Raw genomic sequence first — 144,179 nt, forward strand, 5'->3', positions numbered from 1 at the left:
TAAGTGATGATGAATAGACCCCTATGGGGGAGATTTATCAAAGCTTGGAGAGAGATAAAGGCCGGGTACACACTACAACGAGGGGCAATCAGGACGATGGTCGGCAGAGCCGTAGCTAGACTTTTTGGTGCCCTGTGCCAGAAAGAGCATTGGCACCCCCCTCATTTTTCAAAGGAACATAATGCAGCCAAAAAAGGGGAATGGCCTCATGGGGAAGGGCCAGGGAAGAGATAGGGGAGATGAAGCTACAAGTGAGAATGATAATAAACAGACATTTAACAAGCCCAAACAGCGCCCCCTGACCTACCCTAGCTACGGCCCTGATGGTCGGGATGAATTCCCTTAGTATGGGACCATCCATGATTGCCCGTACACTTGGTGCAGTTTAATGAAGGACGGAACGATATATCATTCCGTCGTACATTAAATTACACAACCTCGTACACAATATCTTCTGATAAGTCATTCCAATTTGCTTGTAAATTACAAGTCATGTAAAAAGAAGAAAAGGTGGTCCCAGCACTAGATTTACTAATTGATAACAGTCGGGTTTGTAACCCCAATAAACAGAATAGTGTAGATTGTACACAAAACAAAAAGGTGCTCCCAGAAGCAAAATGTTATTAGAAAGAGAGGACACAAGAAAGTACTTCTATATGGGCACACTTTGGCCAAAACCTCCAAATACAAAGGGGCAATTATCAACCTTTATAGTTGGACTCACTTATACAATACTTACACAAAAAAGACATGTAACACGTATTAGGATGGAGTAATTACAAATCATGCAGATATCATTGTAGCGTGTACCCGGCCACAGTGGAGAGAAATATAGTACTAACGAATCAGGTCCTTAGTGCCATTTTTCAAACAAAGGGCCTCAGTTATTAACAAGTTTTATCACCAAAACGAGTGATAAATTTCACAGTGTATGATAAATGGTGCTCCAGCCAATCAGCTCCCAACTGTCAACTGTTAGAAAAATGACAGTTGAGAGCTGATTGGCTGGAGCACAATTTATCACTCGTTTTGGTGACAAAACTCGTTCATAAATTGGGGCAACGGTCTGTAAAAATTACAGTTATACCGCGTATCACTAGACCAGTGGTTCTCAAACTCTGGGGGCGATTCAGACCTGGAAGCTAAGCTGCGCTCTCTCGTAGTCAAAAGGGGCCGGGTATGCAAATTCCACGATCGCACTGGTGTAAGGACGCCCTCTATGTCTTACAGAGCGATGGCAGAGCGAACGCACGCAGGTCTAAAGACATCCACTTTTCTTTCTTAACGCACGTCATCTCCTGGAAGTGTATGATTAATCAGAACCATTGAGAGTCATCGGAGCTGCACGCAGCGCTTGAGGTAGACCCTACCCTGCCGCAAGCACTGCGATCAGTGCAGGCTGAAATACAACCAAGTGACGTGTACAATGACTCTTCCATGCTAATTATGCACACCCATAAAATGCCGTTTTGACGCCCAGACACACCTGCACCACTCCCCCGTTCACAAGCACCTTCCCCTGTTACCACCCACAAATGGCACTGCCTGTCACTCAAAGTAGCGTCCAGTCTGTGTACTACAAGCGCACAATTCCCGAGCGCAGTGAGTGACTTGGGCATGCGCATATTGATGCATACGCATGCACAGAGGGGTGACTATCGGCCATAGCGTGTGTCCACGCCTTAGCGTCCGGGTCTGAATCAGGTCCTCTGTCCTCAGGACCCCCACACCGTTCCCGTTTTCCAGGTCATCCAGCAGGTGCATTCCTTACTCACTGATACATTTTGAAAGATCCACAGGTGGAGAGAATTATTTCACTTGTGATTCTGTGAGGAGACCTGGAAAACATGCACTGTTTGGGGTCCTGAGGACACAGTTTGAGAACCTGTGTACTAGACGATATAATGAACGATAATGATATTGTTCAATTGTTCATTAAATCGTCCAATGGATATGCCGTCAATGACCAGTGATGCGTGCTCCTGCTGGTCGTTGACGTCGCTCATCGCCTGAACTTGCTGTCCTACCTGACGATATGTTCAGGTTGTGCAGGTTCGGGGATGAGGGAGGGTGCTGGCACTGAACGATATAGTTAATATCGTTAAGGACATTGAGCACACTACTGCCAGGGGACACACTAAACGATATCGCTCATGGAGTGAATCGTTTAGTGGTTAGCGTGATTAGAAGTTCATTGGTTGTTACTTTATTTCTCTCCAAGCTTTGATAAATCTCTCCCTATAAGAGCGATAATGCTTGTATAATAGTCCTGTACTGTACTGCTTTTTCAGTATAAACCAAAACAAATTAAAGACATTGGGCCTGATTCAGACCCACTCGCGAGCGGCTGTCCGCTCGCAAGTGGGTCGATGTTATGCACTGAGCATGCGCACGACGGAGGGAGCTCCGTCGTGCGCATGCGCCAGACGCGACGAGCGAAGGAAAGTCCTTCGCTCGTTGTGTCCGATCAAAGGGGGCGTGCTGTCAATGTTGATTGACAGCACGCCACCTTTGGTGGGCGTGCCGGGGGCGTGCCTCCCTGACGGGGGCGTTCCCACGGGAACGCCTCCCGTCAGAAGCCGGCCCACTGACATCACTAGTGATGTCAGTGGGAGTGATTTTGGCTCTGATAGAGCCAAAATCACTCCGGAGCTTGCGGTTGAAAACCTCAACCGCAGGCTCCGGCTCGCAATTTCGATGGTCGCGATGGTCTCGACCATCGCGGCCATCAAAAAGCACGCTCGTATAGCCTGTGGGTGGTGACCCACAGCTATACGAGCGTCCAGGAGAACGCTCCATGAAAATGGAGCCCGGCCCTCATTCAGAGCGTGCGCTCTGCTCAGAGCGTACAGCTCTGAATGAGGGCCATTATCTTTTGCAATAACCAACATGACACTCACCCAGATTGTGTCAAGTCTTTATTCTTTGGTGTAAAATGTGTAATATGTTAATATAAATCAATGCATCTTTAATATACATTTATGTACATTACACAGATATATACAGCAAATGTTCCGACTCATTTGCTATCAGAGGGGTCCATGTGTTGCTCCCTCAGACAGTAAAGAAGTGAAAGTGTAAAGGGATCATCTTTATGTTAGCGGCACAATACTGTACAAAATAATTCCTGATTTGTCAACACTGTTAGAAAACTGCAAAATATTCTGGAACATATTTAGGTCACAACAGCAACATGGCACAGACAACATTGGGGCTTCAGTGGTGCATAAACTACTTTTTCCTTTTAAAAATACATTAATTATAAAATTGTCTGCTGACTTAAAGTGCAATTACTGTTGTGCAGTTACTTAAGGCTGGGTCAAGCTTGCTGAAGTTCAGAGATCAAGCTTCACATGGTTGTTGACTTAAATGAAGATGCGGAATAGAGAACAGATGAAGAGAAATGATAATTAGGGCAGAAGTTTTCAGGCATCCAAGTGCGTCAAGTAAACAGATAAAATTTCTTCAAAGAAACAATAGGTCCTTGGTCCCATGCTACCAAAATACAAAGACTATTTCCTGTCTTAGTTCAGCTGCTCCAAATGTAATGTAGTATAAATAAACATAAGTATGGCATGGGGAAACAGATGAACGTGGATGCTGCACGTAGAGGTGTTCCGGATCCGGCTTTCTGACCACCTTCAATTGTCCTCTCCAGTCTTAAGGATGAGGAGGCACATTTAACAAGCATCACTTGGTAGGATGTTGCTCTTTTTTCAGGTCTATCTGGGCTGGATCCATCGCTTGGTCTTTGGCCGTTATAAAGCAAGTACCTTCCTTGTGAATCTTGCTCCATCCTAAAAAGCTCATACTCTGTGTGGGGAAGTCTTATTCCTAAAGCCACACAGCCGTTGGTGTGAGTTACATCTTGCTCCACACCGACCTTCCACGATCCCTCTGCTCCACACTCATTTCCATTGAAAATGTTTAGAAGGGAAGCTGTAGCATAGTCCATGGGAGTCACCTTCATGTGATTTACTGTAACAAAATTTCATAAATCAGTTACACTACAATTCCTTTATTTCATACTAGTTAAGGTGACCGAGCATTTAATAGATCACCTCAATCTGCCCGGTCCCACTCCCTGCTCTGTCCCGCCCCCTCTGTCCGCTGCTACGCTTCATCCCGACCCCTCTACTTGCTGACTTACTAGGCCGCCACTCTGTGGCACGCACTAGAGCAGTGGCATACTGAAGGTTTGGAAGAGTTTCAAGCTACAACCAATATGTAAGTTCCAGACTTAAATTGTATAATTAAAAGGTGCAATTTGTTGCTTTATTTAGTTACAGCTTTACCTAAGCTCAGTTGCTCTTGCCAACCCTTGGTCTATAGCATCAGGAACTCTTTCATTTAAGATATGTCCTTATTAACAAGCTCTACTCACCTTTGAATACAAATTCTGTCCCTCCCATGACCTTAGTTGAATGCACTCCTCTGCTATAGCGCCCCTTGGCATAGATGGTGAATGTAGGATGCTTGCAGATTGGATCAGAGTAGTGATAGTAATACCCCTCCCAGGTGTGGTTTTTGTCATGGAAGATAAAGTGTCTGGTAAGGAAGAGAACTTCTGGTCGCACCTCACACCGCTGGCTCACCCATTCTCCATTTAACCCAATAGTTAGATCTGCTTTGGGAGGCAATATTGGAGGGTGATGTTCGTCTGACCTGAAGATTATCCTGCAGGCGATGCACGACTGCTCGTGGTTCTGAAACATAAGAATGAAGAAATGAGCTGTGTGATGGCACAATGAAGCCTCACAATATCTAATTATATTATAGCATCACAGTAGTAGTGTGAAATTCCCAGGCAGCACAAACAGTGTCTTAAACTAGAACTGACTAGCCAAGCTGGTAAATCTGTACAATGTTTAACAATGGCTTATATGGGATCACTATGAGGACTGCAATTTAAGGGGCATAGGGTTGGCATTGGACAGTGTACATTTAGTCTGTTGCGTGCAGTATTTGCTTTTCCAAACTCATTAAGTATTTAGTATCCTTTTTATCATAGTGTACAAATGTTCACTCTAGGACATAATTACTTCTTTTTTTTTAATTTTTTTTAGCATACCACATTTTATATTCCTTTCCCCACCCATACCCATTATGAAGTAATGGCTATTTTGCTATTGTTGATCTCCAATTTAGACCGATTAGATAAACCATTCCATTTTATGAGTAGAGGTGTGTATACACAGTACGATATCTATGAAAGATATGAACAATAACGATATTGTTCAACGATATATCGTTAATTTTTATGCAGTGAACGACCAACGATGCGCGTTCCCGCATCAACGATAACGATATCTATGATAGTCAGTACATGCAGGCCAACCTGCACGATATTGTCAACTGCCTGTGCAGAGATGTGGCAGGATGACTTCACTGAAAGATCTCTTTCAAGTCGTTGGTGGTACAGATCGTACCGTGTGTATGCAGCTTAGAGATTCTCTAGTAATGTAACCAATGTCTCTACCAATAACTCTAAAGCTCGGTACACACGTCGTTTAGTGTGCACCCAGCTTTAGTCACCGATGGCCCGTCATATCGGGTGGTCTGTACACACTAGGAGACTTTTTCTGAGACTTTATATTTAAGAAGAGTGGCTATTTGTTACGAGGGTACCATAGCTATCGGAGATATCTGCTGCAGTCCTCATAGCTGTTTATGGGCACTGCAATATGGCCAATTTACCAACATCCGAAAAGCTTAGATTAGGCCCCAGTTGCTAAAATCATATTTAGATATTGTTAGAGCACTGTAACAATTATTTTCCCGTTAGCCCTTACTTGCAAATGTGTGGTCCGATAACATAAGCTATAATACTTTTTACTCTTCTTCAAGTTGCGCTTTTATAAAAGCCTGTGTCCCGGCAAGACATTTCATAAATTCTATACTAAAATAATTCCTTATTGTCATGATATGTGGTGATAAGAAATTAAGGTGTAGATGTATGAAGCAGTGAAAAGAGTGGAGAAGTGTGTCAGTGGAGACATTACCCATGGCAACCAATCAGCTTCTACCTATCATTTTATAGAATGTATTTGATAAATGCAGCCTCAAAGCTGATTGGTTGCCATGGGCAACTTCTCCACTGGCACACTTCTCCACTGCTTCATATACATCTACCCTTATGGGGGAGATGTATCAAACCTTGGAGAGAGATAAATTACCAACCAATCAGCCCCTGTCATTTTTCAAACACAGCCTGTAAAATGACAGTTACAAGATTATTGGCTGGTACCTTCTATCTCTCCAAGGTTTGATACATCTCCCACTATATTTAACAGGGGGAATTTCACAACACTGGTAAATCGGCCTATAAATGCACTCCTGCCCTTTAGTGAGTAAGGCGGTGATTTTCAACTCGAGCCACACTACACAAGATCTTAAAATTGCTAAGGCACACTATCCGGCGATGCGGCATGCGTGACCAATGAAAAAACATACACATTGGCTCCCACATGAAAAAATACACATACATTGGCCTCCACAGGAATAAAACGCACTACATTGGCCTCCACAGGAATAAAAAACACGTTACAGTAAAAGTGCGCTGGGTTGACTGTCGCGCCACACTTGACAACTGCTCATGGCACACTAGTGTGTCGTGGCACCGTAGTTGAAAAAACGCTGGAGTAAGGGGTCTACAGGGTGTACTAAGAGAGAGAGATCATGGAGATAGAGTACAAACCAACCAGTTCATAACAGACATTTTTTAAGCACAGTCTGTAAAGTGACAGTTAGGAGCTGATTGGTTGGTACTTTATCTCTCTCCGCAAGGCTTAGTACATAGATCCCTTAAAGTTATTATCATGCATTATTGCACCAACAACTGTTTTTCATCATATGTTTGTAGCACAATTCCCATGTGACTAAGGGGCCTATTTATTAACATTATTTTTACTAAAATAAAGTGAAAAAGGGTGTTTTCACACCGTTTTTTATTTTTTAAATGGAGTATATTTTATTGGAAATTGCAAGATACCAAAAATACAAACATTAACAATAATAATAGTATATTACAATACAAAACATATATAAGTCGTCGTGACAAATATGGGGAAAGTTACAAAATAATATGGTACAGATTTATCATTGCTTAGATATCTGTAAACTATCCTAAAATTATAAGTGTCATCCCGACTATATAAAAATATTGCAAATATTACAAACAAATCTTTGTGGTACAGTTCAGTCCTAAACACAGATTTTCTAGTGATCTACCCCCATTAGGAGATCTATTCCACCATATTAAACACATCCTATAATAAACAAACTCTTTTTTTTACTATTGGATACATTATATATATTTATCCAATAATAAAAAGAAAAATGAAAGATTGAATAAAAAAAAAATTCAAAAGGTGAAATAAGATAAATGAGAGTAGAGGAGCTTCTCCCATGCCTGCACTTATATCATACAATCAAGTAAACAGCAGTTAAACATTATGCATCAGGGAGAGCATATCTGGACCCACACCATACACTCCAAATGCGGTCAAATTTAAACTCTGCCTTTCGAGTTAGAGGTATTTCTGACAGTGGTACGAACCAGCGCAAGCCATGCACAAAAGTCCGGACCCTGAGAGGCCATCCAGGTGCGAGAAGATTGATGGTATATAGAATGGTATCCTCCAGGACACCCAAGCAGCATACTTTCGGGGTGAGAAGAGGGGCTTGAATCCTAGTATTGGAAAGAACTTTTATAACCTTGCACCAAAATGTCTGAACTGTGGGGCAATTCCAGAGTAAATGCCAGAAAGTAGGACACCTTGGGCAATCACTAGAAGCCAGGCCACCAAATTTCAACAATCTAATTGGGGTCAAATAAACTCTATGCAGAATATATAGCTGGATTTGCTGAAATCTCACAGAGGCAGTGGAGGTACGGGGAATAATCAGAGCCATATCCCAGTCACTCAGTTAATTTTCCTTTAAAATCAAGTAACCTGGATTGATGGTGATAGGACGAAAGGTATGAATAAATAAAGGACAAGGACCTACGGGGACCCAATGTCTTAATGGAAAATGACTGAATGTCAGGGGGGCTAGCACTAAACTGAACACTGAGGGCATGTCTAAGTTGCAGAAATCTGTAAAAATGTGCTCTAGGTAAGGAAAACTCCTCCTGCAGTTGAGTGAAGGATTTAAGTGTAGAACCGTCATATAACTGACCCAGAGAGTTAATACCTTTGGTGCCCCACACTTGTCTAACTTGAAGTGATCTCAATTCAGACAATGCCCTAGAGTTCCATAAGGGTGTGTCAGGATGCAGATCAGAAGAGTGCATAATATTCAGGGATGCCCACCAAATCTTAACAGCCTGTATTAGTATTTGGGGAAGAGGTTTGTTAACTGTGTCACTCAACAAGGCCTGTAGGGGAAGCCTGAGACACCAGCAATGAGTGTAATGAATTAGGGGAGACATCCTGAAGCCAATCTCTCACATGCGTTAGTAGTGCCGCGTGCTAGTGTTTTCACACCATTTTCACATTATTTTAGTATCACATAAATTTACTAAAGGGCAACTGGAGTAGAATTTGTAAATTCTACTCCAAGCCCTAATTATCACATTTTTAGTAAGCAGATCACATTTCCCATAATTGTAATGGGGAATGTGATTTGGCCAAAGTTACTAAAAATATATTGTGAAAAAATACCGGAAGCCCTGTTATAATAACGCCACCTGGAGATGGCGTTATTAGGGCTTTCCCCTCGTTCCCCGACTCCTGCTCTGCTCTAACAGGCAGACCAGAGCCGGTCCCAGTGATTAGCTGTGTGGTCTAAACAGACCACAAGCTAATCACTGCAAAAAAATAAATAAATAAAAAAAAACTTACCTGAGTAAAGGCCGGAGATCGGTGCTCCGGTGAGGTCCTCCCTCCGGGGCTCCTGTCATCTGGTCTCCCGGCTCCTGCACTGTAACCCTGGTCAGCTGCTGCATTAAACAGCTGACCGGGTCACAGTGCAGGATGGGAGACCAGCTGACCGGAACCCCGGAGGGAGGACATCACTGGAGCAGTAATGACCCAACCGAAGGTAAGTGAAAGTAAGGCGGGGGGGTGTAAAGGCGGCCGGTGGCGCATGCTCAGCACCTTCTCAATGTATTTTTTCCGAAAAATACAGTGAAAAGATTGCGGTGGGGATTCGCAGGTACAGAGCTTTATCGCAAGCTCTGTCCCTGCAAGGGATCTTTAATAAATCCCTGTGATATTGCTTGAATTCGCAATGCAAATTCAGTTGGAAATATCACACTACAATCTGTAGTTTAAATGCGGATTGCAGTAACTAGGGCCTAGATAGTGATTTAATATACTAATTAATTAATTATAAAGAAGGATAAGAACAATAATAGTAAAATGTTTATTTATGCAAGTCTTCAAATAGCAATTTGGAAAAATAAACCCGCAAATAAAAAAAAGGAAGATCACCACCACTCTATATTCACTCACATTTTCTAAATGACCACAGCAACAAACTGGTTAAGCTGCCCAAGGCCAGTAACTATAACATGACATATTATTGCCAGGGCACTCTAGTACTGGGAAGGTTAATATTAAGGAAAAGGCTGTGTTTGATGTTATATCAAAGCCCCCTTTGATCTTCATTAGAATATTGTGCTGGTTTTCCATACAGGAAATGTTTGTCTGCACAGATCTTTATCACTACAAGGTTGTTAAATGTATTACTGTTTATGGTGCATAAGAAGGCATAGCAAAATCATTTAGGAAATTGTGGATTTTATTTCTTTATTAAAACGAAAAAAAAATGCGCATTTTAAAATAATGCAAAACTATTTTTTAATTAAGTTGTTATGGTACACGTGAATGCATTTATAATCACTAGAACTCTAAAGGTGTTTAACTAAAGTAGCGTTAACCGAATATATTAAGATTTGAATAAATAGTGCAGTCTCGTAAAAAAGATTTGAAATTCAGATGAAATCCATTATATGAGGTTTTGAGATAAAGCAAGACGCTTTTACTTCTTAAGCTGGATACACACTGTCCGATATATTGTGAGTGCTCCGGAGTCTGTGTACCCAGGGCTGTCAAGGGAAATCCTGGGCCCTGGTACACCAACTTCCCGGGGCCCCCTGGAGGGGGTGTGGCTACAGCATTTTGGGGGCATGGCACCCGTTAAGCAGCTTGTGAAGCCAGTGAGTGCTGGACCTTGTATAATATATTATATACACACACACCAATGTGTGTGTGTGTGTGTGTGTGTGTGTATATAACAATGATATACAGTATATATTTATAGGAGATATTAATATCTCCTATAAATATATACTGTATATCATTGTTTTTTATATATATATATATATATATATATATTATATATACATACATACATACACATACATACATACAGTCAGGTGCATAAATATTGGGACATTGACAGAATTTTCATATTTTGGCCTCTATTCACCACCACAATGGCTATGAAATGAAACAAACAAGATGTGCTTTAACTGCAGATTTTCAGAGCTAATTTGAGGGTAATTACATCCAAATCGGGTGAACGGTGTAGGAATTACAACGGTTTCTATATGTGCCTCCCACTTTTTAAGGGGCCAAAAGTAATGGGACTATCAACTCAAAAGCTATTTCATGGACAGGTGTGGGCTATTCCCTTATTATTTCATTATCAATTAAGCAGGTAAAAGGTCTGGAGTTGATTCTAGGTGTGACATTTGCATTTGGAATCAGTTGCTGTCGAATCTCAATATGAGATCCAAAGAGCTGTCACTATCAGTGAAGCAAGCCATCATTAGGCTGAAAAATCAAAACAAACCCATCAGAAAGATAGCAAAAACATTAGGTGTGGCCAAATCAACTGTTTGGAACATTCTTAAAAAGAAAGAACGCACCGGAGAGCTCAGCAACACCAAAAGACCCGGAAGACCACGGAAAACAACTGTGGTGGATGACAGAAGAATTATTTCCCTGGTGAAGAAAAACCCCTTCACAACAGTTGGCCAAATCAAGAACACTCTCCAGGAGGTAAGTGTATATGTGTCAAAGTCAACAATCAAGAGAAGACTTCACAAGAGTGAATATAGAGGGTTCACCACAAGATGTAAACCATTGGTGAGCCACAAAAACAGGAAGACCAGATTAGAGTTTGCCAAACAACATCTAAAAATGCCATTACAGTTCTGGAACAACATCCTATGGACAGATGAGACAAAGATCAACTTGTACCAGAGTGATGGGAAGAGAAGAGTATGGAGAAGGAAAGGAACTGCTCATGATCCAAAACATACCACCTCATCAGTGAAGCATGGTGGTGGTAGTGTCATGGCGTGGGCATGTATGGCTGCCAATGGAACTGGTTCCCTTGTATTTATTGATGACGTGACTGCTGACAAAAGCAGCAGAATGAATTCTGAAGTGTTTCGGGCAATATTATATGCTCCTATTCAGTCAAATGCTTCAGAACTCATTGGACGGCGCTTCACAGTGCAGATGGACAATGACCCGAAGTATACTGCAAAAGCAACCAAAGAGTTTTTTAAGGCTAAAAAGTGGAATGTTATACAATGGCCAAGTCAATCCCCTGACCTGAATCCGATTGAGCATGCATTTCACTTGATGAAGACAAAACTGAAGGTAAAATGCCCCAAGAACAAGCAGGAACTGAAGACATTTGCAGTAGAGGCCTGGCAGAGCATCATCAGGGATGAAACCCAGCGTCTGGTGATGTCTATGCGTCCCAGACTTCAGGCTGTAATTGCCTGCAAAGGATTTGTAACAAAGTATTAAAAAGTGAAAGTTAGATTTAGGATTGTTTAGTTTGTCCCATTACTTTTGGCCCCTTAAAAAGTGGGAAGCACATATAGAAACCGTTGTAATTCCTACACCGTTCACCTGATTTGGATGTAATTACCCTCAAATTAAATCTGAAAGTCTGCAGTTAAAGCACATCTTGTTTATTCACCACCACAATGGCTTTGAAATGAAACAAAGGCCAAAATATGAAAATTCTGTCAATGTCCCAATATTTATGCACCTGACTGCACATACACACAGTATATATTTTATATATATATATATATATATATATATATAAAAAATAAATGATATATCACATATACACATATATGATAGAATATACATAGCTCATGCATTATTGGAGATGGATGCATTTATTAATTATATACAATTTATAAATTTAAGGCTTTCAGCGGCTGCAGGCTACAGCACCATAGAAGTCACTCATAATTTTATAGCAGTCAGTGGAGCGCGCTCTTCCCTCAGGCAGACACACCACGATCTCCCACCCTGCCTTTCAGTTTTCTTGTCCCTTCTAGTCTGGAGCCGGGAGGAGAGAGCACCTCGCGAGATGATGATGATGATATCATCATCTCGCGAGACCACTAGCTCCGCAGCAGCACGGCGGAGGATGTGATGTGAGTGAAACACAGGCAGACTGATGCACAGTCAGTCTGCCAGAGTGACAGAGACTAACCCCAGCCCCCCTTCCCCCACCCCGAACTGCCGCCCAACGCCGCAGAGGTTTTAATAAATGTGAATTTAAATAATGAAAAGGTTGAAAAAAAAAAAAAAAGGCTACTGGTGTGCTGTGGACGGCCCGGGCCCTCTGGCATGGCCGGGCCCGGGCAATCAGTACCCGCTCCCCCACCACTAGGCACCCCTGTGTGTATGAGCGATATGTCTGTAAACAACATTGCTCACGGACATATCGCTTTGGCTGTGCAGCAATGACGTGCGGTGAGGTCAATGGCTGGGGAGGCACACATGTATAAAAACTGTTTTTATATCTAATCTCTGGAGCATGACAGGGAGTAAGATGGGGAGGGAGTATGACAGGGGAGGCTCTGCCCTGACTGCACGTCCCTGCTGTGCAGCACAGTTTATGCCTAATATATCTGCAGAGGCCGCTGGTGACTGACAGCTGAACTGGGCGGGCACATGTAGATGCCTGCCCATTTATAAGACTCATGACACACCGGGCCGAAGATTGGCAAATGTATATGCACTTACCAATTGCCAGACAGGACGGCGGAACGGCCGAATGGCCAAGCCGTCGTCCCAGCTTTAGTAACAACATACCAGCTGAAAGATGTGCTAAATGCACTGGTAAAATGGGTGATAAGACCCCTATTCTTTCCCTAGTCAAAGGAGGATCCTGACTGGTGTATAAGCAGCTACCTCCTAATTAACCCCTGCTAGATCATGTAGAAAAATTGGGACTATACCATTTGTGCCCTCAGATTAATTTAAAAATCTTCTAATGCAATAGCTGATACAGTATGTAGCAAAGAAAATGTAATAATGTTCTTGAAGACTTGGCATTGAGCTTCCTAATGATTGGAACACACTGTCTGCAGATGGAGCAATCTTCTCTTAAGACAATCAGGACTTCACAATATGAAGACAATGGAACACTCATCATTAGCGCCTCCCTCACAGATAGAAGTATAAGGGGGAGATTTATTAAACCTTCTAGATAGGACAAGAGGAAGTATTGCTTATAGCAATCAATCAAGTTCTACCCAGGAGCGTATCAACGCCCGTGGGGGCCCCTGTGTGGTTGGGCCCCTCCTCTGAGCAGTGCCCTTCTCTGCCACACATTTTATCTTATGCCAGCAAGCGGGTTCCTCCTCCTCCACTGCACCATCTTCCCAGTGATATTCAGCGCATGCGCACAAGAGAGCAAAGGCATCTTCCCAAAGATGTTACTGGAGGAGGGACCAGCTTGCCAGCACAAAGTACTCTATGGGTGCAGGGTGTGCGGTGCAGGGACTCCCTTAGACCCTGGAGCCCGTGTGCACCGCACACCTACATCCATAAGAAAAGACGCCTAAGGTTCTACCTATCATTTATCCAGTACAGTGGTCTCCAACCTGCAGCTTGCTGTCTTAATTTTGGTAGCTCACCTAGCTGCAGCACTGCCGAGTAAACTAAGAGGAAGTGACCTCTGACGCGTGCTCCTCCGTGGTGGCGACACCATGGGTGGAGCCACAGGGAAGCACGTCAGGTGATTGCCACAGCTGTGGTTTCACCCACAGCGTCTACTCCACTACGGCAGAGTGAGTGACTTCCGCCCAGACCTGTCAGAAAAATCACACAGCAGCCCTGCCTATACAGTATATTTTGCTCCTCTACTGCACGTACCTCCTTGGAGCCGGTAATTAACAGTGAAATGTACCTGTGCTTACATTTTATTTACAAACTACAATAATCTCACTGTAATTAAATGCATTGTTGTTTTCTATGAAACATTTTTTTTTCTAATTTTCCTTAAATGACCGTCAATTGTTCGGTTATTAGCCAGATTTTTTTTTCTACAATTTTAGTAGATTTTCAGGAGGTTTCATTTTATTAAAGTAGCTCACACCACAATTAAGGTTGGCGACCACTGATCTAGTACATTCTATCAAAAACAAGTTTTTTCCCTCTACTCCCTCACCCACTGCAGAAACATCTATATAATGTTTGACTGGAGTCTCGAGTCTGTGCACAACCTGATATCAGCTGTTACATACTAAACCAGTTAAGCAGGTTGTCTATGTATCTGTTGAATGGTTAACTTGCAGCAATTCAAAAGTGTCTTTGTATGACTAGCGGAAAATTACAAATATTTTGGCAGCAGAAGATAATATAAATACAATTTAAATAAAGAACTGCCAATATTAGGGCTTTTGATCTTGTGTAATGAGAATAGTATTGTTGAGGATATCCTGTATCCTTGACAGGAAAAAAAAAACAGTTCTAGGAAGACAAATGAAAGAAAATACCAGGATTTCTCTACCAGGCCTGGTGGAAATAGAACGGATTCTAATATGTTGAAATACACATCTAGCCTTTGAGATTTAGATAGACTTTTCTTGCAGGTTTTAAGCTCATTCACACTAAAGGTGCGAATCCACTAGCAGACTGTGAAACGATTGAAACGACTGCACGATTACAATGTGGTAATCGTTCACAGTCTGTGCTGTGCCTACACTGAACGATCAGGCGTTCAGTGTAGGCACCCTCCCTCATCCCCGAACATGGCCAATCTGTCGTTATCGGCAGATTGACCAGCATGTTCAGGCGATGATAGATGTCAAAAATGACCAGCGGGAGCACGCATCGCTCAGCTGTTTGAGAGTGTAAACGTTTCCCAGCCACCTTCCACGCTTGCAACCCTAATTGTAAGAAAAAAAAGATGTAGCCTGTCACCTAACATTTGCGGTTTCCACCGCTATCCTCAATCCTGAGGGATGATATATAATTTTAGTATGAGGTCCCATACACTTGTGAACGTTTATACCCATAACCAGCACCAGCCATACTTTTTTTCATGCTCTGAATATACTGATAAACTCAATATAGGAGAGACATTGTTGTCATTGGCGGAGATTTTAACACTGTACTTGATTGCCACCTGGACAGGCCTAAGTACTGAAGTCTCTAACAGCATTCCTCTCGCAATGGGATGCTTTAATGGGAGGCCCATAAGGCCGTGATTTGTGGTCACCTTATTAGATAGACTGCATACGCAACACAGACTATGCATTATATAACTCTCTGAACAAGGATGCATCCTTATCCGGAATCACACACGTACTGTTTCTACCAATGCCCTCACTAAACTGTCTACTGCCAAGGACGAGTTGAATTTATTATTGTCTGATAAAGCTGAAAATGCTCTGAAATTGCTCAACCAGTCCTTTTACGAGAAGGGCGAATAAGCTGACAGGCTATTGGCGTCTAGGTTGAGTTCTAAATTGGCTCAGAGTTAAATCCTCTCCGTTAAATCGGACATGGGTCACCTACTTTGGGATTCCAAATATTTTACGGATACATTCTTTAAGCGCTTTGATAAATTATGTAATTCCAAAAAGGAATTTGATATTACCATTGACTCTTAATAAAACACCAGTCCCTGATGGCTTTACTGTTAAGTCTTTTCAGTGTCACATTATCCACCCCATCTCTCTGCCCTCTTCAATAGCATTCTAAGGGGAGCCCACTTTTCACATAAGGCCCTTGAGGCCGGGATCATTGTGATCCCGAAAGAGGGCAAAGCTCAATCCAACTGTGCTAACTATATGACGTTTTCGCTGTCAAATATGGACATTAAGCTATATGCCAAGATCATTGCATCACACCTAAACTTAGGGCAGCCTCAGCTGATTCATATTGAACAGGTGGGCTTTATTCCCGGGCGACAGGTGAAGGACAATACAAGATGGACTATTAATATTATTCACACCTTTAACTCTTCCCAAGCTCCTGCTCTCTTGCTTTCTCCGTTAATGATTGAGACATGTCACCAGTTTGGGTTTGGAGGTGATTTCCTCACGGGGGTCTAAACTTGTACTTTGATCCCACCGCTAGAGTCTCTGTAAATGGAATACCTTCTAGTCTCTTGCAAATCACTAATTGCATTAGTCAGAGGTGTTCCTTGTCACCCCTGATTTTTGCCTTGATAATTCAACCCCGCTCAGTGCATATACGCCTTTCAACTGATATTAAGCAGATTTCAGTGGGCACATAGGATTATAAAATCTCTTTGTTTGTTGATGCCCCCTGAACACTCATCTCCCCATGTAGCCCTTCCTAATCTTTTTCAGATTCTTTCTGCCTATGGTGCACTTTCAGGGTATAAAATTACGTACTGCAAGACTTAGGCCCTCCCTTTTCATATTACTTCCTCCCAGTTATCGTTTTTGAAGTCAAATTATAAATTTACCTGGAGATCCAGCAAGATACGTTATTTAGGTATCTCTCTCACAAGTCACTATAACACTCTACCAGGAATATTATACTTTGCTTCTTTCCTCTATAAAAGCGGACCTGTTTAGGAAGCAATATCTGATAATCTCTTAGCTAGGCCGCATAAAGATGAATTTCCTCCCTCGACTCATTAACGGTCCTGACTCTGTGGCTCAGTTGCATAGTGGTTTCTTCAATTGAAATATAAGGTTTCTAGAACCAGTTTTGCTAACCTACAGAGGCAAACTTCTAATGGGGGGGGATGAGTGTCCTGGACATTAGGCTATACTATCATGCATGCCACCTCAGCAGTCTACTCTTCGAAGGCTAGCTTTGGACCCTTCAATGAGTACTAGATGCTCATTAATCTCTCTGCTGTTCCCCTCTTGTAACCATCTCCTTACTTCACATCCAGTCCTTGGCTTCACCTGTCACCTCTGGGATTACTGCACCTGCCACTTGAAACTCCTTTCACTTCCAACCCCACTTACTCCTCTCTGGGATAATCCTAGTTTCCCTCTTGGCCTACCCTCCCTTGGCTATACAGAAACATCAGTCTGGTACTTGATGTCTTAAGACAGTGGCTTGTGCATGCCCCGCTCTGGTATTCAATCGAAATTCGGTACACCATGAAAGACAGAGGGCCTGATTCAAACCTGCTACCACAAGGGTCTCGTCACAAGCCCGATGGTCGCGATATACGCGACCATCACCAGACCACCTGCTAAAGCTGTGGGTGGTCACCCACAGCTTAGCGAGCGGCCTGGAGGCCAGTGGAAAAAAGTCCCGCTCTGATTCAGGGCCAGAGTCTCTAAAACTTCTATTTCCACACTAGTGAAATAAAATGCTTCCAAAAGCGTATTATAGATGGAACTTGGGACCTTATTCAGACCCGTTCGCTAAGATGCGTTCGCTCGATGGTTTGCATGCATCGCAGTACGCGTACCACTGAGAAAGACCGGGAAGCGCGTTTACACGCTGTGCATAGACTGCCCAGCAGAGTGAGTAACCGGAAAAGCCATTTGTGGGTGGTTACAGGGGCTGGCCATTAAAAACGGGAGAGTGGAGGTGCGAACGCAAGCGTGCCTGAGCATCTCAACGCCGTTTCAGAGGAGTGTATAATTAAGAGGCAGCGTCATAGTACACGTCACTTGGCTGTATTTTACACTGAAGTGCTCGCAGTGCTTGCGGTAGGGTATGGTCAACCACAAGCGATACGATCGCATCCGATGTTCCGATGGTTGCATACACTTCCTGGAGATGACGTACGCAATTGGGCGTCTTAAGATAGGCTGGTGGACATCTGCATACACAATGCGATCGCATGCCAAGACATAGTGGGCGTGCTAATGCCTTGCCATGTGATCGCCTGCCTTCTCATATTTGCATACGCATAGTGTGAGCGAATGCATCTAGCGAGCGGGTCTGAATGAGGTCCACGGTCCCTACTAAATTGCATAGGATCTTTGGGTCTGTTGTCCCCCAATTGTTGGAGAAGTTGTGGGGAATGAGGTTCCTTCATTCACATCTGGTGGACCTGCCCCAAATAGCAGAATTTGATGTGATGAAATTGCAGATCTCATTAGCAAGGTAGTACAAGTCCCGGTTGTTAAAAATCCCTGGTCTTGTCTTCTGGGACTTCCACTGGAGGACCTCGATACCCCCGCTGATACGCTTGCATTTCATATCCCTAACGCAGCTAGGGATTAGAACAGTCGAAGTTCCTTCCTTGCATGCAGTGATGTCCAAAATTTGGCATCTAGCTGCAATGGAAAATATTATGGCATATCTAAATTTCCTTCCTCCCTTCCATCTTAAAGAGTGGATCTGTGTTATCATTGGATTTTGCAGTGTATATGCCGGTCTTCTATGATTTTATACTTGTCAGTAACTTTAGCAGTGTGGCTTATCAACTAATAAAGTGTAAAATTAATGTAAATCCTGAACCTGCTCATCTACAATGTGATCTGGAACACTGGATTACATATTAGTTCCATGTTTTCATATTTCTACTCCAACAAATATTCCCTTTGTACATATTTGGTTATAAAAAATGCAGCATCAAAGTGGAATTTTCTTTTTGGCTTTGGGAAGAAAATTTCAATGCAGAACATGCACTGCAACATAGCAAGGTCTGAGAAAGGGCTAGTCTTGTTACAAGTAGCAGGAAGCATTGAATGATTACACTGTATGAAGATGTACCCAGCATTGCTAAAAGCAAAAGGATCAAACACAATCATTTACATACAGAACATAAAAGGGGGGCCTCTACAATTACTGCAATCACATTCTATTTATAAGGCAACATCCAGCATAATATATGTACAGCAATGTGGCATATGAAAGAAAAACTACAAATAATTCTGAAATATATTTGACTGCCTTTAAGAAACCACAACATTGCTTCAAAGAAGTCAAATACTAATGCATTAAACTTTTTTTAAATTAAAGTACTTTCTACAGCATAAACCAAACCGTTGCACTATTACACACCCGATGTCAGACCTTTACATGTATGTCAGAAAAATATGTGTCGTCATATTTTGACCTATGCTGCTCAAATATTTTATAAATACTGTGAATAATGAGGAGTGGCTCCCACTTCCCCGGGCTGGCATTGTATCCATTGTCCCAACCTAGTATTTTAAAATGTTGTGACGTATGTGGGTATTTTATTTTTCTGTTCAACACTAAGGGCCAGATTCAGTTAGGCTTAATACCTTACTACGTGTGGAGGGATGTAGTCTGGAAGCCGATGGTCTAAATGCCGACCGCCGGCTTCCAGACTCTCTAATCCCGACGTGGTACTAATGACAGGTGTCGAAAACTTGACACCTGTCATTAACCACGCCAGAAGACCGACGCCCGGCATACTGAACTAAGGTAAGCCAGGCGCGGACAGCCGCGGGAGGCAGGGGCGTTTCTAGAGAGGAGGGGGCCCGTGTGCAGTCTCCGACACGGGCCCCCTCCTCTCCGCCCGGCAGCGCATTGAGCTGTGGGCGGCCAGCGCCGGAGTTATAGACTCTGGGCACTAGAGTGTGCCCAGAGTCTATAATGTATGCACAGGTCACTGGGAAAATGGCAGCGGCGGCCACTTTCCCTGTACTGCGCATGCACAAACAACGGGAAAATGGCCGCCGTGGCCATTTTCCAGTCGTTTTACAGCGCCAGACCCCCGCGACGACGCGGGACTCCGGAGAGGTAAGTAATATTATGGGTGCAGGGTGTGCGGTGCCCGTGTTCCCCACACACCCTGCACCCATTATAGATACGCCCCTGACAAGAAAGGGGGGGGGGGATGGGGGGAGTGTTAGGGATAGGCACTCCCCCAGAGGGTTAGGTTTAGGCTAGGGGGAAGAGGGGGATTAGGGTTAGGCTCTTGGGGGTTTTAGGCACCCATAAGGGAGGGTTAGGGGGTAGAATTAGGTTAGTGATACTTACCTTACGGACGATCAGGATCTTCACCCTTGCCGGGCTGCCGCTGTTGAGATTTGAACCGCTGGCCATGCGTGAGGAAAAAGGTTGTAGCCTTGGACTTTTACACCCAGAGCTATTCAATTTCGGAGTCCTTTTTTGTTGCACGACTAATGCGAGTTAACCCATAAGTACCCGGAGCTCTGGATTAACATGTTCGCGGCAACCATGAAAAAGGGCAGAAAGCCCTACTTAACACAGATTTTTGTTCAAGTCTCAGGAGGACACGGATTTAATTAGCTTTGAGGCTAATTGAATCCGGCCTTAAAAGTTGATATAATTATGTGCTGTAATTAAAAATTTTGCTTAATTTCGCTAGCAAATACATATGAACAGAAATAGTAATAAGATGTACACCCTGCTTCTCAACATGGATTACACCACCGGCACGTCCACAATCTGCCCAGGCTGTGCCCCATGACCCCAAGGCTCATACTGATCTCCAGAGACCACTCCCCAAAAGTAATTACCACCAGAAATGAACCCGGTTGCTGAGATGCTGATTTATTATTATTAATTATTATTATTATTATTATTAATAATAATAATAATAATTTCACATAATGCATAGTTACATGGAAATGTGTAAATGGACATTGCTACAAGAATATTCTTGCTGCAAACAAGATTGACTATTTACACAGAAAAAGCTGCATACTTTATGACAGTCTTGATTTCTGTTAGACAATCCCTATCTAAGGGGATGTCCTTTAATATATAATAATAATAAAGGTTAAATGTTAGTGGGTGTGAGTGAGTGTGTGTGGATGTATGGAATAGAATTGATATTGAGAGGTGTTTTGGGCCCACGTTCAATTGAATATAACAGGGCACACAGTGACATTGCTGTGAGTGGTGGGTGAAGGTGCTGCTGCCACCAGTCTCTATAGCGCTGTTGGTCACGTGGGCCAATCCCACAACAGGGCCCCTATGCAAAGCAATTCAACTATTACACCTCAAATAAAAACAATGTTGGCAGAAAAGATTTAATCGTGGGCGATGCTGCGGGCAACAGCTAGTAAATGATAAATAAATACTTCTCTCATGCTTTCCCGAACCACTAAAACACATGAGTTATAATGACCCTGGGTACAACAAGACACTGTAGTTGTACTTAGTAAAAGCTTATCATTTCCAAGTATGACTTTACTACAATAACTGATAACAGCACACTACAAAATGGAGTCCTACTTTTCCGCAATCTCTGCACAACTGTCACAGCTTCACATTTAATGGATATTTGACTAAAGGACCTGACTAAATTCATACAGTCGTGAAAAAAATGTCAGTAAGCTTTCATCTCTTATCACAGCTACTCCCAACAATAAGAGATCACTGCTCAGACAAATTATCGCCATCACTTTACTTTCCTGTTCTATCCCTGCCACCTCGCTGCACATACAAACTGCACACAGATGGGAAGGATGGATAACTGCTGTGTTACAGTATTCGTAAATAGCAGCATTACTTACTTTTGCAATAACAAGCTGTTTACAGTATGTATGATTTAAGGATCATAACTATTTGATAAATAGGCCAGTAAAGTAACAGCTCTGTCAGTATGGTGATGTGATCGCCACCTCCCCAGCTCCTCAACTAATCAGACCCTAGAATTTTTTTTTCATATAACACAAGCCATTACCAAGAGCATACATCACTCATTCTATCCAGTTACGCTGTCTAACCATGAATATAATAGATACTAGGTATACTCAACTGTTGCTGAAAGCTTTTGTTGAGTTGCCTTGCAACTCTTATCTGCAGATAGAGCTCAGATTGACTGGACACTGAAACAATGATAGAGTCTTCACAGCTTTCTTTGAGTACTAAACCTTTCTTTTTCTTTGAGTACTAAAGCTTTCTTTTACGGAAAGAAAAGAAATGCACACATTTTGTGGTCTAAAAGCAATGAGTGATGATGGAATACCCATTGTCTTCTCCCTGAAATGTTTTGTGCATTTGTGTATGCAATCAAACGGTGGCAGTAAATTCAGTGTGATTCTGAATAGCTCCTGGAGGGCCTAGCCTGGCGTACCCTGGAGAGGGAGACCTCTTTATTGGGGGTACCCAGCTCCCCAGGGATCCGGCCTGGGCTGACTAGCGGTCAGGGGTAATGCTTTGGCCAGAGGACCGGGTGAAAGGGTTTCCCTGGCTGTGGCATTAGCCCCTACTAGAAAAAGTCAGGTGCTGGTTCTGGTAAATACAGGAGGACCCCTGTATTTCCAGAACCAGGACCGGATCAGAGCCCAGTGCTGGTTGCACAAAATACAGGGGACCCCTGTGTCATTTGTCCCCTGTATTTTGGCAACCAGGGCTGGTTCTGACTAGCCCGGTGCTGATTGTGCTTAAAGTTGTTTGTCCCCCGTATTTTGCAGAACCTGCACTGGGCAACTAAAGCCACTTTTTTTGTGTGTCACACAGGCTTTCATTTTTTTTTTTTTTTTTTTTTTTAAACACAGCAGCACAGACGGATCTCACTGATCCAACCGTGCATCAGTGTTTATTTTTTTACAGACCGATGCATGCATCACGGATATCCCTGATCCATGAAAGCATCTGTCTGCTATCCTGCAGTATCTAAAGATCGGCAAATCTTTACGATCTTGTGACACATCGTGCAGCTTTACGATATCACAGTGTGAGCACATCGTCTAGTGTGTAAGCACCTTAACCCTAACCTCCCCTCCTGCAGTCTAAGCTTAACCCTCTGGTCCCAGCAGAATGTCGACATTTCACAGGTGCCGTCATGTTGAATGTCGACATTTTAACAATGACTACATCATAACTGTCAACAATATACACATTGACATTATGACTACATTCCCTCTATCCTTGACTAAATGTATTGATTTAAATTAGGGTAGAATGCCACCCAATTTGGCTCCTGAAGTGTATCAGGTTTGCCTATTACCGGTTTAACATATTTCCTCAAACAGTTATACAAGATACTTTATCAAGCTTAAATGTACAAATTTTAAATCCAAAATAAAATGGGACCCAAATTGAAACAAGGCCTTAATCTGCCACTCTCGATATATTTAGTTTGGGATGTTGATTTACCACCTAGGAGTCAGATCCGTGCTGTAAGAATTTAGAATGTGGCTATTTTTCTTGGCGACTGATCCTGTGGTTATGGCAGCATTCCACCACACGGCAAGCCTGGACGTTTCATTATCACTCATTTGTAGCCACAAGCGTAACCACTAACAAGTGACAAAGTAAACATTGGTGATCAGTACCCAGCCTAACAAGTTATACAAATGTTTAGTCTCTTTGTTTTTTGTTTCAGTACACATATGAATTTAAACTTTATAACATAATTATTACTATAAATAGTACAACTATGAAATTTCTCTAGAAGTTTGGCACTTAAGGGAGCATGTTTACGTGTGCATAATGCTACTTGGATCAGTGTTATGTTAATCTAACACTGTCTTAAAGGAGCAGCAATTAGTCTAAATAAGAGGGGGCTAGTGGCCAACCTTGCACTTACTGCCCACGCTGTCTTTAATTGGGCTTTATTTTTCACAAAGTTCATCTGTTTTACTATTAAGATTCTCTTGGACCAAAAAAAAAAATAAATAAAAAATAAAAATCACATTAAAATCTTTACAATGATTAGAACACCATCATTAACACCTTAAAGGGGGAATTCAATTTAGCCCCGATAATTTATCAGGGGTGAAAAAAGGTGGAAGCCTCTGGCTTTTATGCCCGGGGCTATTCAGTTGCACATAGAATCCAGGAAAAGTTCCCAGACCTGTCTGTTAACCTACTGTTTGCACACGATAATAAGCTAATTATCGTGTAAATCTTTTGGAGTCTGCTAAGACCCACGTTAAGTGCAATGCTGTGGGCTGTATTCGGGGCTAATTGGATAGCTCCGGGGAACTAATTAGCCCGCGGTAAATTACAGCGGCTAATTGAATTCCCCCCTATGTGTTACAACTTGATCTTGTTTTAGGAAACAATCATGTATACCTTACCAAAACATGCTAGATATGGATAATTGCTAGAAAATATCATGATAAAGATGTCCCAGAGGTAGAAATCAGCAATACAGTAATTCTGAATTAGGAATGTGAAGCTAATATCAACTTGATACGGTAGAATTGTGGTGTTAGATGAACCTCTCTATACTAAACAAAGTCCATATAGCCAATTTGTTCTGCACTGCTCTGAGATGCTATCTGCTATTATGTGATCTTATATTGTACCATCTTCATACCTTATTCAACCAATTACAATGTATAAAGCAGTTTTATACTGTACTGTAATATTTGCGCAACAGCTCTGTACAGCATTGGAATACTACGTTCTACCTTATGTATATTTACACTTTTGCTGCACTATACTGCAAATCATACTTTGCCTTGTATATACCTGCGACACTATATACCAGGGATAGCCAACCCTGGTCCTCGAGAGCTACCAACAGAGCATGTTTTCAAGGTCTCCTCACAGAATCTCAAGTGAAATAATTAGCTCCACCTGTGGATCTTTTCAAATAGATGTCTTGCTAGCTTATAAAATTTGTTAAAATCATGACGTAATTTAGGATAATGAAAGAGTGACTATTTATACCTTGGAATTCTGTAGCGGCGGCTGATAACTAGATGGCCTATAATACATCCTCTGGGTAACGTCAGTGTGAATATCCCCTAGGAAGAGCTCCTCCACTAAGTGATCCAAGTTGTGATGCAGGTATTGCTTTTCCACGCGGATTAGTTGAAGCTCATGCATTGCAAAGTTAAGAGCCTCTAGACATCTACAATTGTTGTCTTCTTTCCACAAGTCATAACTGACATCTATTTTCCAGGGCTTGTCTTCAGGTACAAAACCGGGACAGGTTTGGTTCACCAACAATGTGAGTTTTTCCACCATAGTTTCACTGTGAGGTACTACCTGAACACTATGCAATTGGTAATCAGACTCTGTACCCCCACGGATGATCCAGGATGCCTGTCGGAGTCTAATTTTTCCACGAATAACCAAAGTGTAGGTGGGATTTGTACAATGATTTCCTCCATAGTAAAACTGGTAGGCTTTAAATGTGTTATTGTTATAAAACTTGTAGGATCTTGTGATGAATTCTGGTCCTGGACGAACTTCACATCTATAATGTAAATAGAATGTAAAGTAAGTATGTGACTGGGGTTATATTCAAACAATTGTGACAGAAGTGACATACAATTTCTAAATGGATAATTTTTAATTAGCCTAATGTACATATATATATTTTTTAATATACTGTTAAAATAAGAGTATCATCATGATAGACTCCATCCTGTGAGAAAGCTTACAAATACATATAGAACCATACTTGCCGACTAACAAAAAAAAAACCCTCGTGGACAGTCATGGAGGGGGCGATCATGCCTGAGATACGGAGGGGGGCATGGTGCCTGTTTGGTTCGTTGTGGCTCTGCCCCCTGCTGTTCAAAGCAGTGATTTGTAGCATTTTACAGCAGGCGCGGGGCCATGCTTATGCAATTAAATAAGAATAGAGTCATCAAACCCCCGGCCATGCGGGGACTGGACCAGTTTTTTGTGAGTCCAGGAGATCCTCTCGAACTTTGACTCTCTGAAGCCTGAGAACATATTTGTGTATCTGCAACAATTGTGCCCAATTCACCCTTCTTTCTTCTAATACTGCTTCAAAACACAACTGTCCAATGTGTGAGCTGTGGACCACAAGGGGCATTTCCATGACTTTCAGCTGCCATAATTTCCCTAAAAGTTCAATAGACTATGCTGGATGATTTATAATCTATTATATAAAACTGAAAGGTGATAGAAATGATGTCATCATTTATGCATGCATCTCACACCCAACGTGTACAGCACATACAGTGGGAGCTGGGTCCATTTACTAGTGTTTAAAAGAATTCAAGTACACAAAATTGTAACAGGAAAGTATTATCTCACGACTGTCCTGATTTAAGAAGGATAGTGCACACTTGCTAAAATGGATGCCCATACAAGCTGGGTCTGTTAGAATTTTTCATAATAAAACATATTGAAAATAACAAACTGGAATTGTCAACAGCTTTTGTTATTTTGAAAGATTACTTTGTGACTTCTATTGCTGTTATGTAATAGTAAAAGTGGTTTAGAAAAATAATTTTGAATGGACCTGGGGGTCGAGGTGAAGAGGCAGGGCAACTCCAGGGTTCGAGATATAAGGGGGGGGGACGGTTTCAAGCAGTAAGCTGAACTGTGATGCAGGCAATAAGTCAGGCTGCGCTGACGTTTCTATAAGTCAGTGCAGCACAACTTTCGGCTGCATCAAAGCGCTGGGTGGCAGGAAAATTTTCATCTCACTTGAACTTAGCAGACACAAGATAATTACTGGTTGGTTGCCATGGTTTTATAGTAGACCTGCACCTATGAACAATGTTAAAGGTTAGCTCAACATCAAAATGATAAAAACTATTATTTTACCTTATTAGAATTATTATGCTTCGCACCAATTTACAGGAATAACCTCCAATGTCTGAAATAGGACTTGTACCTGAAATTGGCAGTTGGAAGTTTCAGCCACTGGCTGTTGCCATTGCACAGTCCACTATTGGTTTCTATGGTTATAGACGTTACTAAAGAGTGTCATACTCACAACAGGTCTGTTAAAAAGCTGTAACAGCCATGCCAGAGTCTCATAACTGACGATTTAGGTTTTAGTCCTATTTTAATAATCACAAGTTATTCAAGTAGATTGTTGCAAGCGGCATGATGATTGTAATTAAGAAGAACATTACTGCCTCACAGCACTGAGGTCGTTGGTTCGATACCCACTACGGCCCTAACTGTGTGGAGTTTGTATATTCTCCCTGTGCTTGCGTGGGTTTCCCCCGGGTACTCCGGTTGCCTCCCACACTCAAAAAATATACTGGTAGGTTAATTGGCTCCTAACAAAATTACCCATAGTGTGTGTATGTGCGTGTGCATGTGGTAGGGAATATAGAGTGTAAGCTCCACTGGGGCAGGGACTGATGTGAATGGCCAAATATTCTCTGTAAAGCGCTGCGGAATATGTGTGCGCTATATAAATAACTGGTAATAAATAAATAAATAAATAAGAAATATATTTATTTTTTCACTGGAATCACCTTTTCATGTATTTTAAGCCTTAGTGGATGTTTACATAACAGCCTGTGCTATAATTTGTTATTTATGTATGGAAAATATGTATTTTACAGTATAATCTCTCAGTAGAGTATAAAAAATGAAAGGCCTGCATCAAAGAAATGCTTTGGAAAAATGAGCCACACATTTTGTGTTCTATAGGTCTGTGTGTGCCTTGAGGTTGCCCATTTGTTTTACTTTGTTGTGCCACAGTGAACTCTACGGTATTTTTTCTATTTTCCTAAAAGTGCTCAGAGCAATAATCTGAAATCTTTCTGGGGACATATATACGTTTATATAGTCTAAGTGGTATGCCAATTGTGGGAACTGTGGCTTTTAATGAAAACTCAGATACAGTAATGGCCACAAAGCTCACTAGGGCGAGTTCTATGTTCTAAAACTCTCAAAGAGCTCACTCTGACAACAAAATTAAAATATGTGAGTTATAGCTTCATAAGGAATAAATCTACTTGATACTAAACAGAAGTGTAAAAGAAACAGCATTAGTTTGCCAAGTACATCTAAGGCCAGACAGCAAGGAAACTCTCCATAGACAGGTTTCCCTAGTGCGTCCCATGCCAGACCACAAGGAAACAGGAGACTGGCTGTTGTGGCTGGAGGTTCCACCAGTTCACGAGTGGACAGGAGTCTTCAAACCAGATCAAGAACTAAGACATTATCATATTTTTTGCCAGTTGGACTGCAGAGATTGCAGGTTAACTTTCTGACAGTAGAGGTCAACGGGGCTCAGTGCATGTTTTAGGGGAGCATATCTACTGTAGGACTGAATTCTATGCACGATTGGAAATGTGTCACCAGCTCTAAGCTCTGTCCTGCTAGATCTACTTAACGGCAACTGATAATCTAAGCAGGACTGAAAATATTTGTACATTTAACAGGGTGCTGGTACTGGGGTCCAGTTGTCCCTTGCTTTAACAGATTACATTTTTCTTATGTATACCTGCCAGAGTAAAATACTGATCGCCTTAAATTACTGGTAGTAAACTCATACTTATTATATTCATTTTTATTAATAATAATAATTTTTCCCTTTATTTATTTTTTACAGATAGGGGAGCCATGGCGTTGTACAGCAATGGGAAGTGAGATATGACAACAAAAGAGACCTCAGGAAGTAGAGAATTAACATGGACGTGGGGTAAATTTACTAAGAGAGTTTTTAGAAATGCAGTTGTTGCCCATAGCAACCAGATTCTAGCTATTATCTTCTAGAAAGTGCTAGGTAGATGTTAACTAGAATCTGATTGGTTGCAATGGGCAACATATCCACTTCTAAAAACTCTCACTTTAGTAAATTTACCCCATGGAGTCTAAGAGCCACAGCTATTTGATATGGGTCCAGGATAGGTTTCTATATTTTGCCGCAGAGTAAAGAAATAAAGCAGCTCATGAATGAAACCTGCAATAAAACAAAAGTTGTAAAAAAAACAAAATAAAAACTGCCTTTACCCGGTAGAGACCCAATGTCCTTCGATATTTGGGGGCATCTGTACAGTAACTCGGGCTCCATTGTGGAGATGTTTCAGCATGTGATGGCACTGAGACTCTTTGTCCGTCCTCCATGCAGTTTTCTCCAGAGATTTGGGATGTAACCTAGTATCTGCTAATGGTACATTAGACCCGTCTAAACCTGTTTGTAAAGTAGAAAACAAAACAGTAATTCAGTGGAGTTATTTTAATCAAATACACACACATACATACATACATACATACATACATATATATATATATATATATATATATATATTATAGCTCTCTACTTAATCACACCTGTCCAGTGTTTAAAATCTTCGGTTTAGTTCACCAGCTTCAAATATATTCACACTAATTATTTAATTATTTGTAAACAAATGGGGCCCGACAAGCTATTCAGCTACAGCAATGCTCTGATGGTAGGATACCTTTTGCCATCTCAATATGAGAAGACTTGTACTGTAAACCAAAAACAGTTGGCTCTTACGCCTAATGGATGGTGTAACTACATGTGGAGCAAGGACTGTGATTTCTATAGGACCCAATCATGTGCTAAGTTATAGTAATACTGTTGGGATATTATATTTAATCCCGTGATGTGCGAAAGTATTGCAGTGCTAACCCCTACTATGGGGTAAATTCAATGAGTTGCAATCTATGCAATGTTCGACGGCAATGTCCACATCAGCTCAGCCCTATGGGGCTGCAAACAAAAATCAGTGAGCTCGGGGTCACCGTAAGTCCCGCATACGCACATAATTAATCGCAGGACACACTGACATACCCCTAACTGCATCGACACCAGTATGTCATAAACCAGTGTTGGTGTGCTAGACACTGTTGAAATTAAGAAAATGTATGAAAAACTGGTGCATATAAAAATGTAACCCATAGTAACCAATTAGATATTTGCTTTTGGTTTCCATCTGATTGGTTGCTATGGGTCACAGCACATATGTAAACATTGTGCCACATTAAATAAGACAATTCAAAACAAAGAGACTATTTTTAAATAACTGTCTAGTTGTACAGTCCTAGTTTACAGGGTTGAGTTAATTTATCTTGTAAAACATAGTAACTCAGCATGTCCAGCGCTTATAATAGGGGAAAGTGACAGCTATAAAACTTGAACGTGGCTAAAGTGTAGAAGTTTCATACATGTATTTATGAATGTCAGACATAAAATAATGTGAACATTACATTAAAAATAGAAATGTAAAATGTAAAATAAATTAATATTCCAAAAATATGCAATATATACATCTGACAAAATGTTAACAGCTATTATTAATATTAGTATTATTAATATTAATACTAATATTAGTATTGAGCCAAATCCTATGAGTTTTAAGCAACAGATATCCGTGTGATTTGTTTTGTTCTAATTTGACAGCACTCTCACTTCCAGAAGCTGGACTAACAAATATAAAAAATATTCAATCAGATAACTTGGCATATATATATATCAGTGATGTGCGGTGATGTGAGGCAGAGCCTTTCCTGTCAGGTATACTCCTGAGTTTTAACTATAAAAAGAAAAATGTAAAGAAAATATTATAAATATCTTCTTTGTATTATTCTAATCATTTTTATAGCCAAAATTCTGGAGTAAAAAGTTTGACAGGTGAGGCACTGCCTCCCTGTCTACATTTTCTGTACATCCCTGATCAAAACTCCAGCACTATATACAGCTGTACCTTTGTATAATGCCCACATGAACCCTCGGGTTATATATGTATCTGTAAATCTGGCTCTGATACTAGCCAGTGCCTCCCCAGCCATTTACCTCACGTCTCCGATTATATATGTATAAATACAAACACTGTTGCCCGCAGTTCCAAATTGCTTTTGCCAACATTATTTCTGAATATTAAATAGTGTTCTAGTTGTAGCGCTTTGAATAGGGGCCCTGTCACGGGAGTGGCCCACGTGACCAGCCATTTTGGCAGTTTAGGATTACATACAAATGTGGTCAAATTTTGGATAGTACGAACTAAAATAAAAACATAATTGCAAATACATGACAAATAGAGTGAGATCAGGAATAATGTATTTGAAAGAATGACAGCAGATCTGTATATTCTTCATTTACCTCTAATTTTAGCAATAATTAGCGAGCAATGCAAAGGTCACCATACTAGAACATAGAATTCTACTGTAGTAACTAAAGTTAGTGGGTATAACGTAATTACTTACTAAGAATAAAGTAGAGGAATACAAGAATGCCAAATGCTAAAATCATAGGACAAGATATTAATAAAACACAAGTCACTAATACCCCTTTTCCACCTAAATTCCGGGTCTGACCCGGAGTTGGAACAAAGTTCCTATCCGGATCAGACCCGGAATTTTGCCGGCGCTGACTCGGGATATTCCCGAGTCAGCGCTGCTCACACCGCAGTCAGGTCTGCATAGACCCGGCTTTTGCGGAGTGAAAGTGGTCGCTTGGAGATGACGTCATCTCGAGGCGCCACTGAGGCCGGACCAATCGGCCGGCTAGCAGCGCACTCCAGGTCATCGTGACCCGGAGTGCGCTGTTCTCACAGCAGGGTTTCACGGGCTGCGCCCGTGTTAAACCCTGCTAGTTACCTGGGTTGGATTGCCGGGTCACTCGACCCGGCGATCCAACTCTCTCCCCTTTTACACCAGGGAGCTGCCCGAGTTAACCCTTCAAAAACCCGGGTTTTAGCTTCGGTGTAAAAGGGGTATAATTCAGCAACTATAAACAAGCAGTCACCAATGTATTAATAAAACACAAGTCACTAATTCAGCAACTATAAACAAGCAGCCACCAATGTATTAATAAAACACAAGTCACTAATTCAGCAACTATAAACAAGCAGCCACCAATGTATTAATAAAACACAAGTCACTAATTCAGCAACTATAAACAAGCAGCCACCAATGTATTAATAAAACACAAGTCACTAATTCAGCAACTATAAACAAGCAGCCACCAATGTATTAATAAAACACAAGTCACTAATTCAGCAACTATAAACAAGCAGCCACCAATGTATTAATAAAACACAAGTCACTAATTCAGCAACTATAAACAAGCAGCCACCAATGTACTTTATGAGCCTAAACATAGAAGAATTGCGTATTATTTCCTGCTAACATTGACTAGATAAATATAATGTAATGCTGGCACCAACTTTAATAGCTGACTAAACTAAGACATTCCAGTTTAGGAGATGTACTAGTAAATAGAATTTGTGCCTAAAATCTGTGTCAATCTGTATTCATGCAGATAAGTAATCTTGTAACTATGGAACATGAAAAGGTTCATTGTTAGAGGGTAAATCATCACAAACACAACAAACATGAAAGTGACAGCAAGGAAATTAGTATCATGTGGTTCAAAGCTTGAGCATATAATATTAGAAAAGAATTTACCCCAATTATCAAACAGCAAATTTCTGCATATTGTCACATGTCCCAAAGAATTAGAAGCCAGCACTGTAATCAGTCTGGATACAAAGGTAAAAGGACCACCAGTTACATTCTGCCATAGTATCCACAGATTAGCTACCTAGATATAACGCACCTTATAACTGAATCTGTCGTCCTGTCAGGATTAGTGTAAAAGGTGCCCATCTACTAGAAGACAGGCAAAAGACTGCACAATTCTGACATTGTAATTGTGCAGTCATATGTCAGTCTGTGATGAGCCTGCACTGAACGATCAGTCGTTCAGTGCAGGTACAATCAATCATCTGTAAACATGCTGAACCTGACGTTATCCTCAGGATGACCAGCATGTTTGCACGATAATAGATGTTTAAAAGACCAATTTTTTTAAACAATCTGTAAACGATTATCGAATAATATCGATATCGTTATCGGTCAATCACTCATTTTAATAGTCTAGTAGATCGGCACCTTAACTACAAATCCCAGCATGTCATCTTGTTGGGACTTGTAGTTCACAATTACTGGAGGGCCATAAGCTACCATAGCCTGCTTTACATGAAAAAGATAGTGTTAACCATTGTAAAAATATTTATATTCAAGTTATAACATAACTTGCTACAATTGGAGAAATGTTACTTCAATAATGGCTTGTTTACACAGGCTCATTTGTATAGAGCAGTGGTTCCCTAACAGGGTGCAGTGTGGCACTTGCAGGGGTGCCACGGGCTGATGATCCAGGGCCAAATAAAATTATTCATGGTCAATCTGATAGGCAAAACCAGTACTGGTGGCTGCCAATCATATATTATGTGGACAAAAATAAGCACAGTCCTGTCCATCACCACATAACTGAACCTAAGGATGTCAGGGAAGAAGAATTTACTTAATTATATATTTTTTGTGACTTTCTCAATAAGAAACTTTTTACCTATGGGTATTGTAGAAAAAATGCTGATACTCTAGGGTGCCGTGATTCAAGGAAATGTGTGAAAAGCTGGTATAGAGGCTGAATTCCAGCCTGGGTCTCCATGAACATACAGCAGCAGGTAATACAGAGATTTAGGATTTCTGTGAGGAGCTCTAGTGATCAGGCCAAACAGTCAGATCTTACATACACATACACACATACACATATATTATACAATATTTTATACACAAATGTTCTCACCTAGAACTTGGATCATATATTCTTACTGCAATTATAATAATTGCTGTTGTCAACTACTGGAATATATAATACAATATATCCCTAAAGGTTTGTTTCTTACTTTTTGGCAGCTATAATACATTACAAAGTAGATTAAAAGAACTGCTAAGCCCTACGGCCATAATGATAATTATCCTTACTATAAATATGGTATATCCATTTAATACAAATAGTAATAGGGAATAGAAACGCAAACCTTGTGGATGGCTATAGCTACATTACACCATTACTGGGATTATTCATGTTCCAGTCCATAATCATGAAATGATTTGTGCATAATTACACATTTTTATTGTATGCATCTAATGCTAGACTCAGCGATAACCTTAGAATCATGGTGCAACCCCCTTTATTTCCCCTGCCTTCCTTTCCCTATTTCAGTTGTATATCCTGTGATATCTCCGATGTTGGATTTAGTACACATATGCTATTTTATATTTTTTCTTCTATTTCCATAGTGTTGTATGTATCCATGTGATTCGGGGTTCCATGTCTGGTCCCTCTTATTTCATCTTCTGTATATGTCTCCAATGATGTATTACTCCTTCATTCAATAAAAACGGTTTGGCAAAAAAAAAAAAAAAGAATCATGGTGTCAACCATCTTCCCAAACCTGCAGGTATTGTAAAATGATGTATTTGCCAGTCTTCCACATATCTATGCCAAACAAAACAGAAGAACTAATGCTGTCAACACAGCATGACTAAAGATATGTTAAAATGAAGAACACCATTGTTTTTGTTGATAGGTCACATGACTACCTACCCAATTAAAAAACTAGGAGTTGAATCCAAGATGGACAACTTTAAGATGGCTGCCATACTGGTGATAGCCCCTAAAAAGTTTCCCCCCACTCCCATATCATATGTGTAGACATTGGATTAATATTTACTTACTCATTTCCTTGTTATAAGGGTGTTTCCACACTTACGGACCACCCTGTATATATCATATACTGTAGATTCTTCTGATGCTGTAAAACTGTTTATTTCATCATACAGAGGTCACTGGTGACTTCTAGATAAAGCAGTACAGGATTCATGATACCTAGTAATTCGAAACTCGTTTTGTACTTTTAAAATTACTTGAACTAAAACTGTAAGTGAAGGAAATATTTTAGTCAGGGTGGGAATAACACAGCAACTGCTTCTTTGCACAGATCAGCCTCTCTGCATACACAACCCCACTGCCTAGACGTCATTGCCAGGGCCTCATTAACAGTATACTGTACCATCATCTGCCACTTTGTCCCAGGATCCCATCCTTGTGCAGACACCGCATTTTGCTAATTATTATGCAGATCCTCAACCACAGGCATCTACTTTGCAGACTCCCCATTATAGACCTCCCATTGTCACTTATTACACACAAGCACCTTCTTGCACATACTTCTCCTACATGGAGTCACTTACCTCCTGAGGAACGCTAACAGTGTACTGACCTACTTTTCCTTTTACAGTCTTTACATGATATATGTGCTGCCTGAAGGTTCTGGGACAGATGTGTAGAGCTACAGATGTGTCCACATACATCTAGCCTACTTGCACATTAAACATCCCTTATAGTCGTGCCATGCCATGGCGTGACTCTGTAGCGCAAAGCATCTTTTCACCTTCTAATGCATATTATTAGCACAGCAATGTGAATGGGACGCACAAGCAGATTCTGCTGAATAAAAAGACATGCAGTGTGCCTATATTCTGTGTGTAACTGTATGCACAATACTATGTTACAGTGTCACAGCCCCACATCAATCAGCAGAAGCTGTTTGTGCATCTTATAGGCATCGCTGTGCAAATAAGACGCATTGGAAGGTAAAAAGTTGCACGAAAAGACGTGCGGCGCTACAGAGTCACAGCGCACTCACACGTTGTGTCCACATACATCTATCCTCTGTGTGCAACAAGTCGCGTTACACATCAGTATGAACCTCTCTCTGTATACTGAATATAGAGGAAGTCTAAGAAGTCCCTGACATTGCACATATCAAATTAAGTGCAACCAACACTTCTGCTGATCTGCCACTAGAACTGTATTAGTTATACTGCTACATTTATTGAAACAACATTGAGTGAAAAGTAATGGAGCATACACACGGTCAGATTTGTCAGATGAACAATTTGAACGATTTTTACCAAAGATTTGAACGATTTTTGACTGCATTAAAATGAATGGAAATCGTCCAAGTCTGACTGCAAACACATCAGATGTCAGATATCGTTATCTGACCATCGGGAATGCGCATCGTTCAAATCGTTCATCTGACAGATCTGTCAGATTTTCCTCCAGATATGAACTATTTTTAAATAGTTTTCGTTCAGATCTGAAGGAAAAATCTGACCGTGTGTATGCACCATAACAGAAAGTATGTTTGTGATGGGAGGGGAGAAAGATGTGTGACGGAGTTTGAGGTTTATCCACCAAGTGTTGGTAAGCAGTACTGTATGGTGCTTACCTGGTATTCTGCATTTGTAGCTGAAAACTGGTTATATGATAATTATTAAGATATCATATAAAATTCACCACTTGGTTGCATCATGATGCAGTTTAGAAGGATTCTACCCATCCTTAATGTTTCTGCATACAGTATATATTCCTCCTGTTACCTGAAGCCAAAAGAAGAGTTATTGGAAAGCTATGGATGGCTCGTACTACACCCATCTGCCAAATGAGCATGATTCAAGAAGAGTTTCAGATTCACGTAAAGGGGACCCTCATATTTGCTACACATGTGGAGTATATTTGCTTATGCAGTGGTTGTTAAAAATGGACAACTCTTTACGTGTCCCATGATTAAGTAAAATGTGTGCTTTGTAAAAAAATATATTAATGCCCTAAAATGTATAATTATTAATGTAAACACATAAATGCCAAATATATCCCAATGGTGCAATAATCTCTAGAATGTTTATTATTTTGCAAACTGCACAAAAGCTTGATGACATTTACTGGATATCATGCAAATCACAAAGTTATTTATTTGAATGTTTTTGTGCTTTGTTTCTGGGATGAAGCTGCTTACTTGTTTATTGTAAGAACCGGCTCTTCTTGGAGATGACAAGAAGAGAAAGATAAAAGGCACATTGCTGTCTCAAGTTCTGTCTAAAGTAGATCTCTACTGATACAAAGAACAAAGGCATGTTTTGTCTGGGAAAAAAAACCCACATGTAGCTCAACACTTCTGATAGAGGACGCATCTTAAGAGAAGCTTTTAAGAAGTAACTGCCATTTTTTTTCTAGTCTGTAAGTGAGGATACAGTAATACTTAAAGCAATGTTCTATAACCCCTGGGTATGTCAGTCTAATGACTTGAGGCAAAACGTACTAATGTTATCAATGGGAGTATTTCAGTTGAGAGTGTGAATTAGCAGCATCAAAGCACATAGCAGGTCTTCATTTTTCCAAGGATCACATGTTTTTTCTCTCTCTAAATTTGCTGGTTAAGACATTTGATTTTACACTCATTTATAATTACAAGTGAACGATGTTTCTTTCACATTGAGATAAGTTTTACTTGATTCATGTTTCCATCTTTTGTCTATAGTGGACATTTATTCAACGTGTCTATTTTTGAAGGACAATTTTATTATAGTATAAAAAGTTTATAAAATAATGTATTATAATTATTTTTAATAAGGCTGGTAGTCTATTTTCCACTATTATTTGTACCATATAGGTTTACATACAGTAACTGGACATATTTAGTAACTGATATGTACACAATAGATATTCGTCTGGGAGTAAGTGAAAATGAACATGCCATGCAAATATAAACCACCCATGCCGCTTTAAAATATCAAATTGGGCTTTTTATGGTTGGCTGCGGAAAGCCCTTGAGATGAGATACTGGTATTTTGAACACCCCCCTGCTATGTTATGATGCTGGCACTTACCTCTACTATTTCAATAAGAACCTCGTCTCTTCCCCAGAATAAACAGTGTGTTGCCTGCAGGTAACTACACAGATGTATACAGACACATTCAATAGCTATTTAATTGTTTTGTCTTGCAATGACCGACATGTATTGTAGCAGAGAACTTCAAGGACAAGTACCATGCAAAAATGCTTTCAAGCGGAAACCACTTATTTAGCAATACAGGGTATGAGACCTGTGCACAGAAACCTGCAATTTCTTCTACTTCATGGTCAGCTGATATGCGGTTTACAGAGAGAAGTAACTTGGGCCACAGGATACCTTTGCAGGAAGGTTACTTACAAGGCTGCATGAATAGGTTTCTGCAGCTATAAAGAACTGATGATTTGCTACAAAGTAGCATAACTAAAAGAATTTAGGGCCTGATTCAGAGATTTATGTTATACTCACGGATCGCAGTTGCTAAAATATGCAAATGCCTTCCAAAGCACAGCCAAGCATAAGGACGCCGCCCCGCTGCCTTCTCATATGCGTTCGATGATGTGCAACAGTGTGAACATCAGTAACATCAACGCACATCAGGCAGTCACGCAGCATGTAAGGCAAGTCTGACCAGCCGTAATCACTGCAGCTCTCCTGACACGCAGGGAGCTCTCATGCTGCACAGGAGATCACAATGATTAATTTTTGCACGCCCATGAAGCGGTGTTTAAACTGTCAGACACACCTGTGTTAATCTAAACACCTCCCCGTTACCACCCCCAAACGCTGACTACCGATCGCTCACTTTGCGAGTGATTCCTATGTACAAGAGTAATCGCAATGCAAAAACTGCGCAGTGCGGCGTTAGTACATGACCAATAGCAAACAATAACTTACTGCGAAAATATCAGCGTTGCGTCTTTCTCTGAATCAGGCCCTTAGTCACTTGCCCCGACTACTGAATGGGTTCGTCTGCAAGTGGATTCTACGTGACTGCCCACTAAGATCAACTGTACAGGCACCGTCCTGACTGTGTATGACTATTTAGAGCCCCGCCCCTTCACTTCTGCAGGTAACGGCTGTATTTACAGTTGGTGCCACCTTATGCTGAGTACACACTTAGAGAAGGATCTCTCTGCAGACTGATCCACTGTCAGAGCAGCCGATTTGAAAGGTATACACACTTACCAATCGGCCTCTCGATGTGTCTAGGCTGGTATTACAACTAGCCGCCATTTATAATTTGCCCACTCAGTTGAGAGGTCAGTGTCAGCGGTCCCCTGGAGCAAGTGTCGTTCACAGACATATCAGGTGTACAAACCCGCCGATGCCCTCGCAATATATTGCTCATCGGCAAAAGGATGTATCACTAAGGGGAATATTCATGATGTTAATTATCGGGGTCCGGACCCAGATAATTAACATTCTAACTCGCTGCGGAATCTGGAGCAATTCATCACTGCTTGGGCGCGGTGACAGCTGATGCAAAATTCAGCTGTCCCCGTGAGCGGCTTCACGGGAGTGTGCATGCGTGACCAACAGGTCACACATGCGCACAAGAGCCCCGGCAGAAGGAGCCGGACAGGGGCGGAGGGACCCGAAAGGATCCCTCTTCGCAACCCGGACCTCCTTCCCATAAGAAAGGAGTGGGTTGCAATCCATAAGCGGGAGCATTCGCCATCTGAAGATGGTCGAATGCTACCGCACTCAAAATCTGAATATATTGTATTTTTGGAGCTTGATGAATTCTGTCCCCATACTAGTGTATGAGACAGCGGGCCATTCCACTAAAGGAAGGTAAGCAGGGACTATCTGTGATATCTCCCGCTTTACCTTGATGAATGGCCCGAAAACTAAATTTTTACAATTGCAGGTGAAAATGTTAATTTTCACCTGCTTTTGTAAAAATGAAGTGATGATGGATAGGCCCCTAAGTGTGTACCCATCATTAGGCATTGTGAGGGAAAACACCATAATTTAACAATTCCAAACCCAGTCTCACATGCCTTTTGCGAGCGGCCAGGTGATGGTCGCGACCATCGGGCTTGCGACAAGACCCTTGTGGTAGGGACTCAACCATCGCAAGCCCCAGTGAGCTTCCGGCTCTAATAGAGCCAGAAGCGCACTATTGACGCCACCCCCAAACAGCAGGCGTTCCTTCGGGAACGCCTCCGTTTGGCCATTCTACCCCCCTGCCCGCCTCCAAAACGGGGCGAGCTGTCAATCACAATCGACAGCCGCCCCATTTTGGTGCAAGACCAGTAGTTACAGAGCAACCGTCGCTGGCCGGGTCTCGCGCATGCGCAGTGGGGGACCATCGACCCGCTTGCGAGCGGGTCTGAATCAGGCCCAGTGCTCATAAATCGCAGGCTATTTAATTCTGGTATAAGATGCAAAAAAATTGTGGCACAGTGGTTAGCATTTACAAGTCATAGTGCTGGGGTCATGGGTTCAATTCTGAGCAGTGCTCTATCTGTGAGGAGTTTGTATTGTCTCCTTGTGTTTGAGTGATTTCTTCTTGCTCCAGATAGCTCCCACAATCTGAAAGCATACTAGTAGGTTAATTGTCATACTCTACATTACTTCCAATTTACAGAACTCTAGATCACCTGTATACAAAGCTATAGACGTGCATATTGTAATCCCATCATTCAGCTTTAGATACAGTGTTCCTTCATACCTGTAGGTGCAGCCCTCCTTAATTGCCCTTCCTCAAGGGAAGAGTCTGTCTGACATGTAAAAGCAGAAACAAGGGGATACAATAGTGAAGAATGCTTTAAATACTTTGCTTCAAGATTAAAACATGTACATTAGATAAAAATAAGAGCACATATCACAATTATATTATATGCAAATATCTGACTTATGATTATTTTTATATAGAATTAACAATTAAAGAATTGTATTGTCAATTAAGACAAACTCTTATAAAATGGAACCTGATTAATCATAGTACCACTCCCTGATGCAGTAATTCCCATGATGAAACACAATATAATCAGCGCAGATACTTTAGCGATACAGAGGCTCAGAGTGGGCTGTCCTAACAAAACACCATGGGGAATTAGAATTGGAGGTTCCACAGACCACTCATAAAAAGGCGGATTTGTTATATGCGATAACGGTTTTATTTGATGTTCATGTTTTTATTGTTGAAGCAGAAAAAAAAAAAAAAAATGTACAAAACTATTGTGCCCTTTGAGCATACATGCATATATACTGAGAATATAATATATATATATATATATATATATATATACACATATACATATACACACACACACCTCTTTCAGCATAATAGAATAATATTCTGCGAATTACATCAAGCATACATAACAGTAGTGTTTCTGTTACTGATAATTACACATGTGCACTAGTTTCATAAACTTGATGCCTTCATACTTACACCAATCAGCCATAACATTAAAACCACCTGCCTAATATTGTGTAGGTCCTCCTCATGCAGCCAAAACATCTGACACGGTAAGGATTCCAAAACAAGACCTCTGAAGATGTCCTGTGGTATCTGCCACCAAGACATTAGCAGCAGATCCTTTAAGTACTGTAGGTTGCGAGGTTGGGCATCAATGGTTTGGACTTGGTATTGCAGCACTTCAAGCCATTCCTGAACAATTTTGCAGTGTGGCAGGGCGTATTATCCTGCTGAAAGAGACCACCGCCATTAGAAATTACCATTGCCATGAATGGGTGTACTTGGTCTGCAACAATGTTTAGGAAGATGGTACATCCACATGAATACCAGGACCCAAGGTTTCCTAGCAGAACATTGCCCAGAGCATCACTCTGCCTTCGCCAGCTTGCCTTCTTCCCATAGTGCATCCTGGTGCCATCTCTTTACCAGGTAAACAACGCACACGCACCCGAAACGTCCACATCATGTAAAAGAAATGCCATTCATCAGACTAGGTCACCTATTCCATTGCTCAATGATCCAGTTCTGAAGCTCATATACTCATTTGTAGGAGCTTTCGGCATTGGACAGGGGTCATCAGGACCACCCTGACTGGTCTGCAGCTACGAAGCCCAATACGTACAAAGCCTGTGATGCTCTGTGTTCTGACACCTTTCTGTCATAGCCAGCGTTAACCTTCTCTGCTATTTGTGCTACAGTAGCTCTTCTGTGGGACAGGACCAGACGGGCTGGCTTTCACTTTTCATGTGCATCAATGATCCTTGGTTGTCCATGACCCTGTTGCTGGTTTACCAGTTGTCCTACCTTGGACCACGTAATCTCTGCATAGCAGGAACACCCCACAAGACCTACTGTTTTGGAGATTGTCTGAACCAGTCGTCTAGCCATCACAGTTTGTCCCTTGTCAAAGTCACTCAGATCATTCCACGTGCCAATTTTCGTGCTTACATCACATCACTGAGTGTTCACTTGCTACCTATTATATCCAAACCCTTGACACCTGTCATTGTAACAATATAATCAATGTTATTCACTTCACCAGTCAGTAGTTATAAAGTTATGGCTGATTGGTGTATGTCCTTTTTTCTATTGTAAATCACTATTTGTAAGTGGTAGTCTACTGTCTTTTAGCAAGAAGTAGGATATAAACGTTGCTGCTAAGGAAAAAGGAATTGAAAATGAGGAACTTCTGTATTGGAAAGCCACTAAATGACATATAGTAAGAGCATACAGTTCCTCAAAAAAAACCAATGAACACGCATGTTGGCAAGGCTGTGTGGAAGTTAAGTTGAGCTTCCCAACTGTCCACAAAAGTGGTTTTAATAAAGTAAAGAACCGACTTGTTTCCTCGTGCCTTGGATTGGAGACGGATGGTTAGAGATTTGTGACCTTCAAATCACAGTTACACAGTGCTAAACTAAATATCTCAAAATGTATAGTAATGGAGATGTGTTGCAAAATAGGAAGCAAAGTGGTTTTCTATGGAACATGTGTTTGGATTGCTACATTCACTACCCATATGGAAGAATATACAACTATCACCACAGATAGGACAGAAGTGGAACATGTTACACACTGCACTGTACAGAAAATGTACAAGCCACTATCTACTAGAACAGAATCGTTGGCATAAATTATTTTTACAGCTGACCTTTGAGACGGTATGGAAATGGGTGATAATGGACATGTTCCAGCTGGAATTTTCTGACATGATGCAGGTTCTACTATGAATAGTGTAATATTTTTACTTGAATAATTTCCCAATGGAGATATTGTTCAGCAGTGAGGGATTGTCTGAGCGACTGCACGGAGGTTGGATTTTTACAAAAGGCAGGTTCATAAATTTGTAATAGCTGCTTCCAATCAACTGTTCTCTTTCTATATTTGATAATATGAATATACAAGTTCAGTAAAACAAGTTAGAAAAAGTTTTTTAAGAAGTCTGTAGATAGTTGCATTGAATGAATATAACCAAAAGAATAAAAAAATGATCATTATCATGTTTTATGCTCCTAATTTCTTATTGCAATCTTTAACCCAGGTTGCTGCCACTGACATCTGCCTTGCCTTTATAACACTGCTTAGGTAGCTGGTGCTGCTCCTGCTAAATGGAAATTATAGCTATCCACTTTAACTCTCCACAGTCTGCCAGGATCCCTTTACACTTTAAACTGCCTTATTACTCCTGATATACCCCACTAGAGAAAACAATGTACGATGCAGGATTAATACAGCTATTACCTTGTTCTGGAAGGAGCTTCTGCTTGCTGGCATCAATGATGGGTTGGAAACAAAATTACAGCAACAATACTTCTTTAGCTTTTTTGGGTCAATACATACAATTGAGTATTTCTTTATTTCTTCAGAACTATTTATTTAATATTGATGGAGAGTATTTGGGAGATTAAGGGTCTATTTATGAAGCCTCGAAAAGCCCTGTCCTCATTTTTTACAGGAATAGGACTGGTTTCTACTTTTCAAAGGCTACTAAACCTTTGCTTGACGAATATGCTGTGCATGGGGAAACTATTACAAGGTCAGTCGCGGTACAAGTGTTATCACTGTCCACCAATCACTATTGCCATCTCGGGATGGTCATCATAGCAGGGGGGCGGTAAAGGGAAAAAAAAATATTTATTATTAAAATAAAGCATTTCTTTCCTTCTTTAAAGAAATGTATTTATTCATTTTAACTAATTTCTCTAGAATCTGCACCTAGAAGCCAAAGTCCAAACCTTTCAGTGCAGTGAGCATGTGTGACCCAGCAAATGGTCTTCTTACTGCTACCAGCCAGCATCAATTGGGAGGAAAGCATTGCTCAACTGCCCAAGAGAAGTTCTTATTTTAAATGGACACAAAAGAGATTTCTATCACTGTGATAAATAGGCCCCTTAACTGGAAATGTATCTCCAAAATACATTTTGTTTAGATCACAATTACACACACCTGCATTAGCTCCAAAATGGTCATCCTGGATTACCACTTTCTGATTTACAGTACACGTAGATCACTCTAGATTTGGAAAGTTCTATAAACCACAACAAACCGTGGAAACATGCTGCTAAAGGCGACCATGTCATACACACAGCCCCGGTTACCCAATGCCCTCTCCTACAAGCACTGGACCTGAAGCATGGAAAAAAAATTGTGCATTTATGCCCATACGCTGAGATGTACGCATTGTAAGAAGCAGGTTATGTCAGGCATAGATCTCATACATCTATATCCATGTTTTTAACCATTTGCTTTGTTAGTTTTCAATAAAACTTAAAGCTTCTTTATTACAGCAGGTTCAGCTCATGTGCAAAATAAACATTGATATAACACATTACACAAAAACATCATACATGCATGAGCAATGAAGAATGCACCTATCCGCTACAGAGATGAATTTGCCGTCAGCCAGTCAGAAGCGGCTGGCTACTGCCATCATCAGTGTGTCAGGCACCCAGACAAATATGGCCTTTACAGACCTATATGTACAGTATCTCTATGCCAGTTTGCCTCTGTTCCTACTGACACAAACATGCCCATACTGTTCTGTAGCCTACATTAGAAAGATAATCATATGTGTGCTGTGACTTTAGTGCAAACTCCAGCAGGAGAGTCCCAGACCAAGCTGAACAGCTGCGTTATTACTTTACAGCGCCCCAAATCCCAAAGGTGGAACGAATAAGTGTTTTGCTGAGCTTTGATGGGAAACAAAAACATGGCACAATTCTCTAAGCCAGTGGTGTCAAACTCAGGCCCCCCAGCTGCATTGGAACTACACATCCCAGCATACAGTGCCAGTTTTGCTATTAGGGCATGCTAAAACTGTGGCAGGGCATGCTGGGATAGGTAGTCCCACAAAAACTGAAGGGCCAGAGTTTGACACCACTGCTCTAAGCAAATATACTTCTGAGTTAAGACCATATTGGCTAAAACAATGGTTAGCTGGATGTGAACTGGCTGCAGATGTGACTGGGGGTAGCACATTCACATGTGACTGATAACGTGATGATATTTCATGCCTAGCCCCACTGACAATTCTTGTTTACATCATGCTATACTCTGCTGTGTTGGAGCTTGATTTGATGCTAAGCATGGGGTGCAGCCAAAATACATTTTTACAGCATGGCGTGTACCGTATACATATAGGTATTTATGGAGCCAATGCTTTTGTTGTACCATTCCTAATGTATTCCTAACTTCAGATAGTATCATGGAGAGAGTGGAGTTTAACACATAAATGATTCCGGGGAAAAGAACTGTGCCTTTGATAAGTTTATGCCTTTAGAACACAACTTTAAGCTGAATGCAGAATTGTTTTCCCATTTCATCTATTTGGCAGCTGTTGTTTTGATCTGTCTGTGGGCTCCGAATTGTCTCAAGGTTATGATGAGGATTAAAACTTCTCTGTAATTCTAAGCAGATGGGTCTGGGAGAGCAGGCCTATAATTACTCTCTATACCCTCTAACCACAGACTCTTCACTTTGAAAGACACTAGTGGATCACAGGAGCTTACAGGCACCTAGACCTTTTTGGCAGATTTAGCAAAATGATTGGATATGTCATGCCAATCATAGCTAAATGATCTATAGTGATTATACTGCTTTAACACATTGTGGTAATAACAGTAAATATGATTCCTGTTACACAACATAGACATATGTAACTTTGCTATTTAATACATGGGTGCATGAAAGGGTTAAGGCGGGGTTTTTGCCAGTGATGGGGCTTGTTGTCTCTTCTCCTAATACAAGACAGCAGTAAGCTTTGAAAACCTTGCATGTATCTTATGATGCTTATAAACACAACAAAAGTTGAAAAGTGCTTTATGTTTAGAATAAACCATTTTTAACCAATTAATGTTTTTATTTTAAAAATACATTTTCGTTAAACTGTATATTTTTTCCACTGTACATGCATGCGTCAGCAAGCTGGGTCCCTCATGCGCTCCTCTGCAAAGACTGGCCTGACAGTGGTAGGTTAGCACTTACTGCTCTGCCCAAGTGTTGAAGTAGAAGTTCCATAACACTCAGCGCACTGATCTTTATAATCACAATGGGGTGTTCAATGAATGATATGCCCTATGAGGTTGTACACACGAGGGAAGGAGAGAAAAAGACAAAACCTTTGTCGGGATGCCGACGGTCTAAATGCCGACTGTCTAAACCCGGCAAGTGTCTAATGACCGGCGTTGAAATCCTGACGCCTGTCATTAGACCTACGCTGGGAGCCCGACACCCGGCTTACCGGTCGAAGGTAAGCCGGGTGCGGACAGCCGTGGGGGGTTAGGTTAGGGGCTCCCGGGGGGAACTTAGGGTTAGGCACCCCCCCTGGGAGGTTAGGGTTAGGCACCCCCAGGGGGGAGACTTAGGGTTAGGCACTTGGGAGGAGGTTAGGGTTAAGGGGGGGGAAGGTTAGTAAATAGAATACTTACCTGTCGGGATCTTCACTGCCGGGCTTCCGCTGTTGGGATTTGCGGCCGGCGGTACATCATACTGATTCCCCTTTGTCTTTGCTTTGTTTTAATAGAGCGTTTTCTCACATCTCTGCTACATAATGTCCTTGCTGAGAACTACCAAAAGAAAGAACTCCTGTATACTGTACTGAGCATTATCATGTAATGAATGCCTGTGTGTGTGCTGGTCCAACCGCTTATGTTATTTATTGGACATCAGCGATAAAGTGTGTAGGACAGGTGGATAATTAATTGATGGGCATGTGGAACAAAAGTCTAATCTTTTGTATTCAATATTCGCTCATTCACTGCTATGGACAGTTACATTTTGGCATTTGTGTGCTCAGACAGCCACCAATTTCTTGCACCCCAAGCCTCTGCAGCTGCCCGGTCTACTTGTATAATTCTTATTATATCCCAACTCCTGAATATCTTATTTTATAACATTTTCTCCCTATTTTGGACAATTTATTCTTACTGCGTCTCCTGTCTGCAGCAAAGAATCCCAGCCAACCCCTTCGACATACACAGCCATCACACAAAAACACCTGGTTCCAGCAAAGAAACACAGAAAGAGATATAATATATATATATATATTATATTTATATTTATTATACATATATATTTATTATACACACACATACACACGGCTGCCACCAGTAATTGTGGGGCCCGGTACTGACAAAATAGGCACCTCCCAGAGGTATGGGGCAGAGATGTGGTTAATGTAAAAATTCTCAAAGTATGGGCTGTAGGGGCGGTTGTTATTAGAACATGTCAATTTATAATATTAGATCTGAAACTATACAAATACAGAAATATAGAAAGAGAGAAAACTGATGTAAATTCACACACACAGAACACCAGAATCTATATTAGATATATAGGGAGGGAATCTCTCTCTCATTATTTTGATGTGCACATGAAACCATAAGATCAAAACTTTTATAACATCAGAAATTTTATGGAATAATAAAAAAAAAAAAATCCAAATAATATGAAGCAGCATTTTGTGTGCACATTTTTTTGGTTTCACTTACACAGGTATATTACTATACATATATGCTTTCTAGCTGCACAATTTGAAGTACATACAGTTGCTGCCTCACTGCACTGTTGCCCTCGGTTCTGTCCTGACCAGGGCATTAGGTGTCTGGAATATTTATGTCCTCCATGTGGTTGTCGGAGAGAGAAGGGACCCAGAAAGAGGCGGCCCGCTGCTGGGTAGCAGCAATGCAATGATTCAGGCGGCAGCCAAAAGAGCACTGGCGGCATTGGAAGTATGGAGCCGGCCGCGACCCAATCATAACTCGCAGAACAGCAGCCAATCAGGATTGATTGGTTGTCGTTCCATGAGCTGCTCGCTCTGTTTCTTTGCCACCTGATGCATTCTCCTCAGCTGCTACCCGGTCCCCCTCTCTCTCCGGGCCCAGGCCTGTAGTCCCGACAGTCCTCCCCCTCCCCCTGAAGACTGCCCTGCACATGTATACATACAGTGCATACCACACACGGGTTGGGTATGCAATCCCAGCAGTCAGAATCCTGGCAGCATAATCCCAATAATGAAAATCCTGATGCATACAAGTACTCTAACCCTTCCCCTAACCCACCTTGCTCGCAGCCTACCCCTAACACCTCATCTCCCGTAGCCTAACTCTCTCCCTAGTGTCTAACCCTAACACTCACCTTCAGGATCGCAGTCATCAGGATTCCAGAGCCGGGATTTTGACTGCGGTCGGGATTCTAGGGCCGGGACTCTGTCCACCGGCACTGTCTGGGCTGGGGTGGTGACTACATCCCACGCACACATACAAACACACAAACATACAGTATGCACATACCCTGGCCTGAGAGGAGACTGGCGGCCTCTGTGTGCGAGGATGGAAGGAGCTGCTGCAGCTGGGCATGTGCAGCAGCTCCCCCCAAACATTCTGTATGCAGAGAGCTCTGTTGATCAAAGCTCTCTGTGGCGGCAGCTCTGAAATTTATGCTGAGACCGAGAAACAGCGGACTCCATCTCTGGAAAAAAATAAATAAACATTAGCCCAATCGGGGGGGTTCTAGGTACTCACTGGTTTTGGCCAGATACAGTAAGGGCATGTACGGTAATTGCCAAGATACACAGATGGGGGAAAAGATGCCTGTATGTCTGAAAATACACCTGTGCATATGGTGGATGAGGAGGAGGATGATATCACCAGACTTAGCAAACCACCTGTGATTGGTTGTTTGTGAATGTGCTGCTGCACTAATGGTGATTTCTTCCTTGCTCATGCATAGGTTTAGGATTTTGAGGGCAAGTTTAAGCAATTTTTTTCTTGTGCACATGAGAAGGGAAATAGTTTCTGCTGTATTTTTGGATTGTCCCTGGCTGATGGCGTTTGCTCCAAGAATGAATGAAAATCCTATGTCCTTCTTTCCCTGTCACAGTTATATACTATCATTTAACCAAAATTCATAAGATACTCACTGTCATGGACATCCAATTTATTTGGGATTTCAGTACTTGGCTATCAGGGCCGGCGCTAGGCTTTGCTGCGCTCAGCGCCGTCCTGTGTTGCCGCCCCTTCCCTCCTCCGCTCCCTCCCCCTGAAGTTACATAGTCACTATAGCGCCGGGAGGGAGGGTGGGCGTTTCTAGCGCCCGTCGGATACAATGGCGTTGCGAGCGATGGCCCGGCTTGGCCCATGCCTAGAGTCGCTACTGTTGGTTATGTATCTGTCTTGAACACAAATGTCTTCATCTTTTATTTACAGTTTTTAGAAGGGTTCCATGGATTTCTTGCTGGTTTCCGGGCTCCTCTATATCATAAGTTTATCTGAATGATCAGCTTCACTACAAAAGTGCAAATTATAATATGTAGAACAATGTCCCAAAATGGCAACATATGCACATTAAAACTAACTTGTACCTCTACATGAATGTTTGAAGTATATCTATACAATAACGCACTATGGGCGGGATGCATGACGCATCACATTTTTAATTTGATGCATCCCACCACCCATCGCAAGCATAACGGCGTACGCTTGAAAGAAAAAAAAAAATCAAAGGACATCTCTCCCGGTAAGAGCCGTCCTTTGTAATATATAAGGACATCCAGATTTAGGACCAAGGAGTCCTTCTGCGCATGCTTCGAGTGATGCTCGCACCACGGTGGGTGCTGGGAGGGATCCAAAACCAAGTGACAATTTTGATAAGAGTTAAAGATAGTGCATGGATTGTGTACTGCATTGTGAAAACTAATTGCAAGAGTAACTTAATGGTCTTATGGTGCATATACACGGGACGATTGACAACAATATCGTTGTTTGATCTCCCAGGTGTGCTGGACAATCGATATTGATCATCCAGCACACCATGTACCTACACAACGACTATAACGATGATCGCGAGCAAGTTGACCTGCATACACGGGCGATGGATAATATTGATATAGACCATACGTGCCCACGCATCGCAGGTTGTTGGTGAGTTTGCAGGGTCCTTAAAATGAAAGATTAAAATGATAACGATAACATTCAAATCGCTCCGTGTGTATGCGCCATAAGCGTCGTTATTATGGTGAATGGGATCAGGTAACCCTGCAGATCTGGAGTTATTATAGGTAACTAATTAACACAGATTTGATTACTTAAAACAATCATTAGTGTGTTGCAAATTCTGAATCAAGTAAACAGTTTCTAAAAAAAATGGGATTTTGGTACCTACCGGTAAATCCTTTTATCTGATTCCACAGGGGACACTGGAGGTGCTTACGCTGGGGTATAGAGGCGTGGATAACTGGAGCCGGCACTTTAAATAATTTAGAAGTGTGAAGCTTCTCCCCCTCTATGCCCCATCAGCCCTCAGTTTAGAAAATGAAGACCGAGAGGAGATGGAGAACAAGCGGAGTAAGAAAAGGATAGAAGAACACACAATAACTGTATCATACAACATACGGAACAAGCCGAACAGCCAGGCAAAGAGCGCAGAGGTGGGCGCCCAGTGTCCCCTGTGGAATCAGAGAAAAGGATTTACCGGTAGGTACCAAAATCCCATTTTCTCTTTCATCCACTAGGGGACACTGGAGGTGCTTACGCTGGGGACGTCCCAAAGTTTTCCCCCACGGGCGGGAGCGCTCTGAGGCGCCTGCAGAACTAGGCGGCCAAACCGGGATGCCGAAGAAAAACATCAAATTTGTAAAACTTGACAAACGTGTGAACTGAAGACCAAGAGGCCGCACGGCACAATTGTGACGTGGAGGCTCCTCTACTGGCCGCCCATGACGCACCCACAGAACGCGTGGAATGAGCAGAAATGGACGAAGGAGGCAGACGGTCGGCACTAACATAAGCCAGATGAATAGTCAGCTGAATCCCACGTGCCAAAGTCTGCTTAGATGATGGACAACCCCTCCAAACAGCATCATAGAGGACAAAAAGCGACTCAAACTTAAGGAGGGACACTGTCCTGGCAACATAGGTGCGGAGAGCCGTAACCACATCCAAGGCAGAAGAACCACCAGAGTCCTCCACCAACGACGGTACCAGGAAGGAAAGCGGCTACCGTCCGGAGTTCTGCCCTATCAGCATGAAACACAAGGTAAGGTGCTTATCAGACATAGCCCCCCATTGTGAAACTCTACGAGTCGAAGCAAGAGCCAGGAGGAGGACCGTCTTTCAAGACAGGTACTTAAGATCAACATCCTTCAAAGGTTCAAACATGGGCGACTGAAGAAACAGAAGCACTAAGTTTAGATCCCAGGGAGCAATTGGAGATACGAAAGGGTGCTGCGCGCGCAAGACCCCTTAAAGAATGTCAGCATCTCAGGAAAAAGACCAATTTCCTTTGAAAGGAAAATGGAACGGTCAGAGACTTGCACCTTTAAGGTTCCTAGATGAAGGTCAGAATCCAGACCTGTCTAAAGGAAAAGCAGAAACCGTGGATAAACGAAAAGTCCTAGACAGAAGACCCGACTGGAACACCACGATATAAGCACGCCAGAAGCGATGATCATGCGCAGCCGAAATTGGCTTCCTGGCACGTATCATGGTGGGAATAACCGCGTCTGGAATGCCACTGCGTCTTAGGATATCGGTTTAAAGAGCCACCCCGTTAAACGCAGTTGCGCTAAGTTGGGGTGTATGAAAAAAACCTCGCTGTAGAAGATCCGGGCGCATAGGAAAGGACCCGGATCTTCTGTCAATAGAGACCGAAGGTCCGAGAACCAACTTTTTCGAGGCCAGTTCTGAGCCACGAGAATTACAGAGGCTGTCTCTTGTTTATCCCTTTTTAGAAGACAAGGAAGACGCGGAATTGGAGAAAAAAGTAAACGAAGTCGTAGATCCACTGACTTGTCAGAGCGGCTACTGCTTCCGCCTGCGGATCTCGAGTTCTTGACACATATACTGGGAACAATTCAGTCGTGACGCCATGAGGTTCACCTGAGGACATCCCCATCGACGTATCAGCGCGCTGAACACGTGTGGATGAAGCTTCCATTCTGGATATCCTGTCGACTTAGGTAATCTGCTTCCCAGTTGTCCACACCCGGGATGAATACCGCCGACGGTATTACTTACTGGTTCTCGGCCCACCGGAGGATCTGAGTTACTTCTCGCATAGCCATGCGACTCAGAGTTCCTTGTTGGCAGTTGATGAAAACGTCTGCTGTCGCGCTGTCAGACTGAACTCTTACTGGATGAGCCCTTTAGAAACTCTGTTGCCTCTATCAGAGCATTGTTCGCTCTGAGTTCCAACGCATTTATGGCCCACTTCTGTTCTAGAGGGGACCCTTGAACCTGAATGTGGTAATCGAGGACTACTGCTCTCCATCCTCGGAGGCTGGCATCCGTAGTTACGATTATCCAGTTCCACACTCCGAATCTCCAGCCCGCTAAAAGATTGGTGGATTGCGTCCACCAGAGAAGGCCACTCTGGTAACTGGCTCAGACGGATCTGTCGCTGTAGAAGCAGATGAGACCCTGACCCCTGGAGTGAAACCAGCTGAACTGTAGTGCTTCGAAAGCAGCTACCATCTTTCCTAAGAGACGCAGACAAAGAAGCATTGACACCTTCTTTGGTCTGACGACCAACTGGACTAACCACTGGATATCCCTGGCCTTGTCTGTTGGAAGAAAAAAAATAAAAATAAATAAAAATCCTCTGTGATTGATCTGATAGAAGAGATACTGATGGAGCCTTGACCAACAGATCGTCCAAATAATGGATTATGTTCACTCCTGATGACCGAAGGAGAGCGATCATGACTGCTATGAGTTTGGTGAATATGCGGGGAGCTGAGGATAACCCGAACGGCAATGCCCGAAACTGGTAATGATCTTTCAATATGGCAAAATGCAGAAAAGCTTGGTGTGGTTCCCATGGGAACATGGCGATAAGCATCCTTGATATCCAGGGATAATATTAACTCCCCTGGTTCCAAGCTCGCACCAACGGACTGCAGAAATTCCATTTTGAAATGATACATCTTTAGATACATGTTGAAGGACTTTAGGTTCAAGATGGGCATGACCGCACCCTCCGGTCTGGGCACTACAAAACAGGCTTGAGTAAAACCCCATACCTCGCTGATGCTCCGGAACTGGAACTAACACAGATGACACTACTAGAGACCTGATAGCCTCCTGTAGAACTTGAAATGCTTGCAAGCGGGCTCCCACCGCAGGTGACCCCAGGTGGGACAGAAAACCGTCATGCCACCTGTTTTCTCAGCTGGTTTAGATTCTGGTCTACGTGCAACAGTGTGTGGACGACCTCTACCTCCTCTCGGTTGCGTAGGAGCACCTCTGGCTCTACCATGAAAGGAATAAGGGGCTCCAAAGGAATGAAACGAAGGTCCAGTCTTCTGGGATCTGGAGCAGTAGACGGGAGGAAAGAGGACTTACCCCCCCCCCCCCCCCCCCCGTGGCCTGGGATATCCACTTGTCCAATTCTGGGCCAAAAAGCATGTCACCCGTTAATGGTAAACCCTCAACCGCACGCTTGGACTTTGCGTCCGCCTGCAACCACAGAGCTCAGCATCCTGAAATAGCAGATGCAGATATGCGATCACTAATCTGACTAATATCCTTTGAAGCTTCTCCCAAGTAAACTGCAGACTCACGGATGTGTTCTACTAATAGACGTAATTCTGGTCTGGAATTACCAGAGTCCAAACCTGAAATCAGCTGGTCAGCCCAGCAAACCACAGCCTTGTTAACCCCGGCGGTAACAAGGGTAGGACTAACTTGAGCTCCCGTTGCGGTATATATATAGATCTTAGTGTTGTCTCCAACTTACGATCCGAAGTGTCCTTTAAAACAGTAGCTCCCGGCACCGGTAGTGCTGTTTTCTTAGTGAGACGGGAAACAGACGCAGCTACAGGAGGAGGTGTTTCCCACTTCTCCATCATGGATGATGGAAAAGGGAAGCTAGACGGAAAACTACGCCCAGATGCATAACAGGTGCTTTACCCTCTGCACCATCTCTGGATACACATAAAATAGTCAGTGGACGTGGGATCTGAACCCAGGTCTTGAAATTTTTAATTGTTTCCAGGCCACTGATAATTTCTTGTAAAACTTCCTCCAATTCACCCTCTACGGTATCCTCTGTGGCGAGGAAATCTTCGTCCGACTCCTCTGACTGGAAAACAGTCATTAGAATACGCTTTTGAGACGGGCTTTGGTAGGAAGTGGAGTGTGTAGGCACCGCTGTACCCATCACCTGAACCAGGGTGTCTAGAGACTTGGTAAAGTCAGCTACCCAGGGAGGTTGAGACCTGCGCGCCTCAGCCAACTCTGATGTTAAAGTTGACATAACTCCTACCATGTCAGTGGCCCATGGCGGAGCAGGATAGCTAGTAATCGCCATCTGTGAATCTGTTGTTACATAAGCATCACATAACGTGGACCCAGTGGCATGTGGCATGGTCTGTTTGTTGATACACTTGGAACAGACAAACAGCCTTTGAGAAGCCTTGGTTCTGTTGGACATGGTACACACAGTCACCCAGAGAAAACACAGCATACAACAGAAAAGACACAGACATATAAAAACAAGAAGGCTGAGGGACACAGAGGAGAAACCCCCTCCCACAGATCAGATTCCCCTGCACTTACACACACACACCCCCCCGCGCACACAGCGGGCCGCTTACTTCCTCTCTGCCCCGCGTGTAACAACGGGGAGAGGGAGAGCCAGGCGGGAGGAAGGAGAGCAGGTGGCCACGCTTGTAGCGCACTTATCACCTGTCCCACGCTACTGTTACAGCGGGGAGAGGGTGAGCCCGGCGGGAGGAAGGAGAGCAGGTGGCCGCGCTTGTAGCGCACTTATCACCTGCCCCGCGCTACTGTTAATGTCCTCCCCCTCTTAATGAGCTGCCCGGCACCAGGGTGAGCCGGGTGCGCGCTTACCAGCGGGAGGAGGGTGAAGGACAGCAGTGGAGCCGCGTGTAGCTCTCTGCATTAGCTGCCCAGCATACTAAACATGTAAAACCGCTGGGCAGCGGCGGGGCTGGGAGCCGGGGGATGCGCAGGTGGTTACTCACTGCGTGGTCCCTGATAGAAGTCTCTCTGCAGCTTCAGCACTTCTCTCTTCCTTGTTGAGAATGTGCTGTGGTGGTAAGGAGCTGTCAGTGCTTTTCATATAAGCGCTGTGCACTCCTTCCTGCCTCCTATAAGGCAGGGCGCCAGGTACCCGGACCCCACCTTTAAAGAGGTGGCGAAGGGTACCTAAAAGTGTCAAAAGATGTAAAAATAAAGAAACCTAAATACATAAAATATATGTATTGCTGGAGCACAGCAGATTGTGACCAGCTCCGTAGGCACATTTTCTAAACTGAGGGCTGATGGGGCATAGAGGGGGAGGAGATTCACACTTCTAAATTATTTAAAGTGCCGGCTCCAGTTATCCATGCCTCTATACCCCAGCGTAAGCACCTCCAGTGTCCCCTAGTGGATGAAAGAGAAACAAAGAAATTATATTTACTATTAGATCCTAACTAACCCAAATAGTTCTGCTACTTTTAAATTTAGCTTGTGTCTGGATTCAGTCAGAATCTCATGTACACTAGGGCCTTTGACAAACCTAAAGTTTGATTAATTTCTAATATTTGTTTTTTAAATTTAGGCTCAGGGGTTATGCTCCATCTCATATTTCAGTGTCACTGCTATGATATGAACTGTAACACTTTCTCTTTTAGTTTAATCATCCATCAATACCTCATTCAATATATGCAAGTTTAACATTCACATATTGAATGATTAATGATGTGATCCGAAAAAAAAGCAAGAAGAGGTGGTTTGCAAGTGACATTCTCCTCACACAGGCGTTTGAAGTGATCTAGCTGAAAGAAAAATATATTGGTTATATTACTACCTGTACTAGTCTTATCATTATTAAGGTCTATTTATGCTGATTTAGTGTTTGCTGCATAATGATTGTTTGCCAGCCAGGACTATGCAAATAAGTCCGTGGTCTCTGCATTATGGTCAAATATAACATGGCAAAAGTGGCATAGAGAACGACTGGCATCCACAATGTTACAAAGTATAAGGTGCCTACACACTAGACGATGTGTTCGCCATGCGATATCATGAGCAATTTCCCTTGAACTCTCCCCGGCACTCCAGGACACAATGTGCAGCTAAAGCTGCACGATGTGTCAAAAGATCTATTGTGCACGATCTAAAGATTTGCGGATCTTTAGATCATGCAGGATAGCACAGACGGTGTAATGGTTAGCGTTTACTGCCTCACAGCAATGAGGTCATGGGTTCAATTCCCACCATGGCCCTAACTGTGTGGAGTTTGTATATCTCCCTGTGCTTGCGTGGGTTTCCTCCGGGTACTCCGGTTTCCTCCCACACTCCAAAACTATACTGGTAGGTTAATTGGCTCACAAATTAATCTGTGTGTATGTGTGTGCGCATGTGGTAGGGAATATAGATTGTAAGCTCCACTGGGGCAGGGACTGATGTGAATGGTCAAATATTCTCTCTGTAAAGCGCTGCGGAATATGTGTGCGCTATATAAATAACTGGTAATAATAATAATAGCAGACAGATGCTTGCATGGATCAGGGATATCCATGATGCATGCATCTACAGCATCTGTAAAAAAATAAAACACAGATGCACAGACGGATCAGTGAGATCAGTCTGTGATGCAGTGTTAAAAAACAAACAAAAACGAAAGCCTGAGTGAAATTTAAAAAATAAAAGCCGTATAGTGAAACCCTGCCGCTAAGCTCTCATTCGGGAAGTACTGTACTCGCGTATTTGCATTTTTTTGTTTAGCCAAGACCCCATGGATTGCCTACATGGAACGAAGAGGACCCGAACTTCGCATAGGAGACGGCGAGTATCGATTTTTTATTTTTTTTTACAGGTACCCTATGGATTCTACTGGACAAGGGGATGTGATGGCTACAGGGATACATAGGTATATGAGATAGTGTGTGCATGTATGTTTAATAAACTTTTACTTTGTACGGTGTGTGTCCTGTGTTTATTTTAATATAGCTTTTGATGTGGAACTACAGGTACCAGCGGGCCCGTAATGCCCCGCATGCTGGTACTTGTGGCTCTCCAAGTACCAGCATGCAGGGGAGACTTGCTGGGACCTGCAGTTCCACAGCAAAAGACAATAGTTACACTTCTATATTTTACACTATGAACCCGGCACCCACCGCCCAGGTGTGCTGGGGATAGCCCCGAACTATCAGCCTAGGCCTGGGGTGCCCTGGAGAGGGGGACCCCTTTATTGGGATATCCGACCTGTGCTGACTAGCGGTCAGGATTAATGCTTCGGTGATAGGATTCCCCTGGCCGTGGCTTTAGCCCCCCCGCTAGAACAAGTTTGGCGCTGGTTCTGTCAATACATTTTTCTCCCCTGTATTTCCAGAACCAGGACCGGATCAGAGCCCAGTGCTGGTTGTGCAAAATACGGGGGACCCCTACGTCGTTTGTTCCCTGTATTTTGGCAACTAGGGCTGGTTCTGACTAGCCCGGTGCTGGTGGAGCTTAAATACGGGGGACCCCTATGTTGTTTGTCCCCCGTATTGTGCACAACCAGCACTGGATCACTAAGCCCGGCTGGTTGCCCTTTTTTTTTTGGGGGGGGGGGTGTATTCACAGGTTTTTCATTTTTTAGACACAGATGCACGGACGGAAATCCTTCCATGCATCTGTCTTCATGCTTGCAACACGCATCTCCCTGATCCATGCCTGCAAGCATCGTATGCGGATTTGAACAACATATCATACAGGCATAAACACTGTACTATATGCTGCCAGATTGTGTACGAGATTGGCAGATCTTACCTGCAGTAGGCAAGATCTGAAGATGCGATGTACGACCCACAGGGAGGCGCATCGGCATCGTGATTGGACACACATATTTTACACAATCTGTCGTTCTGATGCGTCGGAATCGGGCAAATAGTGTAAAATATCATCTAGTGTGTACGCACCGATAGAGTGAGCAAAACTATCATTTGCTGAATAAAACTGCAAAGTATGTGTGTATTGGGGGCATAGATGAGGGGGCATAGATGAGGAGAACAATCTACCTGAAATCATTACAACAGAAGGACAAAATCCAACACTCTCCTGTGTGTTCCTGTTACTCTCCACCTTATACATCTGCTTTGTGCACAGCCTGGGCACTGACTAAGGTCTCTTACAACTTCTATACACCGATTTCTAAATGCCGCTCATGTCCTTACCATCAAGCTGTCCCAGCCCTTCACCTCCTTCCCACCCCCCGTTCACACTCTCCTCTCTCCCTTGTATATTCACTGTCACTACCTACTTCCTCTAGCACTGCTTTGGCTGTCTCAGAACCGCCTGTTACTACACCATCATGGATCACAAGCATATTGCCTTAGTGCTGCGCCCCGCTACCATGTGCCTTCACAGTTTGCGTTCCATGTCTTTCTACATGGCCCCATCACCTGTTCCACACCCCAAAACGTAACTGTCCCAATTGATCCTACTGCCGCTCTTTACCTTACTCCCTCTATAATGGGATCTCTCACGAGCAGGGTCCTCTGTACATTCTAGGGCCAATTAATTTTCCTGCAAGTGCCACCGGAAAGGTTTCTGGCGTTTTCACAGACTACGCATCCTTAGAGGCTGATTTCTGCTTGCAGCCTATGGAAGTGCAAACAGAGATCAGCCTACTGTAATTGCTCCTATAAGCGATAGTTCACTGGTCGTTAATCGCCCCTCTGTTTTAGGTCAGTCCTTTATCTACCTCATTTGTACCTTGGATGAGTTTTTCCTGTATGCCAAGTTCAATTAATACCATTCAAGAATTGAATGTTCTGCTCAACTCCTTATCCCTGATCATGTCAGATGCATAAAATAAATAATAAAAATATATATATATTTATTACACACATACATATATACATACACACACTGTTAATTGCATCCCTGCATTTATCTTTCTGGACAATTGTATCCTTGAACCTGTAATTGTGGTTTATGTTCTCATGTAAGTCATATGCTAAGCACTGCGGAATCGGTCATGATGATGGAAGTATATCAGTGCCAATCTGTCTCTAGTTGTCGTAGCAGTAACTTCTACATTAGAAAGAAAAAGCCTATGGATCTAGTAGGCTTCAGTGAGAAAACAATGAAATACCATCAATTCAGCAATAATTTCATATTATACATTTGGTAAAGCCAGGTGTGAAATGTGAAATTCAGTGTAATGCAAATTCTGAAACATTCAAGTAAAAATGTTTCTAAACAAAATCACATTATATTTACTATTAGATCCTAACTAACCCAAAATAGTTCTGCTATGTATAAGACTGCTTGCATTTTTAACAAATTCTAACAAAATAAATATAATTATAGTCCAAGAGAAGTTGTTGTATGAAATGCCTAGTTTTTTGTGAATCAAATTAATAAAATATTGCAAAAAAACCAAAACACAATAACTAAAAAACACCAAATTCCTGCTGGTCGGGAACACGTCTAGTTTCTGCCCATCCTGAGAGGCGGGATAACAATTTTGCATAACATCTTGACCTGCCCTGATTGCATTGTCAGACAGACTTCACGCTCTGTCATTGCTACTAGTAATGACTGGCTAGTCACATGGTACAAGCACTAGTTCAACGTATGTCTAAGCTATGGAAGGGCAACGTTTTCTACTATAGATCCGTTTGTCGCAAATGAGAAAGTGAACCACAAGAGATAGGCCCCGTTATAAGCTTAAAATATAAGGACTTGTAATATCAGACAATCTAAGGCTTTTCTTAAAGCTTTGTGAATGTGCTTTATTGCTGATACTCCAAATGTTAAGGAATGGAACTACACTGTCGGATTTATTTTGCATTTATTTCAATGCTCCCTGCAGATGCAGAACTCACAAGTGTTAATGCATGGTACAATATAATGCAGTTCTATGGGAGGCTTTGCATGCAGTGTTAAAAGTCCAAGGTTTTGTCTATTCTTTTAACAGACATATGCACATAGTTGAGATGTGTATTAGTTTATAAAAACACAAACACAGTTAAGCATTTTAGCACATTATTAGTATATTATATGTATTTGTATTTTTCAAATATATCTAATGTACTTTATAGGGTATAAACTTTGATTTTAAACTGGTAACTGTGTAAATGTAAACATTACTAGCATGTTTGTATCACTCAAAGTTTATCCTAATGCCCTAAACTTATCAGGGCTCTAGAGAGAAACAAGGAAAATCCCAAGGGCTTCCACAAACAGACTGGGTTCCCTCTTCAGTTCCAATAGCAGCAGTGCTCTTAATAGTGATCCTATAATGGAGAAGCATATCAAATAAGTGTGGTACACCATGGCATAGGCATTGCTAAAGTGCCAGGACATAGTGTGAACGGACCCCCCAAAGCAGCAGGTCTAAAGATCACCAAGCATATAAAAAAGATGACCCTTTTGCATCATGTCGGAGGAGGGGGATCATATATGACTAGTAATTAATTTATTAACATTGGTGAGCACAGGTTGTGGGAATTAAAGATAAATGCTATGTCTTACTTATTAGGACAGAGACAAAACTGGCATCTTTGCTGGGAGTTGAGCTAGGTACACACTTGTACAATCTTACTTTCCATGTGAGGTTACTTTCGATTACACTTATGCTTGGAAGTCCCGTTCAAAGTGCCGATTCATGCGTACACACCTTCACAATCTAATTTGTGATCCAGGAAACTCATCTGTCTAAATTATCTGCTGAAAAAACAAAAGGCGGCACCTGCTGCTGGGGGAGTGTGGGCAGAAACATTCACTGTGTCTGATATTGTACTATCGAATCGGATGAAAATTATGCCTGACCTTTCAGTGTAACCAGTTCTCTTCTCAGAAAACATGATGGAAGGTGCCTACGCACTTAAGATATCACATGGACGAGTTGGGCTTTAAAATAACGGCCTGATGTTAGTATAGGTGTATACTCAAGTTTCAGCAACTACAGTGCCTGGGTTTAAGCAAGGGACCGGTACCTGGCACACTTTGTACAACATAGGAAGTTCCACCACTGCCCTATCATAATTGTGCCAAGTACAGGGGATATGCTAGAGCTAGACATAGCATTATAGTTTCTATGCAGACTATAAGCAAACTCACACATCTGTGGTACTTTATCTCTCTCCAAGGTTTGATTCATCTCCCCTTAAGTCTGTTTCTTGTTTGCCCACTCTGTCATATTTTGGGTCTCTAAGGTCAGATTACATTTCTCATAATCATACTCTGCTCCTAATTATATCATACTCACACAATACCCCAAACTTGTTTTATTGTAAGTATTACACGACATACATAAGTAATGTTGTTTTGTGATCAGTTGTGCTAATAACAATGTAAATTGTCAAAGTAATATAAATGTTAGAGCAGGTGTTCCCCCTCTACCCTATATCTTCATTAAGTGCTCTCCTTCATGTTGGTTAAAAAAATAAAGAAACCCTTTTTAAAATAAAACAAATAATATCCATGGAGTGGACAAAAGACATAGGAAACAGATTAAAAAAAAAATGATGTCAATGACCAACCACTCTGCATTAAATATCCAAAGAGGAGCATGGTGACAAATCACAGATAGCCCAAATATGCAATCCTTTCTGATGATCTAAATATATGGCTGAAGAGCATGCATTTTGTGATTGTTGCAGGAGTCTATATACGAGCCATTAAAATAAAGTAATCTGAAGGTGGCAACTGTCACGGCCAGGGTATTTCAGCATGGCGCTAGGCGAGTGTTACCTGTGAGGTCATTGTGGCGCGGGCTGTCTGGTGGCAGAGCTGGTGTCTGGCGGGGGGCTTTGGCTGCGCGCCTTGTTGTGCGGGCCTGTTGTCACTCTGCGCTGGTAAGGCCTGGCGGCGTCTCCATTCCGTTTGGCATGGGCGCCGCCATCTTGCCTTCTGGCCATGTGATGCGGCTGGCCAATCCTGGTGAGTCACATGTTCCCTCCGGCCAGTAACAGCACGGCATGGGGTATTTAGGAAGAGTCAGTGCCTTCCTTCTTTGCCAGTGCAACGTGTATCTCAGCCTAGCTGAGAGGGAGTTCTCTGTGCTTACCTGTTCCTGTGAATTCGCTGTCTGCCAGTCTGCCTGTCAGCTCCTAGCTCCCACTGGACTACCCCGCTTCCTCCATCACCCTTGCCCATACCTGAGTGCCTGAGCCTGCTGACATCCTGCGCTTCTGTTCACTACCTGCAAACCTGGCTTGATTATTTTCAGTTCACTACCTGCAAACCTGGCTTGATTATTTTTCAGTTTCACTACCTGCACACCTGGACAGCTCTAATTAATTCTACTTGGACATTAACCCTTCTACTCCCACCACAGAACTCTTTTGCACATTTATATATTCCTGGACTTTTATTTACTGCCATTATATGTCTACTCAAGCACTTATTAAAAATCCTAGTTTTATTTTCAAATCTGCTTCTGTGTTCGCTCCTGCTACCACCCCGGGTCCACAAACAACCCAGAACATCACAGTTTGCACTGGCCCCATGGAGCCGGCCACGGATCAGGAGTCAGGAGTGGATTTGTTTCGGTGCATTTCTGGTCGTTTAGAAAATCTGGAAAACATGCAGCATCAGATGGCTCAATTTCTGCAAGAGATGTCCAAGCGACAGGATAGTTTGCAAACTTCCTTTTCTACCCCAGAAGTACCAGCATCTACATCCGCATCAGCGTCTGGGAATACAGGAGGCAGATCATCTCCCCGCTTACATCTTCCTTTACCAAATAAATTTGACGGCAATCCTAAACTCTGCCGAGGATTCCTAAATCAGTGTGACATACATTTTACCCTGCAGCCTGACAACTTTCCAACTGCAAGAACTAAAGTGGCTTATATAGTCTCTCTGTTATCCGGCCAGGCCTTGGAATGGGCTTCCCCACTCTGGGAGCGCTCAGATCCACTGCTGGATAATTACGCAGGCTTTGTGTCATCCTTCAGAAGGATTTTCGATGAACCTGGGCGTACTGTATCAGCATCATCAAACATCATGACACTAAGACAAGGGGTCCGTCCTGTCAGTCAATATGCCGTGCAATTTCAAATTTTAGCATCAGAGCTCAAATGGAATGAGGATGCCCTCACCTCGGCCTTCTGGCATGGGTTGTCAGACCGACTAAAGGATGATCTAGTCACTCGAGAGCTTCCTACTAATCTGAACGACATGATTTCATTGTGTATCAAAGTTGACCTACGCTTCAGGGAACGTCAGGCTGAAAAAAACAGAACTGACCGGCAAAGGTCATTTACCCCCTCCATTTCTACCCGTCCCATTCCTTCTCCCACTGAAGAGGAGCCTATGCAGGTGAATCATACACACCTCTCCAAAGAAGAACGTCAGAGAAGAATGCAAAAGAACCTCTGTCTGTACTGCGGAGAGTCTGGTCACCTGCTGATCTCCTGCCCCCGTAAACCGGGAAATGCCAAATCCTAACTGACCCTGGAGACATCAAGTTAGGAGTTATGAACCCGTCTCCAAAAATTAAAGATTTCACGATTACCCTAGCCTTGGATCTTAAACCCAAATCTGTCTTTGCTACTGCTCTTATCGACTCAGGAGCAGCCGGAAATTTCATAACGTCTAGTTTCATTGATAAATTTCATATACCTTGTTTGTCTCTCAACCATGCTATCTCTCTGACCTCGATAGACGGACGCCCTCTGACTAACGGGATAGTCACCAAAGAGACTCAACCTGTATTGGTCCGAATTGGGGCACTTCATTCTGAGTCCTTAAAATTCCTGGTGATATCAGAGGCCTCTCAAGAAATTGTTCTTGGTCTACCCTGGTTACGTAAACATAATCCCAGGATTGATTGGAGTTCTACGCAGATTCTGTCATGGGGTATGGACTGTCAGAAATCCTGTCTTCCAAAAATTCGACCTGTGAGAAAGACAGTTTCATTAGTTTCTTCTGCCATTCCCAAGGAATATCAGATGTTCGCCTACGTTTTCTCTGAACAACAAGCAAATATCTTACCCCCTCATAGGGAATGGGACTGTCCAATTGAATTGATACCTGATAAGATGCCACCTCGTGGTCGTACCTATCCGCTGTCCTTGCCTGAGACTCAAGCCATGACCGAGTACATCCGGGACAACCTGGCAAAGGGGTTCATCTGCCCCTCTGCTTCACCTGCCGGAGCTGGGTTTTTCTTCGTTGGCAAGAAGGACGGTGGTCTAAGACCATGTATCGATTATCGAGGCCTTAATGACATTACTGTAAAAAATCGATACCCTCTTCCCCTGATTACTGAGTTGTTTGATAGGGTCAAGGGCTCTGTCATTTTTTCTAAATTAGATCTAAGAGGCGCTTACAACCTCATTCGTATCCGAGCTGGCGATGAATGGAAGACCGCTTTTAATACCAGAGATGGACATTTCGAGTATTTAGTAATGCCTTTTGGATTGTGTAACGCCCCTGCTGTCTTTCAAAGTTTCGTTAATGAGATTTTCCGGGATCTGTTATATGTTTCGGTTGTTGTCTATCTGGATGACATACTGATTTTTTCACCCTCTGTGGCTAAACATCAAGAACATGTTAAGGAAGTCCTGACCCGTTTGAGAGAAAACCACCTTTACTGCAAACTGGAGAAGTGCGTCTTTGGAGTGCCCAGTGTACCTTTTCTCGGCTATGTAATATCTGGCTCCAGTTTAGAAATGGACCCCAAGAAGGTACAAGCAATTCTGGATTGGACCCGACCTCAGACACTGAAGGCCATCCAGAGATTGTTGGGCTTCGCCAATTATTATAGACGCTTCATTAAGGGATTTTCTACACTGCTGGCTCCCATTACGGCCTTGACCCGCAAAGGTGCTAATCCTGCCCAATGGTCACCTGAGGCAGAGTCTGCCTTTCATCTTCTAAAACAGGCCTTCATCTCAGCACCAGTTCTTCGACAACCAGATCTGGACAGGCCTTTTTTGTTGGAAGTAGATGCATCATCTGAAGCTGTGGGAGCGGTCTTGTCTCAACGTTATGAGGACAACCGAGTCCATCCGTGTGGGTTCTTTTCTAAAAAATTCTCACCTGCCGAAAGGAACTACGCCATAGGTGAGAAAGAACTACTAGCTGTAAAGTTGGCGTTGAAAGAATGGAGATATTTGCTAGAAGGCGCCAAGTTTCCATTTACTGTATTTACGGACCATAGAAATCTCCTATTTCTCAAAAACCTCCAATGTGTGAGTCCTCGTTTGGCCCGCTGGGCAATATTCTTTGCCAGGTTTCAGTTCACCCTGACCTTTCGGTCTGGAGCACTTAATCAGAAGGCTGATGCCCTATCGAGATCTCTCCTCTGTGATGATCAATCTGAAAATCAAAGCAATACCCCTGTCTTGGAATCAAGAGTTTTCGCCGCATTACAACTTCAGCCTCCTACGGGAAAATCATTTGTGGCTCCGGAATTAAGGAAGCAGCTTCTCACTTGGGCACATTCCTCTCGCTTCGCAGGGCACTCAGGCACTCGGAAGACCTTGGAGTTCCTGAAAAGACACTATTGGTGGCCTTCTATGAAAGCAGACATAATGGAGTTTATCTCTTCCTGCTCCTCCTGTGCCCAGCATAAATCATCACGACAAGCTCCAGCTGGGGAATTGCTTCCATTACCTACTCCATCACGTCCATGGACGCATCTCTCCATGGATTTCGTCACAGACCTGCCAGTCTCTCAAGGTTTCAACACTATCTGGGTTGTAATAGACCGATTTTCTAAGATGGTCCACTATATACCGTTGAAGAAGTTACCTTCTGCCCCTGACCTGGCACAGTTGTTTGTCCAACACATATTTCGTCTACACGGCCTTCCTGCTGAAATTGTCTCTGACCGTGGTGTGCAGTTTACTGCAAAATTCTGGAGGGCTTTGTGTTCTGTTCTTCAAGTGAAGTTAAACTTCTCCACGGCCTACCATCCGCAAAGCAACGGCTCCACCGAGAGAGTTAATCAAGATCTAGAGACTTTCTTAAGAATTTTTATGTCATCTTCCCAGGACAATTGGGCTGCCTTGCTGCCGTGGGCTGAGTTTGCACATAATGCTTCCTACCACTCGTCAACTAACCAAATGCCATTTCAGGTTGTATATGGCCTTCATCCTCGTGTTCCCGAATTCCGAAGCCTGCCTGTTTTCGATGTTCCGGCCGTGGAGGACACGGTGCAGAATTTTGCTGCCATCTGGACTCAAGTATGGTCTGATTTGTTGAAGGCATCCTCTCGCTATAAGACCCAGGCCGATAAGAAGCGTAGAATAGTTCCACGCATGCAAGTTGGAAGCCAGGTCTGGTTATCCACCCGGAATCTTCGTCTGAGGGTTCCTTCTATGAAATTTGCACCACGCTTCATCGGTCCCTTCTCCATAACAGAAGTCATTAATCCAGTGGCCTATCGTCTACAGTTACCCCCATACCTAAAAATCCCTAATTCCTTCCATATTTCCTTATTGAAGCCCCTGGTCCTGAATAAATTCCATAGTGCTCTACCTGCTTCTCCTCAAGTCCAGACGGAGAGGGGAGTTGAGTTTGAGGTCGCCCAGATCTTGGACTCTCGTCTACGCAGAGGTCATCTACAGTATTTGCTGGACTGGAAAGGTTACAGTCCAGAGGAACGTTGCTGGACCGATGCTCGTGATGTCCACGCTCATCAGGAGATTCCATTCTGCCCATCCGGAGAAGCCTGGTGAGTGTCCTGAGGCCACCCCAAAAGGGGGGGTACTGTCACGGCCAGGGTATTTCAGCATGGCGCTAGGCGAGTGTTACCTGTGAGGTCATTGTGGCGCGGGCTGTCTGGTGGCGGACTTGGTGTCTGGCGGGGGGCTTTGGCTGCGCGCGTTGTTGTGCGGGCCTGTTGTTACTCTGCGCTGGTAAGGCCTGGCGGCGTCTCTATTCCGTTTGGCATGGGCGCCGCCATCTTGCCTTCTGGCCATGTGATGCGGCTGGCCAATCCTGGTGAGTCACATGTTCCCTCCGGCCAGTAACAGCACGGCATGGGGTATTTAGGAAGAGTCAGTGCCTTCCTTCTTTGCCAGTGCAACGTGTATCTCAGCCTAGCTGAGAGGGAGTTCTCTGTGCTTACCTGTTCCTGTGAATTCGCTGTCTGCCAGTCTGCCTGTCAGCTCCTAGCTCCCACTGGACTACCCCGCTTCCTCCATCACCCTTGCCCATACCTGAGTGCCTGAGCCTGCTGACATCCTGCGCTTCTGTTCACTACCTGCAAACCTGGCTTGATTATTTTCAGTTCACTACCTGCAAACCTGGCTTGATTATTTTTCAGTTTCACTACCTGCACACCTGGACAGCTCTAATTATTTCTACTTGGACATTAACCCTTCTACTCCCACCACAGAACTCTTGTGCACATTTATATATTCCTGGACTTTTATTTACTGCCATTATATGTCTACTCAAGCACTTATTAAAAATCCTAGTTTTATTTTCAAATCTGCTTCTGTGTTCGCTCCTGCTACCACCCCGGGTCCACAAACAACCCAGAACATCACAGCAACCTTGTTTAACTACTAACTGTCCCTTCTGCTTTGAACTAATTTACAATACGCTCTACTTTTTTTATTCCCACAGCCAGATCTGATCTTTTTCAGACATCTTTCTGGACAGTTTCTCAAACTAACTTTTTCTTTAAAAAAAAAAAAAAAAAATTATGATAAAACTGTGTGAACAGAACTAAATGTACAGCCGAAAACATCAGAAAGTTGGAACAGATCTTTGGCAAACAGGTTATGGCAACTCTTGATTGATTGGATAACACAAAACAGAGAATAAACAGCCGGGATTAATGCACAAGTAAAGTCAAACAGCATGCTCCTGGCAAGCAGTTATTCTCATGGCATAAGGCTAAATCATATTCCTCACACAAACACTGCTAAATACGTGTTGACTGAACAGAATGAGTACTAAGAAAAGATTGCAAACAAACTGACAGAGAAAACTTTACCTTTAAACTAATGTGATAAATGCCTGAATTGCTTTGTAAGATTTTCAGACAATTTCTTTCACCCCACTAAACACTAAGGGAAATCAATTGACTAAAGAATGACAATGCAAGCATTGCAGCGGATCTAACCTAGTCTTTCCTAAGAAAACACTGTTAAGTGTCTCTAAGTCTGCTCTAGCACGGAGAATACTAATAAATGCCAAATCCAGCAACTGCATACATTCAGGAGATCTCAACCATCCACCCATCAATCAATCAGCATTTACAATACACAAAGTAGGGTGTTATAGTGAAGAGATGGATCACTTGTGTCAGTGTTCGATTGCTAGCCGAGTTCTGAGCATTCCCCATGTAGCTGTTCTAGAGTCTAGAGCAGATGCCAAAATAATGATTGGGGTCGCACTTGGCTCTCAGACTTCTCCTTGGGGCCTCCATAACTACAGATGATAGCTGTGGCCCTCACTGAATTTTACCCACTGATCATAGCCCTCATACTTTTCAATGCCTGGTCTGGAGCTTTTACTAGAGAAATCCAATTATCTTAGGGATAGTTTCACCTTAAGTCTACTGTATGTTAGTGAACAGCTCTCATCCACAACTACCAGAACTGGAGCCACATCAGAGAAATCCATGGTTTAGGAGTGCTCCAACATTTTCCCACATTGGCAACCAAGGGAAGTTTAATCAGTGCCGAGTCACTGCTCTGTACAGGTCAACTGTGACTCAGTCTGTTCAGCGCCTGGCTAGAAACTGACACAACGTGGTTCAAGTTTAGGTTCAGTTCTCAGCATGGAACAAAAAGTTGTTGCTGCCCTGGTGGAGTATTCCTGAACTGCCAAAGTCCTGGCATGGAATTCGGCCATGTTCTTTGAGTTATGTTTCTTTGCCATACCATGGTCTGGAAGCACTTAAGGCCAAATATCACCAGCTAAACACGATAAATATTATGGGCAAATTCAAACAGAGTAAAAGACTTTGCAGAACAATTTCACTCATCTCAGCCACATTAGTTTTATAAGAATTTAAGGTCCATATTATGTATTTCTACAATTCTAATTCATTCAAACAAGCTTGCAGAAAATTCTATACAATTCTGATTGCTATATACATTCAAACCACGGTGCCCTAGAGTATCAGCATTATTTCCACAGCACCCCTGGGCCAAAAGTTTCTTATTAAGAAATTCAGCAAAAATGAAATGAAGTACATTGTGCTTATAAGTCACCCTTAGGGTCAGTTATGTGGTGATTGACAGGGCTGCGCTTCTTTTTATCCACATATTTGTTTGATTGGCAGCCATTAGCACTGGTTTTGCCTATCTCGCTGACTAAAAATAATTTGATTTGGTACTGGACCACCAACCTGAGGCACCCCTGCAAGTGCCCTGAGACCCCCAGTTTGGGAACCACTGGTCTACATCACAGATTTGCACTGCACGCAGCAGGTGTGTTTACTTCTTACAAAAATCTATCCTACAGAATAAAGTCAAGATCTAACTGCCCTGATTTACTACCGGTGTTTAAAGTATCAATATTATTAAATGGCATATACAATCTGATTTGCTTGGAATATATTTAATTTGTGATTCTCATTAAAAAACATAACATACATTTACAGAACAGATACTATGTATTGCAGACACCATAAATCAAAGGAAAATCAATCATTACTAGTTAATCTATAAAGTGAACTTGATAGATGTCTAACTCTCCTAGGGGCCTATTCATCAACACTAAATTAACATTTTTAAAGGACATTTTCCTTAAATAACGTTATTTTAGTATTCATGAAGCCACTTAGCACAGGAGATATCACTGATATCTCCTTGCTAAGTCCCCCTGCGTTAATTTCCACACTCCCCATACATTAGTATGGGGATATGGAAATTACGGTATTCATCATATTCCGAAAATTATGAATTTTCGGAATTTGATGGAGGTACTATCCGCCACTGTGAGGTGGCGAATAGCAGGTGAAACTTACCTGCTTCCAGCTGGACAGGTCCCCCGGCCTCTTCCTCCGGCGGTCTGGTGCGTCCTCTGGCTCCGGAGGCTGGTTGGACACTGTGTTCTCCCAGCAGAACACAATAAAGATTAGAAAAAACAAACAAACTTCCCCCCCCCCCCCCCCCTTAACTGTACTGTGGTCTGCTGGGAGACCACGTGACAGACCAGCAGGACGGAGCCGGAGGCTGCTGCGCGGACAGGTAAGTGCAGAAGGGGGGTGGCGGGGGGGAGGTGAGCGGAGGGGACACACACACAAACTTACCGCATGTGTAGGCAGTGTTGCGCATGCACTGGGTTAACGAATTTAACAGCGCATGCGCAGCACTGTTTCCAGCTACGGTAAGTTAGTGTAGACAGGGATAACTATCTATTTCCTGAAAAGCTGTCATCGCAAAAATGACAGCTTTTCAGAATAGATAGATATAGGGAGGAGGAATGATAAATTCCTCTGGTGATTAGGTAGAACTCCATCCGAGTTCTAAACCTAATTACCTCCAGGGAAAGTTTAGTAATGATGAATAGGCCCCCTAGTTTGAATATTATTATTATCTACTACTACTACTACTACTACTACTTAACTCTCCCTGACATAAGTGAATTAAATGCTCTAATATGTAACTAAAAACAACACAATGGAGCAACTTGCTGCTGAGCATGGTATCCCAGAAGTAGCTCCTTGTAACCTTAGATGGATCATTTTGTCTCCGTCACAGACATCAAAGAATCCAGACAAAGGTAAACTAAGGGGTCTATGTCTCAACCCCCTTTTTACTTAAAATGTTGTAGAAACTGTAGTTTCCACATGGTTTAAGTATCAGAGCTATTGGGTAGATTTTTTAATTATGAGGACTTATAATTTCTTATTGCAGCAATAACAAATGAAGTATCGTCTGGATATGTTAATATTCACATGCAGGGACACGGGTACTCCTTGGTGATGTGTAAAAGTAAAGCGATTGCTAATGCAATCACTTTACCTCTGGGTACAAGACTCAGCCACCCTACTGCACATTCGCTTTCATGGAACCATACATGTGCGAGTGTTAACTGCCGGGGACAGATCGGTAAACTTTGCAAAGTGTAGCTCATAGGCTACAATGGCTATCGACCATCTGATGATGGTGTTTGTTATACCAAGGCCAAGCTCTAGAATGCTTTGCATTCTGGAGCTTGGTAAATTGGACATTTTAGAAGCCCCCATAGAGGGGGCTGTTTTGTGATCAAAAATGGGGGATCACAGCAGATATCTTTGATTGGTGCTATCTGCTGCAGTCCACTGTACACACATATCCTGGTGATACTTAATGTTTGCAGGTACCCCTGAAGAGTGTTTTCAGGGGATATGCCACAAATATTTTTTTGGTGCTACAGATCACAGTCTCCAATATTCTTAATAGTCTAACCCCTATGTAACAAACTCTAAAAATCATAGCTTTTCAGAGCTTGGTCCCTTGGCACACACCATCATCAGATGGCGGCAGCAGCTTTGTGTCTATGGAGACATTCTTGAAGGACAGGGATCTTGTAATCCCTCTCCTACAACCTTTGTGCCCCTCCTTTGGTTTTCACAAAAAGACATTGCTGCGCATGCAGGGTCATAAAGGGAGTGAATGGATACGCATAGCTATCACCTCACTGCCAAGATGTCTCTTATCAGAGCTGATGTCCCAGCAAGAAAACGTTCATACATAGGACCCATAATTAGTTAAAAGACGCTGGTAAACGTGTTGTTATAGAGTGAAAAACAAAGTGGATGTACAGCAATCATTGATGCATAGAGCCCTATGTGTGCAATTATGTATACAGTGCTGCATAAACGTATTTTCACTATATCTAAATAACATTTATTAATCAAAATGTGATTAACACATTAAAGATACAAACAGTGCATGTGTCTACCATAGCTGTTGGCATTTACAATAGACAAGTTCGTTCCAGTACTAATCTATACATTATCGATATCACTATCATTAGGGCTTGAGTAAAAGGCATTAGGAATGCTGCCTGATGTATTCCATCTGATCAGCGACATAGCAATAGAGACAATGAAATAATTAGTAATGGTAAATGAATAATGGGGACAGTGTTACGTGTGTGTGTGTGTGTGTGTGTGTGTGTGTGTGTGTGTGTGTGTGTGTGTGTGTGTGTTAATTTCCCTTGCACTTGTAAAAGATGACAGCTTTTCGTGTGCACCTTAGGCCTTTCCAAGGTTGTAACTTTTTTGCAGTTATGAGCCCAAGGGAACCATTACTGCCTTAAGTTGGCAGATAAGGAAAATGTGCATTTTACATAGGAGTGTGTCATTTCTGCACCTAATTACCAGGTCACTAACCTTATATATTGCCAGTAAGTAGCAGATAAAAACATAGGGCATGATCATAGACAACGCTGAAAAATGATTGGGGGTGGGGGTCCTAATATTAACACCACATAACACTAAACACAAAGTCATGCATAGTCCTGCTCAGTGTAGTACCCACACAGCTGGCACCCATGATGACCGATCATCATTACCACACATTACATATACATTATGTCATTATATATTACACATTATAGATACATGATTTATTTTTACACCCTAATGGTGTGTGCAGGTCGCAATCACCGGTATTACGCTCTGTAGTAAGTAATGTGTGGGACACTGATGATGAGCACAGGGGGAAGAGGGCAGACACTAGTTACCCCGGCCAGCAGCAGTGCACATACCCGACACGATGAGGACAAGCAGCGAGCAGAGGACCGCCTGGGAACACGGGCTGCAGGGCTCCATCGCTTTACACACTCCGCAATCCTCGCACAATGTACAATCCAAACTGATCTCGTCACTTCTACAATTTAATCCAACAGACGAGAATCCCCGTGCTGTCCTCCTGGCTGCCCGGAGCTCATCATCGTACAAACTCCCCCGGTGCGTGTCTGTCCCAGTATATACGCCGGGGATACGCAGATCGCACTGTCCCTGTATACACGCTGCAGCGCCGCGGATGAGCAACACGCACCGTCCCTGTATACACGCTGCAGCGCCAGGGATGAGTACTCCTCACGGTCTCTGTCTCCTGCCAGCGAGTGAGCCGGAGCGTCTCCCCCAGTCAGTGCACTATAAGCGGAGGGGGCGTGCAGGGGGAGGGGTGTTTGACACCCTCTGCACTGTGCGCTGATATATATATATATATATTATTATTATTATTATTATCCTTTATTTATATGGCGCCACAAGTGTTCCGCAGCGCCTTACATAGTACATAGAACTAATAAGTGAACAAGAAACAAGTAACTTACAGTACATTACAGTGCAGGACAGGGACACAACTTATATACATTGCTGAAATAGTGATTAAAGCACTCACAATAAGCTGCCGGGAGTTGGCGGTCCCGTGTTAGGTGCCCTAATGGGGAGTAGAGAGTAGAAGAAAATGTAAAGAGAAGCACATGAGGGAAGAGGTCCCTGCTCATGAGAGCTTACATTCTAATATATATATATATATATATATATATATATATATATATATATATATATATATATATGTATATAAAATATATATATATATATATATATGTATGTATATATATATATATATATATATATATATAGCTATATATATATTCTTATGCCACTTGTTGCTTTTTTATATACTGTTTAATTCCTCTAAGCAATGTGCAAAAAAAAAAAAACTGATTTAAAGATCTGAAGCCCGCTGAGGAAGGAGTCCTTGGTTCACATAAGGGGGAGAGGCCGACTATCCGGTGGCCCCGCTTTTATCATGCGCTACGCAAATAACTCAAGACCAAGCATTTGTTTTGGGCTAACGGTCACAGGGTCTCATTCAGACCCGCTCGAATGCGCCTATGCACTCGCAAGCTGTCAATGATGGGGCACTGCGCACGTGCCGCGTGCACACGGCTCGTGCACAAGCCCCGGAGCGAGAGAGAAATTCTCCCACTCCAGCTCTAGCTACAAAAGGGGCGGCTGTCGATGTTGATCGACAGCTCGCCCCGTTTTGTAGTCGTGGTAAGGGGGTGGCCAGACAAACGGAGGCGTTCCTGAAGGAACGCCTGCCGTTTGCAGGCGGCCCTACTGACATCACCAGTGATGTCAGTAGGGTGCTTCCTGCTCTGTTAGAGCAGGAAGCTGCCTGGGGCTTGTGGTAGACGAGACCCTACCACAAGGGTCTCGTCACAAGCCCGATGGTCGCAATGGTCTTGACCATCGCGACCATCAACCTGGCCACTCGCTAAAGCTGTGGGTAGTCACCTACAGCTTAGCGAATGGCCAGGAGGCCGGCTCTTTGCAAAGAAGCGGCCGCCCTCATTCAGAGCGAGCGCTCGCATTTTGCGAGCGGCTCTGAATGAGGTCCACAGTTTTATTAAATCACAGCACACTTAAAAACACACAACAGAGATCACTGGCATGGAGAGTTGATGAGCAAGGCTTTCACACCATTAGTTAAAAATTGCACGTACGTACGTGTACAGGGGGCGTGTCTGGCCCAACCTTGTAGGCCGCGACAAGCCGCATCCTCTTTCCACCACATGGGGGGGAAATCGGCCCAACCTTGTAAGCTGCATCAAGCCGCACCCCCTTCTCTCCGTTCGTATGGGGGGGGGGGTGCTCAGCCCCACCTTGAAGGCCGCAGCAAGCCGCACCCCCTTTCTCAACCTGGGAACCCAGTGGCAAACGCAGGATTTCTAGAGGGGAGTTTCCAAATGCTTGATTTTAGAGTGAGTGTGGCCAGTCCATGAAGAGGGTAGAATTGGCACTTAACCAGCTTTAATATGCATCATGCAAAATATATTATGTGTCATAATTCCAGCATATAGAGGACCAGTGATCACAGTAAGTCATTAAATGTGGCAGTAGGGCCATCCTGCCTGAGCTGAATGTTTTTATTTTAGATGTGTGCACAAATCCAGAGCATGGGAGCAAGTCCAGGAGTCTGGGGGAGCAGCAGCAGAACCTAGCACTGCTCTGGATATATATATATACATATTGGGCTCTATAGCAGCACATCCCTAACAGTGAATGTTTTCCAGATATCCTAGTTGGTGCACAGGATATTTATTACTGACTGATACATGTTGAAAGATCCCCAGGTGGTGCTAATTATTTAATTTGTGATACTGAGAAGAACATGCAGTACTAGTAAAATTCTATTACATTACTATTCTATTGTGGTCATGGTGTGGGCTGGGGAGGGGGGTTTCCAGGCAGACAGAACCCCCCCTGCGTTTGCCTATGGAACCAGCTACCATGCCATACTCCCTTTGCTTTGCACCCCTCCTGTATGGCCCAGTCGTCTAAAGCTGGTGCCAGGTGTGTGGAATATTTACTGCCGAGTATGCCTGGCCCTCTGTAATCCCCCTACATACCTTGCTCACCATCTCCACCCACCACACAAGGACCCCCGCTTGCTGGGGACCGAAGCACCACCCTGCAACCTCTACCATCTGAGACACTCCAAGGCCTCCTGCAATGATTATTGGACAAGTCTAAACCCACATCAGACAGGTGCACCCCGTCATTCAGTGGCGGGCTGGACCGGGGGGCAGGGTACCATGTGCCCCCCGGGCCGCAGCGTCATGCGGGCCGCGGGCCGGTGCAGTCTGTGTCACTGTGACACAGACTGCACCGCGTGTGTAGCGCTGACCGGATGGAGTTTGGTCAGCGCTACACAGCACAAACACACAGCCGCCGGAGCCGGCAGCTGTGTGTTTGCTGTAATCAGCAGCCGCCTAGAGTCTGTCAGACTCTCATCGGCTGCTGCTGCTCCCACTGCGGGAGCCATCTTCCGGCTCCCGCAGTGGGTAATGGGAGAGCCGTCGTCATGACGACGTCTCTCCCATAATGCAAAGCGGCCAGAGGAGCCAGTGGAAGCGTCGGGACCAGGAGCGGGAATTTCAGGCAAGTGTTTTTTATTTATTTATTTAATTAAGTCTCTCTCTCTCTACTGGGGGGGGGGGCTACTGGGGGCACTACCAGGGGGGGGATTACTACTGGGGGCACTACCAGGGGGGGGATTACTATGGGGGCACTACCAGGGGGGGATTTCTATGGTGGCACTACCAGGGGGGGATTACTACTGGGGGCACTACCAGGGGGGTGGATTACTACTCGGGGCACTACAAGGCGGGGGACTACTACTACTGGGGGCACTACAAGGGGGGGACTACTACTACTGGGGGCACTACAAGGGGGGGACTACTACTACTGGGGGAACTACAAGGGGGGACTATTACTACTACTGGGGGCACTACAAGGGGAGGGGACTACTACTAGGGGCACTGCATAGGGGGGAGGGGACTACTACTAGGGGCACTACATAGGGGGAGGGGACTACCACTGGGGGCACTGTGAGGGACCACTGCTGGGGGCTCTATATAAAGGGCAATACTGGGGGTACTGCATAGGGGGGAGACTACAACTGGGGCCACTATTTAAGGGACATTGCATAAGGGTTACCACTATTGGGGGCACTGCATGGGGGGGTGGACTGCTACTGGGGGCACTGCATAGGGGGTACCACTATTGGGGACACTATATAAGGGGCTTACTACTGGGGGCACAAGGGGCACTGAACAAGGGGGACCACTACTGGGGGCACAAGGGGCACTGCATAGGGGGGGATCACTACTGGGGGCACTACTGGAGGCCTGCATAAGGGTGTTATCTCCTGTGGCACACGGGCACTGCATATGGGCACTACGACAGGGGGCTGCCCCTAATCTTTATTTTTACCTTACATTAATCCCATATGGACCCGCCTCCTCCCTGAAACATTTGAGGGGGGGCGGCGCCATAGCACGCACGTTCTTCGGGCACCCTGGCTACACGCTACTCCTCTGCCAGGGCCGCCTGTATGCATTTGCCCCCCCAGGCTAAAAGTTGCCAGCCAGCCCCTGCCGTCATTCCTGTAAAACCCTTTGCAATGTGCCGAAATGTCTCTGTGCTGAATGACACTCCTGCCACTGGTGGATACCATCTTTGCCATCCCTGCGTTCACCTTTTTTCTGGCTTTCTCGATACCAGCCCCACTCCTCGCCCCCCGCAATGCCAACCTTGGAATGATGTTTGACCTTATAATGTGGGTGTCACTCCATCGCCTCTTAATCCAAGCTAAGTCTTCCCTCATGCTTCTGAGGAGGTCTAGGGACTTTATTTTACCCAAATTGTTGCCCCCCTGGTGTAACACTAATGCATCCGGGGTCTGCCTTGCTACCTTTTCTGCTCGCAGTAAAACCTGGCCCACAATATTCCCCTATTACCGAACCAGTAAACCGACTCTGCCTCTGGCAGCGAGAACAAGCCCCGCCCATATGTCCTAGCGGCTGGGTGGCCTTCCGCCCAATGGACATAGGAATGTCCCACAATCCACACTCGCTTGGAACCTGCTATGCCTGTGGAAAATAAAACAAATTAAACACCAGGGGATAGGGGAGGGGTGAGAAGGAGGGGAGGTTATTGAAGCACAAATTACTTTCCATTAGACCCTGCAGCGACCACAGGCCTGATATATCTCTTGTAGAAGCCCGACTTCCACCCCCCTGTGGATGTTGCCGCCCCTATCCTAAAGGAATGTTTTCCAAACTTCCTGGGGTTCCATCCTAAAGCTGCAGTGCACCTTTTGAAAACCGTGCAAATTAATATTTGGTTAAAACAGACCCATCAATGTATATGAGAAAGTTAACTCCCCTTGGCGGCCTAATCCGCACAAAACCCTGGGCTGCCGGCTGCCACTGGACAAACAATCATGGTCGCACACTTCTTGAGCTGGACCCACCTGCCTTTCCCCTCTTGGTCGGTCTTGGACCTGTGTATCTTGCATAGCACTGAGGACCTGATTCAGACCCCATCGCTAGGATGCGTTCACTCGTAGCTAGCCGATTTTCGTATTGTGTGCATGCGTACGCATCGCAGTGTGTGTGCGCGAACCAGTGCGAGAGATTGGGAAGCGTTCGCTCGTTGCATATAGACTGTCCAGCAGAGTGAGTGACAGGAGAAGCCATTTGTGGGTGGTGACAGGGGCTGGCCATTAAAAACGGAGGAGTGGAGGTGCGAACGCAGGCGTGCCTGAGCGTCTCAACACCATTTCAGAGGAGTGCATAATTTAGAGTCAGCGTCATAGTACACGTCACTTGGCTGGATTTTACACTGAAGTGCTTGCAGTGCTTGCGGTAGGGTATGGTCAGCCACAAGTGCTGCGATCGCATCCGATGGTACTTAATGTTACCGATGGTTGCATACGCTACCTGGAGATGACGTACGCAAGTGGGTGTCTTAAGACAGGCTGGTGGGCGTCTGCATGCACAAAGCCATCGCATGCCAAGACATAGTTGGCGTGCTAATGCATTGCCGTGTGATCGCCAGCCTTCCCAAATTTGCATACGCATCGTGCGAGCGAAAGCATCTAGTGAGCGGGTCTGAATGAGGTCCTGAGTCCTCAGCCAACACTACCTGTACCTTCTGCCTGCTGGATGCTGCAACCAACTCACCTACTCTGAATGCGCCACTAAAGCCATAACAAAACCAGCATGGAAAAGCAACGCCTCACTTTCGCTGCTACACACTGCAGGCACAATGCACGCTAGCTTCTCGAGCCAACTAACGTAATAGGCTGCCGCGTGTCTGGCTTCTAGCCCTCACTCCTAGCCCAACCTCTCATCATCGTGCACACCACGAATGCATTAGTGTGGTCACATCTGCCCTGTACCTTTGAGAAGAAGGAGATCCCTGCCATTATGCTATTGACTGATGCTTTTGACGCCCCTTCGCTTCTCAGCTTACTCATAAATGCTAAAAGCTGCTGCAGGGTATCCTTACCCATTTCCGGCCTTACTGTCTGAAACTGATTCCATTTCCTCCATGCTCCTGTATAGGCTGTACATTTTCACTGTAATTAGCCCTAGCACCGCTCTCATTAACGAGTTTAATCATCCAGTTTGAGTGGTGCCAGAGGAGGCTGTTAGTGCACAAGCCGGGAAATATGAGTAGGGATCCTCATTATTTTTAAAACCAGCACCAAGCTCCACTAGCAGGGGGGTAATGTAATATCTCCGGCCAAAGCATTAACCCCCAATTAGTCATCCTAGGCTAGGGATTCTCGGGAAAGTGGGGACCCCCCCAATAAAGGGATGCCCCCTCTCCAGGTAACCCCAGGCCAGAGCTGAAGCCAGGGGCTGTCCCCTGCACCTCCGGGCGGTGGGTGTGGGATTGATAGAGGTAAACAATAGATTTAAAGTAATAATGTCTTTTACATCATACAGGTCCCAGTAAGCCTTCTCCGCATGCCGGTACTTGAATTACCACAAGTACCAGCATGCGGAGCATTAAGTACTCATTGGTACCTATAGTCACCCTGTAAAATAAATATTAAAATAACAGTACACACAGTAGAAAGTACAACTTTACTACATACACTCACACTACATGTTCACCTTGTTCCCGCAGCCGATCGGTCCACTTGTCCAGTAGGCATCCAGGCTGAAGACTGAAGATTGGACCTCTTCTCCAGTAGTATCCCAGGTTACTAAAATAGAAAAACAGAAAAACGAGATCCACCGGACATAGCAACGTTGTATGTACATACTGTACATACAGCTCTGCTCCGGAAAGTGACAGGGTACACAAGGTATACTGCACTTGGACGGCCGCCAGCCAATCAGCGGGCAGTACCATGGAAACCACCCTCTAATTTGCTGAAAATGGCATTAGTAGCCCATTAAAAAAAGGGTCCGCAAGCTATGATTGACTCACAGCGTCATCATCAAAATTCAAGATTGCTGTGGCGAGGAAAATGCGGCAGAGGAGGAGCGAGAAAGAGCTCCTGAAGATCAAAGACGCCAGAAGCTCTGGGGAGACGGTGGCCATGCAAAAGAGCTTACAGGCTGCCGCCCTCCAGTTGAAGATGGAAGAGGCCACCGCAGGTGCCGCAAAGCCTGGGGAGGTGGTGGCCATGCAGAAGAGCTTACAGACCGCCGACCCCAATTGAAGATGGAAGAACAGGACGCTGCTGGGGCCTCAAGCCCTGGGGTCACGTCGGCCAAAGCAAAAGAGCTGAAAGGCTGCTGCCTCCCAGGTGAAGAGCAAAGATGAAGATGCTGGAAGCTCCGGGGGTGAGACGGCCACGCATCAGAGCTTAAATGCTGCCGTCCCCCAGGTGAAGGTGCTGTGTAATAAATTATTAAAGCATTCAGTGTTGTGTCTTTATTTTAATATTTCCTTAACAGTTGGACTACAGGTAACAGCAGGCCCTTAATGCCCGAGTATCTGATACTTGTTGTTCTTGTTGGTCTCTTTTTTCCTTCCTCTCTCACTTTCTCTCTCCTGGGTGGCCACCTCTCTAAGGGGTAAATTTACTAAAGTGAAAGTTTTTAGAAGTGGAGATGTTGCCCATAGCAACCAATCAGACTCTAGCTATTACCTTCTAGAAGGTGCTAGTTAAATGTTAAGTAGAATCTGACTGGTTGCTATGGGCAACAACTCCACTTCTAAAAACTCTCACTTTGGTAAATATACCCCTTACAATCTCTCTAGGGCTGCCTCTCTTTCTTAGACTCTCACTCTCTTCTGGGCCATGGTTGGGAGGTATATATATATATATATATATATATATATATATATATATATATATATAGGGGCACCAAATCAGTGTCTCGCCTAGGTCATGAGGTCTTAATATGGCTCTGGTGTTGGCAAGTATGCTCTTACTTGTGAGAAGCAGGGGAGGGTATCCAACATAAGGCCCTTTAGAGCCATTGAACGCACATGATGTGTTTCACTGATGTGCATAATAATGGAGATATTACTGTATTAATTGGTTTATTACTGGGCACATTACTACTGCTGTAATTTCATCCTAGGAAACAGATAGTCTACAATTACTAGTGCCTATCAGGGCCGTAACTAGGGTAGTGCGACCAGTGCCATGGCATAGGGCAGTGCAAGGCAGGGGGCGCTGTTTGGGCCTGTCACTGTTCCTGTTTATAATCACTCTCACTTGTAGCTTCCTCTTTTTTTTATCCCCAGCATCTCCTGGCCTCCCCTATCTCTTCCCTGGCCCTTCCCCATGAGGTCATGGCTCTTTTTCAAGTGCATTATCTTATGTCCCTATTTAAAAAATGGAGGGGGGGACACACGCTAGTGCTCTCTCTGCACAGGGCACCATAAAGTCTAGTTACGGCTCTGGTGCCTATATGTGTTCATATTGGAGTGTGTCTGCCTGCAAATTGCCGTTCTGTGCAAGCCTCAATAAAATGTCTTCCTATGAGGGGCAGTAATATCAGACATTCTGGTTGCACTATCTTTTGACATTTCTTGTCAGACACATTTACAATGGGAGTGTATGTATGAACTATCACTGTTGTCAGTGTCAGTAAGTCATTTCTTAAAAACTGCACCCACAGTTTTATGAACATCATCTTGGGATACAGGAGCTCATTCAGACCCGCTTGCTAGATGCGTGCGTTCGCTCGCACCCAGCGTATGCAAATCCGGTACACACCCAGCAAAGCAGGCGATCGCACGGCAAGGCATAAGTACGCCCACTATGTCTTGGCGTGCCATCACTTTGTATATGCAGATGCCCCACCAGCCTGTTATAAGACGCCCACTTGCGCACGTCATCTCCAGGAAGTGTATCGGTACATCGAGCACCATTGGATACGATCGCAGCGCTTGAGGTCGACTATATCCCGTCGCAAGCAGTGCGATCACTTCAGTGTGAAATACAACCAGGTGACGTGTACAATGATGCTGCCTCTTAATTATACATGCCTCTGAAATGGCGTTGTGACGCTCAAGCACGCCTGCATTTGCATGTCCACTCCCCCGTTGTTAATGTCCAGCCCCTGTCACCACCCACAAATGGCTTTTCCTGTCACTCACTCTGCTGGGCTGTCTATGCGCAGCGAGCGAACGCTACCCGATCTCTCGCACTGGTTTGCGCACTGTGATGCATACGCATGCGCAGATTGCAAAAATCGGCCAGCTACGAGCGAACGCCTCCTAGCGAGCGGGCCTGAATCAGGTCCACAATACTAAGGCTCATTGCTGCTTTCTGGAATTCATATCTACAGCGTTTGTATAAAATAATAAGACTGGACATATAGAGACCTATATAACCGTTTGAGATTCAAATGTGGTCATTCATAATCTAGTTAATGATTTAATGCATATGTATGTTTGCTAGATCTCAGGAGTCTGCATGTTTTTTTTATATGTATATTTATTATTATTATTGATAAGTAAAAAGTGGTTTAATATATATGGTTTAATTAAGAGTTGGACGCAATTCCATTTGAATGTCAGAACTTTGTACTTTGTATAACTTTTGTTGCACTACTTAAGGTCAGAATTTAGACATGTCCTAGCTCTGGTTTAACATTTCTTTAGATGCATATTTTGTGCATCAATTCCTAGTGCAAGTTTATGTGTTGATGATGATGATTTGTGTATATTTGCCCTGAACGCATCTATATGTTCTATTTTAAGTTAAATGTACCTTTCAATTTCATGGTTCTTAAACTTTACTTTAATAGTAACTTAAAAAAAAAAGGATGATTGAAGTCATTTCTCAACATTTAAAGGACCATCTTTTAAATCACTTAAGAAAAGTTTTCCAAAATTTGCATTTATTTACTTTACTGACTCCAAAGACACACAGAAGCTGTTTTTCTTATAAAGATCATGTCATAGCATGAGACCAGAGCTTCATATTTAATAAAAGATATCTAATGTTGTACATGGTGATCTGCATACTGTAGTAAGGCATATGGGAGACAAGTACTGTATAAGCATTACTATGTAACACCTCCTTTACATGAATGGTCCTGATAGATGCCCCTGAGTGATGTGGACCGCGTCTAAATCAGACAAGGTGTAGTTGTGTAGCGACAGGACCATTGTGTGTCTGCACAATGCAGCTCAAAAGTTGAAGAAAACTATGCCTTTACTTCTACCACAATTTTGACTAATATCTAAAAAAAACAGAAAACCCCCAGTATCAGTGGCAGATTTTACCTAGGGGCTGTAGGGCTGCAACCCCCAAGTAAAGTCCGCTACTTCCAGTGAGCCAGTGAGTCCATGCACTGGCTTCACTGGCAGTGGCTACCACTTGGAAACACTATCTGCCAATCACATACAGAACTGGCAGTTCCAGAGAGAGGTGTATTCTCCCCCTGGGATTGCCAATCAGTCTGGTCCACAATTAGCAAAGAAAGAAGCTGGTGTTTGTGCGCATACCCTGCTACTACCGCTACTTGTGTGCATGCGCCAGTCCCAGAGCTTGCCAGATCCATTGTGCAGGTGCTGGGACTGTGCACTGCAGCACAGGCAACCCCCCCCATAAAAGAGGGTAGGAGCCACCACTGTCCAGTACAGATCTTATTTCCATTTGAGTCTAAACCTTAGCTCGGGACTTAAACGCTCCACCCAATGATAACAATTGTAAAGTATCTGCCATCCCAGAGCCCTTACAATATACAGCATAATCACATATAAAGCCAGCTGAGCTGCTGAGTGACAATTCTGAGCCAGTGTGAGTTCCAAGAAGGAGACTCCAGGACTTAACTATAAAAGAGCTTAAGAACTTGACACTGATCCAATAAGTGCATGCTAAATGCCCCCCTCACCCACCACCTATTGCCACCTCTAGATCCATGACTGTGCCAGATCTATGTAAGTGGCAGAGAGAAGCTAGTGATGCAGTTGCGAGTAATGGTGAGAGTTGTAGCCAAGCCAGATGGCATCAGCCTTATTTGTCAGTGAGCTAAGTGTTGGAAACATTAATGTCCTCTCTAAGAGGTATCCTGATAGTAGCATGTATGCAGGGCCAGATTAACAGCGGGGCAACAAGGGCAGTCATTCTGGGCATAATCTTATTACTGGAGAGGGCACTATGGGGCATAATTTTTAATACTGGGATGCTTAATATTAATATTAGAGAGGACACTGTGGGGCATAATATTAATCCATAGACAAAAAAACTTACGGTTTCTCATGTCCCATTACGGCTTAAGACATGATCTGAAATTTCACAAAACCTACTGAACTTCTGCCACTCAAACTTAAAAAAGCAATGAAATTCCGATCATTAAGGCTGACGCCTTAATGGACATGTTCCTTGCGCAATACAGATATGGTATGCCATCATACCCTGTGGTTAACTGCAGATTCAGCACTTTCACAGAGTGAGATTTCTGTAACTCACAAATTGGTGGAGCTGCTAATTCACAGAATTGTGTGCTCATTGGAATATACACATGCAGTCTATGCAACTGAGGTCTGAGCAGAAGATAGAGCTGTACAGATGGGATAAGAGTGGGGTGGATGGGGGAAGAGACAGAGCAGTGTGGATGAAGGAAACAGAAAGGCATGGAGAGGGGCGGAAGATTAAGCAGCACAGACCTGGGTGGCGGGTAGTGTGGTGCATTTGAAAGAATATATGTATTTTGCAGGTAAACTCCCCCGCATGCTGGTACTTGGAGAACCACAAGTACCAGCAAGCGGGGCCTTAAGGACCCACTGGTACCTGTAGTACACTTGTAAAAGAAATATTAAAATAAACACACTACAATCATTTTTTTGAAATAATTTATTTGGCTGCATCTTCACCTGGGGGTGGCGGCCTTTAAGCTGTTTTACGTGGACGCCACCACCCCAGGACTTCATTGTCTTCATCTGGTGGTTTGGCACCAACCCGCCAGGGCTTTGTCATCTTCGCATGGCAAGCGCCAACCTGCCAGGGCTTCGGTGCCTTTGCCTGGGGGCGGCGGTCTTTGAGCTCTTTTACGTGGCTGCCACCTCCCCAGGACTTGGTCGTTCTTACCTCGTGGACGCCAACCCACCAGGACTTCGCGTTATTGCCTGGCGGGCACAAACCTCCAGGGCTTCGGCATGTTTGCCTCGTGGGTACCAACCTGCCAGGGCTTCGGCATCTTCACCTGGTGGGCACCAACCCGCCAGGGCTTCGGCGTCTTTGCCCGGCAAGTGCTAACCCGCCAGGGCTTTGATGTCTTCACCTAGGGGGTGGCAGCAAAATAGCTCTTTTGCACAGCTGCCACCTCCCTAGGGCTTCTGTGTCCTTCTCATCTAGTGGGTGGCAGGCTGTGTCAGCTCTTTTGCATGACCACTGCCCACTAGGACTTGCAGCGTCTTCACCTAGTGGGCGGCAGCATGTTTCAGCTCTTTTGCATGGCCGCCGCTCACTAGGACTTCCGGCGTCTTCTTTCTTTGGCAGCTCTTCACTGCTGCCTCCCTGCCGTCGGACTGCCATGCTGGTGCTTCGCGCTGGCTTATATAAGCCAGCCGAGAGGACGGGGCGATGAAGTTGCGAGTCGTGATTGGCTTGAGGTGGCCATCTTTAATAAATTTCAAAAATGGCGCTGAGGTGCCATTTTTGTAATGGGCACCGCTGCCGAACTCTGTGATGGCCGCCGCAAGCCAAGATTGGCTCACACGGTCATCTTCGAATTTCAAATATAGCACTAAGGTGCCATTTTTGTAATGGGCACCACTACCAAACTCTGCAGAATGGCTAGCAGGGACTAGAACCTTTCGGATCCAGTCCTACCACCAACACCCACACCGCTGCCGGGTCTTACCGCCACACCACCGCTGATGCTGGCACAGCCGCTGCCCGCACTGCCACCACTGATGCCCGCACCGCTGCCATTCCCCTCCTAGCCAACTGCCACACTGTCACCGGGACTCTGCTGCCACTAATGCCCGTAATGGACAGCCATATTGGTGCACCCAAGTGAAGCCAGATTAGACTCCCCTGCTGGGAGTCACCTACTGAGGCTGCACAACAAGTTGAAGCTCCCTATCTGTATAATGGCACATTTGTGAGGTAATAGTTTAAAAAATGTAACTTTCTAAATTACCTGAACCCAAAAAATACCTACCCTGGGACAATAGCTACCTAACAAAACAAACCCCATGTCTAAATTCGCCTCCTACAACGAGGTATGCCTTCCCAAAAATCCCCCATAAAGAACAGCAGAAAAGTGGTCCCAACTGAGAGTGTCAGAAAAAACTGACAGTTGGAACTTTAGATTACTCCCAAATCCTCTTCTTTTTTTTTGCCCCGAAATTTGGTATGCAGCACCAAGCGACAGTTCTACCTGCCCATACCAAATTTCAGCCCGGTACCACCAACAGCTTTTGAGGTTTAGCCCCTTAATGCCCCCCCCCTCAGGTATTCTCTATGGGAGAACTACTGTATTTTTTTTTTATTCAGCATTAATATAAGGGCATGACTGTCCTCTTATAATACTGGGGGTACTTGGGGGCATAATATTCATACTGGGGGTATTATGTGGCATAATATTTATTACTAAGGGGGCATAAATATTAATTCTGAATGGGGCACTGTGGGGTATAATATTACTAGGGGACATAAATAAGTTCTTGAGAGGGCACTGTGGGACATACTATTAATACTGGGGGTATTGTGTGGCATAGTGGGGCATAATATTTACTACTGGGCATAATATTCTGGAAGGGGCACTGTTAGGTATAATATTTAATACTGTGGCACTACGAAGCATGATATTAATTCTGAAGGGAGCTCTCTGGGGCATAATATTTAATACTAGGGCACTGGGGGCATAATTTGAATACTGTAGGGGGCACTGTGGGGCATAATATTTACTATTGGGGCACTAAGGGGCACAATATGCATAATATTTAATACTGGGGCATAATATTAACACTAGAAAAGGCACTATAATACTGGGGTCATAGTATTTATTCTGGGTGGGACATAATATTAAATATTGTGGGCATTGTGTTCATAGTGGGAGCACTGTTTCACATACTATTAAGACTAGGAGCATTGTGTGGAATAGTTGTGGTACTGTGATGTATAATATTGATACTGGGGGCATTGTGGGGCCTAATATATTATCCATCAGGAACGCCTCCGTTTGTGTAACCAAGGTCTACAAAACGGGGTGAGCTTTCGATCAACATCGACAGCCGCCCCTTTTGTAGTGAGCTCCGGAGTGAGAGAGTTGCTCTCTTGCCCCGGGGCTTGCGTACGCGCAGTGCGGCTGCTGCGCGTGCGCAGGACCAAAACATCGAGTCGGTTGCGAGCACTCAGCTCTTGCGACCGACTCTGAATGAGGTCCTGTATCCTGGAACAAACAGGCTGGAACTAGATCTGGGTGGCGAATATGAGGATCTCCAAAAGTACAATAGGTGACTGTGGGAATGCCTACCTTGCAGATAGACAGGTGGATATAATGATATATTAAAGTAAGCAATAAAACATTTATTCTCACATTCTGAGCTGTAAACAAAATCAAGAAACAGTACACTGTAATGTATATTTATATACATGAGATGTAAAACAGGACACAATTAAATGTACTTTTAAACTGTCTGCAAATGAGACATATCAACAGACAATCACAAGACAAGGTGTAAATAAGGCAGACACAATGTTGCAAATCCGTCTCATCTACCTTCAGGCGTTACTGCAGGCAGTTGCTGTTTATGCAGGGTAATGTGTGTACATGTTCGCGTTTTAATACTTGTTAAAGGAGCAGATCAAAGGATTTCAAACGTCACAAGGCAGTTGATAAATATAGAACAAAAGAAAAAAAAATTGAATAGAACATTTCCATGCCAAATACACCTTTATAAATATACCTTATTCACTGGTCCACTAGTGATGTCAGTGGGGCCGGATACAGACTGGGCAGCCACGCCCCCGGCACGCCCACCAAAGGGGGCGTGCTGTCAATCACCATCAACAGCACGCCCCCTTTGGTGGGAGACCATTAACGACGGCTTGGCTGTTATTCGGGTCATGCGCATGCGCACGACGGAGGCGCCTCCGTCGTGCGCATGCGCACCTGGGCACTATCGACCCGCTTACGAGCGCTCGCAAGTGGGTCTGAATTAGGCCCAGAGTATCCGTCAGTCACTCAATGTTTCAATTCTAATGACAGAATTTTCATCAAGACCCTGTCATTAGAATTGAAATGTTGACTTACTGAAGGAGACTCCGTGTCTTTATTACCACTTAAACTGCCTGAGTGCCACCTATCATCCTTGTATACTATTTCTATCATAAGGAGGGCACCGGCTTGATTTGGAACTTGCAAGTTGTAGTGCCGAGTACATGGATATCATATATTATATATATATATATATATATATATATATATATATATATATGTATATATATATATATATTTAATTTTAAGGTCAGCCACAAGGAAATTATATGGTATATATATCTATATATAGATATACATAGCTATATATATATATATTATACATATATACACACAGTGACATGACCCAGCCCCTTTCAGTGTCTGAGTCAGTAACACCCCTCTCTGCCTAGTGGGTGCCAGACCCTCTCCTCCAGTCACACCAGCGACCCAGTCTGAGCTAGACCTACTGTAGCTTACCTGAGACTCAGTCGCCCTGTTGCCATTCTTCATCCTTCTTCGATGGGTGAGTGACTGCAGTGCAGCGGCGCTGAAGGCTAATCTGGAGGCAAAGGCAGAGGCGTGAGTTGTCACTCATGGCTCTGCTCCGCAAAGGCTCATGGGAGGAGTGGCAGCGGGTGGGCATGCGCAGCATGCTCTCCCACGGCCATCGTCCTTGTCTCCTCCTGTAGCCAGGACAGGCTGAGTTTCTGAACAGAAGCTCATTCTGACGGTGACATGGTTCAGCTGATAACCTGACTGGCTGGCCACTGCGCTGCACGATTGGAGCTGAGCTCCGATCGCAGCAGCGTGGGGCGGGGGGCAGAGCCGTGGATGCTCCTAGGCATTCCAGTCACCCTAGGCATTTGCTTAGAATGCCTACACCTAGGGCCAGCTCTGGGTAGTAGGGATTATGTCGCCGGGATCCTGATGCTGTCGGGATTCTGGTGCCGGGATCCCGATGCTGACTACATCCCCATAAAAACCTATAGGGGCTGCTTTAGCAAGCGAAAACGGGAGACTGCAGCAGATGACTCCTTTATCTGCTGCAGTCCCCAGCTACATGCATTCAAGGGATACTTATTATTTGCTATTACCCAAAAAAGGGTTGTCTTCAGGGGATATCCTGTAAATAATATTTGATGAATAGGCCCCTAAATAGCCACAGAATTTTCTGGCATCATACACAAATGGTGAGATCCCAGGTGGGAATGGAGGACCTGGGAAAGCAGGTAAGTAGGAGACGAATTGGGGGTCTAATCAGTAGGTAGGCTGTGCAGTGGGGCCAAAGGGCAATGTTGCTGGCATTCATGAGGATACAGTCATGTGTGGCTAGAATCCGCGGAGTCTTTCATAGAACAGTGTTCCCCCCCCCAGGGCATGAGTGCAACGCCCAGCAATTTTCTTACACTGCCCAGCTCCAGTCTCAATATCAGGCAACCAGGGTTGGCTTGACTTACAGAAGAGTATGCTGGCAACCTCCTAATGTCACCCGGCTTTAAAAAAAAATTCTGGGTAGAACACTATAGTAGTTTGCAATCATGAGGTCTTTGTGCAATGTTTATATGCAATGTCTTCATCAGAGGACAGGGACATCGAGCTGCAGTGCAGTGGTGGAAGTAGAAATACATCTAGAAGTCTAACATACACTTTGGACCGCATTTAGAATTGAACGCAATTTACGTAAAATGTGACTAGGTAGAAAACTAGCATTTTCCTACCTATGCCACAAATGCGAGATGTGATAAGTAGCAAAAGAGCCTCTCTCTCCATGCAACTGACATGAGCAGATGTGCCAGGAACACGATAGGAGGTGTGGCATCACTGTGAGCACAAATAATGCTGAAGTACACAATTCATACACCTTACAGTAAATGGCTGGACATTGTATATAATACTGTAATTATCCAAGTAGCCCAAAAATCTTACAAGAAACAAAATGAAAGTATTAGCTTTAAGCCCACACTAAAACATTTGGGACGGGATGCATCATGCATTGTATATTGAATGTAATGCATCCCGCCACAGATTGCATGTGTAGCATCATTTATCGCTATGTGCATGAAGATTTGCAATAAAACTTTAAAGGACAACGCTTCCGATAAGAGCTGACCTTTGTGGTGTGAGGACTTTCGGGTTTGACCACATTTTTGAGAATAGTCCATCCTGGATATGGGCAGCCTTCCCCTTCTAAAACAGAGTATTAAATATACTTTACTTTGTAAAATCGAGCATTGAGTATAATGTAATCCTGCTATTAGATCGAACCCGCTGAATTTTTAATCCATTTGTACAACTGGGTGTGTCTTAGATGCGTTCGGTGAATCAGAAGTGGCCAGTGACCGTCCTCACCATCATCATCAGTTTGCAACTTACACTAAAGCTGGCCACACACATAGCGATATTTTACCCGATCTGGCCGATTCCGACGCATTGGAACAACAGATCATGTAAAATATGGGGAAATTGAGAGTAAATCGTGAGTCCCCACTCACGATCACGTCAGATGCGCGTCCCCGCTGGTCGCACATCGCATAGTCAGATCTGCCATGCAGTAGGGCAGATCTGACAATCTGGGACACAATGCACTGGAAAAAAAAAAAAAAGTAAAGATGCAAGATAGATCTTAAGACAGATTGGATGCTTTTTATTCCAAATAGTGTGTAGGATTGCCGGGGAGCTGCCGGAGGAGAGTTCAAGGGAAATCATACACGATGTTGGATCATGAGCACATCGCTATATGTGTGTGGGCACCTTAAGGTTTGAGTAAAAGCAAGTCATCTATCTCCAAAAAGTGCATTTTTGGCAGCCATCTTGGGTGCATTTTACATCAGCGCACTCTTACTGTTCCTTGGCTGTTTCTACATGCCCCCTCAAACCCAGGGCCGTAGCCACCATTAGGCATCTCTAGGCAGCTGCCGCCCTGTTGTGTTAGTGACAGTCTACAGACAGTGATGGCCCCTGCGTAAAGTCAGAGTGGTGGCTATGGCACTTGTAAACTCAGCCGCAGCCACCGCTCTGCCAGTGACCTGACTGAGACAGTGTGGAGTGGCAGTGCTGTACAGCCATGGCCAAAAGTTTTGAGAATGACACAAGTATTGGTTTTCACAAAGTTTGCTGCTTCAGTGTTTTTACACCTTTTTGTCAGATGTTACTATGGTATACTGAGGTAAAATTACAAGCATTTCATAAGTGTCAAAGGCTTTTAGTGACAATTACAGTAAGTTTATGCAAAGAGTCAATATTTGCAGTGTTGACCCTTCTTTTTCAAGACCTCTGCAATTCGCCCTGACATGCTGTCAATCAACTTCTGGGCCATTCTTGCCTAATCAATGCTTGGAGTTTGTCAGAATTTGTGGGTTTTTGTTTGGCCACCGGCCTCTTGAGGATTGACCACAAATTCTCAATGGGATTAAGGTCTGGGGAGTTTTCTGGCCATGGACTCAAAAGTTTGATGTATTGTTCCCTGAGCCACTTAGTTATCACTTTTGCCTTATGTCAAGGTGCTCCATCATGCTGGAAAAGGTATTGTTCATCACCAAACTGTTCTTGGATGGTTGGGAGAAGTTGCTCTTGGAGGATGTTTTGGTACCATTCTTTATTCATGGCTGTGTTTCATGAATGGTTTCAGGATGCTTTACTGTTGGCATGACACAGGACTGATGGTAGCACTCACCTTTCCTTCTTCGGACAAGCGTTTTTCCAGATGCCCCAAACAATCTGAAAGGGGATTCATCAGAGATAATAACTTTACCCCAGTCCTCAGAAGTCCAATCCCTGTACCTTTTGCAGAATATCAGTCTGTCCCTGATGTTTTTCCTAAAGAGAAGTGGCTTCTTTGCTGCCCTTCTTGACACCAGGCCATCTTCTAAAAGTCTTCGCCTCATTGTGCGTGAAGATGCACTCACACCTGCCTGCTGCCTTTCCTGAGCAATCTCTGCACTGGTGGTGCCCTGATCCCGCAGCTGAATCAACTTTAGGAGATGGTCCTGGCGCTTGCCTTCTTCACAAGTATTGAACCTCTCTCCTTGAAGTTCTTGATGATCCGATAAATTTATTGATTTAGGGGCCCGATTCAGACCCTCTTGCTAGATGCGTTCGCACACAGCCATCTGCTGCCAAAGTACGCAAATCCCACGATCGCACGGCAAGACATTAGCACTATGTCTTGGCGTGCAATCGCGGTGTGTATTTAGATGCCCACCAGCCTGTCTGAAGATGCCCACTTTCCCTTAGTAATACACCTCATCTCTAGGAAATGTATTCAACAATCGGTAACATCGAGTAACATTGGACTCATACGCAGCACTTGTGGCTGACCATACCCTACCGCAAGCACTGCGAGTGCTTCAGTGTGTAATTCAGCCATGTGACGTGTATTATGACGCTGTGTCTTAATTATGCACACCTCTGAAACGGCATTAAAACGCACAGACACACCTGTGTTCGCACCACCACACCCCTGTTCCCATCGACCAACCCCTGTCACCACCCACAAACGGCTCGGCCTGTCACTCATTTTAGTGAGGCGTTTGTGTACAGGGTGCAAACGCTTCCCGATCGCATTGACTAGTTTGTGCACGTGCACTGCATCTTATACACATGCGCACCGCACATTGCAAACATCGGCAGGCTACGTGCGAATGCAGCCTACCGAGCGGGTCTGAATTGGCCTTAGGTGCAATCTTACTAGCAGCAATATTCTTGCCTGTGAAGACCTTTTTGTGCAAACCAATGATGACTGCACGTGCTTCCTTGCAAAGCTTCCAGGCTGTTATTCTAAAGGCCCCCATACATCAGAGATTGATTGCAGCAATCGTGCAATTTGCAATCGATTGTATATACAAATCTTTCCCTTTTTCAATCGATTGCAGATTGCAGAATTGCCACAATCGATTGAAAAAGGGAAAGATTTTTTATACACAATCGATTGCAAATTGCACGATTGCTGCAATCAATCGCTGATGTATGGGGGCCTTTACTCAATCAGCATGAGAGTGATCTCCAGCCTTGTCCTCGTTAACACTCTCACCTGTGTTAATGAGAGAATCACTGACATGAGGTCAGCTGGTCCTTTTGTGGCAAGCTTGAAATGCAGTGGAAATTTTGTTTTTGGGATTAAGGGCCTAATTCAGACCCCTTGCTAAGGGATGTTCGATCTCTCTGAGCGATTTTCCCCCATCTGCGCATGCGTATAATTCGCAGTGCGCGTGTGCAAGCCATTCGTTGCGATCTGCATTTGGTAGCTCGTAAGCCACTTTCAGGTCGCTGCTTGGAGTGACAGATAGTGCCGTTTGTGGGTGGTAACAGGGGAAGGTGCATGTGAACGGGGGAGTGGTGTTGCGAACGCAGGTATGTCTGCCCGCCAAAATGGCGTTTAAAGGGCGTTCATAATTAGCATGTAGCGTCATTGTCCAGGTCACCTGCATGTATTTCAGCCCGCACTGATCGCTGTGCTTGCGGCAGGTTAAGGCAACCCCAAGGGCTGCGAGCAGCTCCGATGCCTCACGATGGTCCCGATTAATCAAACAATTCCCGAAGATGACGTGTATTGCGAGTGGCAAGGAGTGTCAGGCACTTGTGACCGCACTTTGCCGTAGCTCGCTAACACACAGTGGGCGTCCTTACGCGTCGCAGTGCGAACGCTTAATTTACATATCCGGCCCCTTTCTACAAGCAAGCGATTGCATCTAGCAAGTGGGTCTGAATCAGGCCCTAAATTCATTGCCATGGCAAAGAGGGACTTTGCAGTTAATTGCAATTCATCTGATCACTCTTCATGACATTCTGGATTATATGCAAATTGACAAATTACCATCATAAACATTGAAGCAGCAGACTTTGTGAAAACCAATAGTGTCATTCTCAAAACTTTTGGCCATGGCTGTACACTGTCTACTCATATCCTGGCCCCCGCAGCGTCTGGCGGGTTCAGGCTGCCTGCTGTGTCACAGTGTCAGCATTAGCACTGACATAACTTGCTGCTCGGCCACAGTGCTTGCACTTGTTTGTGAAAACATGCAATTAGATGTTCTTGCGCACTAAATAAAAGAGTAAATTGCATCCAAAAAAGGCTGCAGCTTGCATTAAAGCCCACCCCTAGATGAGGTCCTTTGTGAGTGTATCCATGCAATCTAATCTATACATCAGACATAAAAGAGGGAACATTTTAATTAAAGAAGAGGGCACACTTTCCATTATAAATCCACTATGGATAAAAGCCTTTTTCTTGTTATTATCATCAGACATAACTTTGCATCTAGCTTTCATGGGAAATGTACTAATTTACCTCTTAAAGGAGTTACTAAGCATACTCTTACAGAAATAAATAAAAGTACAATTATTCACAGTTAGACAGTCACTTATTTTTGCTGTAGAGTATATAGCAGCAATGCACGACTAATAAATATGGCAGCTCCTGAGTTTACGTTCACCTTGCTTTTTGTAAGTGAGCCTCATACATATGCAGACCTTATGTGATTGCTTTGGGTGGTTCTCCATTTATGAAATCTGTTATACATTACTACCTACTGACCTTTAAGACCACCCTTGTTTTTTAATACATATGTTCTTAGCTAACAGTCATTCAGGACTCAATGCTGCTTCACAAAGAGCAGTAATCAGTTTCTTCTGTGTGACCAGTCTAAAAAATACATGAAAAATTATTTCTGCATTTCTTTCTCTGCAGTCTAGAAGGATAATAATTTTATGGGTCAGGCACTATGTCTTTGAAGTAGGACCCTACATCTTTAGGCCAGTAGCAGCTAAGGGACTTGGAGGACTTTCTTACCTTACACACTGAATACAATTTGTCCAACACTTTATACCTGTATTCATTTTATTGCTGATGTAGTAACATTTTTTGGCATCTTAAAGTGTGCAGACTTTTTGACAATCCCCTGACCCAAAAACAGCAACAACAACAAAACAAAAACAAGAATCAGTATATTTAACATGATTGTGTGGTAGTCACTGAATATACTTAAAACAGCAGCACATTCAAGGTCAATGAGCCTGGCTCGTAACTAGATGTGTGTTGGTTAAATTATAACATACCACAGACTTGGGCCTGGAGTGCCAGTCCACTGAACATGTGATGTCATGATGAGTGGTGGAGTAGCCAGGCTGCAGGATGCCATTCCAGACACCCAGAAAGCTAAATGCAGGTGCCATGGGGCAGCTAAAACAAATAAACCATCTGTTGATTAGTCCTACTGGAGTAGAACAATAGGCACCAGAGGAATTGTGAAATGGAGTTTATGCCAGAAAGTTTATCCTTAACCAAACATTCCCGGTTTATTAATGATGATAGCGGCAACACATATAACAGCGGTTGTCAGCAGTAACACAGAACAGGGCCGTAGCTAGGGTAGTGCACAGAGCCGGCCCTAGGCATAGGCATTCTAAGCAAATGCCTAGGGCATCTGGAATGCCTAGGGGCATCCCATGGCTGTGCCGCTCCCCCCACCGCTAACGCGATCGGAGCTCAGCTCCGATCGGGCAGTGCAGACAGGTCAGAATGAGCTTCTGCACACAAGGATACAAGGGATAATGAAGATGGCCGCGGCCGCAGGAGGAGCGCAGACAAGTCACTCATTCTGTCTTACAGGGGAAGAGGAAGATGGCCAAGGCCGCAGGAGGGCATGCTGCGCATGCCCAGCCGTGGCCACTCCTCCCATGGTCCTTTGCGGAGTAAAGCCATGAGTGAGAACTCATGGCTCCGCCTCCGTATTTACCACCCACCGTCAAGTGCCCATCGGACCAGTCACCAGGGGCACTGCAGAAGGCAAGACGGCCCCAGCTACTCCTACACCAGCCGGGCTGACGAGAGACCACCAAACAAGAGTGAGTCTTACGGTAAATTAGCTCAGACTGGGTGGGGGGAGGGGCATGGGCTCTCACTAGGCAGAGAGAGATGCAGGTATATATATGTGTATGTGTGTGTATATATATATATATATATATATATGTGTGTGTATATAATTATATATATATATATATGTATATACAGTATATGTATATATATATATATATATACACACGTATATATATATATATATACATATGTATATATATATATATATTACTGTATATTAATATATGTATATATATATATATATATTATATATATTACTGTATATTAATATGTGTATATATATATATATATGTGTATGTATATATATATATTACTGTATATTAATATGTGTATATGTATATATATATATATATATATATATATATATGTGTGTGTATGTATATATATATATATATATTACTGTATATTAATATGTGTATATATATATGTGTATGTATATATATATATTACTGTATATTAATATGTGTATATGTATATATATATATATATATATATATATGTGTGTGTATGTATATATATATATATATATTACTGTATATTAACTTGTGTATATATATATATATGTGTGTATACATATATATATATTACTGTATATTAATATGTGTATATATATATATATATATATATATATATGTGTGTATGTATATATATATTATTGTATATTAACATGTGTATATATATATATTTAGATTAATATGGTAATTATTTTTTTTATTTACCTGCTATATATATATATATATTTATATGTGTATATTTCACACATATATATGCGTGTGTGTGTATATACATATGTGTGCATATTATATGTGTGTGTATATATCTATATGCTGGTGTGGACTGGAAGAACCAGTTCTCTGGGCTCTGGGATAAGCAATTAATATTATATATTGATTTTAATATATTCTACATTATATGATGATATTTTAATATACACACTGTAACAATATATATTAGGGGTGTGCACCGGCCACTTTTCGTGTTTTGTGTTTTGGTTTTGGATCTGGATCTTTCTTCGTGTTTTGGATCTGGATTGGTTTTGCCAAAACCACCCTTCCGTGTTTTGGGTTCTGGGTTTTGTGTTTTGGATCTGTATTTTTTTGAAAAAAAGCATAAAAACAGCTAAAATCACAGAATTTGTAGGTTTTTCTGCTCCTATGCTATTATTAACCTCAATAACCTTAATTTCCACTCATTTCCAGTCTATTCTGAACACCTCACACCTCACAATAGTGTTTTTATGTCGAAAAGGTTGCACCGAGGTAGCTGGATGACTATGCTAAGCGACACGAGTGGGCGGCACAAACACGTGACCCATCTAGGCGTGATACTGCAGTAGCAGACAGGATGGCAGTTTGAAAAACTAGGCCCCAAACTGTACATAATGCAAAGAAAAAAAAGAGGTGCAAGATGAAATTGTCCTTGGGCCCTCCCACCCACCCTTATGTTGTATAAACAGGACATGCACACTTTAACAAACCAATCATTTCAGCGCCAGGGTCTGCCACACAACTGTGGCTGAAATGATTGGTTCGTTTGGGCCCCCACAAAACAAGCTGGCAATAAATGTGTCCCTGCACAAACTGGCTCTACGGAGGCAAGATGTCATCCTCATCCTCCTCATCCACCGATTCCTCACCCTCTTCAGTGTGTACATCTTCATCCTCACAAAGTATTAACTCGTCCCCACTTGAATCCACCACCACAGGTCCCTCTGTACGTTCTGGAGGCTGGTCTCCCTGGAAGAGCTGATAATTCATTTTGATGAACATCATCTTCTCCACATTCTGTGGAAGCAACCTCCTACGCCTTTCGCTGACAAGGTTCCCGGCTGCACTAAACACTCTTTCGGAGTACACACTGGAGGGGGGGCAACTCAGGTAAAATAGAGCCAGTTTGTACAGGGGCCTCCAAATTGCCTCTTTTTCCTGTCAGTACAGGTATGGACTGTCTGACATGCCTACTTGGATGCTGTTACCGATGTAATCCTCCACCATTCTGTCAATGGTGACAGTATCATATGCAGTGACAGTAGACATGTCAGAAATTGTTGCCAGGTCCTTCAGTCCGGACCAGATGTCCAAACTTGGTCCTGCCTGCCCTGCATCACCGCCAGCGGGTTGCTTAGGATACCTAAGTTTTTTCCTGGCAGTCTCAGTTGCCGGAGAAAATGAAGAAGGAGCTGTTGACGTGTCACGTTCCGCTTCAGCTGACAGTGTGTTCACCAGCAGGTCTTTGCACCTCTGCAGGCTTGTGTCGGCCAGAAAGAGAGACACCACATAGGCTTTAAACCTAGGATCGAGCACGGTGGCCAAAATGTAGTGGTCTGATTTCAACAGATTGACCACCCTGGAATTCTGGCAAAGCGAATGAAGGGCTTCATCCACAAGTCCCACAGGCCGAGCGGAATCGCTCCGTCTTAGCTCCTCCTTCACTTTCTCCAGCTGCTTCTGCAAAAGCCTGATGAGGGGAATGACCTGACTCAAGCTGGCAGTGTCTGAACTGGCTTCACGTGTGGCAAGTTCGAAGGGCTGGAGAACCTTGCACAACACGGAAATCATTCTCCACTGCGCTTGAGTCAGGTGCATACCCCCTCCTTTGCTTATGTCATAGGTGGATGTATAGGCTTGAATGGCCTTTTGCTGCTCCTCCATCCTCTGAAGCATATAGAGGGTTGAGTTCCACCGCGTCACAACCTCTTGCTTCAGGTGATGGCGGGGCAGGTTCAAGAGTGTTTGCTGGCGCTCCAGTCTTCGGCACGCAGTCGCTGAATGGCGAAAGTGGCCTGAAATTTTTCGGGCCACCCAAAGCGTCTCCTGCACGCCCCTGTCGCTTTTCAGAAAATTCTGCACCACCAAGTTTATTGTGTGAGCAAAACATGGGACGTGCTGGAATTTGCCCAGATGTAATGCCCGCACAATATTGGTGGCGTTGTCAGATATCACAAATCCCCAGGAGAGTCTAAGTGGGGTAAGCCACTGGGCGATGATTTCCCTCAGTTTCTCTAAGAGGTTGTCGGCGGTGTGCCTCTTACTGAAACCGGTGATACACAGCGTAGCCTGCCTTGGAACGAGCTGGCGTTTCTGAGATGCTGCGACTGGTGACGCTGCTGCTGTTGCTGCGTAAGGTGATACATCTACCCAGTGGGCTGTCACAGTCATATAGTCCTTAGTCTGCCCTGTTCCACTTGTCCACATGTCCGTGGTTAAGTGGACATTGGGTACAACGGCATTTTTCAGGACACTGAGGACACTTTTTCTGACGTTTCTGTACAGTCTCGGTATCGCCTGCCTAGTGAAGTGGAATCTAGACGGGATTTGGAACCGGGGACACACTACCTCCAGCAATTGTCTAAATCCCACTGCACTAATGGTGGATACCGGACGCACGTCTAACACCAACATAGCAGTCAAGGCCTCAGTTATACGTTTTGCTTCAGGATGACTGCTGTCGTACTTCATCCTCCTCGCTAAGGACTGTTGGAGGGTCAATTGTTTAGTAAAAGTAGTGGTGTTCCTACTTCTTCTCTGGGATGATGAACGACTCCCAGCAGCAGCAACAGCAGCAGCGGCAGCAGGAGGCGTAGCAATGCAGGATTCTCCGGAGGAATCCCGGATAGGAGAGTCAGTCATGCCAGTGACATGGCCTGCAGGACTACTTCCGATCCTGACTAAGGAGGAAATTGACGAGGAGGGAGTTGACGGTGTGGTTTGCAGGCGCTTGGATACAACAGGACAACGGGATTTAGGTGTCCCTGGACTGCTTACGGTCTTAGCCAAAGTTTCTGAACTTGACAGTAAATTATTATGAACGCGCTGCAGGTGCCGTATAAGGGAGGATGTTCCTAGGTGGTTAACATCTCTACTCCTACTTATTCCACCTTTACATAAGGTACATATGGCAAGACAGTTGTTGTCCGGATTTGGATAGAAATATTGCCAGACCAAAGAGGTGGAATGTTTGGTCTTCTGCCCAGGCATGACCGTGATGGGCTTTTTCATCCCACGGACAACAACTGTCTCCCCCTGAGCCTGATTTAAACAAACCACATCACCATCAGAATCCTCCTCGCCAACTTCCTCCTCAGCGCCAGCTACACCAGTATCCTCATCCTGTTGTACTTCAACAGTGACATCTAAGGCGAGCTCAGGGACGACAGAAACCTCCCGTGGAGCAGAAGGGCACAGTCCACTTGCATATCAGCAAGTGGACTGTGGGTGCTCCTTTCAGCACTTGCAGGGGGCGTGCAAATGGTGGAAAGAGCCACCTCTTCCCGTCCAGTGCTGGGAAGGTCAGGCATCGTAACTACCACCACACTTGGACTCTCCTTGGGGATTTGTGATATCTTCTTAGAAAGCACAGTTCTTCGCTGTGCTTTTGCCAGCTTAACTCTTTTGATTTTTTTAGTGGGAGGAGGGCTTCCATCGTCATGTGAAGCTGAACCACTAGTCATGAACATACTAAGGATCGACCTTAGCCGTTCCTTGCCACTCCGTGTCGTAAATGACATATTGGCAAGTTTACATTTCTCTTCAGCTGATTTAAATGTTTTTTTCAAGGTCATTTTCCTGAACTTTGTCATTTGGGATTGTATGTGCCCTCTATTATGACATTGGGCATCGGCCTTGGCAGACGACATTGATGGCATGTTATCGTCTATGTCATGACTAGTGGCAGCAGCTTCAGCACTTGGAGGAAGTGGTTCTTGATCTTTCTCTATTTTATTTTTATCGGAGAAAGTTTGGTCCATCATTTATGTTATATCGATTTGATATATACGTGCGGCTAAACACAGAAAATATTTTTTTATTTTTGCTGGAGAGTAGTGCACTTTGTGGGTTACACCAGCCTTTAAGAAATGAGCCAGCCGTCTCTTTACTTATGGGACACAGGCGCACGCTTGGCGCTGCTCCTTTGTTGATGCACGTGCGGCTACTGCGCACACAATTCACAAACACAGAAAATAATTTTTTTTTTGGTTTGGACTGGAGTGTACTTTGGGGGTTACAGCACCCTTTAACGGTCAAGCCAGCCGGCCCTTTACTTATGACACAGGCGCACGCTTGGCACTACTTTGTTGATGCACGTGCGGCTACTGCGCACACAATTCACAAACACAGAAAATAATTTTTTTTTTGGTTTGGACTGGAGTGTACTTTGGGGGTTACAGCACCCTTTAACAGTCAAGCCAGCCGGCCCTTTACTTATGACACAGGCGCACGCTTGGCACTACTTTGTTGATGCACGTGCGGCTACTGCGCACACAATTCACAAACACAGAAAAATTTTTTTTTTTGGTTTGGACTGGAGTGTACTTTGGGGGTTACAGCACCCTTTTACGGTCAAGCCAGCCGGCCCTTTACTTATGACACAGGCGCACGCTTGGCACTACTTTGTTGATGCACGTGCGGCTACTGTGCACACAATTCACAAACACAGAAAATAATTTTTTTTTGGTTTGGACTGGAGTGTACTTTGGGGGTTACAGCACCCTTTAACGGTCAAGCCAGCCGGCCCTTTACTTATGACACAGGCGCACGCTTGGCACTACTTTGTTGATGCACGTGCGGCTACTGCGCACACAATTCACAAACACAGAAAATATATATTTTTTTGGTTTGGACTGGAGTGTACTTTGGGGGTTACAGCACCCTTTAACGGTCAAGCCAGCCGGCCCTTTACTTATGACACAGGCGCACGCTTGGCACTACTTTGTTGATGCACGTGCGGCTACTGCGCACACAATTCACAAACACAGAAAATAATTTTTTTTTGGTTTGGACTGGAGTGTACTTTGGGGGTTACAGCACCCTTTAACGGTCAAGCCAGCCGGCCCTTTACTTATGACACAGGCGCACGCTTGGCACTACTTTGTTGATGCACGTGCGGCTACTGCGCACACAATTCACAAACACAGAAAATAATTTATTTTTTGGTTTGGACTGGAGTGTACTTTGGGGGTTACAGCACCCTTTAACGGTCAAGCCAGCCGGCCCTTTACTTATGACACAGGCGCACGCTTGGCACTACTTTGTTGATGCACGTGCGGCTACTGCGCACACAATTCACAAACACAGAAAATAATTTTTTTTTTGGTTTGGACTGGAGTGTACTTTGGGGGTTACAGCACCCTTTAACGGTCAAGCCAGCCGGCCCTTTACTTATGACACAGGCGCACGCTTGGCACTACTGCGCACACAATTCACAAACACACAAAAAGTATTATTTTTTTAGCACTTGGGGGGAGCACCCCTGTTGGACAGAGCACCCCCTGGACAACACTACAGCACCCCTTTAGGACTGGGACACTGCACAGGACTTTGGAGTGGACACAGCCCCTATGGAGAACTACTATACAACACAGTCCAGCCAGCCCCTATGGACTTTGAAGTAGTGGACACAGCCCCTATTAACAACAGCAGCACAGCACAACACAGCCAGCCCCTATGGACTTTGAAGTAGTGGACAACAGCAGCACACCGCAGCACAGCACAGCACAACACTACTCTGCACTACACTACACTACACAGCCCAGCCAGCCCTAACTCCCACCCTCCCTCTTCACTGTCCACAGCCGAGTGAGAAAATGGCGCCGACGCGGGTACCTTATATAGGTTCCAAAACCTGCGAGACTCGGAAGGCAGGATGATGACGTTTTGCCTCGATTTAAGATCCGAGTCAGGCGGGAAAAGTCGAGCCTGACTCGGATCGGCCTCGGATCGGGGGGGCTTGGGAGGGTTCGGATTTCAGAAATCCGAACCAGCTCACTCCTAATATATATATATATATATACTTGTATATTTTGGTATCCTAGCAGTCTGGATGCCGGCGTCAGGATTCCAGCGCTAATATTGTAAGCTTAGGTATCCCGACTGCCGACATGCCGAACATATCCCGTACACACAATGTGTCAGTGAACAATGTCATTCACAGACATATTGCGCTGGCTGTGCAGAACAGCCGTTGGCAGATATATCTGCTAATCGTACTGTGAGTTTGTGCGATCAGCCGACCACCCTTACACTTGCTGCAGAGGCTGGCAGGGAGGGGGCTGCTATGTGACTCCCGGTCAGCGGGACCGCAGATGATGTTTGTTCAGTGTGTATGAACAACCATAATCTGAAGATCAGTCGATCTGCAGATATATCTGTCAGGTGAGTACCCATTTTAAGATTGGTGGTGGGATTATCTGCTAGGGGGCACCAGCCAAAATCTTGCCTAGGGCACCAAATTGGCTAGGGCCGGCCCTGGTAGTGCGGCCGTTGACATCGCACAGGGCACCACAGGTCAGGGGGAGCTTTTTGGGCTTGTCAAATTTCTGTTTATTATCATTATTGCTTGTAGCCTCCTCTTATTTCATCCCCAGCATCTCCTGGCCTCTCCGATCTCTTCCACAGGCAGAGGAGAAGAGACTGCTGCTGCTGCTCATCGGCAGTAGTGAGCAGTCTCCCACTGCAGCCCAGAACACAGTAGTGTGTACTGGGCTGTTGACAGGTAAGAGGTAGGGGGGTTAGTTAGTAAATGTGACATTAGTCCCTTTGTGAACATATTTGCAGGATTATTTTCACTTGCTACAAAGGGAACACTAATAGCGCCACTCTCCACTATCTCACGGATGAAGTGATGACAATGTGCTTAGACCATCTGTGGTGCGTGGTGCTGCAGGACAGATCAAATGCACCTCAGTTGTTACATTCCATGTTTATAGTTTAATCCAGATCTAAAAGACTTAGGGCCTGATTCAGAGCCGGACCCTATTTGCGGACGGTCGTTCAGGAAAAGGGGATGGCTATTCAAATGAACTGTTCGCTCTTTGAGGTCTGTTCACGCCTCTAGGTCTGAACGAGCGAACAAAACTTGCGGTCGTTTTTTGGGAAACTACGCCCCCTGGCCGCTCGCATCCTACGTCATGTCCGCTATTTATTAGATTAATCGAGTACATCGACCAGGGTATGAGCTGCTCACTATTCTTGTGGTTGGTTTCTGCTACCACAGTTTTGCAAGCAGTTCTGGCTATAAAATAACTCAGTGACGTGGTCAATGACGCTGCTGTTTTAATTATGCACACCCATAAAACGCCCGTTTTGACCTTTAAGCACGCCTGCGATCGGATCTCCACTCCCCGTTTTCAAGCACCTTCCCCTGTTACCACCCACATACGCCTCTTTCTGTCACTCAAATTATCAGACATTCGCTATTTTGCGAGTACATGAATTTCGACCGCACTGACTGGTTCGCGCATGCGTATAACGAACCATACGCATGCGCAGTTGGGCAAACATCGCTCGGAGTGAACGAGCGGCAGCTTACGAGCGGCTCCGAATCAGGCCCTTAGTTTACACAAAGTGCTTCTGCGGTCAAGGTGATAAAGCAGAGGACCCAGCGAAGGAGGAGAGCATGCTGGACCAAGGAGTGGCTGCTGTAAAGGGATACTCACTCTCACATGTCCCTGCTGATGGAGATCAAGGAGAACAACCCAGACGACTATCACAACTACCTTAGCATGGATGACAACACCTTCCAGGAGTTGATGAGTATGGTGACCCCCGACATCTGGAGGCAGGACACAAGGCTGCAGAGGGCAATCCCTGCTGAAGAGAGGCTGGTGGCTACCCTGAGGTACCTGGCTACAGGAAGGAAACTGGAAGACCTGAAGTTTGGGACCCACATCTCCCCTCAGTCCTTGGGCGTCATCATCCCGGAGACCTGCAAGGCTATTGTTAAAGTGCTGTAGTACCAGTATTGCAAGGTAAGAAAAAAAAAAACACGACAAATTTGTTTCTTGTGAAAGAATAACTTTTTATCTTTTTTTTTTTTCTTTACTCTTTAAAGAACAATATTGTTAGCCAATTAGGCTGCATTAACAACACTGTGCCAACAACACTGCACAGTAATAAAATTTTTTTATTTAATATATAAACTTTAAATTATGCTTATAAAATGTAGAAAACAGCATTATCACCAAATTTTATCAGTCCCAATAGCTAGGCTGCTGTATGGTATACGGTGGGTCAGATGCCAGATTGAATAGGCGAATACACACATGGCACAAGTACAGCTTGTGGCCCCGGCTTCCATCAATCTGTACTTGCGCCATGTGTGTAGTGACCTTGTCCAATCAGCATCATTACCCCCGTATACCATACAGTATCTACTGGGAGTGATAACATTTGGTGATAGTACAGGCAACAATAATAACATTAAAAATACATTACATCTTCAAAAAATGGGGCAAATCGTCTTCTGCCTCCAGCATGGCAGTGTAAATTACCTGGCTTGTGGATGGGGTACTGGTTAAGTAAGTAGCCTCCAACTGGGCTGGGGAGGGGCTCAAAGAGGAGATTGGGGCAGGTGAGCACATAAGAGGGTCTGCTATATATGTGGAACTATGCAGATAAAAATGTATAGCCCTAATCAGCAGCTCATAGACCAGCCTCTGGAACTCCCTCTGTGTTTGCCCTATCATTTGCCGCATTGCGCTATTTATATGTGACGTAAAGTCATCAATATGGTCTGGTTTTCTTTGGAGGATTCGTTCCGCCTGCTGCAGGAATGTGTCCTCCAGCTCGGTGGGTTGATGTTGCTGCTGCTTTCTCCCCTGCCGTTTTATCTTTCTTTGATGAGGTGCGGAAGATGTTGGGAGGTTGAATGGTCGGTAGGCATGGGGATGAGGTATCCACCTAGCTGTCCCCGATCAGGCTGATGTCCGGAGTTGTGGACAAATCAGGGTTTGGGTGGAAGTCTGTATAGGAAAAAAATGGAGAAAAAAATATTATAGTCATGTTTTAACCCATTTTTTATATTTTTCTAGTTTCCAAACACCGTGGATGAGTGGAAGACCATCGCTGAAGAGTTTGAACAATGTTGGAATTTCCCTAACTGCGGAGGAGCCATCGATGGAAAACATTTAAGCATCAATCCACTTTCCAACACCGGATCATATTACTACAACTATAAAGGCTTCTTCAGCATCATTCTCATGGCAGTGGTGAATGCCATCTATGAATTTTTGTTTGTGGATGTTGGCAAGAATGGCCGTGCTTTGGATGGTGGGTCCTTCAAACAGACGGCATTCTACCAGAGACTCACCAACAAAACCCTCCAATTGCCATCACTGAACGAGACAAAGCACAGCCTAAATTCCATTTTCGTTGCAGACAAGGCTTTTGCTTTACATGAACATGTGATGAAGCCATTTGCACAGAGGGGCCTGACCAGAGAGAAGAGGAGCTACAACTATCGTCTATCCCGGGCACTGCGCATTGTGGAAAATGCATTTGGAATACTGAGTAACTGGTTCCGCATTTTCCATACTACCATAAACCTACATGTGGACAAGATAGACTGGGTCATGATGGCGTGCTGTTTGCTGCATAACTTTTTGCGGAGAAAAACTACACAATGGGGACCAGTCACAGCTAGACCAGAAGATGCAGGACATCTGGAGGAGACTGCCCAGTTTACATCAGTGTCTACACCTCCAATTCAAACAACATCGACAGCACTTGCTGTCATGAGGGAGGAGTATATGGTCTATTTCAATGGACCAGGTGCGGTGCCATGGCAGGAGGACTGTCTGAGATAACTGACTAAAGTGGATGTTTCTGATTTTTCTAAAATGTTTTGTTTTTAAAAAAAAAGGTTTTGGTGTGTGAACTGTGGCCCTGATTCAGACCCACTCGCGAGCGGCTGTCCGCCCGCAAGTGGGTCGATGGTCTGCACTGCGCATGCACACAACGGAGGGAGCTCCGTCGTGCGCATGCGCGAGACGCGACGAGCGAAGGACTTTCCTTCGCTCGTAGTGTCTGATCAAAGGGGGCGTGCTGGCGATGTTGATTGACAGCACGCCCCCTTTGGTGGGCGTGCCGGGGGCGTGCCTGCCAGATGGAGGTGTTCCCAAGGGAACGCCTACCGTCAGAAGCCGGCCCCACTGACATCACTGATAGAGCCAAAATCACTCCTGGCCTTGCGGTTGAGAAACTCAACCGCAGGCTTCTGCTCACAGTGGCGATGGTCGTGATGGTCAAGACCATCGCGACCATCATCCTGCACGATCGTATATGCTGTGGGTGGTGACCCACAGCTATACGAGCGTCCAGGAGGACGCTCCATTTTAATGGACGTGGGCCCTGATTCAGAGCGAGCGCTCTGGTCAGAGCATCCGGCTCTGAATCAGGGCCTGTGTCTCTACTTACCAAAACAGCCCCGGATGATCCACTCACTTTTGCAGCCTCCTCTTCTCCCTCTCGCTCGGCCATCAAGACCAGAGACTGCTGTTGTAGTTTCTGCTCACTTATAAAGGTCATCAGGTTGTAGTACCACAGCATGGGATGATAGAGGGCATCGGTGGCCACTCAGGACCGCTTGGATTTGACCACTTTCTTCTGTTCCTTCACATACACCGTCCTAAAATTTTGGATTTTGGTGCAGACCATTTTGATAGTAGCATCCGAACAACACTTCTTGGTGTACTCAAGCAATTCCCCCAATGCTGGCATTTTTTTGGACTTATTGGAGTATTCTCTACAGTTTATCCACCATAGACATTCTTTGGACTCCAGGATCTCCAGGAATCCAGTAACAAATTCTCGCTCCTTATCAACAGACATTCCTAGGAAGAAGAAAAATATGGACATATACAGTTTTAGCAATAATTGTAAATAGTTTTGTGATTTTTAATGTTGATATTTAAATTTTTAGGTAAATTTTTAAGTGTTTGTTCATGTTATGGTGTTTTAATATGTTTTTTACAGGGTTTTAGTATGTTTGTTATGGTGTTTTAATATGTTTTTTTACAGGGTTGTAATATGTTTGTTATGGTGTTGTAATATGTTTGTAATATGTTTTTTACGGTGTTTTAATATTTTTGGTATGGTATATTAATATGTTTGTTATGGTGTTTTCATATTTTCTAGGTATTTAATAGGTGGCCTGTGACATTGTTGGCAGTAGGTAGGTGGGTGGCTCACATTGGTGGACAGGGTGTATAATGCATGATCCAGCCACCACCTTCCACATATAGGTGGGCAGTGGCTGGGTCATGCTTTATACTTTTAGGGGGAAAGAGGGTGGGTGACATTGGTGGGCAGTAGCTAGGTAGGTGGCTCACATTGGTGGACAGGGTGTATAATGCATGACCCAGCCACAGCCCGCCTCATATAGGCTGGTGGTGGCTGGGTCATGCATTTATAGGTGGACAGTGGGTGGCTCACATTGGTGGACAGTGGTTGTGCATCAATGCAGCAGCAGACTTGGGTGTGCAGACTGAATCGCGTCCTTCCTTCTCCTTCAAATCACGATGCTGCACAAGATGGCAATTGGGCGGATACAGGGATCTGTCAGTCAAGTTACGGGACATACGATAGATCGTGAGTAAAAAAGTACTTACGATCTGCACCACATTGTGTACTAGATCTGCAAATCTGCCCTACAGCATGGCAGGTCTGAAGATGCGATGTACGACCTGTGGGTACACGCATCGGCATCATGATCATGAGTGGACACTCACGATTTGGGCATATTTTACACGATTTCTCGTCACGATGCATGGGAATCGGAAAAATTGTGTAAAATGTCGCCAAGTGTGTAGGCACCTTAAGTCTTTGGTCACGTAGTTGTTTATATATTTTGAAAGGCGCTGCGGAACACGTGTGGCACCAAATAAATACTACTACTGATAATAATATTAATAATAATAATAATAATAATAAAGTAGTGCAATAGACATTAATATAATTTTTTTTGAATTGTGAAAATATCTCCAATAAATGGTATACAATATTCATTGAATTTAAAATGAGTACTTTTAAATGAAGACTCAATGAGATGGATGAATGGAAAATCAACTCAATTAAGTATGGTCTTTTTGAGGTAGGCTCAATCTCAATGGGTACAATCTGCACCCAAGGTGTTAGCAGGTGGAACAGATGTTGAACTGGTTCCTACTGGGGACCTCTAGAAAAAAAATACACCCTAGCACCAGAAGTTTCACCCAAAAACAGCAGACCATAGGCCACTTATTAGTATTTATAAAAAGATTTATTCAACATAAAAACAATTGAATAAAAACTAAGACCAGCCTACATCAAACCATTTATTTTTTAATCAGATGTTCTGTTCTGACCAGTAACGGTTTGATGACAATTTTCTCCTGCCATACCAAAAGATGTGAGCTCATGACAGAAGAATTGAATTTGGGGCCAGAACAATGACACCTCAACACAATGCGTTTTGTTGTATTAAAAGGAATTTATCAGGGGTAAATCAAAAATTGAGCATCACAACTTATATATTTGTCAAGACACATTATACAGCATCACCATAAAACCTTAAATACCTACAAAATCTTCCTTACACTCATTAAACTAGACTAAATTGGTTAACATAAAAACACCCGCATGGAGTGGTTAACACTATCACATAGAGCATATCTGTATGTAAATGTATCACTTACATGTATGGTGCAGTGCCAATGATCCATGGTTTGGCCAAGAACTTCTGAAACCACATCCTAGCATCCACCTGCCCACAGGGAAATCGGTGTGCTGTGCAGTGTATCATGGGATGTACAGGCAAGAATCATGGGAGCTAGTCATAAAGTATCAACGAATAAGAGAGTGAGACTTCGCAAGTCTAAGCAACGGCCCATTGCCATGGGAACAAGTAACATTCAGCCAATAGTATCTATATTTTAAGAAGTAAACAAACTCCCACATGACTCAAATGTTCTGTCAATCCAGGGTTAAAGATAGCACTCAATGTATTAGATTTATAAATAAGCACACAGTGTTTGGACAGTAATAATCATACAGATAGCCTTATTTAGAAATTTAGTAAATAAACATGTATAATCACATTTTATCAATGACTGTGCATCACACATACAAAACATCTGTCATGCAGTGTATCCAGGCATCACATGAACATTTATATTGACATAGCATCACTCTAATCAACATACAAATTACAAAGAATCATATTATATTTCCCAGTATACATTTGCAGGATGTACTAAGCATTGCATCCGCAAAGCGTTACATCCCGCCACTTATCGGGTACATTAATTAAGCCGGTATGTACCTAGAAATGCGATTGGATCCCTCCCAGAAGAGGGATGTGAATAGAAGCCCATAGGCTTCTATTGGGTATTGCCATCGAAAGATATGAGAAGTGTGGTCAAACCCCGAAAACAGAATTTTTGGGGATTTGAGCACATTTTTGCCAATGGTAAATCCCACCATATATCATTAAAATATCATATAGATCTATAACATATGAAATACAGAATATGAGCAACGGCTGCACACAGTCACAGATCACTTAGTTACACCAACAAAATAAATAATAATACAAAAAATAATAAAAATAAATAAAATTTAATAAATGTTTAAATGACATCCCTTATATGAAAATTCTAAGATGAACTGCTTCATTGAGGCCCTTTGGCCAAACTGTATCTAGCTATTATTAATCCAAGTCGCTTCTCTTTGTAGTAGAATTTTTGCTCTGTCTCCACCTCTTTGTAGGATTGCCACTCGAGTAATAACCGTACATTGTAAAGATATGTGGCGAGCAACAGGTTTATCAGATTCTGCTCTGTTCTAAGAGCAGAGCGTATAGATGAGCAATGATTAGCAATACAGTACTGGAATGGTCTGATTTTTCCCACATAGACCAAATAACTTCGAATCCCCTCAGGAGATCTGGGTAAATCCATATTACGGTTCTGATCTTCCAGCACTTCGGAAATCAGGGTTTATAATTTGGTTTGGACTGCACTTCCTCTGCAGCAGCTCTAGTATTGTAATAGATAGTATGTGTGGTTTTATGGAGCGCTTCTAGGATGGTTTGCATATGTGTTTGTGTTTGGAAATAATTTAATAAAATTGAACTTAAAAATAATTTTAAATAGGAGTAAATAAATAAATAAAATAAAGAAATAAAGATAAAGAAAAATAAATAAAACTGAAAAATAATAATGAGGTTGTGGGTGGTATAGGAAAGGTAAGGCAGGATGGGTAGGGGGTTACATGGTAGGTTGCTGTAACACTGGTATGTTTATAGCTCCTCAGTGAGCGAGTGCTTGGAGCCGCCTGTAGTGTGGGTTACTGGGTGATTCTTTAGCGTGTTGAGTCCGGTGCTCTAGGTATGGATACAGCTGCTCTGGCTAACTGTCCCTATTCCTACCTTGTATCCTGGCCAATGGAGTCTCGTGGCATCTCCATTCGCCAGGATACAAGGTAGGAATAGGGACAGTTAGCCAGAGCAGCTGTATCCATACCTAGAGCACCGGACTCAACACGCTAAAGAATCACCCAGTAACCCACACTACAGGCGGCTCCAAGCCCTCGCTCACTGAGGAGCTATACACATACCAGTGTTACAGCAACCTATCATGTAACCCCCTACCCATCCTGCCTTACCTTTCCTATACCACCCACAACCTCATTATTATTTTTCAGTTTTATTTATTTTTCTTTATCTTTATTTTATTTCTTTATTTACTCATATTTAAAATAATTTTTAAGTTCAATTTTATTAAATTATTTCCAAACACAAACACATATGCAAACCATCCTAGAAACGCTCTATAAAACCCACACATACTTCGGAATTCAGATTTGAAATCCGAATTTCGGGTTTTGGTTTGCAAAAATTACATGATTTTAGCTGTTCTTAAACATTTTTTATCATTAAAAAAATAAATAATAAATAAATAAATCCAGATCCAAAACCAAAACACGAGTGGTTTTGCTAAACCAAAACATGAAGATGAATCCAGATCCAAAACCAAAACACGGGTTCAGCGCATATCTCTAGTGAGAATATAGATAACACAGTCAGATGTACATAAGTCTATGTTTGATTGGAATTTTCTGGCCACTATGTGGATGGGAGAAGAAACAACAAGTAGCCATACTCCAACAAGTGGTCCAATTCAAGCACCTAAAACACCCCAGTCTGTTAGCTGGTAGCCAGCTCTCCTTGTCAGTGCTAACAGTCACATTAGGTGCATAAGCAAGTCCCATAAGCTTGGTCCTCTCCTATATGCAATGAGGGTCTTCTTTCGAGATTTTTTCGGTGCTGGATCTGCGGCTACCATGTCCCAATTTTTCTTAATGGCTGTTCTTGTTGTATGGATGCCAGTGGCAAATGCCATCAAAAAGGTGCTTCAATGGTATGTTATGGTATGTATGGTGTGTATATATATATATATATATATATATATACACACAGCTCTCAAAAACACTCTCTCTCTCACCCTCTTAGTTGTACATCCAATCTTTCACTTCCAACTATAAGACTTCTCCTGTGCTGCTATGCATTTATGAAAATCCCTACCACAACTGATCAGACTCTCACATGCTTCAAACTTTAAACGCTCTCTTAAAACCTCTTTAACATAACCTACTCCCACCTGTATTACACTCACTAATGCACCTTCACAGCTATCCCAAACTACATTATGAGCCACACTCACTCCTTTTGTTTCACCAGTTCCCTATTCCACTAAGAAGATAAGCTCTTCCATGAAAAGGACTCTCCCGACTCTTTATTCTATGGAATAAAAATCTGTATGGGAGCAAATGACAATTGACCATTTGCTCACAAACACTGGAAAACGGCCAGAAATGGTTGTTCAGACATACTGGTTAAATGTGAACAACTGATTTTGTTTGTTTTCAAGGGTTTGGAACCATATGTTTGTAATTTCATGAGCTTCCATACATTACCAGGTTTTAATATTCCAGCCAGCAAGATTGGACAGATGTCTGACATATAATTGTATAGTGTATGTCAGAGGTTCCCAACCGCGGTCCTCAAGGCTCCCCAACAGTTCAGGTTTTAGAGATTTCCATCTTGACCACACGTGACTTAATTAGTACCTTAGTCAATTTGATTTAACCACCTGTGCTTAACCATGGATATCTCTAAAATCTGAACTGTTGGGGTGTCTTGAGGACCATGTTTGGGAACCTCTGCTGTATGCCGAGCATTACCAATCAACAATAATAATAATAATAATAATACATTGAGTTTTTTGTTATGTATAATGCACAAGAAAACAATAAAAATTGATTGAGGAAATAATGATTGTAAAATCACACAATCGCACAGCCGCTCTATTGCATGCAAATGGGTTCGGCATACTTCATTGTGAATATGGAAAAGCAAGATCAAAGATGTGTATTACACAGGACCCCAAAGGAACATTAACCTCTAGCCCTCATCATTCTCCCACTCACATGTATAAAGAGCCCAAGGAAATATTTATTAGCATAATCTCAACAAGTGAACTTAGTCAAACTGCCAATGTGGCTCATTATTTGTGCATACCAGAAAGAACATTAACCCGTCTACTGCTAGAGGCTTTAAAGTTCACATCAAACTTGGTACATGCTAAACAATACACTTCATATGCACAGTATCTATCAAATATTTTATGAAGATAGCCGGCATGAAATTGATCTCTTAAGCTGCCCATCCACTAGGTGATTAAATTGAGCGATTAAATGATAACGATTTTGTTCAATCATTCATGAATTGTTTGCAAATCGTTCACTAAAATGTCTAAAACAACCGGCGATGTTTTAGACATCTATCATCGGGCAAACATGCTGGACAACCTGACGATAATGTTAGCAGATGATTGATGTTCCTACACTGAATGTCTGCTCGTTTAGTGTAGGCACATCCAGGGGCGTTCTAGTGAGGAGGGGGTCGTGTGCAGTCTCCGTCATGGGCCCCTTCCACTCCGTTTGGTAGCTGGCAGCGTTCTGAGCTGTGCGCGGCCAGCACCGGAGTTATAGACTCTGGGCACTAGAGTGTACCCAGAGTCTATACTGCATGCACAGGTCACCGGGAAAATGGCTGTTGTGGCCATTTTCCAGACGATTTTATAGCTCCGTACCTACGCGCCAACGTGGGACTCCGGAGAGGTAAGTAAATTATGGGTGCAGGGTGTGCGGTGTGATTAATACACTCCGAATATTTGTTTAATAAATAAATAACATAAAAGATTTTATATGTCACAGAGATCATACTGAAATGACATACATACATGCATGTTATGGAGCATACACACGGTCAGATTTGTCAGATGAACGATTGAGCGATTTGAACGATTGAACGATTTTTGACTGCATTAAAATGAATGGAATCGTGCAAGTCTGACTGCAAACACATCAGATGTCATATATCGTTATCTGACAAACGGGAACGCGCATCGTTCATTGTCCATTGTTCAGGCATGTTAGATATGTCAGATTTTCCTTCAGATATGAATGACTGAACGATTTTTAAATCGTTATCGTTCAGATCTGAAGGAAAAATCTGACCGTGTGTATGCACCATAAAGGTGAATTTTTTTTATCTTCATTTAGAGGGTTTTCTATTGCATTTTTCACATATAGGGGTCTATGTACTAAGCAGTGATAAGAGACAGAGTGAAAAGTGATAAGTCTGTGATAAGTGCCAGCCAATCAGCTCCCAACTGCCATCTCACAGGCTGTGTTTGAAAAATGACAGTTGGGAGCTGATTGGCTGGCACTTATCACAGACTTATCACTTTTCACTCTGTCACTTATCACTGCTTAGTACATAGACTCCATAATAGTGACCCACACTATTAATCATGATAATCCTTACACACCCACCTAATTTGCTTCTCATATCCACATAGGACTTTGGGTCTCATTCAGACCCACTCGCGAGCGCAGGACTCTCGCAAGCGGGTCGATGTTACCCCAATGCGCATGCGCACGACGGAGGGAGCTCCGTCATGCGCATGCGTGATACCCGGACAGCGACAGCTAAGCTGTCGCTCCGGGTCTCGCACCAAAGGGGGCGTGCTGTCGATGGTGACTGCCAGCACGCCCCCTTTGGTGGGCATGCCAGGGGCGTGGCTGCCAGACGGAGGCGTTCTCATGGGAATGCCTACCGTCTGGGTCCGGCCCCTCACTAGTGATGTCAGTGGGAGTGATTTTGGCTCTGATAGAGCCAAAATCACTCCAGGGCTTGCGGCAGCGAGACCCTACCGCAGGGTCTCGTCGCAAGCCCGATGGTCGTGATGGTCTTGACCATTGCGACCATCATCATGGACGCTCGCATAAGCTGTGGGTGGTAACCCACAGCTATGCGAGCATCCAAAAGGCCGCTCCACATTTAAATAGGACGGCCCTGATTCAGAGCGAGCGCTCTGGTCAGAGCGTCCGGCTCTGAATCAGGGCCTTTGTTTTCACATAACACCCAACACTCTCATTTTACCTATTTATTTATTGTCACCACTCTCACTTTTTGTGTATTATAATTATTTCACTGTTATTTTATTATATTTTGTATTTACTAATTTAAATAGTTATCCATGATTTTGTATATCTATTATATTTGGAACCCTTCTATTGCTTATTTGGTAGTAGAGTAATTTTTATGTCATTTATGTTCATGGGGACATGCTTATATATATGTATGTGTGAGTGAAGGTACATATATCTATATGTGCATGTGTTTGCATGTCCATGTGGATATGTGTTAAGATACACCATAGAGGCCGCTGATTGCCCTGTCTTGGTAGATGCAACTGTCATACCTGGTGCTGATCCCATGTGCACTTACAGACTCCCGGCAAGAAGGTGTTTGCAGTTACAGGTAATGTTTTTCTGTTATCTGGCACCTGGCTCTTCTCTGGTAATTTTGGTAGGTGCTGCAGCCTCAACGGAACAACCGCCACTGATGTACACCTTATTACAGAGCGTATCTTACATCCTTTCGCACTGCACACCTCCGGAACCAAACATATGTAAATATAATTTGTATGCATTGTAGATGCATCGCCACTTCTGACTGAGTAGGCATAACTGGGCTGTAACAGGACAACAGCGGGGCTATGCAGTGTTGGATGGGAGTGTTTATTACACAGATGCATCTTCTGTACCAAGTGTAGCCTGGTGTATGTAATGATGATGTTAATGGGTATCAAACCACATGGATGGATAGTGCAAATATGTGTACAACTCTGCAAATACATTTATTTTTGTGTGAGCAAAGCCGGAATATCTGCGTCCACGTTACGTCCAGCTCTGCATTAGGCATATTTTATCAGAGCTTGCTAATTAGATCTTGAAGGGGCTATGCACATTTGGACAATTATCCCCTTTGTTTCTAGTCACTACTACAAATAGCAGTCACTGCTCCTCCAGCATTACCTACTACTGTTAGCTGGATTGTAATTGTAGGCAACTACTGCACAGGAGGATTTAGTATGTCCTATGAAATAAAGTTAAAAAGTGTTTCTATTCAGGTCTGGATGTACTGAGGGGTCGATTCAGACCCGGACACTAAGCTGCGCTCTCTCGCTGTCAAAAGGGTCCGGGTATGCAAATTCCGCGATCGCACTGTCTGGTGTAAGAACTTCCTCTATGATTTAGAGAGCGATGGCAGAGTGAGCGCACGTCGGTATAAAGACACTTTTCTTTCTTATTACATGTCATCTCCAGGAAGTGTATGATTAATCGGAACCATCGAGAACCATCGGAGCTGCACACAGCACTTGAGGTAGACCCTACTCTACTGCAAGCACTGCGTTCACTGCAGGCTGAAATACAACCAAGTGACGTGTACAATAACGCTTCCATGCTAATTATGCACACCCAAAAAACTCCGTTTTGACGCCCAGACACGCCTGCGTTCGCAGCACCACTCCCCCGTTCACAAGCACCTTCCCCAGCTACCACTATCTGTCACTCAAAGTAGCGCTCAGTCTTTGTGTTAAGAGCGCACGATTCCCGATCGCAATAACTGGTTCGCGCACTGTAATGTATACGCATGTGCGGACGGGCGACAATCGCCCATAGCCTACGTCCGCGGCTTAGCGTCCAGGTCTGATTCAGCCCCTGAGTTCTCCTGTGTATCGTCTGTATCGTCTGCTTTCACATTTACCACACTACCCATGGTGACAGGGGAGGTGGGATGTCCTAATGAAGGGGCACAATCCAGTATTTTATATATATATACTGTATATATATTAGAGATGAGCGGTTCGGATTCTGTGGAATCCGAACCGCTCCGAACATTGGGGATCCGAGTCCACCCGAACCCTGTTCGGGTGTTCACCGCCTGACTCGGATCCCCGTTCGGGGCCGAACGGCGGCCGCCTGATGTCGGATTCTCACTAGAGAATCCGACATCAGGGCTCCTATTGTGTAGGGCAGAGCGCTGTGATAGCGCTCTGCCCTACACAGACACAAACACACAGCCGCCAGCGGCAGCTGTGTGTTTGTTACAGCAGCCAATGAGAGTCACACAGACTCTCATTGGCTGCTGCACAGAGGGAGCCGGCTGGAGCTCACACATGAGCTCCGTCTTCCGGCTCCCTCCTCAGCGTGTGACAGCAGAGCGGACGGCGCGGGAGCGGGGATACAGGTAAGTTTTTATTTTTTTATTTTTTATTTGTGCAAGGGCCGGGGGCGCTACTGTGGGGGGGGTCTGCTACTGGGGGGGTCTGCTACTGGGGGTGCGGGGGGGCCATACTACTGGGGGGGTCTGCACTACTGGGGGGGTCTGCTACTGGGTGGGGCTATACAACTGAGGGGGCCATACTACTGAGGGGCCTGCTACTGGGGGGGGCTATACTACTGGGGGGGGTCTGCTACTGGGGGGGCCATACTACTGAGGGGCCTGCTACTGGGGGGGGCATACTACTGGGGGGGCATACTACTGGGGGGCTTACTACTACTGGGGGGGCCTGCTACTGGGGCAGCCTACTACAGGGGGTCCCATACTACAGGGGGGGCCCATACTACAGGGGGGCTACTACTGGGGCAGCCTACTACTGGGGGGGCTGCTACTGGGGCAGCCTACTACTGGGGGGGCCATACTACTGGGGGGGCATACTACTGGGTGGCATGCTAATGGGGGGCATACTACTGGGGGGGCCTGCTAATGGGCATACTACTGGGGGGGCATACTACTGGGTGGCATGCTAATGGGGGGCATACTACTGGGGGGGCCTGCTAATGGGGGGCATACTACTGGGGGGCATTCTACTGGGGGCACTGCATAGTGGACCCTACTACTAAGGGGACTGCATAGGGGGCACCACTGCTGGGGGCATTGTGTAAGGGACACCACTACTGTGGGCATTGTGCAAAAGGGGCACTACTGTGGGCATTGTGTAAAAGGGTCACTACTGTGGGCATTGTGTAAAAGGGGCACTACTGTGTGTCGTAACATAAATAAGAGACACTACTTTATGGTGTAATGTGAATCAGGCCCTATGTGCGGTGTAATGTGAATAAGATTGTGCACTGTGACTCCTTGGGCCGTAGCCCACTATGTAAACAAGTACTGTGATTCTGCTGGCCGTACCCCACTGGGTGGGTGCACTACTTTTCATTTCTGCCACTGCTGTGTGGCAATGTGTCATAGATGTGCTTTATACTGTGGTGTCTGTGTCGTTGTGCCGCTGCTTTGTCGCTTAGTAATAGTAACCAGTCAGCTCACTGCAACCTTTGGCCAATAATGTTGAAAACAATATTATAAGCTGTGATATGGTCTAAATTGACTGGAAATTAATGTTATTGAGGTTAATAATACTGTAGGAAGAAAAAAAAGACCAATTTATGTGATTTTAGCTTTTTTTGTCAATTTTTGTAAAAAAATCCAAATCCAAATCCAAATCCAAATCCAAATCCAAAGCCAGTCACCGCAGTTTGGCAAATCCAAAGCCGGACGACGAATTAGAACCAAATCCAAATCCAAATCCGGCAAAAATGGTTCGGCGCACATCCCTAATATATATCTGAAACTTCAGGAGGGAGATGCAATGCAGAAACTCTTGTTTGGGATGGGGACAGGTAAATGAAGTCATTAGGCCTATCCTCCTTGTGGCATAATGCAGTGATTCACAGGTGTATGGGAGAGGGCGGAGCCAAAATGACACATGTAAATCACGGCAGTATGGCGCAAATCAGGGTATTTTTCTAGGTACTCAGAAACCCCCCTGTGTGTATGGAAAGGTGCGGAGCAGGTCGTGCTGGGATCAAGTGTCTGATCCCAGCACAGCTGTGGCATCAGGTAAAGATGTGTCCCCTGCAGGACAAATCGGGGGCCATTGGTGGGACGCTGCTTATGCTCCCAGCACTGGGTAAGCAGAGGCGGTGGGAAGCCGGTGCTGGGACAGATTATCTGCTCCAGTGGAGGAAGCGGTGGGCTTTTGGCGCAGGCCGCAAGTCAGTTACGGCTCGTGGTCCAGCAGACAATAGCAGGCAGCCGCAGCGAGCCAATTGACGGTTCACTGCATCATAGCCCCGCCCACTCGTGGTGTCTTATATTAGACGCTGCAGAGCGGGAACAGACAGTCCAGCGGTGGAGACAGAGGAAAGACCTCCTGAAGAAAAGTAGAGAAACGCCGCAGTAAGAGCTTCGGAGGCCAGAAGACGTCGTGATCAAGAAGGAAGATTGGCCGATGCCAGCTGGAGGCGAAGAGGCGAGCAGCAGAAGAATGCGGCTGAGGACCGGAGATCACTGTCTCTGCCTTCGTACAGGTAAGACCCACATGAGGCCTATTCCTTTCCCCTTCCTAGACCACCAAGTGTCGGCCACTAGGCTCGTGGGGGTAAGTCAGGCCTCAGGTCTGGGCCATTGTTAGGTGGGCATTAGGCCTGTGTCCATGTTACAGTGTTCTGGGCGATAGTGAGCTCTAGGTGCGTGGCCATCAGATAGGCCTTAAGGCAGAGGACATGCAGGTGGGCAGTAGGCCCAGGTCACTAAAATTATTATTGGATAGGTGGGCCCCTGCATAAAGAAATATATATATATATATTTTTTTTTTATTTATTTATTATTACAGTGTTTCCCCGATAATAAGACACTGTCTTATTTTTTTTGTAAAAAAAAACCCCATAGGGCAGTGTTGGCTAACCTTGACACTCCAGCTGTTGTGGAACTATATATCCCAGCATGCCCTGCCACAGTTTTAGCATGCCCTAATAGCAAAACTGTAGCAGTGCATGCTGGGTTATGTAGTTCCATAACAGCTGGAGTGTCAAGGTTAGCCAACACTGCCATAGGGCTTATTTTCGGGGTAGGGCTTATTTTATCAACATTTTTTTTTAATCTCCCCCTCCCTGTTGAATGCAGTTTGAATGCGCTCCATTTCCCCACTTACCTTTACCTTTCTCCATGGTCCACAGCTCTTGATCCGCGGCTCCTCCGACGTCGACCTCGCCCTTTAGAGTCGCGCCGTGACGTCATAACATCACGCGCGCTGACTCCAAAACGAGCTTTATTGAAAGCTTGTTTTGGAGTCTGACTACTGTATCTCACTGTAAGATGGCGGAGGAGCAGCCCGAGCGGGCCGGGCAGCCTCCTCCAGCTCTATTGTTTAGTAAGAGACCAGGTCAGCGGCGGTAGCAGCGGCGACCGGGCCTCCTTTCCCCCCTGGCGGCATCCATTTCATGCGGGGGGCGGAGCTGGGGGCATTTTAGTGTAGGACCGGACAAAATGGGGATTTAGGTAGGGCTTATTTTCGGGGTAGGGCTTATTTTGGACTGGGTTCAAAAGTAGGGGTAGGGCTTATTTTCGGGGTAGGCCTTATTATCGGGGAAACATGGTACCAGTTATTTATATAGCGCACACATATTCCGCAGCGCTTTACAGAGAATATTTGGCCATTCACATCAGTCCCTGTCCCAGTGGAGCTTACAATATATATTCCCTATTACATGCTCACAAACATACACACTAGGGTTAATTTTTGTCTGGAGCCAATTGACCTACCAGTATATTTTTGGAGTGTGGGAGGAAACTGGAGCACCTGGAGGAAACCCATGCAAGCACAGGGAGAATATACAAACTCCACACAGTTAGGGCTATTGTGGGAAATGAACTCACAACCTCAGTGCTGTGAGGCAGTAATGCTAACCATTACACCAGCTGTGCTGCCCATATCTATCTATCTACCTATCTATCTATCTATCTATCTATCTATCTATCTATCTATCTATCTATCTATCTATCTATCAATCGATCATAGGTGTGTCATAAGCTTTGCGGCTCCTACCCTCTGGCTGTATACCTTGTGTGGAGGAGTGGCCCAGCTCCCCTCACTCACAGAAAACTGATACCCTGTGGAGTGTTGTCAGGCTCCCACTAAAGCAGGGATGGGGAACCTCAGGCCCAGGGGCCATATAAGGCCAACGGAATCATTTGGTCTGGCCCTCTGAGCTTTTTTCTGCTAGCCTCATTTGGCTAGCAGGGAGCCTAGAATGGCACACTGCAGCCAGAATCTATGCAGCAGTGCGGCCTGGAGCATCCTTAGGATGCTTCAGACAGTTACACCGCTACCCTTACAGCTTCCCAGAGCATCCTCAGGATGCTCCGGGCATTGCTATAATCACCAGCGATTGTGGCCCTGCCCCCATGTGATGTCACATGGAGGGGTGTGTGGCCTGCACCGGGCCCGCAAATAATATTATACTGTATATATTAGAATGGCCCTCGGCAGAAAAAAGGCTCCCCAGCCCTGCACTAAAGCAATGTTTTTGTCAGCTAGAAGAGAAGCTGGCCAGCTTTAGTTAGGCAGGTAGGCAGATTACATTCAAATAGACAGTACAGTGGTTTGCTCTTATGTAATTACCATCTGTCATTGCGGTTGTTGTTACGTGCAGGGCAAATGTTACAACTGTTTTTTGTTAAATGTTGTGCCGCACTACACACAGTAGTGTAGTGGTTTGACATCCTTAATTTAGGTTTAGGCCCTGCATGGCTGTGGTGTTTGGTTATCTCCTTACAGCGACCTGTAGGTGAGTGAGCAGACGAAGAACAAGAGTGGACACTGTTTGTCTGTCTTTCTTAACTTCTGCGCAGACAGTGGGCCTTGCACTCCGGTGCAAGGTTGAGTTTTCACCTTGTGCGCGAGTACCTAAAGGTGAAACTTGGGATCTGAGGCTAAAAGTGCCAGTGATGATCTTTACTTAAAGCCCGAATCCCTGTTTTGAGCGGTCCTGGGTTCGTATCAGTCTGCGTTGAGGAAGGATGGCTCTCAAATCATCTCCTTCCTCCTAGGTCATCGCGTCCGTGTCCACTTTGGCATATCAGAACCGTCTGTTAACCATACAGCCTGAAGGTATGCATGCTTACTCTCCCGGAAGTAGCGGGAGGCTCCTGAATTTTTCGTGTCACCCCCCGCATGCCCGGTAGAGTAGGCATTTCTCCTGCATTCCTGCCCACTTCCTAGTGAAGTGTGCAGAATGGGGAGAATATCCGTGGCGATCGCGGGTCTCCGTGTAAGGGGTGGGGCTTAATGACGCGATTCTTCATGAATTGCGTCATTTGGCCCTGTCTGCTATTAAAATTTGAGGCAATCGCGGCAATTTACCGCAAGGGGGTAGGGTTTAATGACGCAAATTGTCATGCCCCACCCCTTGTCGCCACCCTCCTGCTTCTCCCAGGGAGAGAAAAACAAAGGTAGGCAAGTATGCCTGATGGTGAGAGGGTGCAGCGCCAGGTAAGCTACGAGAGTACACCTGCACGGCAGTAGGCACCGCACGACACCACTCTTACACATGCGCCAATGCAGAAGTAGAACTTGAGGATTATATAACTATTCCTTTGTACCTCTGCAATCTGGGTCTGATTCAGGGATGTACATAGACTCCGTGTTACTAGGAGGCGTGCAGATAGTTAGCTAGCCAATGGAAGCCGGTTGGCACCAGAGTCTGGGGGGCAGGTCATCCGTTGCTGCTGTCCTGTGTCTGCTGCAGCCGGCTGGTCCCCCGTGGCTTCCCGCTGAACCCTGTCCGGCGATATTGGGGCGGCTGGGCAGCATTTGGGGATGCGGTTGGTTTGGCTCCACTCTTTAGTTTTGGACTGCGCTGCAGCCCCAGCTTCAGAGCCGCCATTTCTATTAATGGAGAATAAGTTCAATTAGACATAGAACTCCTCAGCAGCTTTTTTTTTACAGCACAGAAAATGTTAATCCATAATATATTAGAGATCAGCATGTGTCTTAGTAGGCATGGAAAGGGTTACAGTATGATGAATAGCCTCTCTCAACAGCTTCAGTAAAACCTCTGAAAGTTTAGTAATACTAATAACAATTCCATCTTTTCTGTTACTGTAATCAGGTTTCAGCTGTGTCTTCATACATTTAAAAATAAATAGTGAAAAGAATTTCATTATGTTCAAACTTTATATTTATTTATTTGCCATGAATTTGGCACTTCCAATATGGCTGTGACATGAACGTACATTATTTTTTGTAGCTGTATGTTATGGGAGAGGAAAATATTGCATCAATGATTAATGAAGTTAAACTTGAACTTGATTGACTGTTGTTTGTGCTAATAGATATCTTCTTGACATGTGCATATTTCCATATCACTACAACTAAGGGGTCATTTTGTTTTTCTTACAGCTCATTTTATGATAAGAATTGCACTATATAGAGTTGAACTTGCCCGGAGACAGAGATATATGTAGATTTGATATTTACTTAAATCACTGATGTTTGCTGATTTGCGCATGCGCAGGAAACACACTGAGCACATGCGCAGGAAACACACTGAGCACATGCGCAGGAAATACACTGAGCACATGCGCAGGAAGCACACTGAGCACATGCGCAGGAAACACACTGAGCACATGAGCAGGAAACACACTGAGCACATGAGCAGGAAACACACTGAGCACATGAGCAGGAAACACACTGAGCACATGCGCAGGAAACACACTCAGCACATGCGCAGGAAACACACTGAGCACATGAGCAGGAAACACACTGAGCACATGCGCAGGAAACACACTCAGCACATGCGCAGGAAACACACTCAGCACATGAGCAGGAAACACACTCAGCACATGCGCAGGAAACACACTGAGCACATGCGCAGGAAACACACTCAGCACATGGGCAGGAAACACACTCAGCACATGCGCAGGAACCATACTCAGCACATGCGCAGGAAGCACACTCAGCACATGCGCAGGAAACACACTCAGCACATGCGCAGGAAACACACTCAGCACATGCGCAGGAAACACACTGAGCACATGCGCATGAAACACACTGAGCACATGCGCAGGAAACACACTGAGCACATGCGCAGGAAACACACTGAGCACATGCGCAGGAAACACACTCAGCACATGCGCAGGAAACACACTGAGCACATGCGCAGGAAACACACAGAGCACATGCGCAGGAAACACACTGAGCACATGCGCAGGAAACACACTGAGCACATGCGCAGGAAACACACTGAGCACATGCGCAGGAAACACACTGAGCACATGCGCAGGAAACACACTGAGCACATGCGCAGGAAACACACTGAGCACATGCGCAGGAAACACACTGAGCACATGAGCAGGAAACACACTGAGCACATGAGCAGGAAACACACTGAGCACATGCGCAGGAAACACACTGAGCACATGCGCAGGAAACACACTCAGCACATGTGCAGGAAACACACTGAGCACATGCGCAGGAAACACACTCAGCACATGAGCAGGAAACACACTCAGCACATGTGCAGGAAACACACTGAGCACATGCGCAGGAAGTGAAACCGAAAGATTGCATAAGAAAAGAGGTGTGTTAAACCTCTAGGATGGGGGCCGGCATGTATGCAAATTACTGTTTAGAGTTAGCCTATCGTTAGCAGGGGCGGGTTTTCAATAGAGACATTATATAAGGAGCTAGAAGTGAGGGCCAAAGCCTCTTTGTTCCAGATTGTGGTCAGTGTCAGAGTTGGTCAGTGATAGTCTGTACCTTATATTGGTCTGTTAATTCTTTTCTTTTTATTTTCATCACTAGATTCTCTTCCCTTCTTATCCCTGCCCCTATTTTCTACATTTAACACTTTGCTTTCCCTCACTTTCCTGGCTCTATATAAATAAATAGCAGCACATTATTGTCCCTTTACCTGGCCCTGTCCACCCTCGCTTTTGTCATTAGCCATGCCCCGTCCCCGCCGCTCTGCGCCCCCCCCTGCCCGCTTCCTCCAGACTGACCTGAACACTGGCTCACGCCAGCGGCGTGGGGCGGCCCCTGCTGCGGATGCGGCGGGTGCTTCTCCAGGCGCCGCTACGGAGCGGGGCCTGCGCAGGCGTGGAGGAGCAGCCTCCGTCGCGGATGCGGCGGATCCTGTCTCCGGCGCCAATCATGCTGGGCGTCGCGGGGTGGCCCCTGCCGTGTGTGCGGCGGGTGGTGCCTCCGGCGACGCTGCTATGCAGGCGCGGGGTTCAGGCCGGCGCCCGGCTCTGCTGACTCCGGGCGTGGCCGGAGCTCCCGCGATCACTGCGGCTGGTAGCGGGCAGGAGCGCGCCGCGACACCTACACGCGGGCGCGCTCTCCCATCCGGCGGCCAGGTCACAGCCTCCGCTAAAAGGCGGAGGTCCCGGCGGGGCCATAGAGCCCCATCTAGGAGCAGCCAAGGCCATGCTAGTGTCCCCATGGTCCTTCCCGTTCCCCGCTCACGGCGGGGCGCCCGCCATGTTAGTAAGCGGGGGGCGGGGCTTAGCCATTACAGCCATTCCACATCCAGTCTGTCCCCTGCTCATGTTCCCAGGGCTGGGGCTCAGAATTCTAGTACCAGTAATAGGGTGCAATCCCCTGCATCTGTGAGTGTTGCCACCCCTCCCCCTTTTGCTGCGCTGCCAGATCCCTCAGCCATCGCATCTGCTTTGTCAACCCTGGCGGCTGTGCTTGCCCCATTTTTGGCAGCTCCGCCGGCAGGCTCGTTGCCTACTCAAACCGTCGCGCCTGCTAACGTCAATCCTGTAGGGGCACAGGGGGGGTCAGAGGTAGAGCAGCTGGCGCAAGCATTGAGAGCCATTGCTCCTAGCTTGGCCCAGCATAGCGTGGGCACTAGTGCGCCCTCAGTTCCGATCACTCAAGACTCGAGGCGTGGCAATATGGATGCTAGGTTGCCTGCCGCAGAGGTGGCGGCCGGTGTTTTTCCTTCTTTTTCAGATGACGTGGTCGAAGAAGGAGAGCTGGTTGACGAGGATGTCGGGGAGGGGCCGTCTGGATTTTCCTCTGATACCATGACATCGGAGGGTTCAGGTGGGTCTTTCTCAGACTCTAGTTCCTTGACGTCTTCTTTTGCTTCCTCCATATCTAACACGGACAGCGCGGGCAGAGCGCGCAAGAGAGCAGCTAAATATGCAAAATTGGAGGCAAAGCGTCGCTCAAGGCGTAAGCATAGCACCCATAAGCGCAAGCCAATAGAGAAGGGTTTAGAAGGTTCTGCAGGGGTACATTGTGACAACACCGCTGTATTGCGAGGTTTAAGAGCGACTTGCCGCAGTAAGATCCGCAAAGGTGACTATGTGGATATTTTTGCACTTACGGAAAAAGCTAAGAAGGCGTTTAAGGCGGCTAGGGCAAAGGGTGGTATAGGTTTGGAAGCTTTCAAATCTTACAATAATTGGTTGGCCGGTTTTTGCATTTTTTCGGCTTGTTATTTGGAGACGCGCCCAGAGGAGCACCTGAACGTCATTAGGTACCTCCATTTAGTTCATAGCATGCAGTTGTGCTCCAGGGGCATGGCTTGGCGAGCGTACGACGAAGAATTCCGTCGCAAGCAGGACGGCAGATGGGTGATGGATCTAGGCTGGAAGGACGTAGAGGTTTGGCTCGAGGTCACGCAGCCTTTGCGTCCTGCGTTTGAAGCGTACAACGTGAATAAATCAGCTAGTTCAGGTCGTCAGGGCCAGCAGCAGGCGGCCGGTGGAAAATGTTTCGCTTTTAATAATTCCACTTGTACGCAGGGTCGGAAATGTCGTTTTCATCACCTCTGCTTGCGATGTAGTGGCAGCCACCCAGTTGCCAAGTGCTTCAAGGCGGGTGCTCAGCAACAGCCTGCTCAGCCGCCAAAAGGCGCTGGTTCTAAGTAAAGCTTCATCCCCCGTCTGCGTTGCCGCAATGGCAAAATGGTTGCGTTGGTACCCTGTTCTCCGGGATGCGGAATTTTTGTTAAAAGGTTTCAGCTTTGGTTTCCAGTTACCTATTTGCAGAGAGGTTGACACAGGTTCGCCTAGGAATTTGAAATCTGCGTTCGAGTTGCCTCACATTCTTAGGGAGAAAGTGGCTAGCGAGGTTACCTTAGGACGCATGGCAGGGCCTTTTGCAGAACCTCCCATAAGGGATCTTGTGATTTCCCCGGTGGGAGTGGTCCCCAAGAAGATTCCAGGAAAGTACAGGCTTATTCAACATCTGTCTTATCCTCCAGGCTCATCAGTAAATGATGCCATACCAGTTGAGGTTTCCTCGGTGGTGTACCAGTCGTTTGACGATGCTTTGAACTAGGGGTGAGCGGGTTCGGATTTCTGAAATCCGAACCCCCCCGAGCCCCCCCGATCCGAGTCCGATCCGAGTCAGGCTCGACTTTTCCCGCCTGACTCGGATCTGACATCGAGGCAAAACGTCATCATCCCGCCTTCCGAGTCTCGCGGGTTTTGGATCCTATATAAGGTACCCGCGTCGGCGCCATTTTCTCACTCGGCTGTGGACAGTGAAGAGGGAGGGTGGGAGTTAGTGCTGTGTAGTGTAGTGTAGTGTAGTGCTGCTGTTGTCCACTACTTCAAAGTCCATAGGGGCTGGCTGTGTTGTGCTGTGCTGCTGTTGTTAATAGGGGCTGTGTCCACTACTTCAAAGTCCATAGGGGCTGGCTGGACTGTGTTGTGCAGTCAGTTCTCCATAGGGGCTGTGTCCACTCCAAAGTCCTGTGCAGTGTCCCAGTCCTAAAGGGGTGCTGTAGTGTTGTCCAGGGGGTGCTCTGTCCATCAGGGGTGCTCCCCCCAAGTGCTAAAAAAATAATATATTTTCTGTGTTTGTGAATTGTGTGCGCAGTAGCCGCACGTGCATCAACAAAGTAGTGCCAAGCGTGCGCCTGTGTCATAAGTAAAGGGCCGGCTGGCTTGACCGTTAAAGGGTGCTGTAACCCCCGAAAGTACACTCCAGTCCAAACCAAAAAAAAATTATTTTCTGTGTTTGTGAATTGTGTGCGCAGTAGCCGCACGTGCATCAACAAAGTAGTGCCAAGCGTGCGCCTGTGTCATAAGTAAAGGGCCGGCTGGCTTGATCGTTAAGGGTGCTGTAACCCCCGAAAGTACACTCCAGTCCAAACCAAAAAAAAAATTATTTTCTGTGTTTGTGAATTGTGTGCGCAGTAGCCGCACGTGCATCAACAAAGTAGTGCCAAACGTGCGCCTGTGTCATAAGTAAAGGGCCGGCTGGCTTGACCGTTAAGGGTGCTGTAACCCCCGAAAGTACACTCCAGTCCAAACCAAAAAAAAAATTATTTTCTGTGTTTGTGAATTGTGTGCGCAGTAGCCGCACGTGCATCAACAAAGTAGTGCCAAACGTGCGCCTGTGTCATAAGTAAAGGGCCGGCTGGCTTGACCGTTAAGGGTGCTGTAACCCCCGAAAGTACACTCCAGTCCAAACCCAAAAAAAAATTATTTTCTGTGTTTGTGAATTGTGTGCGCAGTAGCCGCACGTGCATCAACAAAGTAGTGCCAAGCGTGCGCCTGTGTCATAAGTAAAGGGCCGGCTGGCTTGACCGTTAAGGGTGCTGTAACCCCCGAAAGTACACTCCAGTCCAAACCAAAAAAAAAATTATTTTCTGTGTTTGTGAATTGTGTGCGCAGTAGCCGCACGTGCATCAACAAAGTAGTGCCAAGCGTGCGCCTGTGTCATAAGTAAAGGGCCGGCTGGCTTGACCGTTAAGGGTGCTGTAACCCCCGAAAGTACACTCCAGTCCAAACCTAAAAAAAAATTATTTTCTGTGTTTGTGAATTGTGTGCGCAGTAGCCGCATGTGCATCAACAAAGTAGTGCCAAGCGTGCGCCTGTGTCATAAGTAAAGGGCCAGCTGGCTTGACCGTTAAAGGGTGCTGTAACCCCCGAAAGTACACTCCAGTCCAAACCAAAAAAAAATTATTTTCTGTGTTTGTGAATTGTGTGCGCAGTAGCCGCACGTGCATCAACAAAGTAGTGCCAAGCGTGCGCCTGTGTCATAAGTAAAGGGCCGGCTGGCTTGACCGTTAAAGGGTGCTGTAACCCCCGAAAGTACACTCCAGTCCAAACCAAAAAAAAATTATTTTCTGTGTTTGTGAATTGTGTGCGCAGTAGCCGCACGTGCATCAACAAAGTAGTGCCAAGCGTGCGCCTGTGTCATAAGTAAAGGGCCGGCTGGCTTGACCGTTAAAGGGTGCTGTAACCCCCGAAAGTACACTCCAGTCCAAACCAAAAAAAAATTATTTTCTGTGTTTGTGAATTGTGTGCGCAGTAGCCGCACGTGCATCAACAAAGTAGTGCCAAGCGTGCGCCTGTGTCATAAGTAAAGGGCCGGCTGGCTTGACCGTTAAAGGGTGCTGTAACCCCCAAAGTACACTCCAGTCCAAACCAAAAAAAAATTATTTTCTGTGTTTGTGAATTGTGTGCGCAGTAGCCGCACGTGCATCAACAAAGTAGTGCCAAGAGTGCGCCTGTGTCATAAGTAAAGGGCCGGCTGGCTTGACCGTTAAAGGGTGCTGTAACCCACAAAGTACACTCCAGTCCAAACCAAAAAAAAAATTATTTTCTGTGTTTAGCCGCACGTATATATCAAATCGATATAACATAAATGGAGGACCAAACTTTCTCCGATAAAAATAAAATAGAGAAAGATCAAGAACCACTTCCTCCTAGTGCTGAAGCTGCTGCCACTAGTCATGACATAGACGATAACATGCCATCAACGTCGTCTGCCAAGGCCGATGCCCAATGTCATAGTAGAGGGCACATACAATCCCAAATGGCAAAGTTCAGGAAAATGACCTTGAAAAAGACATTTAAATCAGCTGAAGAGAAACGTAAACTTGCCAATATGCCATTTACGACACGGAGTGGCAAGGAACGGCTAAGGTCGATCCCTAGTATGTTCATGACTAGTGGTTCAGCTTCACATGACGATGGAAGCACTCCTCCCACTAAAAAAATCAAAAGAGTTAAGCTGGCAAAAGCACAGCGAAGAACTGTGCTTTCTAAGAAGATATCACAAATCCCCAAGGAGAGTCCAAGTGTGGTGGTGGTTGCGATGCCTGACCTTCCCAGCACTGGACGGGAAGAGGTGGCTCTTTCCACCATTTGCACGCCCCCTGCAAGTGCTGAAAGGAGCACCCACAGTCCACTTGCTGATATGCAAATTGAAGATGTCACTGTTGAAGTACAACAGGATGAGGATACTGGTGTAGCTGGCGCTGAGGAGGAAGTTGGCGAGGAGGATTCTGATGGTGATGTGGTTTGTTTAAATCAGGCTCCGGGGGAGACAGTTGTTGTCCGTGGGATGAAAAAGCCCATCACGGTCATGCCTGGGCAGAAGACCAAACATTCCACCTCTTTGGTCTGGCAATATTTCTATCCAAATCCGGACAACAACTGTCTTGCCATATGTACCATATGTAAAGGTGAAATAAGTAGGGGTAGGGACGTCAACCACCTAGGAACATCCTCCCTTATACGGCACCTGCAGCGCGTTCATAAAAAGTTACTGTCAAGTTCAGAAACTTTGGCTCAGACCGTAAGCAGTCCAGGGACACCTAAATCCCGTTGTCCTGTTGTATCCAAGCGCCTGCAAACCACACCGTCAACTCCCTCCTCGTCAATTTCCTCCTTAGTCAGGATCGGAAGTAGTCCTGCAGGCCATATCACTGGCATGACTGACTCTCCTATCCGGGATTCCTCCGGAGGATCCTGCATTGCTACGCCTACTGCTGCCGCTGCTGCTGTTGCTGCTGCTGCTGGGAGTCGTTCATCATCCCAGAGAGGAAGTAGGAACACCACTACTTTTACTAAACAATTGACCCTCCAACAGTCCTTAGCGAGGAGGATGAAGTACGACAGCAGTCATCCTGAAGCAAAACGTATAACTGAGGCCTTGACTGCTATGTTGGTGTTAGACGTGCGTCCGGTATCCGCCATTAGTGCAGTGGGATTTAGACAATTGATGGAGGTAGTGTGTCCCCGGTTCCAAATCCCGTCTAGATTCCACTTCACTAGGCAGGCGATACCGAGACTGTACAGAAACGTCAGAAAAAGTGTCCTCAGTGTCCTGAAAAATGCCGTTGTACACAATGTCCACTTAACCACGGACATGTGGACAAGTGGAACAGGGCAGACTAAGGACTATATGACTGTGACAGCCCACTGGGTAGATGTATCACCTTACGCAGCAACAGCAGCAGCGTCACCAGTAGCAGCATCTCAGAAACGCCAGCTCGTTACAAGGCAGGCTACGCTGTGTATCACCGGTTTCAGTAAGAGGCACACCGCCGACAACCTCTTAGAGAAACTGAGGGAAATCATCGCCCAGTGGCTTACCCCACTTAGACTCTCCTGGGGATTTGTGATATCTGACAACGCCACCAATATTGTGCGGGCATTACATCTGGGCAAATTCCAGCACGTCCCATGTTTTGCTCACACAATAAACTTGGTGGTGCAGAATTTTCTGAAAAGCGACAGGGGCGTGCAGGAGACGCTTTGGGTGGCCCGAAAAATTTCTGGCCACTTTCGCCATTCAGCGACTGCGTGCCGAAGACTGGAGCGCCAGCAAACACTCTTGAACCTGCCCCGCCATCACCTGAAGCAAGAGGTTGTGACGCGGTGGAACTCAACCCTCTATATGCTTCAGAGGATGGAGGAGCAGCAAAAGGCCATACAAGCCTATACATCCACCTATGACATAGGCAAAGGAGGGGGTATGCACCTGACTCAAGCGCAGTGGAGAATGATTTCCGTGTTGTGCAAGGTTCTTCAGCCCTTCGAACTTGCCACACGTGAAGTCAGTTCAGACACTGCCAGCTTGAGTCAGGTCATTCCCCTCATCAGGCTTTTGCAGAAGCAGCTGGAGAAAGTGAAGGAGGAGCTAAGACGGAGCGATTCCGCTCGGCATGTGGGACTTGTGGATGAAGCCCTTCATTCGCTTTGCCAGGATTCCAGGGTGGTCAATCTGTTGAAATCAGACCACTACATTTTGGCCACCGTGCTCGATCCTAGGTTTAAAGCCTATGTGGTGTCTCTCTTTCCGGCCGACACAAGCCTGCAGAGGTGCAAAGACCTGCTGGTGAACACACTGTCAGCTGAAGCGGAACGTGACACGTCAACGGCTCCTTCTTCATTTTCTCCCGCAACTGGGGCTGCCAGGAAAAAACTTAGGTATCCTAAGCAACCCGCTGGCGGTGATGCAGGGCAGGCAGGACCAAGTTTGGACATCTGGTCCGGACTGAAGGACCTGGCAACAATTTCTGACATGTCTACTGTCACTGCATATGATACTGTCACCATTGACAGAATGGTGGAGGATTACATCGGTGACAGCATCCAAGTAGGCATGTCAGACAGTCCATACCTGTACTGGCAGGAAAAAGAGGCAATTTGGAGGCCCCTGTACAAACTGGCTCTATTTTACCTGAGTTGCCCCCCCTCCAGTGTGTACTCCGAAAGAGTGTTTAGTGCAGCCGGGAACCTTGTCAGCGAAAGGCGTAGGAGGTTGCTTCCACAGAATGTGGAGAAGATGATGTTCATCAAAATGAATTATCAGCTCTTCCAGGGAGACCAGCCTCCAGAACGTACAGAGGGACCTGTGGTGGTGGATTCAAGTGGGGACGAGTTAATACTTTGTGAGGATGAGGATGTACACACTGAAGAGGGTGAGGAATCGGTGGATGAGGAGGATGAGGATGACATCTTGCCTCCGTAGAGCCAGTTTGTGCAGGGACACATTAATTGCCAGCTTGTTTTGTGGGGGCCCAAACGAACCAATCATTTCAGCCACAGTTGTGTGGCAGACCCTGGCGCTGAAATGATTGATTTGTTAAAGTGTGCATGTCCTGTTTATACAACATAAGGGTGGGTGGGAGGGCCCAAGGACAATTCCATCTTGCACCTCTTTTTTTCTTTGCATTATGTACAGTTTGGGGCCTAGTTTTTCTAACTGCCATCCTGTCTGCCACTGCAGTGTCACTCCTAGATGGGTCACGTGTTTGTGCCGCCCACTCGTGTCGCTTAGCATAGTCATCCAGCTACCTCGGTGCAACCTTTTGGACATAAAAACACTATTGTGAGGTGTGAGGTGTTCAGAATAGACTGGAAATGAGTGGAAATTAAGGTTATTGAGGTTAATAATAGCATAGGAGCAGAAAAACCTACAAATTCTGTGATTTTAGCTGTTTTTATGCTTTTTTTCAAAAAAATACAGATCCAAAACACAAAACCCAGAACCCAAAACACGGAAGGGTGGTTTTGGCAAAACCAATCCAGATCCAAAACACGAAGAAAGATCCAGATCCAAAACCAAAACACAAAACACGAAAAGTGGCCGGTGCACACCCCTACTTTGAACGTAGTTAGGTTTTATGGTCCAGGCGCGCTGATGGCTAAGATAGATGTTGAATCGGCTTTTCGTCTGCTTCCCTTACACCCAGAGTCATTCCGGTTTATGGGCTTTCGCTTGGACGGCGAATATTACATAGACAAGTGCTTGCCTATGGGATGTTCGGTGTCATGCGCATATTTTGAGCGATTTAGCACCTTCTTGCACTGGTGCGTGGAATTTTCTTGCGGAGGTCATGGGATAGCCCACTATCTCGATGACTTCTTGTGCGTCGGCCCTTCTGGTTCAGATAGATGTAGTTATTTGTTGTTTTCTTTGCAAGCGCTGTTTTTTCATTTTGGAGTCCCAGTTGCTGCGGACAAAACTGAGGGCCCTGCCTCTTGCTTGTCATTCCTGGGTATCGAGATCGATACCTCGGCGGGCGCCTGTCGCCTTCCCCTCGATAAGGTTCACAAATTGCGTAATGCCATAGAGGAGTGCACGGCTTCCAATAAAATTACCCTGCGGCAGGCGCAATCTCTCCTGGGCCTGTTGAACTTTGCCTGTAGGGTCATTCCTATGGGCAGAGTTTTTTCGCGCAAGCTAGAAAGGGCCACGGCTGGAGTCACTAAGCCGAGACATTTACTCCGTTTGTCCTCAGAGATTAAGCGGGACCTCTCTGTCTGGGTCTCGTTTCTGCAGGATTTTAATGGTGTCCGGCTGTGGTTGCCTCCACCCGCGGACAATTTGCAGCTGCAGCTGTTCACCGATGCGGCAGGCGCCACGGGATTCGGTTGCTACCTTGATGGTTCCTGGTGCGTTGGTCATTGGCCAGAGGAATGGGAAGGAAGGGGTTTGACCAGGGACTTGCTCCTTCTCGAACTCTTTCCCATAATGGTTTCCTTAGAAATCTGGAGTGAACGCTTGCGCAATCGCAGCATCGTGATCAGGTGTGACAACCTGGGCGTGGTGCACGCGATTAATCGTCAACGCGCGTCTTCCCTGCTGGTTTTGCGTTTGCTTGCGCAGCTGGTGCTGACATGTTTGCGTTTTAACATCATGTTTAAAGCAAGACACGTGCCGGGGGTAGAGAATGGGATAGCTGATGCGTTATCACGTTTTCAGTGGGCTAGATTCCGATCTTTGGCCCCTGGTGCTGACGTTGATGCTGTGCTTTGCCCCTCTTATGTTTGGCAGGTGATCGAGCCGGCATGGAGGGCTTAGCAGAGCAGTCTCTAGCCCCCTCCACTTTGCGAGCTTATCGTCAGGCTTGGCATGAATGGGAAGACTATTCCCGTAGCAGCAGGCAGGCAGGTAAGGGTCAGCATCGTGCCATGCTTTCTTTTATTTGGAGTCTCCGTTTGGGGGGTAGATCCAGGGCTTCTGTGGCGCGCTCCTTGGCAGGCATTGCATTTTATGTTAAATTAAAGGGACAACCTGACTTTACTAAAAGCTTTCTGATTGCGAAGGCTTTAAAGGGTTGGGCGCGGGTCTCTCGGCCAGTTGCTGACCGTAGGAGACCTGTGGACGCCCATTTGCTTCCGGCAGTGCTGGGGGCAGTCCCCGAAGTGGCGTTTACCGAGTACGAGGCGATCCTGATCCAACTGGCGTTTTCGGTGGCTTTTCACGGCGCATTGCGCGTATCGGAGTTGGTGGCATCTTCCAAACGGGTTGATGCCACCATGCTCTGCTCGGATATCTCGGTCACTCATCGAGATTTGCTTTGTAGGATACAGCGGTCAAAGACCGACCAGACTGGTAGGGGTAGGTGGTTCTCGTTGAGTCCGTCTAAGGACGAACGGATCTGCCCTGTGGCGTTAGCGATGCGTTACGCATTGTTACGCCCGGATGTACCTGGTTCATGGCTTATGCACTTGAACAGGACTCCGCTTACCAAATACCAGTTTGGTTGGTTTCTGAAGCGGTGTGTATCGGGTTTAGGCCTCTCACCTCAGGATTTTGGTACGCACTCATTTAGGATCGGCGCCGCAACTTCGGCAGCTGCTGCGGGTTTCTCACCGTCGGAAATTAAGTCACTGGGACGTTGGAAATCGGATAGTTATAAAAGTTACATCCGACCTACTCATTAAGATTGTTTGGAACCATAGGGCAATGTAATATTTTCAATGTTATGTTTTATTGCTTGCCTGGTTTTCTTGTTTTTGTCTCAAGTTCCGTCTCGTCTTGTCTCGTCTGTTACCCCTGTCTACCCTACTCGGGATTAGCTACTCGCCATTGCTGGCAATGGGAGTCTTGAGGGATTTTACAATTTTTGCCTGATCTGACGGATTCAATTCGGCTAATTTCAAAACATTTAATTAGGTCATAGTCCATCCCTCAGCAGGTTTTTATTTTACCTCTTGCCGAGTTCACATGTTTTTTCCCAATGTCCCCCCACCCATTCTTCCCCTTTGTGTCTTTTTGTTTGTCCTAGCCACTTTAAATAGTAAAGCTGGCAACCAATAGAAACTTTTTCTTTTGGCAGATACTCACTTATTGTTCTTTCAGATCCCACTAATACACCATAAAATTTTATTGTTTTATTACAACTACTAATTTGGTATTTACTGCTTTTCTCCATTTTTAGGTTTGCTCTTTGACACGCAGGACATTTGGGTTATAGGCCATTCTTATATTTTCTGGGCCGCTAGCTTTATGAGTTCAGATCATGCTCCACTTTGTGAACATTCTGCTAGGATCCGTTGGATAGGTTTCAGGGGTATGAGATGGCATTCCTTTTGTCCTAGACTGTTAGAGTACGCAAAAAATTTTGGCAGGCCACGTATTTTGGTGACCCATTTAGGAGGCAACGACTTAGGACAGAGGTCCTCTTTAGCATTGCGACTTGATATAATTAACGATTTGGCGAGGGTGCTATCGGCCTGGCCCTCGTGTACATTACTTTGGTCTTGCATTGTGCCTCGACAGGTCTGGCGTGGGGTTAGGAGTTTTCCCGCTATAGATGAGGCTAGGAAGAAGCTTAACTTTGCAGTAGCCAAATTTGTGATGGCCAATGATGGCCGTGTCATTTACCATAAGGGCATTCAATTTCGTTTTAGTCATTTATATAGGGCTGATGGAGTTCATTTGACAGAAGAAGGTGTGTCATTATTTCTTGTGGATCTTTTTAGGGTGTTGGCGTTATTGGGGTAGTCCTTGGTATGGTGGCGGTGCGGCGGTTTTTCTAAGCAGAACCTTGCTGTGGCGGGAAAGAACGGCAGTTCACCAGTCCGGGTGCAATTATGAGTTAAGGGCGTTCCCTTCGTTGACTGGTAGTTGGCTGTACCAACCTAACGGGGGGCAGTATCATCACCTAAACAGGTGGGTAGTCAAGTTAGAGGGTGAGCGTTACCTTTTGTGTTTGACATAGTTTACATGGTTATGTGTATGCACTCTGGGCGATCTACGCCTGCTATGTCTTTTGTTGTTTGTGTGTGGGCATAGCAGATCTGGCTGATTTCTGGCCGTCCTTTCTTTGCCACCATACATCCTTAATTAATTTAAGAATTAATAAATAATATTAATTTCTCCAATAAATCGCCATCAAGTTATCTGCCAAATCCACGTCTCAGTGTCTTTATTTTATGTTAGTATGATAAGTGGTTTGCACACATGACAACACCTCATCCGATAGAAGGTTTAGTGAAACCGAAAGATTGCATAAGAAAAGAGGTGTGTTAAACCTCTAGGATGGGGGCCGGCATGTATGCAAATTACTGTTTAGAGTTAGCCTATCGTTAGCAGGGGCGGGTTTTCAATAGAGACATTATATAAGGAGCTAGAAGTGAGGGCCAAAGCCTCTTTGTTCCAGATTGCCCACCCTCCCTTCCCTTTGCAATTATTGGCAGGTTGTTGTAGTTAATTATGTAGTGGCGGAAAGAACGGCAGTTCACCAGTCCGGGTGCAATTATGAGTTAAGGGCGTTCCCTTCGTTGACTGGTAGTTGGCTGTACCAACCTAACGGGGGGCAGTATCATCACCTAAACGGGTGGGTAGTCAAGTTAGAGGGTGAGCATTACCTTTTGTGTTTGACATGGTTTACATGGTTATGTGTATGCACTCTGGGCGATCTACGCCTGCTATGTCTTTTGTTGTTTGTGTGTGGGCATAGCAGATCTGGCTGATTTCTGGCCGTCCTTTCTTTGCCACCATACATCCTTAATTAATTTAAGAATTAATAAATAATATTAATTTCTCCAATAAATCGCCATCAAGTTATCTGCCAAATCCACGTCTCAGTGTCTTTATTTTATGTTAGTATGATAAGTGGTTTGCACACATGACAACACCTCATCCGATAGAAGGTTTAACACACTCAGCACATGAGCAGGAAACACACTCAGCACATGCGCAGGAAACACACTCAGCACATGCGCAGGAAACACACTGAGCACATGCGCAGGAAACACACTCAGCACATGAGCAGGAAAAACACTCAGCACATGTGCAGGAAACACACTGAGCACATGCGCAGGAAACACACTCAGCACATGAGCAGGAAACACACTCAGCACTTGTGCAGGAAACACACTGAGCACATGCGCAGGAAACACACTCAGCACATGAGCAGGAAACACACTCAGCACATGCGCAGGAAACACACTCAGCACATGCGCAGGAAACACACTCAGCACATGCGCAGGAAACACACTCAGCACATGCGCAGGAAACACACTCAGCACATGCGCAGGAAACACACTCAGCACATGCGCAGGATACATAAACTCACTAACGTGTATTATCGTGTTACCATATAACAACGTTCTTAAATACCATGTAACTTAACTTCTAAAAATAAGGACACAGACAACAGTGTTGGCGTTTAAATATTTTGTCAAATTTATTTTTGACAAGTCATTAAATTTTAGACTATAAGTTAATACTAATAATGATGACGGCACAAAAAGAACTCGCAGGACAATAACAATCAAACACTCAAACAAACACAAACACAAGCCAAGCATTGGTGATCAACTCTCCTTTACCTTCAAACCACCGGAGACAGAGATATATGTAGATTTGATATTTACGTAAATCACTGATGTTTGTTGGTTTGCGAATGCGCAGGAAACACACTGAGCACATGCGCAGGAAACACACTCAGCACATGCGCAGGAAACACACTCAGCACATGCGCAGGAAACACACTCAGCACATGCGCAGGAAACAAACTCAGCACATGCGCAGGAAACACACTCAGCACATGGGCAGGAAACACACTCAGCACATGCGCAGGAAACACACTCAGCACATGCACAGGAAACACACTCAGCACATGCGCAGGAAACACACTCAGCACATGCGCAGGAAACATAAACTCACTAACGTGTATTATCGTGTTACCATATAACAACGTTCTTAAATACAATGTAACTTAACTTCTAAAAATAAGGACACAGACAACAGTGTTGGCGTTTAAATATTTTGTCAAATTTATTTTTGACAAGTCATTAAATTTTAGACTATAAGTTAATACTAATAATGATGACAGCACAAAAAGAACTCACAGGACAATAACAACCAAACACTCAAACAAACACAAACACAAGTCAAGCATTGGTGATCAACTCTCCTTTACCTTCAAACCACCGGTCCAGGAGGTATAGCCATTCCCCGTCCAGGACAATTGGCTGTCGCCTTACTCCACTTTAATGACAGCGCACCCACTAAACCTAATTATTAACATAAAGTAACTCCAAGTGTCGTTCTTTTCGCAACCACCAAAACCAACCATCATACATTCAACAAAACGAAAAACAAAAAGAGGGAGGGAGGGTGGGAAAAACTGGAACAAAGAGGCAGAATTACATACAACACTCCATTATATACCCTTAGACCACTCCCCATGAAACATTCATTGGCTGCATAACACCAACTAAACTTAAAGGGGCAATATCCAATACGTTATTAAACTGGCAACACTCAAAACATTTGTGGTTTAATCTCCATAATTTTTACATGTTATCCTTCGGGCTTACTAAACTCACTAATGTGTATTATCGTGTTACCATATAACAACCTTCTTAAATACAATGTAACTTAACTTCTAAAAATAAGGGCACAGACAACAGTGTTGGCGTTTAAATATTTTGTCAAATTTATTTTTGACAAGTCATTAAATTTAAACTATAAGTTAATACTAATAATGGTGACGGCACAAAAAGAACTCACAGGACAATAAACAACCAAACACTCAAACAAACGCACACACAAGCCAAACATTGGTGATCAACTCTCCTTTACCTTCAAACCACCAGTCCAGGTGGTATAGCCATTTCCCGTCCAGGAGAATTGGCTGTCGCCTTACTCCACTTTAATGAGAGCCAATCCTGCAGGACTAAAAATGCATGCCATCCCCACGAAACAAATGTGCATCGCGGAATTTGAATAAACACCTACTCCACTTCACCACCACCATTCTCCACTACAACACCACCATTCTCCAACATGTACATGTACCTCACCACTGCAGTATTTACCTTCCTCCTAGCAACATCCAATCGGGCACCAGAACCAGCACACCACCAAACACTGCTGTGGACAATGAAAGACCACCACACTGGCAGGAAGGCAGAGCTTCTGCTATAAAATGGATCTAATGACAATAGAGCACCAATCCAATGTAGTTCGCTAACCTAAATCATTCCCAATATGGGTAGAGAGGGAAAGAGTTGTCTGCAATGGATGCACAGAATTAAAATATAACTATTATTATTCTTTAAAATATGTATATCACGATATAGTCCATGAAATATTAAAAGAAATAAATTAAAGTGTTATATAGGTAAGAAAAAGTGTAATTAAAATAGAATCTCGCTACCAATACAGGTGTGTTTTTAATATTTTCTGACATATATGGTAGTATCCTAGATATCTATATAATATTTAACCTATTACAATAAAAATTATGTAAACCAAATGCCACTCTGTCAGTATCATTTCAAACATTAATTATAGCACTGCACTGAATGTCGTACATATATGTCCACATATCACAACATAAGTAGATATGTTCATTCACACACAGATGCAGCACCTATAAAACGGAAAGAAAAAACACAAACCAAGCAGTTGAACCACAGACACACCATACCGACAAGACATGAACATGTAACAAAGAGGGAGGAAGGGGGAGAGGAACAACGTAGCTAACCAGACTTGAGGCAAAAAAACTAAAAAACCCCCGAAGTAAACTAACCATCACACCATATCATATAATTCAGAAGCCAATTGGGCACACGAGGGAAAATAAAAAATTCCTCATAGACTCCCGCAGTATGTCGGCGAGTGGTTAGGCCTCTGGTGGGCTACGTTGGAGCAAAAATAGCTAAACCCGGACGAATATAACGCCGGAACGCAGCAGAATGCCACCGACCAAGGGATTGGATATCCCCATCAGATAAGCCAGCAGAAGCCGCAGATGAAGCAGCTCCTATTCTAAATGAGTGAGTACCGAACTTGCCCGGCTCGACCTCTGAAAAAGCCAAACAACGCTGCAAAAACATGACAAAACCGGTATTTCGTAACCAGGGAAATCCTCGTGCATCAACCATGCCCCATTCCACCAGCCTGGTACGTACTGGAGCGCTGTATAAGGCCGATCATTGCCTCCAGGCATACAAATTACGTCCCTTATAGTGAGTGATGGGTCAGCCCATTTAAAGGGGGGGGCAACTAGTTCGCAGACCCATAAAACGCCACATGAAGCATCATGGCAAAAACGTAATTGAAACAGCAAGCATTCAAAACTGAAAATAAATACAAACTGAAGGGACCGCAGCCAGCAAGTAAAGCAACATGGGCATATCAATGGGACACCTGCAGTTAATTGCTTTAGGGGTTGACCTGGACCAATCCCCGCATGCCCTCGAAATTATAAAGGACCTGCACGGGCCGGCGGCCGCCATACAACGCAAAGAAAAAGACATGACTGCTAAAATATGCTGTAACACAGCGAGCGAGCGCCCTGGTGAATACAGATCCCAAATAAATTTCAGCATGAGTCTCTGCAAGTGCCCGAGCCACCGAAACCAGATATAACGCTCCATTCCAGCCAACCCACCTGCTAACAGAGCAAAGCCTTGGGGACAGTGCATCCGCAATCCCAATCTGTGTATCAGTCACATGCCTGGCAACAAATGGACATTAAGCAGCAGGCAACACAGAACAATTCATCCTAGCAAACGAACAACCGGAAGAGAGGACGAACTCTGAGGTCAAGCGCATGCAACGCGCACAGGGTGCCGCAACAAAATCATACTCACGTTACCCAAGCGGTCCCCTGAGAGTTCTAGACAACCACAATGGGGAACAGCTCAAGCAACAGCATGTTCTCAGTGAACCCCTACGCAACATACGTCAACAGCCAAGGTAAAGCGCACCAAGAACCATTGAGGTAAGTTCAAAAATACAGTGACGACAGCAGCGTCAGTAAAATTGGAGCTCAGTTTTACTGCAGGAGTACTCAGCCACTTCCCTATGGGGATATAGCTGTAGCCAGCGCCACATATGACCGAGGTGTATAGGGGATGCCGTCTCAAGGAGATCTGCCGTCGACAGCTGGACGGCTGGGGGCGGTACCAGGTTCAGCACGGAAGCAAGCCTTTTTAGGGTGACTCCCCAAAGTTCCTGAGGGCAGGTTTCAGGGTAGCATGCAGCAAATATATTGAAAAACCGCCTGCCAATTAAGGTAGGAGCAATAGACCTCCTCACCCGTTCCCCCCCAGCACAGCAAGCGCTGGCCAGCCTGACTGATCAATTGATGGCCCAGGCGTGGAAGACTGGGATGCTAGTAAAGGGGTCAAAAACGCTGGCCCGAGATGACCGTGTATGGAGGGAGGCAATAGCAGCAGCTGGGTAAGAGGGAGCGGGGGGGCCACAGCCATGGGAGACAGTGTAACAAAACCAGGGGAGTAGCGAGAGTGGTTCCAGTGGAGAATGAAATGGACAGAGGGCGCCATACAAAGTTCCGGAATTGTTGGAGCCTGCAGCAGCAGCGCTGCCAGGAAGCACATACAAGCAGCCAGTTGGGTGGGGGAATCGAGGGATGATAAGGGCGGCACATATGCAGCAACAGAGGAAGACAGGGAAAGAAAGGCATCCCAGGAGGGAAAGAAATAGAGGGAAAGTAAAAGGAATATAGGGAAAGGAACCTAGGAAAATAGCAGAGAAGAGATCAGGAGAAAGAAGAAACAGCAATAAGAAATACACATCACAAAATGCCCTTCTCTGTCCTGGCAGAAAAACTGGAACAAAGAGGCACATTTACATACAACACTCCATTATAAACTCATAGACCACTCCCCATGAAACATTCATAGGCTGCATAAGACCAGCTAAACTTAAAGGGGCAATATCCAACACGTTATTAAACTGGCAACACTCAAAACACTTGTGGTTTACTGTCTTTCATGTTTACATGTCATCCTTCGGGCTTACCACTCAGGAAACACACTCAGCACATGCGCAGGAAACGCACTGAGCACATGCGCAGGAAACGTACTCAGCACATGCGCAGGAAATGCACTGAGCACATGCGCAGGAAACGCACTCAGCACATGCGCAGAAAACGCACTCAGCGCATGCACAGGAAACGCACTCAGCACATGCGCAGGAAACACTCAGCACATGCGCAGGAAACGCACTCAGAACATGCGCAGGAAACGCACTCAGCGCATGCGCAGGAAACGCACTCAGCGCATGCGCAGGAAACGCACTCAGCACATGCGCAGGAAACGCACTCAACACATGCGCAGGAAACGCACTCAGCACATGCGCAGGAAACGCACTCAGAACATGCGCAGGAAACGCACTCAGCACATGCGCAGGAAACGCACTCAGCACATGGCAGGAAACGCACTGAGCACATGCGCAGAAAACGCACTCAGAACATGCGCAGGAAACGCACTGAGCACATGCGCAGGAAACGCACTCAGCACATGCGCAGGAAACGCACTCAGAACATGCGCAGGAAACGCACTCAGCACATGCGCAGGAAACGCACTCAGCACATGGCAGGAAACGCACTGAGCACATGCGCAGAAAACGCACTCAGAACATGCGCAGGAAACGCACTGAGCACATGCGCAGGAAACGCACTCAGCACATGCGCAGGAAACGCACTCAGCACATGCGTAGGAAACGCACTGAGCACATGCGCAAGAAACGCACTCAGCACATGAGCAGGAAACGCACTGAGCACATGTGCAGGAAACGCACTGAGCACATGAGCGGGAAACGCACTCAGCACATGCGCGGGAAACGCACTGAGCACATGCGCAGGAAACACACTCAGCACTTGAGCAAGAAACACACTGAGCACATGAGCAGTTAACGCACTCAGCACATGCGCAGGAAACGCACTCAGCACATGCGCGGGAAACACACTGAGCACATGAGCGGGAAACACACTGAGCACATGAGCGGGAAACACACTGAGCACATGAGCGGGAAACGCACTCAGCACATGCGCGGGAAACGCACTCAGCACATGCGCGGGAAACACACTGAGCACATGAGCAGGAAACACACTGAGCACATGCGCGGGAAACACACTGAGCACATGAGCGGGAAACGCACTCAGCACATGCGCGGGAAACGCACTCAGCACATGCGCTGGAAACGCACTCAGCACATGTGCGGGAAACACACTCAGCACATGAGCGGGAAACACACTCAGCACATGCGCGGGAAACACACTGAGCACATGCGCGGGAAACACACTCAGCACATGAGCGGGAAACACACTCAGCACATGCGCGGGAAACACACTGAGCACATGAGCGGGAAACGCACTGAGCACATGCGCGGGAAACACACTGAGCACATGAGCGGGAAACGCACTGAGCACATGCGTGGGAAACGCACTGAGCACATGAGCGGGAAACGCACTCAGCACATGCACAGGAAACGCACTCAGCACATGAGCAGGAAATGCACTCAGCACATGAGCAGGAAACACACAGCACATGAGCAGGAAACGCACTCAGCACATGCGCAGGAAACGCACTCAGCACATGCGCGGGAAACACACTGAGCACATGAGCGGGAAACGCACTGAGCACATGTGCAGGAAATGCACTCAGCACATGCGCGGGAAACACACTGAGCACATGAGCAGGAAACACACTCAGCACATGCGCGGGAAGCACACTGAGCACATGAGCAGGAAACACACTCAGCACATGCGCGGGAAACACAATGAGCACATGAGCAGGAAACGCACTCAGCACATGCGCGGGAAACACACTGAGCACATGAGCAGGAAACGCATTCAGCACATGCACGGGAAACACACTGAGCACATGAGCAGGAAACGCACTCAGCACATGAGCAGGAAACGTACTCAGCACAT

General features: G+C 44.7%; 1 protein-coding gene across 1 annotated transcript; it reads right to left on the bottom strand.

Moving 5' to 3' along the window:
• Positions 1 to 2,913: 2,913 nt before the first annotated feature.
• APCDD1 (APC down-regulated 1) lies at positions 2,914 to 72,712 on the bottom strand. The gene is given in 6 exon segments (XM_088469813.1): positions 2,914 to 3,628; positions 3,631 to 3,978; positions 4,385 to 4,706; positions 24,798 to 25,329; positions 28,809 to 28,989; positions 72,360 to 72,712. Coding segments are annotated over 6 exon segments (1,551 nt in total). The 5' UTR covers positions 72,424 to 72,712; the 3' UTR covers positions 2,914 to 3,524.
• Between the last annotated feature and the right edge of the window lie 71,467 nt (positions 72,713 to 144,179).

This window comes from Taudactylus pleione, unplaced genomic scaffold (genome assembly GCF_031769625.1).
Source record: "Taudactylus pleione unplaced genomic scaffold, aTauple2 ptg000093l, whole genome shotgun sequence".
Classification (NCBI taxonomy): Eukaryota; Metazoa; Chordata; class Amphibia; order Anura; family Myobatrachidae; genus Taudactylus; species Taudactylus pleione.